We start from the raw sequence: 144179 nt of genomic DNA on the forward strand, positions 1-144179 counted from the left end.
AGGTGTAGGGGACCAGATTGGATGACGAGACGTCAAACGTTGGACAGGGTGGACTCGAAGAGCAGGACCAACAGCTTGAAAGCTGTCAGGAGCTTGTTGCTGGCTTTGAAAGTGACTGGGATCTATGTGGATTCAGTCGGCTAGGAAGGATCATCAGTTTCCCCAATGAATGGGTACTCACGGGATGCACCACGGGAAGGTCGATCCAATGCATCCCAGTGCCTGCAGTGAGGGAAAGCTTCAGGACTGGTTGAGCAGTGGTACAGGAGCTCTTCTTCCCTCTCTGTCTCTCTCTTCCTCTCTATTTGTTTCTGTCTCTCACCTTCTATCTAGAGGAAAGAAAAACCTAGTCCCTAAGGGTAGTGGAATCAAGCAGTTCCACTGATGGCTGTAGTGGTGATAGTAACAATGATAATAATGTCTGTAAGCACAATGCCTTGTTCTGTTCTAACTCCACCATGTCCATGGCCATCAAGATGAGTAATTTCTGCTGATTAGAATAGCCATTTCTTCTCTCTGTTCTTCTCCTCTTCCTTATTCTTCTTCTCCTCCTCCTTCTTCTTTTTCTCCTCCTTTTCCTGCTCTTCTTCCTCCTCCTTCTCCTCCTCCTCCTTCTTTTTTAAATCATTTATTGAGAGAGAAGGGGTTAATGGTTCACAGTACAGTGGTTGACACTTGGGTAAAATTTCTCATCTCTCCATGATCTGATATATGCAAAACACTCTCATGTAAGTTTTATTTATATGTGAAAATTGAACAGAGTTCCATCTTGGGTATGTGGTGCTCAGCATTAAAACTGGGATCTCATGTATACAAGTCTAGCACTCTACCGACTGGTTTATCTCCCCATAGAAATGTGAATTTTTGTGCAAAGCGCAAGGACCAGCATAAGGATCTGGGTTCAAGCCCCCAGCTCCCCACCTGCAGGAGAGTCGCTTCACAGGCAGTGAAGCAGGTCTGCAGATGTCTATCTTTCTCTCCTCCTCTCTGTCTTCCCCTCCTTTCTCCATTTCTCTCTGTCCTATCCAACAACTATGACATCATCAACAACAAAAATAATAACTACAACAATAAAACAACAAGGGCAACAAAAGGGAATAAATAAATAAAATATTTTAAAAATGTGAATTTTGAGAACACACTTCAGATCTTCTGAAGCTAAGAACCTGTTGAAGACTCCTCCTAAGACCAGTACTCAAGCTTTCTCTTCTTACTGACCCTCTGAACTGTGTCCAGACTGTCATTGTCCTCATTTCTGCTAAGTAATTTCCATTAGAACTAGAAGAACATGAAATAGAAAAATCGTCCTTATTTATGGCTTTCTTTTGCCCTGACATCCTGATTTAGGGGCCCCCCATTATAAAGGAAGATGGAACTGGATTAGAAGGCCCTTGTTTCTAAGTGATTATCACAGCTCTCTCTCTTTTTTCTTAGTGAGTGTAGTTAGTAGTTTATCTATTTTATTTGTCCTTTCAAAGAACCAGCTCTTGATTTCATTGATCTTCTTGATGGTCAGTCTTCTTGTTTTCTATTTCATTGATTTCTGCTCTGATGTTAATTATTTCCTTTCTCCTGCTGACCTTTGTATCTCTCTGTGGCTCTGTTTCCAGTTGGTTCAGTTTGTGCTGAAAAGGTTCTTCATATCCTTAGTATTTTATCATTTTGAATTCAATTGTAAATGGGATTGCTTCTTTGAGTTTTTTTTTCCTCTAGTCCATCTTTTGTATGAAGAAATGCCACAGATTTATGAGTATTATTTTTATAACCTGCTATTTTACTGAATTTATTGATGACTACCAGTTGTTTTTTGGCAGATTTTGGGGTGTCCTCTAGGTGTAACAACATATCATCTACAAATAATGATAATTTAATTTCAACCTTCCCAAATTGGACTCCTTTACTATCTCTTTCTTCTCTGATTGCAATGGCAAGGAATTCTAGGATTATGTTAAATAAGGGAAAAGAGTAGACATCCTTGCCTAGTTCCTGATTTTAAAGAGAAAGCTTTCAATTTTTCCCTGCTGACCATCATGAATTTGTCATATATACCCTTTATTATGTTGAAGAATTTTCCTTCCTTCCCAATTTCTTGAAGGCCTTTATCATAGATGGGTGTTGGACCTATCAAACGTTTTTTTCTGCATCAATTGATAAGACCATGTGGTTTTTATCTTTCTTTTTGGTGATATGATGAATTACATAGATTGACTTGCAGATGTTGAACCATACCTGTTTCCCAGGGGTGAATCCAACATCATTATGATGGATTATTCTCTTAATGTATTGTTGAGTTTAATTAGCCAAGATTATGTTGAGAATCTCTGCATCAATATTTGTCAAGCATATAGGTCTATAGTTTTCTTTTTTGGTGAAGTGCTTTCATGCTTTGGGAGTCAGAATTCTATTAGCTTCATAAAATGTATTTGGGAGTATTCCCTTTTCTATTTTCTGGAAGAGTGTGAGGGGAATGGGTATTAGTTCTTTGAATATTTTATAGAATTCATTGGTATAGCCATCTGGACCTGGGGTTATGTTCTCAGGGAGGCTTTTTATTACTGTTTCAATTTCTACATTAGTGATTGGTCTGTTTATTTACTTTCTCTTTGTCAAGATTGGCATGACTCTAAGAATCTGTTCAATTCTTCTAAGATGTCAGATTTATTTCCATATAAATGTTCTTTATAGCTTTTCATGATATTTTGTATCTCTTCCTCTGCTGTTGTAATATCTCTTCTTTTCTTTTTCCGCAATTGTACCATAGCTTCCTCTCTTTTTTTCTTCATAAATGTAACTAGTAGTTTATCTATTTTATTTATCCTTTCAAAGAAACAGCTCTTGATTTCATTGATCTTCTTGATGGTCTTTTTGTTTCATTGATCTCTGCTCTGATTTTAACTATTTCCTGTCTCCTGCTGACCTTTGGGTCTCTTTGTTGCTCAGATTCCAGTTGGTGCAGTTGGGTTGTTACATGATTTATTAGTGATTTCTCCTCTTTATTAATGTGGGCCCCTATTACTGTAAAATTCCCTCTTAAGACTGCTTTTGCTGTATCCCAAAGGGTCTTGTAACTAGCTTTGTTATTTTTTTTTAATTTCTTTATTGGAGAATTAATGTTTTACATTCGACAGTAAATACAATAGTTTCTACATACATACCATTTCTCAGTTTTCCATATAACAGTACAACCCCCACTAGGTCCTCTGTAATCCTTCTTGGACTTGTATTCTCTGCTCCCCAACCCCGAGTCTTTTACTTTGGTGCAATACACTGATTCCAGTTCAGAATCTACTTGTCTTTTCTCTTCTGATCTTGTTTTTCAACTTCTGACTGAGAGTGAGAACATCCCATACTCATCCTTCTGTTTCTAACTTATCTCACTTCATATGATTTCTTCAAGCTCCATCCAAGATAAGCTGAAAATGGTGAAGTCACCATTTTTAATAGCTGAGTAGTATTCCATTGTGTATATATACCACAACTTGCTCAGCCAGTCATCTGTTGTTGGACACCTGAGTTGCTTCCAGGTTTTGGATATTACAAATTGTGCTGCTAAGAACATATGTGTACACAGATCTTTTTGGATAGGTGTGTTGGGTTCCTCAGGATATATCCCCAGGAGAGGAATTGCAGGATCATAGGGTAGGTCCATTTCTAGCCTTCTGGGAGTTCTCCAAACTGCTCTCCACAGAGGTTGGACCAATTTACATTCCCACCAGCAGTGCAGGAGGGTTCCTTTGACCCCACAACCTCTCCAGAATTTGCTGCTGTTAGCTTTTCTGATGTATGACATTCTCACAGGAGTGAAGTGGTATCTCATTGTTGTCTTTATTTGCATATCTCTGACAATCAAAGACTTGGAGCATTTTTTCATGTGTTTCTCAGCCTTTTGGATCTCTTCTGTGTTGAACATTCTGACCATGTCCTCTCCCCTTTTTAGATGGGGTTATTTGTTTTCTTGTTGTTGAGTTTGGCAAGCTCTTTATATATTTTGGTTATTAAACTCTTGTCTGATATATGGCAACATAAAGATCTTCTCCCATTCTGTGAGGGGTCTCTTGGTTTAGGTAGTGGTTTCTTTTGCTGTGCAGAAGCTTTTTAATTTGATGTAGTCCCATAGGATTATACTTGCTTTAGTCTTCTTTCTAATTGGATTTGTTTCATTGAAGATGTCTTTAAAATTTATGTGGAAAAGAGTTCTGCTGATATTTTCCTTTAAGTATCTGATATTTTCTGGTCTAACATCTAGGTCTTTGACACACTCAGAAATTACTTTTGTGTTTAGTGAAATATAGTGCTTCAGTTTCATTCTTCTGCATGTTTCAACCCATTTTTTTCCCAAACCATTTGTTGAAGAGACTCTGCTTTCCCCAATTAATAGTCTTGGCAACTTGTCAAAGATTAGATGTCATAGGTGTGGGGGCTTACTTCTGGGCTCTCAATTCTATTCCACTGGTCAGTGTACTGGTCTATTCATGTTCCAGTACCAAGCAGTTTTTATGACAATGGCCCTATAATACAATTTGAGATCTGGGACTATGATGCCTCCAGTTCTGATGTTTCTTCTCAAGACTGTTTTGGCTATTCTAGGTCTTTTCTGGTTCCAGATAAACATTTGTAGCATTTGTTCTATTCTCCTAAAAAATGTGCTTGAGATATTGATAGGGATAGCATTAAATTTGTAGATGGTTCTGGGTAGTATATTCATTTTGATTGTGTTAATTCTTCCAACTCGTGAACATGGAATATCTTTACACTTCTTTGTGTCTTTTTCAATTTCCTTTAGTAGTGACTCATAATTTTCAGTATACAAGTCTTTCACTTCTTTGGTTAGGTTTATTCCTAGTTATTTTATTGTTTTTGATGCTATATTAAAGGAATTGATTTCTGGATTTTAACTTCTTCTAACTTAGTGATTGCATAGAGGAATGCCACTGACTTTTGAATGTTAATTTTGTAGCCGGACACCTTACTATATTGCCTGATGATTTCCAAAAGCTTCTTGCTGGATTCCTTGGGTTTTTCTATTTATATTATCATGTCATCTGCAAATAGAGAGAGTTTGACTTCTTCTCTTCCAACCAGTATCCCTTTAATTCCTTGCTCCTGCCTCATTGCTATGGCAAGAACTTCCAACACTATGTTGAACAGTAATGGTAAATAGTGGCCAACCCTGTCTAGTACCTGATCTGATTGAAAATGCTTCCAACGTTTCACCATTGAGTATGATTGGCTGTAGGTTTGCTATATATAGACTCCACTATCTTCAGGAACTTTCCATCTATTCCCATTTTTTGTAGTGTTTTGATCATAAATGTATGTTGTATTTTGTCAAAGGCTTTCTCTGCATCTATTGATATGACGATGTGTTTTTTGTTCTTGCTTTTGTTGATGTGGTGATTGATTTATGTGTATTAAACTAACCTTGCATGCCTGGGATAAACCCCAGTTGGTAATGATGAACAATCTTTTTAATATACTTCTGTATCCAGTTGGCTAGAATTTTGTTCAATATTTTAGCATCTATGTTCATCAGAAATATTGGTCTGTTGTTTTCTTTTTTGGTTGTGTCCCTGTCTGCTTTTGGTATCAAAGTTCTGTTGCCTTCTTAGAAGCTGGAAGGGAGTATTCCAGTGTCTTCAATCTTCTGGAAAACTTTTAAAAGTAGAGGTATTAGTTCTTCTTTGAAGGTTTTGTAGAATTAATTTGTAAAACCATCTGTTCCAGGACTTTTACTTTTGGGAAGGTTTTTGATAACTGTTTCAATTTCATTAAATGTCATGGACCTATTCATGTTATGTAGTTCCTCTTTACTTAGTTTTGGAAGTTGGTAGGTATCTAGGAAATCATACATTTCTTCCAGGTTCTCTAGCTTGATAGCATATAGTTGTTCATAGAAGCCTCACATGATACGTTGAATGTCTGTGGTGTCTGTTGTGATATCTCCTCTTTCATTTACTATCTGATTTATTTGGGTCTTCTCCCTTTGTTTTCTCAGTCTGGCTAAAGGTTTGTTGATTTTGTTCACTCTTTCGAAGAAGTAACATTTACTTTTGTTGATCTTTTGTATGATTTTCTTATTTTCAATGTCATTAATTTCTACCCTAACTTTAGTGATTTCTGTCCCTCTGGTTGTTTTAGGGTTCCTTTGTTCTTCTTCTAGGTCTTTAAGATGTGCAATCAGGCTGTTTATTTGTGCTTTTTCTTGTTTCCTAATGTGTGCTTATATAGCTATGAACTTCCCTCTCAGTACTGCTTTCGCTGTGTCCCAAATATTTTGATAGTTTGTGTCTTTATTTTCATTGAAGTCTCGAAACATTTTGATTTCTTCCTTGATTTCCTCTTTGACCCAGTAGTTGTTAAGTAGTGTACTGTTGAGCTTCCAGAGTTTGGGACTTTTACTAATATTTTGTTGATTGTTAAGTTTTAGTTTAATTCCACTGTAGTCTGAGAACATGCTTGTGATGATTTCAATGCTCTTGAATTTGCTGATGCTGTCTTTGTGGCCTAACATATGGTCTATCCTTGAGAATAACTCATGTGGACTTGAGTAAAATGTGTATTCCAGTTTTTTGGGATGAATGACTCTGAAAATGTCCAATAGTTCTTGTTTATCTATCTCCTCATTTAGATCCCTCATGTCTTTATTGATTTTCTGACTGGATGATCTGTCAAGTTGAGAGAGTGGGTGTTCAAGTCCCCTACTATGACTGTGTTGCTGTTAATATATTGCTGTAGCTCTTTCAGTAGATGTTTGATTTATTTATATGGCTTCTAATTGGGTGCACAGAAGTTAATAATTGTTAAGTCCTTTTGATTGACTGATCTTCAGAGCATTAAGTAATGTCTGCCCCCATCTTTTTAAATTTTATTTATTTTAAAATCCATCATGTCAGATATGAGAATAGCTGTTCCTGCCCTTTTTTGTGGGCCATTGGCTTGTATGATAGTTTTCCATCCTTTCACTTTGAGTCTGTGTTTGCTTTGTTGAGTTAGGTGGGTTTCCTGTAGACAGCATATTGTTAGGTTGTATTTTCTGCTCCATCCTCCTACTCTGTGCCTTTTAATAGGTGAATTCAGGCCATTGACATTTACTGATATCAAAGACTGAAGGCATTTTAATGCCATTCTTGTAGAGTTTTAGAGTATTCTGATATCTGACCTATTTATGGTGCTCTGACTCTTTATAGGAGACATTTCAGAACTTCTTTCAGGGCAGGCTTGGTGATAGTTGATTCTTCCAACTGTTGCTTGTCTGAGAAGGTTTTTATGCCTCCATCTAGTCTAAATGACATTCTAGCAGGATATAGTAGTTTTGGCTGAAAGCCTTTCTCATTGAGTACTCAATAGATATCTTGCCATTCTCTTCTGGTCTATAGTGTTTGTGTGGAGAAGTCTGCTGCTAATCTTATGTGTTTTCCTCTGTAGGTGACTCTTTGTTTTTCTCTTGCAGCCTTCAGGATCCTTTCTTTATCCTTATTCCTTTTAATTGTAAATAGGATGTGTATTAGTGTCTTTAAGTCTGGGTTAATTCTGTTTGGGACCCTCTGGGCTTCTTGAACCTTTATGTCTTCTATTTGGTCTAGACTAGAGAAGTTTTCAGCTATTATGGTCTGAAGAATGCTTTCTTCCCCTCCCTTTCTATCTTATCTGGTAAGCCAATGTTGCGTATATTTTTTTTTCTTTTTAAGTCATTGCATAGGTCTCTGTTGTTGTTTTCAGTAGCTCTTAATCTCTTTTTGATATCTCTTACTTCTTTTTTAGTTGTCTCTAACTTATCCTCGATCTTGCTTATTCTGTCTTCAACCTCATTTATTCTATTATGTCTCCCCTCTACTCTTTTCTGGAGTTCATCTATTTTGTTACCCTGTTCTGATACTGTTTTAGCGTATTCAGCTAGATGTGATCTTAGCTTAGCTATTTCAGCTTTCAGCTCTCTAATAACCTTGAGATAATTAGTGTTTTCTTCCAGAGTCTCATTGGATGTTTCTGCATTTCTGATGACAATTCTTTCAAACTCTTTACTCACTTCTGTGATTATTTCCTTAACTAGTGTTTGGATGTTGACCTCATTGTTTTATTGTTCAACCTTTGGGAGGCTTTTAGCTGGACTCTTGTCCTGGTTCATTTCCCCAATATTTCTTCTTGTTGGTTTAACCATTTTATATATTTGCTATGAGGTCCCTCTCTCAGTACTTTTCAAATTACTGATCACTCTTCTCTTGCCTGGATTGACTTATGTCTAAGTGAGGTAATTAAAGAGTTCACATTTGTGGAAATTGACAGTTTTTTCAATAGTATTTTAATCCCTGAGTTGGAGCTCAGTGGCTTAAAATCCTCTTTTGTTCTTTTTCTTCCCTGTAGGCTATGGGAGCCTGAGGGCTTTTAAACTATAAGTAGGTTTCTTAGCTTAATCCCTTACTCCTGATCAAGAGATAAAGCAGGGTGGGGCAGAGATAATCTAGTGATTATCCAGAGATAATCCTTTGGTTTTTCTAGTTGACAGAAGAGAGGAGAGGAGAGGAGAGGAGAGGAGAGGAGAGGAGAGGAGAGGAGAGGAGAGGAAAGAAATACAGCTGCTGCTGCTCTACAGCCCTGTCTTTGGAAGTCCCCAGTTTCTTTAATTTTTTTTAATATAAAGGAAATTCTTGATTTCTTTTCTTATTTCTTCAGTGACCCATGTGTTATTCAGATGCATGTTATTTAGTCTTCAGACTTTAGGAAAGTTTTTTTTCTTTTTGTGGTTGATTTCTAGTATTATACCATCATGATCTGAGAAGATGCATTTTAATATTCACATATTTGTTTAGATTGTCTTAGTGGCCCAGCATATGGTCAATTCTTGTGAAAAAGTGATGTGTATAAGAATGTTTAAGAATAATGTGTATTCATTTCTTTTGGGATGAAAAGTTCTGTATATACCTGCTGAGTCCATTTCATCTATGGTTTCATTTAAAATTACTATTTCTCTGTTGATATTTTTTTTGTCTGGATGATGTCCCTTGCTATGAGTGGTGTGTTAAGATCTCCTACTATTATTGTATTTCTGTCTATTTCTCCCTAAGTTCAGTGAGTATTTGGGTGCACTTAAATTGGAGCATATATATTTATAATGGCTATGTCTTTCTGTTGTATTTATCATTTTACCATTAGGTAATGCCCCTCTCTGTCTCTGTTTAAAATACACTTTTCTTTACCAGAAAGTGTATTTTATCTGAGAACAAAACTGCTGTTTTTGCCCTTTTTTCTGCATTACTGGTTTGGAGCATGTTGCTCTATTCTTACACTCAAAGTGTCTTTCACACACTGCAATTCTACCAGAAGCTTTTTCTTCATGCTTCAGAACTTCTTGGTGAATTCTGTTCAAAGTTGTTCTTTCATGCTTTTAGTTGCTTGGAAAACTCTATTTGGAGTTCTTCCTTTGTATTTCCTAACTCCTTAATAAAATATTCTTTCAATTCTTGAGTATACTTTTCAGTACTGTGCTTAGACTCTTAGACTCATAATGAGTTTTTTCTAGTCTTCCTCTGATAGTCCCCCTGTATCTAAAATTTACTGGAGTCCTGTTTCATTCTTTTGAGTAGTCATGTTCTGAAGTTTGTTTGTTTTTTTCTATCTCTTTATTGTTTGCACATTTATCATGCTGATTATTTCTGGGGCAACAGGTGGTGCTATTATTATAATTACTAGATTTCACTTGTTTATATATTATATGTGGGGGTTGGGTTATGTTTCTTAGTATTCCCTTGAGCTATTTTTAACTGTATGTAGTGTGTAAATATGACTTTTCTGTAGAATTTCAGTCTGAATTCAAGCTATGGGTGTTTGCTACTAATAGCAGTTCTGTTTGAATAAGTAGGGCTAAGTTTTCCACAGACTATCAGCTGCTGCTTGTTACATTTTAGCTGCCAGCTGCCACAAATTACCTTCCGAATGTTTACCTTAATTCTGGGAAGCAGACCAGACTAGTATGGCAAATCCCTTGCAACTGTGGTGTGATTCCACCACCATTCAGCAGATTCTCTGAGGTCATGGGACAAAGCTCAGAGGTTACCCCTTTTACAGTCAGCACATTGCACTTCCTTGACTGCAGTTGTTGCCAGAACTCCTAGCCTCCAGGTGCTTGGCTTCAGTCAGTCCTGTGGCCCCCTCTCAGTTTGTCCATACACAACAGCACCCACCTGAGGCCTCGGTGTCTGAAGATGTCTCAGCTGCAATCTAGTGAGGTTTGTGGATTCAATGATTATCAGTATTTTTTTTGGGGGGGTGGGGGAGAGTTTTTGCTGTTTCTTGTTAGTCCATAGTCACACCTCCAAGAATTCACAGTATTAAGCTTCCATGAGTTACCCCGGGCAAACGCTAGAAGAAGAAGATGAGTTACCCCCTCAATTATTCTTCTACTTTTTCTATAATTTTTGTAGTTGTTGGGGATTCATCACTCTTGGGCCAGAGTTGAATCTTTATCTCAAACATGACAAAGCAGACACACTATCTAGGTGAACTATTTTTCTGGCCCTCTACTTTATTGTTATGAGCTAGAGACTAAGGCACCTCTCAGCTCTGGTAAATGCAGTGCCAGAAATTGAACCTAGAACTTGATGCATAAAAGTGTTCTACTGCTATTCTATTTCCCAGCCATCTCTTTTTTCTTAAACACATAAACCTGGAAAGCTGGAATAAGGGATGCTTATTGGAAACCACTTGTAAGGTTTTACTTCACTCTCTATGATTCACAATTTGGTGACTGAAATGCAGTAATATATAAAGCAGAACAAAATGTTTAATGAACAGGAACCATAAAGTAGGGATATTGCTGATGGAAATAGGGATTTTTAGTGTGGAAGGAAGCTAGAAAGTCTATTTTAGGCATGTTCCTAGGGGCCAATGACTGTCATAAATTTTTTTTGGAGCTTGATACCTGCAGGTAAGCTAAAAATAATGTCTGAGAAGATGGTTTCAGGGTTGAGAGTAGGACTATAAAGCTGTATCAGGGCAGAGAGTAGCTCCAAAACTTGAAGAAAATATATAAATACAATTAACTATTTACCATGTCAATCTTCCAGTGGCATGGCTAGGGATTAATAGCTAAAGCACAGCAATCTGGGGGGGGGGGTAGTTAAAGCAACAATAACTGTTTAAATAAAAATTGACCAATTTACAACTGTGACTTCTTCTTTTTTTTTTTTTTTTTTTTTACAACTGTGACTTCTAAAGTATCTCACTTAGCCACAAGTGAGTACAAGCAAGCCTTATCAGAAGTGAGTTAGAAGCTCTCAAAACTTAAGAAGCCATACTCTGTGGTAGCAGATACATTTTGATACATACAAAACAGAGTACATGGTCGAAGGAAGAAATGAAGGGGACTTGGGGGGTCAAAAATCTTGCTTTTTCTTTGAAGATTAAAGATAAAAGAATTCTCCAAGGTGGTTATGCCCTCCAGCTGCCCACCCCCTAGAGGATGGAGCAACAGGAGACCTAGACTGACATCAAAGGCACTAACCAAGCTGGTTACAAATGATAAAATCTCCCCCACCAATATATATAAACAAAATATATATAAAGGAAATCCAGTACCTAACCACAGCACCTCCTGCTGGCACAACAACAAAAGCCACACTAAAGATAAAAAACAGAAATACACAGAGAGCAATGACAGAAACCTCAAATGACTAGACAGACACAGATTTAGAAAGAGATAACAGAGTTCAAAAAACTCATTATGAAATTAGTTCAAGAAACTAACAGTAAGATTCAAGAACTCAATGATCATTTTACCAAAGAATTACAGAAAGGGAAAAAAAAAAACTCCAAATAGAACTGCCTTGGGGCCAGGCAGTGGTGCACCTGATTAAATGCACATATTATAAAGTGCTAGGTCCCAGGTTTAAGTCCCTGGTCCCCACCTGCAGGAGGAAACCTTCACAAGTGGTAAAGTTGGGCTGTAGGTGTCTCTCTTTCTCTATCTTCCCCTACCTTATCAATTTACCTCTGTCTCTATCCAATAATAAATAAATAAATAAATAAATAAATAAATAAATAAATAAAGCAGGGCCTAAAGGATACTTTGAATGAAGTTCAGGTTGAGGTATGAGGCCTCAAAGAAAAAAAAAATCAGGTGGAGGAGAAAATATCAAGACTAGAAGACACAACCATCACACTCTATATGTTTAAAGCTCTTGGAGAAGAAAGGTTAAGGAAAAATGAAACAATTCTCTCTGAAATTGCAGACTGTATCAGAAAAACAAAAATCAGAGTTATTTGGATCCCCTAAGGAAGAAGAGAGGAAGAGAGGAGTAGAGACTATATTCAAAGAAATTATAGAAGAAAAATTTCCATGCCTAAGCAATGTTCAAAATATATAAATATAAGGTGAACACACCTAAATTCTTGAATCCAAAAATACACACACTAAGAGACACCACTGTGAAACTCTCCAGAAGGAAGGAAATTCATATCAAAAGTGTATATGATTGAAGGAATCATGTTAAGTGAGATAAGCCAGAAATAGAAGGATGAATACAGGATGATCTCATTCATAGAAGTTGAAAAACAAGAGCAGAAGGGAAAACACAAAGCAGAACTTGGACTGGAGTTGTTGTACTGCACCAAAGAAAAGAGTCTGGGGTGGGGGAATACTGGAACATGATGGCAGAGGAGAACCAAGTGGGGGCTGAATTATTATGTGGAAAACTGGGAAAATGTTACTCATGTAAAAACAACTGTATTTTACTATCGACTGCAAACCATTAATCCCCCATTAAGGAAATTTTTTTTTTTTAATTTTTTATTTAAGAAAGGATTAGTGAACAAAAGCATAAGGTAGGAGGGGTACAACTCCACACAATTCCCAACACCCAATCCCCATAACCCACCCCCTCCCCTGATAGCTTTCCCATTCTCTATCCCTCTGGGAGCATGGACTCAGGGTCGTTGAGGGATGCAGAAGGTAGAAGGTCTGGCTTCTGTAATTGCTTCCCCGCTGAACATGGGCGTTGACTGGTCGGTCCATACCCCCAGTCTGCCTCTCTCTTTCAAAGGAAATTTTTAAAAATGTATTTGGAGACTCAACTTTCTGGGCATGGGAAATGAAAATAAGTGTAAATAAATGGGAAACTAAAAAGCTTCTACACATCAAAAGTAAACTACACAAGGATAACAAAGCAACCCAGTAAATGGGAGAAGATATTTGCACATTACACATCTAATGACTGATGTCAAACATCTATACAGAATTGGTACAGATCTGCAAAAGAAGCAAGAATAACCAAATTAAAAAGTGGGTCAAAGAACTAAACAGCTTTTTTAAGAAAAGATATAGGTGGGCCACAGAAACATGAAGAAATGCTCCACTTCACCTATTATTAGAGAAATGCAAATTAAAACTACACTGAGATGCCATTTCACACATGATAGAATGGCATCCATCAACAAACTAAAAAATGACAGGTTTTGGAGAGGTTGTGGAGAAAAAGGAATTCTGCTACATTGCTTTTAGGAATGCAAACTGGTGCAGCCCTTTGGAAGACTATATGAAATGCCCTTAAACAAATAAAAATGGAATTATCTTATGATTCAGCACTCCCACTCTCAAGCATCCAGTGGACACTCAAGCACTACCTAGAAGGCACATATATATCCCTAAATTCATAACTTCATTATTCACAATAGTCAAAGAGGGGAAGCAGCCTAAATGCCCATCAACAGGTATCTAAAGAAGTTATGAGATACATATATTCCATGAAATACTATGCTGTGATAAATTTTTTTGTTGTTATTGTGTCCTTTAGGACAAATGGATTGAACTGGAGGTTACTGTGCTTAGAGAAATAAGTAAGAGATGAAAGACAACTACCAGATGGTTTCATGCATATGTAGAATCTACAGATCTGATTCACATAAACATATGAGAAAAAAAAAAAACAGAGAGACAGCGAGAGACAGAAAGAGAGAGAGAGGAGTAAGAAGCAAAAAAACTGTTTCTTTTACAGCCAGGGTTATCACTGGGGCTCAGTGCCTGAACTATGAATCCATTGCTCCTGGAGGCCATTTTTCCCATATTTGTTGCCCTTGTTGTTATTGCTGTTGTATAGGACAGGGAGAAATTGAGAGAGGAAGGGAAGACAGAAAGGGGGAGAGAGAGATAGACACCTGCAGACCTGCTTCACCACTCGCAAAGCAATCCCAGTACAGGTGGGGAGCCAGGGGCTGGAACTATGATCTTTATGCTGGTCCTTGGACTTTCATAAATAAAAAAATAACAAAAAGAAAAAAAAAGAAACACTTCAGCCTCAGGTGGGTGTTCATGAATGGTTTGGGAGAGAAAGGGTACAGGATTAAAACCAAACACACAGAAGTTAAGAATTCCAGCAGAGAATGACACCATTTTCCCTCTATGCAGCAGCAATCAAATCAACACATAGTACTAATGGTGAGAGAGGGAAACCTTTGAGCTTTAAATCCATGACCTCAGGGATGTTAGTCTACTGAACTAGTAGCAAGGACACACCACAATAGCAGGAGATATCTCTGACAAAAAAAAATAGTCTGCTCTTCTGCCAAACTGAGGCAGACATACTTAAAGATAATTTGTGACAGCTGGAAGCTAAACAATAAATTGAGCCCTACTTCTCTGAATATAGCTGCTGTCTAGCAGCAAGCCCCTGAGGCATGGATTCAGGCTGAAATCCTACAAAGAAGCCAATATATGCATATCACAGGGAGTATAGAACAGCTCAAGTAAACAACAAGAAACATAACCCCAACCCCACCCACAACTACCCAACATCTAAACAAAATGAAGCCTAGTGATCGCAACAATACCAGCAATAAACAACACAATAATGCATAAACAGAAAAAACTACAAAAACAAACTTCAAAATATGACAAACCAGATAGATACGAATAAAACAGAAGTACTGTGGGAAATTAGAGACATAGAGGGACAATCAGAGAAAGATTACAGAAAGCTCATTATGAGTTCTCTCCGAGAATCTAAGAATAGTATGGAGAAGCATATTTAAGTTTATTTCACTAAGGAGTTCGGAAACACACAAAAAAAGAGCTCTGAACAAAGTTCTCTAAAAAAATTAGAAAACATGAAAGAAACACTTCAATCAGAGTTCATTAAGAAGTTAGGAATGATGAAAGAAAACCTTCAAACAGAATTTCAGGATGTGAAAGACACTTTGAGTACAATACAAGCTCAGGAATGAGGCTTCAGAAGTATACTTACTCATGCAGAAGAAAGAAAATATAGGCTGGAAGATAGAATTAGCCTACTTCTTAAATTTAAAGATAATGGAGAAGAAAGAAACTCTCTGTGACTCTATCTATCAAAGGGTCAAATGTAAGAGTGGTGGGAATCTTCACGGAAAAGGACAGGGTGAAGGGAATAGAGGCCATATTCAAGCAAATTATAGCTGAGAATTTCCCTCATTTGGGCCATCCTCAGAACATATGCACCCAACAAGCAGAGCATACATCCAGGTAAATGAATGTCAAACAACCAACACCAAAGCATATCATTATAAAACTATCAAAACTCAATCACAAGGAGGAAAATATTGCAACCTGCTAGGGAAAGGAAAGAATTAACATACAAATGTAGAGTTATCAAGCTTTTTCCAGACTTCTCTTCACAAACCCATGAGGAAAGTAGAGAGTGGAATGACATATTCAAAGTATTAACAGACAGGAACTTCCAGCATGGATCCTATATTCTGAAAAATTATTCTTCATACATAAGGGAGAAATAACAGTCTTATTAGACATTCAAAAACTAAAGGAATTAGCCCCACTTTGCAAGAATTACTGAAAGGACTCCAACAAGAATAAGCAAAGGAATACATGTTATAAGCTAGGTGAACAGTGGTAGATTAGAAATATGAATACAACAAAAACAGCACAGAAAAATGAAATAGGAAGGGGGTAATTAATGGACAGAATGGTTCTATAAATGCTAGTTAACCAAGGCCAATTTTAAAAATACTTTTTCAGGTATAATATTACTTATTATATACTTACTTATGGTAACTTACTATTAATTACTATTACTTACTATTTATGGTAACTTACTACTTATTTTTCAGGTATAATATTATTTACTATTTATGGTAACCACAATACAAAACAAGGAACAAATTTGTACAATAAGTAAAAGAGAAGTCAGTGAGAAACCCATCATAGAAACCCATACACATGTAATACTACTCAGCTATTAAAAATGGTGACTTCGGAAGCAACTACAGAAGCCAGACCTTCTACCTTCTGCAACCCTCAACGACCCTGGGTCCATGCTCCCAGAGGGATAGAGAATGGGAAAGCTACCATGGGAGGGAGTGGGTTATGGGGATCGGGTGGTGGGAATTGTGTGGAGTTGTACCCCTCCTATCTTATGCTTTTGTTCACTAATCCTTTCTTAAATAAAAAATTTAAAATAAAAAAAAATGGTGACTTCACCATTTTCAGCCCATCTCAGATGGAACTTGAAGAAATCATGTTAAGTGAAATAAGTCAGAAACAGAAGGATGGACATGGGATGATCTCACTCTCAGGTAGATGTTGAAAAACAAGATCAGAAGAGAAAACACAAGTAGAACCTGAACTGAAGTTGGTGTATTGCACCAAAGTAATAGACTCTGGGGGTAGGGGGGAGTACAGGTCCAGAAAGTATGACAGAGGACCTAATGGGGGTTGTATTATTATGTGGAAAACTGAGAAATGTTATGCATGTACAAACTATTGTATTTACTGTCAAATGTAAAACATTAATTCCCCAATAAAGAAATTTTTTAAAAAGAAACCCAAACACAGAAAATAACATAGAAACAAATGGGTAAAGAATCAGCAATTTAAAACAACTTCAAAACAAAAACCAGAATGGATGTAAGTAAACCACATATATCAATAGTCACCTTAAATGTGAATTGCCTAAATTCACCTGTCAAAAGATTCATAGTAATTAAACTAAAGTGTGGCTCTTCAGCAAGAAAGAAACAGCAGTCTCATGGAGACTGGCTCTCCAGTGCCAAGGCCAAGTGCAATTATGCGTACATACTAAATGATTCATTCACTTAGATGTTGGAGGGAACCCAGAGGCTGGTATGAGGAGAAAGATGTGAAGTTACAGCTGGAGATAAGTTAATAGCAGAAACAGAGACACATAAATCATGTTGTTGCAGAAAATGTAATTCTAGAAATAACAACAACAATAATAACTACAACAATAATAAAAAAACAAAGTAAACAAAAGGGGAAATAAATAAATATTTTTTTAATGTGATTCTAGAAAGAAGTGTTTTGTTTCATTTGGATAAAATAGGCCAATGATGCCTCTGAAGTGCTGATACCATAAGGAACAAGGGAACATTTCTGCAGTTCTGGTAGGGATTCAAATTGATCCAGCCCCTGTGGAAAACAGTTGGCCAACTTTTCATAACATAAGAAATGGCCCTACTCTATGGCCTAACAATGCCTTTCTTGAGGATATATATGCAAACAAAGCAAAGACACCCATCTAAAGAGATCTATGCACACTTACGTGCATATCAGCACAATTTGTAATGGTCCAAATTTAGAAGTAACCTAGATGTCCATCAACAGATGAGCAGCTAAGAAAGTTGTGATATATATACACTATTCAGCTGTTTAAAAAATGATGAAATCATCTCCTTTTTCGTATCTTGGATGTAGCTTGAAGGAATCATATTAAGTAAGATAAACCAAAATGAGGAGGAATGTTAGATGATCTCACTCATAAGTAAAACTTAAGAAACAAGGACAGAAAGTAAAACTACAAAGTCAAACTTGGACTGGGTTTGGTGTATAACACCAAAGCAAAGGAGGATGGGGAAGGAGAGGGAGATATGGGATGGGAGTGGGGGATGAGTAGGGGCTTTGAGGTTGTAATGCATGATGATGAGAAAGGGCCAAAGTTGAGGGTGAGACACCTATCAAATTATGAGAAAGTATACCCATGTCTCAACAACTGTACTGTTAACCATTAAGACTCCAATGAAAAGAAAAAGAATATTGTAACCCATCTTATTTTAACAAACATTATCAACATTTTCACTGTAAAAGATTTAGGAAGACTCAAGAGGATACATGTTCAAATAATGTGACTCTGGTAGCTGAAGAGAAATAAAGGTTCTCCAGGAGGAAATGGAAAGAATGTGCCTTTTATGTAGTGTTATCTTTTTTCTTGACACTCTCTAGGATTCACAACATCCCTTCCTAGCCTATTATAATGCTTTATCTCCGTGAGGCACAAGAAACTTAATCAATACCAAGCTTGCCAAAATTTAAGGCCAATTACTCTTTTTTCAGTCTTAAGCACACATGAAATATAACTGTTCATTTCTGAAAGTTATTCCACACAGATATTACAGAATCCATTCAACTGTATCCTGGAACATTAAAGGATACCTCTTAATAGTATTTTGTGATGGCAGCAACAATCAATAAAATGAACAATTTCTAGATTCTATTTGCGGCAAACTCAATACAATACATTTTACAGAGAGGATTTCTCTGTTATGTCTACATGCTAGACTCACTGTAATCCTCAAAATTGAAATTTATGGGAATCAAGTTCTTTTGATTTATCAACTGAGGAAAAAAAACATTTTTTAGGAAAACATTTTGGCCTGATTCTAATTGTATAGCCAGTAGAAGTTGTTGCTTGAGATTTGAATTCATGGGTTCATTTTTAAGTATCAATTAAATTATTCTTTATGTGAGCTCAGGTGAAAGATTTTTTAACACAATAGAATGTTTTCATCTTTTCAAACACTTTGTTCATCTGCTCAAAAATTATTTGTAATATGACCAAATATTTTGGAAATAATCGACAATATAACAATAAGTGATCCAAATTATTGCTTTCTAAAAATATTAACATTTTATTTGTGCCCAGTGCTTGTGCTGGGTGCTGTGCCAAGTGACTTACATCTGGATTTTCATAACCACTTTATTCAATGGCTAGTATTTCTAATTTTCAGAGAGATCAAAACTAAAAAGAGTGATGTGAGTTGTCCAAACTATTATAACTAAGAAGTAGAAGAGGCAGTGTTCAGTCTCAGCTCAACTGTCTCTGGAGCACGGCAGTTAAGACTTTAAGCTTTCTGAATCACAGTATATGCTAAAGAATGACAAGTTTGTGTGACAGACAAAATAGAAAAAAAAAAAATCAAAGGTGCCCATCCTGGAAGGGAGACAGAGATCACCATGAATGTAACATCTTAGCTGAACAAGAGCTAACCAAGGAACATTTGAAGGATTGAGGTGGATGTGCAGGTAGCCAGAGAAAAAATTTGATGCAGACAAACTAGACAAGTGAAGAAGAATAGGGAGAAGAGAAAACTCTATGACTAAAATCCAGTGGTAGAAGGAGGTAAATGGGTAACAGTATGACACAAGTATCAATTTAATATATATTTTATTAGTGATTTACAAGAATATCAGACAATAGGGGTATAATTCTATGCCACTCATACCACCAAAGTTCTATGCCCCCCAACAGTAACTGCCATAGTTCTCCCAAGGAGAACTATGGATTATGGAAGATATGGATTAACTGTATATATACTTTTTCTTTTTTCAAGTTCATGTGTTTCAATTCTCTGTATTCCACTTAATAGTGAAATCATCCCATATTTATCCTTCACTTTTTTGCATAACTCACTAAGTATAAGCACTGCCAATTCCAAGTATTTGGTCCCAAAGGACACACTGTAGTCTTTTTTTTTTTTTTTAACAGCTGGATTCTGTCATGGCTTCTCTGTTGGATGTGGACATTGGCCAGTCGATTCATTTCTCTAGCCTGTTTCTATCTTTACCTAGTGAAATAAGGCTCTAGAGAGGTGAACTTCTGGGACATGTTGGTGAGGCCATCTGCCAAGGGAGGACAGGATGGAATCATAGTAGCATCTGGAACTTGGTGTCTGAAAGGCAGTAGAATATAAAGCAGGACAAAAGACACAAGTATCTTGATTAAATGTTGGTAAGACAGCACTTAGGCCTAATTACACAGCAGGTAGAGTGCAGGACTTACATGACTGAGGCTACCAGTTTGATGCCCTCTGTAACATGTACCATAATGGTGTTTTGGCTTTTGGCTTCTCTTTTTCATATGGAACTCAATCTCCTATGAAATAAGTGAAAGCGATCTTAAAAAAAAAAAAAAAAAAAAAAAAGGTGTGTGAGGCGGTAGCGCAGCAGGTTAAGCACATGTGTTACAAATCGTAAGGACCAGCATAAGGACCCCAGTTGGAGCCCACGGCTCCCCACCTGCAGGGGCACCGCTTTACAGGCAGTGAAGCAGGTCTGCGGGTGTCTATCATTGTCTCCCCCTCTCTGTCTTCCCCTCCTCTCTCGATTTCTCTCTGTCCTATCCAACAACTAACGACGACAACAACAATAACCATAGCAAGGCTACAACAACAAGGGCAACAAAAGGGGGAAAAAATTGCCTCCAGGAGCAGAGGGTTCATGGTGCAAGCACTGAGCTCCAGCAATAACCGTGGAGGCAAAAAAAAAAAGAAGAAGAACAATGGCACTTCATCTACACATGTAGGTCTTTAATATATTTTTGCATCCTTGCATATTTCCTTTAGTTTTAATTAAATCAATTTGCAATTGTAAAGTGTATAAAATTAGCACTCTATATATATGGGCTGTGCATTACCAGATTCAACCAAACACAGATAAAAAGTACAGACTTTTTTCTTGTAATTATTTCTTTAATACTACAGTATAACAATTACATACACTTATATTGTATCAGGAATTATAAGCAATCTAAAGATGATCTAAAGCATAAGGGACAATGAGTTATATGTCAATTCTAAACCACTTTGTATAAGGAATTGGAGTACTCACAGATGTTGATATACAGGCCATCCAGGAACCATTTTCCCTCAGATAATGAGAGATAATATATATCCGTGAGTTGGTTTTCTTACTTTTTAACATATTAAACAGAGGCATGACTTGGTTTACTAAACTGTTTTAATAAAACGTCCTTTAATGACTCTAGGTCCAAATTCTTGGCTGTTAATCACAAACAAGCAAACAAAAACTAGCAGGCATTTCACTAGCAAAATGACTCTATTTGGAAACAGCAGCAAGAAAAGTACATTGCAAGTGTAGGTCTGATGGGATGATGCAGTTACACACAGTTCCCTGAATCCAAGGATAGAAAGTACCCATGTAACCTTGGGAGGGCCTTCTTTCCGCCAGAGCAGGAAAGCATACCACTTCCTATGGGAGACGCAAGGCATGCTGGGACCTGTAGTAAGCTAACCTCCACTTGCCTGAGTACACTTTTCTACATCCCTGATTTACTTTACAGATCAGGGTTTGTGTGTACTACTTTGTATAGGGTCCTTCATCACAAACGTTAGTTTTGCCAAACTATCTGAATAAGAAAAGAATATTAATATTTCTAGCTACTTTATCATAGGTGATGCATTCTATTTTTATAAACCAAATTTTGACAACAGGCTAGGAGTCCAGGACCCTAGAGTATTCATAGTGGCACCTAAACACTGGTCCATGTACCACTGTAGCCCACTGTACTTCCATTTTCAAGAGGTCAGTGTTTTGGTAAACGGCATAACTTTGGTGATGCGTGTAGTAAAATGTAACACACACATCAATAAATGTGTGTATGTGAAACATAAACATAAAATTATGTAAAAATAAGTAAAAAGAAGATGTGGACATAAGGATTTAAAGGCACTTGCTTATAATAGACATCTATTATGAAGAAATTGAGAATATTATACAGTTACTGAAGCAATTGGCACTTACAACTGCCTCATCTTTTTGTGGAAAAAAATTATGGTTTTTGAATCCACTAAAGTAGCCAAATGCATAGAAGGGGGGGAAAAAAGCACCTTGAAACATTTCAGACTTTTGTCTACTTTTTTTATTAGTGATATAATAATATTGGTTCAAGAAATTACAAGATAACAGGGCTACAATTCCACACTATTCCCACCACCAGAGTTCTATGTCCCCATTCCCTACATTGGAAACTGCAGTGGTTCTCCCAAGGCCACAGATAAAGGTTGACTATTATTTCTTAACTGACTGACTGTCTGTCTGTCTATCTATCTATCTAATTTTGCCCACTACTTTATGGTCCTGCCTTCTCTTCCTTTTTAAGTCACACCTCTGCCTGTTACTACTTTTGAATGTACTTCCTTCCTTTTTTCCCCTCTTCTCTCTTTGGGTCCTGATGAAATTGGGCTTCAGAGCCCTCTAGTCATCTTCCTCTAACATTTCCCCCCCTTTGGGAAGTATGGACCAAAATTCCTTTTGGGGTGCAGACGGTAGGAATTCTGGCTTCTGTAATTGTTTCTCTACTGGACATATTTCCCTTACATTTTTGGTACACATCTATGAGTTTCATTTTGCTCACAGAAAAGCTTGCCCCTCATCAACATAAAATGTCAACAAACTGGAGGGTAAGACCACCTATGAACCATTACACTTTCACGTATAGTGGTAACATTCCTCTATTTGTCAGTTGCACATAACCTAACATAGTAGGTTGTTGGAAAGTCATGACACATTTTTTTCTTTATTGGAGGGATTAGTGGATTACAGTTAACAGTAAAATACAGTAGTTTATACATGTGTAATATTTCTCAGTTTTGCACATAACAACTCAACCCCTTCAGAGGCCGGGTAGTGAACTACTCGTTTCCAATGGCAGGAATAGGGACATAGAACTCTGGTGACGGAAAAGGTGTGGAATTATACCCATTATCTTAAAGTTTTGTAAATCAATATCAAATCACTAAATAAATGTTTTTTTAAAGTGGCTTAAAATACAAATGTAAAAAAAAATACAAATGTAAAAGAAAGAAATGTCAGTATGTTGGATGATGATTATCAAACAGATCCGTAACTTGGCATGACAGGGTAAAATGAAGAATATAAAATTTGCAGCTAGGGAAATAGCCCAGCTTATAAAAAGCAGGATTTGTTTGACTGAGGCTTACAATTCAATCCCTGGCATCACAGGTACTAGATTGGTGCTCTTGTTTCTCTCATGTAAAATTCTCTTGAACATCATTGTAATCAAGTCTCAAAAGCTACCACTATTAGTGACAAAAACCAACTGTATTACACCAAAGTAAAAGACTTTAGGGTGGGAGGGGGAGAGTTCAGGTCCTGGAACAGGATGGCAGAGGACCTAGGGGGGGTTATGTTGTGTGGAAAACAGAGAAATGTTATGCATGTACAAACTATTGTATTTACTGTCGACTGTAAAATATTAATCCCCCAATAAAGGGAAAAGATGTTAAAAAAGAAAACAAATGACCCCATCCAAAAATGAGAGAGAACATGGACATAATATGCACCATGGAAGAAATCCTAAAAGCCAAGAAACATATGAAAAAAATGTTCCACGTCATTGTCAGAGAAATGCAAATAAAGACAATGAGATACCACTGAAATGATTCATTGAAAAGAGCACAGCATCATCCTTTAGTTATTATATACATATATATTTTTTATTTACTTATTGGGTAGACTCCTGAAGCTTTTTCCTCTCTGCAGGTAGGAACTGGAGGCTTAACCCTGGATCCTTGTACATGGTACCATATGCACTCAACTGGGTATACCACTGCCCAGCCCCACTGTAGTCATTTCTCAAATGGATGTATAACTGCATGATGAACTCCATGAAGACAAATTCAAGGGTATCTACAAATAGATCTTATTCAAGATGAGAAAGGACTAGCCTAATGCTCTCAGTTTTATCTCTGGCACCATATATGTCAAAGCTAAGCAGTGCTCTGGTTTCTCTCCTAATTTTTTAAAAATATTTTTTATTATCTTTATTTACTTATTGGATAGAGACAGCCAGAAATTGAGAGGAAGGGGAAGACAGAGATGCAGAGAGGTAGAGAGATTCCTGCAACACTGCTTCACTGCTTGTGAAGCTTTTCCCCTGTAGGTGGGGACCAGGGGCTCAGACCCAGGTCCTTGAGCATTGTAATATGTGTGCTCAACCAGGTGCGTCACCACCCAGCCCTTCTCTCGTCTAATTTTGATCACTGCTCTTTGGGGTCTATAAATCACCTTGCAGTCAAAAGATAAAAGGGGCAGACTAGCTACATTTTACTATTAGATAATTCAGGATACAAACTTCTATAGGTGGGGGCCAGGCAGTGGCACACCGGGTTAAGCGCAAATAGTGCCAGGTGCCAGGACCCGCACAAGGATCCCAGTTCATTCCCCCAGATCCCCACCTGCAGGAGTGGGGGGGTCGTCTCACAATCAGTGATACAGGACTACAGATGTTTATTCTTTTCTACCCCTCTCTATCTTCCCCCATCTCTCTCAATTTCTCGCTGTCTTATCCAGTAAAACCGAAAAAAATGTCTGTGAAGCATAAATTGGTGAATCTGGTTTAAGGGAGGACTTTGCAACCTCTCTGTAAATTTGAAATAGTTCCGAAATTAAATACCAAAAAAAGAGGCATGCAAGCCTTTCTCATAGGAATAAGCCAAATTCATGCTTTTAGAAAGAGCCCTAGCTTTCTCCTGCTTTTGACTTGAGAACATTTCCTTCAAAAAGGATCAAGAAGAGAACCCTTTTCACTATTACTTAAAAAAAATTTTTTAAATATTTATTCCCTTTTGTCGCCCTTGTTGTTTTATTGTTGTAGTTATTATTGATGTTGTTGTTGGATAGGACAGAGAGAAATGGAGAGAGGAGGGGAAGACAGAGAGGGGGAGAGAAAGATAAGACACCTGCAGACCTGCTTCACCACCTGTGAAGCGACTCCCCTGCAGGTGGGGAGCCAGGGACTCGAGCCGGGATCCTCACGAAGGTCCTTGTGCTTTGCACCACCTCCACTTAACATGCTGCGCTACTGCCCAACCCCTAAATTTTTTTTTAAATTTTAATTATATTTTTATTTATTATTGGATAGAGACAGAAATTGAGGAGAGGAGGTAGAGAGGGAAAAAGGCAGAGACACCTGCAGCCCTGCTTCACCCCGAGCTTTCCTCCTGTTGGTGGGGACTAGAGCCTTCAAACTGGATCCTTGCACACAGTGTGTGTGCTTAACCAGGTGCACCACCACCTGCCTCCTGGTTTTCTTTTTTTCCTTTTTTAATAATTTGTTTATTGCATAGAGAACAGAGAAAAATTGAGAGGGAAGGGGAAGATAGATAGGAAGAGCCACCTGCAGCACTGCTTCCCTGCTTGCACAGCTTCCACCCCGCAGGTTGGGGTCAGGGGCTTGAATCTGGGTTCTTGTGCACTGTAACATGTGCGCTCAACCAGATGCACCACCACTCGCGCCCCCTTACTACTTTTCTGTACTTAGTGATATTCCTACTCTTCCAAATGGCGATGAAATTCGTACAGCAAAGATCAAAACTCTGTATCAAGCAAGACAGCTATCCTGTCACTCTGAATATCAATGACCAAAACAACAGTCCCCACCCAAAATAAGACTTTAAGAATTAAAATGACTGTTTTCTAAAAAAACAGCTTTGGTTACATTAGCAGTGGTCTTCTGTTTTGTTTTTTTTTTAAACCAACAGTTGCTCATAAACATTAGTCTCACTTATTTTATGATCATTTATTCATTACTGCTCAATGTTAAGAGAAAAGCAGCTATAAAGAGTTGACCCTTTGAAGTTGAGATTTTTTTTTTTTTACATTGAAAAACCAGGGTTTATTCACTGAGGCTGAGACAGATGCATATTAATGTTGATAAGAAATGTATAAACAGGAGCCAGGTGTTGTTGCACCTGGTTAAGTGCACGTTACAGTGCACAAGGACCTGGGTTCAAACTCCCGGTTCCCACCTGCAGCTTTACAAGTGGTGAAGCAGGTCTGCAGGTGTCTGTCTTTCTCCCTCTCTAGCTCCCTTCCTCCTCTCAATTTCTGGCTGTCTCTATCTAATAAATAAATGAAGATAATAAAAAAAATTTTTTAAATAACTTTTAAAAAAAATGTAAAACAGTCATGTTAATTAGCAGTAGTAGTAGTAATTGGCTGAGGAGTAGAGTGTAGGATTTGCATGTGTGAGGCTGTTTTATCTATGGCACCAAGTATGCCAGAACAGTGCTCTGGCCAGTCTTACCCAAGAAATTAATTTTTTCCTTTAGGAAATCACAATAAGACCATGTGCAATTTCACAAGTAGATCAGCTTTATTAATGATTAATTTTATACATATTATGTATATCACACACATTTATTATATAAAAATCTATACAAAAATTTCAGTCATGTCTTATCTGAAAATGGAAGAAGATACTGCATTTGCTTTGTGGAGCTAGTTTGTTTAAATACTTACTAAATTCATATTTTAAGGAGACAACAAATTCAAAGTCAGTGATTTTTTTTCATAAAGTTTTGTTCACATAAATTCATCTTTCAAGTATATATTCATTGCAACAATGAGACCATATGAATGGCTGCAAAGTGAAAGTGTGCTACTGCATCATGCCTAAGCAGTTTTCCTTAGCTCTGCTTACATCAGCTTAGAACCAGCTTCTAATAAAATGCAAAGCTGGCAGTGACTTTTAGCTTTCATTATTAAATGCCTTAATATAGGGCTAACACTGTACAGCACAATCTATAATGTTTGCTTACAGATTCTCATTAAAATACTAAAATAACAATGTAAATTTTACTTTCCCTACTCTTATTCAGTTTGAAAAACATTACTTATTTTCCACCTCACTTGGCAACTGGACATCATACCTGAAATAGTAATTTAAGTATTTATGGGGGAAAATACATACATAAACTTCTAAAGGGTCTTGGTACTATTTAATTCTGTTATAATTTCCGTCCCATACTTATCAGTCACAGCAAATATACAGAACTTCAAATAATATTCCTCGCTATACTAGTAACATGTCTTTTAAAAGTAGGTTAAGTCACAAAAACATTACATGATTTCCCAATGTCATGAAAGGAATGATGGACAAATGAAAGCATTCAGCGACTAACTTAAACATCTATACTAAACCCTGTACCATGACATCCCACAAGTTTATCGTAGCACAAGAGAGAAACTAGGTGTGTTTCTATTATGAATCATAAATTGAATAATCTATGTCTATTGTACATTATTAGGAATTTATAAGATGAAGCATGATTATTTCCTGAATTGTTAGGCATGTAATGAGCTACTGCTTACATTTGACACAACTGATCACTAAAATGAAATTGACAATGCATATTTAAATACATTCAGCAAAAGATGCTTATTGCCATGATTTCCAAAAAATATTACTATAGAACATATAAAAATTTAGAAGACAGTACTAAAGACACAAACATATTGGTATAAATATATTATCTTCTAGTTGATCTTTTGTTTTTTCTGAAAACGTTCTAGCAAAGCACTCATAATGTTTCCTGGAATCCTTTGGTGTTTATCAATCAAAGCTTGAACAGCATTCTTTGTCTAAGACAAAAGAAAAAGTCATTGTTATTATAGCACTTAATGTAACTTATTTGTAAAGATTTTTATATATTCCCACTTTCCATCCCTCCCTAATTTAGCACCCATCTCTTCTCTGAATCAATTATTTCCTTCTCAGTACACTTGTTAAAAGTTCTTATATTTAGTATGTTTGAGTTATAATCATTGTTTACAGTTATTTATATTTACTAAACTATATTGTAAACTTTTTAGGATACATCTTAGCATTTTTCCAGTACAGCTATGTCTTGTACCAATAAACATTAAAAAGAATTAAAAAGGAAGAAATGAGAAGAAAGGGCTGGGGAGGCAACCACAATGGTTATGCAAAAGACGTTCATGCCTGAGGCTCCAAAGCCCCAGATTCAATCCCTAGTCAGAGCTGCATCCCGGGATGCATTGGATCGACCTTCTCGTGGTGCATCCCGTGAGTACCCATTTATTGGGGAAACTGACGATCCTTCCTAGCTGACTGAATCCACATGGATCCCAATCACTTTCAAAGCCAGCAACAAGCAGACATCAGGCTCAACCTGATGCTGTTGACTGGCTACGGAAGAAGGGCAAACGCTAGAAGAAGAAGAAAGCTGCATAGTGCTCTGGTAGCTCTCTGAGTATATCTATCTGTATCTCTCTGCCACTAAAGATAAATAAAACAAACCTTCGTTGCTGGACAGTTTAACAAGAGTTTCAATTAAGTCACTGCAAAGAAAACCTCAATTTGGGGGACCAGGCAGTGACACAACTGATTAAGTGCACACATTACAGTGCACAAGGACCTAGGTTCAAGCCCCTGTTCAACGGGAAAGCTTCACAAGTGGTGAAGCAGAGCTACAGATGTTTCTCTGTCACTTTCCTTCTTTACCTCCCCTTTCCCCCTCAATTTCTATCTCTATCCTATAATAAATAAAGATTAAAAACCTCAATTTGTATATATCAAGAAATTTTCTCAAACCATGTTTAATATTCAGTTCAAGGCAAATTTCAGCAGTTGTATATTTAAATTAATTTGAAGCTATGTAAAAAATTTTAATTTATCTCTAAAAATAGTGCCTGCATGCATACTTCCTCTGACATGCTACCCTTTCAATGAGTCTTCTTTTTACAAATATTGGATTTTCAATTTTCTCAAACAAAAACCCTAAAGATTTTTAAAACATGCTTTTCAAAGCCACAAATTTTCAGATTTTGAACTATGAAACTATTTCATGTAGCCACTGTAAGGATTAAATGAAATTTAAATCACATCTTCAAGTACTTAGCAAAGTAACCACTGACATATAGGTTGTGGTCTGTGTGGTATATTTTCAAAGTTTTACTCATTCAGAAAATATTAGATGTTTTGGAAGCTGTAAAATCAGTATAAAGTAGGTCTGTAATTTCAAAGATCTCATAAAGAAGCATATAGTAATTAAAATGTATAAGATAACCTGTAATATTTACACTGATGATGTAAATAAATTCAATCTTTTCTGTTGTCAGTATAAGCAGAGAAGGACACATAAATTGGGTAATATTCAGTCTGAGTTTCTGAGGACCTGTAAAATTAATTTCATTAATAGTAAAGGAAGAAAGCATGGAAAAAACAAAGGATTTTGGGAGTCAGCAAATCTGGCTGGAGTTTCAAGTATGTGTTCAAAAACTGAGTGGTCTAAGACTTTAAAACTAGGTGTCAACTAAATTATGAAGAGTTATATTCCAAGGGGGAAAGTACAGGCTATACCTAGTATAAATTGAGGTGCCAAAGAAAGAGTTTGGGGTAAAGATATATTTGGACTATTGCATTATGAAGATACAACTCTTGCAGAAAACACCTATTAGTTGTTTTGTAATTAAATTCAGGGGATATTCCTTAAGCATTATTTGACTCTCAATCTCCATGGTCTTGCTTCTGGAACTTTCAACACTAATAAAGGAGGAAAAGCTAGCTTTTGAGTTTGCTCCCTTTCAGGCTCCTTTCATAGATTTATAATCCCCAAATCAGGCACCAATTTATTCTTCAAAGGTTCAGTAGTTTTATCTACTTCCACAGTGGTAATTACCATCCATACTATCATTTCCTTCTCTGTAGATGAGGAAAGAAAAGTGGGAACTGACCCAGGTCACAAAGCAAACAAATATTGCAGAGTAGAACAATCTGATTTCAGAACCCACATTAAAAAAAAAAAAATTGGGAGTCGGGCTGTAGCGCAGCGGGTTAAGCGCAGGTGGCGCAAAGCACAAAGACCGGCATAAGGATCCCGGTTCTATCCCCGGCTCCCCACCTGCAGGGGAGTCGCTTCATAGGCGGTGAAGCAGGTCTGCAGGTGTCTATCTTTCTCTCCTCCTCTCTGTCTTCCCCTCCTCTCTCCATTTCTCTCTCTGTCCTATCCAACAATGACAACAACAATAGTAACTACAACAATAAAACAACAAGGGCAACAAAAGGGAATAAATAAATAAAATAAATATTAAAAAAAAGAACAAAAAAAATTATTGACTTATCAGTGGTTTGTAATACAGAGCCCACACTCATATACACTACTCCATTTTCCTCCCAAGATGTTTCTACCAGGACAGAATGATTTTTTTCCTTCCATGAGGTAAAATCTTGCCTCTTCTGCATTACTTATTGAATCCTTTAATTACCCAAGCCATGAACAGGGTTTTTCAATCTCAGCACTATTAACACTTTAGAATGGATATTTCTTTGCTGTGGGAAGTAGAATGTTTCCCAGCGTCCTTAGCTTCTCCCCACTAGAAGCTAACAGCACTGTCTTGGCACTTGCTCACTGTGACAATAAAGAACAACTCCAGACATTGCCAAATGTGCCCTGGACTCCAGGGAACCAACACTGAGCTAGAATGTTTTTTTTGAAACCAGGTGGTGGCACACCTGTTTGACTGCATATGCCACAATGTGCAAAGAGTTGGGTTCCAGCCTCCAGTCCCCACCTGGAGGGGGTAAAGCGTCTGTACTTCAGTGCCACAGCTGTCTCTCTCCTATTCTATCCTCCATTTTCTCTCAATTTCCCTTTTTATCTATCAAGTAAACATTTCTTTAAATGAATAAAAATTTTATATAATAATTAAAACTAGAAGCTAATTCTAGACCAAGAAAGAATATTTTTACCTTTTCAGCTAATTCTTCTGCTGTTATCTTTGGATCATAGGGAATGGGATCACCTAAGTAGGTGCGTAACTTCACTGGAAAACCTCCGTACATGGGAGCAAACGGATAGCGGAACTTTTCATAAAGCCATCTAAATAATCCTGTTTTAAAGTAAAACAAAGGAACAAAAAATACTTTAAATTGCCAGTAGTCTTATTATCAATAAGTGTAAAATTTCAAATTGACAATGAAAGACCTAGAGAAAGCTGGTAAACACTATCACTTACTGGCAACTAATACAGTCTCTTCTAGATGATGAATTTAGAACAATTTCAAGAAATATATAACATTACTGCAAAGATGTTAACAAGAGAATGTGGGGGAGAGAAGAGTGAAGAATATCTTCTATATTCTGTTTCTCTCAATTTCTGCTTAATTTTTCCATAAATCTAAAAATACCCCCCAAAGTTAACTGTTTTAAAAAAAGATATTTTGAAATATGAAAAAATTAAGAAGCAAACCAATTAGTACTGTTGTAAAATAAAGGGTAAAGACTGCAGCCAAACTCTATCAAAAGAAACTAGCTCACAGGTAGAGCAGTTGCCTTGTCATGAGCATGGTCCAGGTTTAAACTCTGGAACCCTGTGGGAGTGCCACAGCATAGAGAGACACTTAGGTGCCGTGGTGCCTCTCCTCTGTCTCTCTCTATTTGAAATAAAACAAACAAAAAAGTTGGCCAGGAGTGGTGAAATCACATAGGTGTGAGCACCAGCAAAGCAAGGCAAAACAACAAAAAACTAGAAGTTGGGGCTGGGAGGAGATAGCATAATGGTTATACAAAGAGACTCTCATGCCTGAGGCTCTAAAGTCCCAGGTTCAACTCCCTATACCACCAAGTTGGGGCTGGGAGGAGATAACACAATGGTTATGCAAAAAGACTCTCATGCCTGAGGCTTTAAAGTTCCAGGTTCAACCTCCCATACCACCATAAGCCAGAGCTGAACAGTAAAGAAAAGGGAGAGGACCAGAGAGGGGAGGGGAGGGGAGGGTGGGAGGGGAGGGGAAGAAAGGGAAGGTCTCAGGTTCAACCCCAGCATTTACCATGAACCAGAGCTGAGCAGTTAGTTTGAGAACAAACTAACAAACAAAACTAGAAGCTAAATCTAGAGACTCAAAACTGTAAAGTACGGCTCTAGGTTCATTACTTGGCAACTCAAACACACACACACAAGACAACTTAAATACCACATCAATTTGCCTTTCCACTTTAAGTTTGAAAAGCACTAAAAACAAAGCAAAATAGCAACAATATGCCAACATTAGACATAAAAGAAATAAGATAAATTTAAAGTTCTTCATGAGAGGGTTTACACGTAGACAGGAATATTATATTTATTTGTTCTAAACCTCAGCACAACTATAAATTAGGCAATTCTTTTTTCTGTACTTTATAATATTTTTGTTAATAGTTTGTTACAAGATTATAAGATTACACCGTATAGTTCCACACCACACCTACCACCAGAGTTCCATATCCCCACCCTTCCCATAAGCTTCAGTATGCATATAAGACTCATCAAAAACAATGTAACAACTGTCATTACTTAGAATCAGTTAACATTCATGCTTTAAAAACAAAAACATCAAAGTAGTAGATTCATTATCTAAAGAAATACTTCAAGAATAGTTTTTTAGGGGGCTAAGGAATGGCACACCCAGTTAAGCGCACACATTACATGTGCAAGGACCTGGGTCTGAGCCCCGTCTCTCCACCTGCAAGGTAGATGCTTCATGAGCAGTGAAGCAGATCTGCAGATGTTTATCTTTCTCCCTCTCTATCTTCCCTCCTCTCTCAATTTCTCTCTGTCCTGTCAAATACAATAGAAAAAAGTAGTGCTGGCATTAGACCCCAGCAATAACTTTGGTGGCAATTAAAAAAAAAAGTTCTTTATATGTTAAAAGACCAAATGTTTTATAATATTATATTCTAAATATTACATTATAACTAGAAAAACCATATGAATGAGACCACAAGAACTTACTTGTCCCTCCAAGTGATCTAAAGCCTTCTCGAATATTTTGCGTAAACATAGGAATAATGGGCTGAAGAGAAAAATTTGAATTCAAAAGTAAATAAATTAATCCATTCAATATCTCCATTGGGTAATTAATGTGAATTTTAGAGGACATGTTTAAGATTACAAAAATAAACTATCTTTAAAGAAAGGTTATTTTTATGACTACTGTGACTATCACATTAATCTATAGACATAAATTGGAAACACTACCCCCTAGTGGCAATATATAATATTTCTTCTACTAACCCTTGAAACCGAAATATTATACAAATCATTGATTTTATTAGGTAAAATGGATATAGTAAGTTAAATTGACTACATGAATTAAAAGTTACAAGAAAATTACTCTATAAAATTTATGTTAACTTAAATTACAGGCTGCCATAAAACTGGAGAAACACCTTTTCTGTGGGCTTACTGAATGAAAAGTCAAGTCTAAGACTCACCACAAGATAAAACCTGTGAGTGTGTCTCATATCATCAGTCTTAAGAGGGTTAAACTCACACCTTCATGGCTTTTACTGTTCTTACATACCAATGATTTAAATGGACACTATAAAACAATGAAGTAGCAAAAGATCACTTACGGAGGTGATAACACCACTATGAAACTGAAGCATTTTTTTTTTAATTGAAATACTTTAAAGTGTACAGAAAATATGCTGAATGAATCTTGTTTTAGATTGGAAAAACCTTGAGGGGGTGTTGAATATCACTTTACTTACAGTCTATGATCAGTATTCTCCTCATATAGAACTACCAGCCTTGGTGAACAGGGCAAATAAGTTGACATTTTAAAAGTCATTGCTGTTTCACTTTTGGAAAACAAAGTATGGTGGTGAAAATGACTATAGGACATACCTTTCCTTATAAAAACTATTATCTCACATACAGCTGATATCATTTACTGTATTATTTTTACTGTTCATTAGAAAGCACACCCCCAATAGCAGGATTATGTTTCCTGTTCTATCCCAATACCTAAAATAGTGCCTAATATAGACTGTGTGCTAACAAAAAGTGTGACTGATGAGTTAAAAGGAAAAGATGAATAAATAGAAAACAGAGACAATACTTCTAAGGAATTAGTTTATATTCTCTGAATAACAAAGGATCAGAAAAAAGCAGCAGCAAACTCAAAATGAACTAGAAAAAAAAGGGCAGGTAATGAAAAATAGATGATTTTTAAATTTGATGGTGTTAATTCAGAGCTAGCACATAAGACAAAGTATATAATAACTGTAAAAATTCTATCATCTAGAAAACCTGCACTAATTGTGTAAAATTAAAAAGTTCCTAATGAAATAATGTCTACTTAGAAGTACATAACCTCCTCACCTACCTCCTATTATACTTCCCTCAGTCACTCCAAAGCTAACCTTATCAAAGCAAGGACTGCAAAAGCTGAATAAGGGCAAGAGACTGGCATACTTTAATGATGACTCTTTAGTCACTATCAGGCCACCCCATCAGCTGGGGCCCTAGTCACGGAGTTCTGAGATTCCCAAACAGACATGATGGGCCTAGACCTCGAATAAATCCCTCTCCTCAATATTACCAGTCATCTCTATCAGGAACAACACAATAGACCCTTCTGTGGGCCCCCATAGGACCTTGCCCTCCACATGGATCAACCACAGTAGAGAATGTTCCATCCTCCGAAGGGAGGCTGGACAATATACTCTATCTTCCACCTGAGGAAGATGGGTTCTGAAATTGGGGCAGCTTGGAACATTCCTACTCATGACCACAGAATGTGAGCTCAGATCTACAGGGATGCAGAGGTCACATAGGCTCCTAAGCTGAATATGGGCCCCAGATCATATCAAATCAATAGGATTTACAGTCAACAATATTTACACCCCTTTCCCATATTTGGGAGCTACTCTCTTCCCTGATCCAGCTTTCTGGTCCTTTTTCCAGCCATAACATCATCTCCCCAGACAATAACTTGGATCCACCTGCATATCAGACTTCAGGCTCTGAAAAACATGCACTAGTATAGTCATGGGCCCTTTGGAATATAACTAAAATAGGCCTAATAACTATCTACAGAATGAAGACCCCCCCCCCAAAATCTTCATCAGCACTAATCCAGCCTTTAGGTTCATGATTAGTCAACAATTTGTTTGGCTTTATATGTTAACTCTTTTTTCAGCCACCAGGTTCCAGATGCTACCATGATGCCAACTGGACTTTCCTGGGCAAACAACTCCACCAATGTGCCCTGAAGCCCTGCTTCCCCAGAACCTCGCCCCACTAGGGAATGAGAGAGACAGGGAGTATGGATCGATCTGTCAATGCCCATGTTCAGCAGGGAAGCAATTACAGAAGCCAGACCTCACACCTTCTGCACCCCATAATGATCCTGGGCCCATACTCCCAGAGGGATAAAGAATAGGAAAGCTATTAGGGGAATGGATGGGATACGGAGTTCTGGTGGTGGGAATTGTGTGGAGTTGTACCCCTCTTATCCTATGGTTCTTGTCAGTGTTTCCTTTTGATAAATAAAAATTATTTTTTAAAAAAAATATATATATAAGCGCTGCTGGGGGTCAGGCAGTAGCGCAGCAGGTTAAGCACATGTGTGCGAAATGCAAGGATCAGCGTAAGGATCTGGGTTCAGCCCCTGGCTTCCCACCTGTGGGGGACTGGGGGGGTGGAAGGTGTCTGTCTTTCTCCCCCTCTCTGTCTTCCCTTCCTCTCTCTATTTCTCTCTGTCCTATCCAACAACAACATCATCAATGACAACAATGATAAAACAACAACGGCAACAAAATGGGGAAAAAAATTGCCTCCAGGAGCAGTGGATTTGTGGTACAGGCACCGAGCCCCAGCAATAACCCTGGAGGCCAAAAAAAAAAAAAAAAAAAACAACCCAAAACTATAAGCACTGTTTTATTACAGTAGTTATATAAACATATAATATAATTATGTGTGCTATTTGGGTAATATTAATACTACCTTATTAATACAATAATTCATTCCTCTTTGTGAATTCTTTGTATACAAGGCAGTTGTAAAAGTAACTTGGAAGATGTGTATTTTCTTTTTTTAAAATTTATTTATTTATTTTCCATTTTGTTGCCCTTGTAGTTTTTATTGTTGTTGTAGTTATTACTGTTATCATTATTAGATAGGACAGAGAAAAATGGAGAGAGGAGGGGAAGACAGAGAGGGGAAGAGTAAGATACCTGCAGACTTGCCTTTAAAGCGACTCCCCTGCAGGTGAGGAGCTGGGGGCTCGAACCAGGATCCTTATGCTGGTCCTTGTGCTTCACACCACGTGCGCTTAACCCGCTGTGCTACCGCCCAACTCCCGTGTATTTTCTTAAAACTATTGTTGAGGAATTAGTTTAATATGGTGATGGAATCTTAACTTTGCTACTAAAAGAATGGGAACCACGGAACAATTCTATATATAAAATGAGAATAACAATAATTATTAAGCTATGTTAAAAGTTTTTTTTAGATATAGATATATATATATAGTATATAAACAATCTTATTGAAACAAAAGCTAGTTTCTTTTACATTGTTTTTTTCCAATTAGAATAAATGGACTCTTTTCCTCATTTAGATATAAATTGGTCTGAAAATTCTTACTGAAGCTGAGCTATAGTTATCAAGGAGTCAATTCTATGATCTGTAATTTTCCAATTAAGCTAAAACATTTTCTTCCAATATTTCATGAACCTGTTGCATCGACAACCTAATTTTCTTTTTTCACTTTAATTTTTTGTTTATCTTTTATTTTGGGGGGCAGCTAATAGGATTACACTTCATACATGGCTAGTAATTTCTTATCACCCTGTAATAGGTGTCTGTAAAAACACTCTCACCACCAACTTAGGTCCTTTTCTGACATCATTTTGTTATTACAACCTTAATGTACTTAGTCCTGTAACATTTTTACTGAAAGTTTATGAAAATTCTGTGACACCTGTGAAGGGGTTTTCCAGGTCTGACTTTTGTGTCACTGAAAATTATATCCATATGATTAGAATATTTCCCTCAAGTTTCTGCAAGGCCCCGCTACATCTCTAGGTCGGTGGACTCACTGTGAAATGCTGTCAGAGGTGGCAACAGCACCAGCTGCCTGCAGTCCTGAACTGTTTGCTCTGCTCTGCTTCTGCCTTGCTGTATGACCAGATCCCTTCATCCCTTCATCTCTCTGTGTCTGAGTTTCCTCATCTGCAACATTGGAATAATTAATTACATGGCATATACTTATTGTACAACCACTTATTGTGCACCATCTATTTATTGTATCTATAACAACATGGCTTTAAAAGCAACACAAAAGTTTTGGGGTAGTATAACAGCTATCAGATTTAAGCTATGCTATAAACCAGTAGCATAAAAGATTTTTATTTGCTTTTAAATTTGTAATAGGCTGGCCTATTAAAGCTGCTTAAGTGTTGTAAAGCCTTAGCTGAATTATCTAGATCACCCTAACTGATCATCTAGACAGTCTTTCAGGACTGGAAAGATTTCCTCACGCTAAGTGTCCTCTTTTCTCCATGTCTTCTTGCAGGCAATACTCCTGAAAACTATAAACTTAAGGATGAAGAACTAGAACAATTCGTGATTTCAAGTTTATTTTTGTCATTTTTTAAAATTTTAAAATCTTAACAGAAAATGATCTTTTCAAAAGATAAAACCTGAAAACAGAATTACCTCTGTTTTTAACTTTTATCATTGCTTAAATAGGTGCATTATATTGGCTATCCTTAGTCTGTGTACAACTGTGTGCATACCCTTTTGCATTCTGTATTATTTATATAATCTAAGGTTTCTTTTTTAAGAAAAGCACATCAGCACTTAAGATTTCTTTCTTTTTTTTTTTTTTTTTTTTTCGGCCCCCTAGCTCATTTTCTTTTCTTTTTTTTTTCTCTTTTTTTATTTATTTAAGAAAGGATTAATTAACAAAACCATAGGGTAGGAGGGGTACAACTCCACACAATTCCCACCGCCCAATCTCCATATCCCACCCCTCCCCCGATAGCTTTCCCATTCTCTATCCCTCTGGGAGCATGGACCCAGGGTCATTGTGGGTTGCAGAAGGTAGAAGGTCTGGCTTCTGTAATTGCTTCCCCGCTGAACATGGGCGTTGACTGGTCAGTCCATACTCCCAGTAGCACTTAAGATTTCATAGAAATAATGTAATGTGCCATAAGTGAAGTTACTATGTCACTAATAACACAAAAGTAAATTCAAAAAGTTCCTTTCTAGTATTGTTTAACAATGAACTTAAGGGGAGAAAAGAGTGAATTTAATTCAGCAAATATAAATAACCTAGAAAGTACAAGTTAATGTAGTAGGACCTTAAGGGTATAAAATGGTGTATTTATCTTCATGGAGTTCATAAACTACTACAGGACAGTAGGGTTTGCATTTTTACTGTTGCCTATTAAACACTTGGACAAATATATTAACTTTTATACTAGGATTACATTATTAAAACTCTACAGCAATGACTTACTTCTAGGAGTTGCATGTACATATGTACAGGAGAGAATAGAGTTCCATGCATCTTACTTTATTGTAACTTTGTAACTAAAAAATAAAGAGAAAATTTCCATTCTTCTTCAAATATTGGCCTTGGATTAAAACAACTAATTTTCCCCCTTTTTAGCCAGTAGTCCATATTTTCAAGATGAATAAGAAAATAAAGGGTGAAGACTGATCTCTTTATGTGTCAGTGATGGGTATACAAAATAACCTTGACATAACAGATTACCGGCAGCAGTCTAATTGGCCTGTAATAAAAATACCACTTGTCAAGGTAATATAGTTTAACTTTCTGATGAAAAAAAAATAAACTGAAAACAAAGCAGAATCATTCCACAAATAATGAGTATGTGTCTCATAGAGTAACATACAATATGGAGAACAACAACTGAGAAATACTTCTCAAAACAAAAGAGCAAAATGGAATTTGCATTCTCCATTCGACTTAGTATAGTGATTCCAGAGGAAGACAACTTTATTGATAAATTCAGTCATAAAGACTTTATAAAAGATCTATGTGACACCAATATCTATTTATCATACATATTTATTTCCTTTTTTCTTTTTTAATTGCCACCAGGCTCACCACTGAGGCTCAGTGCCAGCACTACAAAGCCGCCACTTCCAATGGTCATTTTGCTTTGTTTTTTCTCTTATTATTTTATGGGATAGGACAGAGAGAAATTGAGAGGGGTGGACAAACAGGAGAAAGACAGACTCCTGCAGGCCTGCTTCACTGCTTGTGAAGTAGCCCTACTACAAGTGGTGAACGGGTGCTCGAACCAGGGTCCTTATGCTTGGTAATGTGTGTTTAACCTAGTGTACTGCCACCCAGTCCTTTATTTCTCATTTTTATTCGTATTATTAGCTTATCACAATTGCTGATGTAAATGACAGGGGCACAACTGGGGAAGTGAGTGAGTGACTCAGTGACTAATATAGAGCTTCCAGATATGAGGCCCTGGGTTTGATCCTCAGAACTACCTATTTCAAAACAACGCTGTGATCAATCTCTCATAAAATCAGTACACAAATATTTTTTTAAAGGAAAAGAAAAAATGATAGGTGTCATATATTACTTAGATCCTATTGTTACATAAATTGGTCTCAGATAAAATAACTGAAATTAAAATGTAACATCACAAATAAGCCATACCAAAGGATTATAGTATTTAGAGTTGGGCTAACCATACTCATGGAAAAAGTGTAACAGAAGGAATACAAGAATTTCACATATTATATTAAAAGGAGTCAGATTTTAACATGTAAAATTAAAATTTCCTATTTGCCAATTTTTAAAAATGGATTATTTTCAGATAGCTCCCCATGTACAAGGAAATTTTTCTAACTTTCCAGACAGGTTAACTTTTTAAAGTAGTGTAATACAAGTTACCTAAGTTCTCATATATTTTGGCTCACTATTTATGGATTTATTTTCAATTCAACCTAGTTTACTTAGGTAACTGGGTTTATACAACTCACCACTTTTGCATCAATTGCCACCTGAGCGAAGCCTTTACGATTACCCCATATGATGTTGTAGGTTTCATCACTAATTAGGGCTTCTCGAACTCCTCCTGGTGAAATAGCTAACAAGTGACCACTTCTCAGAATTTCAACACATTTTTCTCTTGGTCCATGTAGAGCACAAAACACATCAAGTAATAAACTAAACCCTGTAGGAAACATTAACATGAAGACACATCTTAAGTATTTCTTGTCTAACACTTCAAAATCTTCACAATCTACATAAATTATTACTAATACTTATTATTATTTTTTTTTTACTTTTTGAAACTCAAAAAGAACATCTGAGGTTAGAATAAGATTAGTATTAAAGATAAATAGCTAGATCTTATTAATCACCTACTGCTAATCTCTTTCTTACTGATCACCCACTACTTCGGATAATTCACATATTCAAACGCTTGATTAAAACTTTGGAAAATGGGGGTCCTTTTTAAAATTATATTTTATTTATTTATTGGATAGACAGAGATTGAGAGGGAAAGTGGAGAGAGGGAGAAAGAGGAAGAAAGACACCTGCAGCACTACTTCACCACTTGTGAAGCTTTCCACCTGCAGGTGGGGAGAGACCACGGTATTGAACCTGGCTCCTTGTGCACTATAATGTATACACTTCATCAGGTGTGCCACCACCTGACCCCCAATGGGGATTCTAATTCCCACTTTATATATGAAGAAAGCTGACTTAGGGTTAGTAGCAAGATTCCAGTTCAAGTAAGTTTAATTCAGATTTTCTCCTACAACATCTTCGGATCATTATCTGCAGCATTTATTAGAGCAGTCAGAAATGATACACCACCAGCAATCAAATATGCAATCTCTTGTTAATTCTGAAAGAATCACTCAAGCGAATGTGACTCTAACTATACCAGTCCTATAATTGGCAAGTTATGATCAAATCAGCTGAAACTAAATATTAGTTTGTTTATACAGTTTTTCAAATTACAGTTATTTACAGATGAAAGACATAGTCTTATCAGTAAACAATCTAACCAAATTCTGAACTAAAACTTTAGAAAACAAATATTAAGATATAACCTGATACCTGGGGAGTCAGCATAATGGCTATGCAAAAGACATATTGGTTAAATTAAGAAATGTGGGCTGGATGCTCATGCCTGAGGCTCTGAGGCCCCAGGTTCAATTCCCAATTCCATTACAAACCAGAGCTAAACAGTGCTGTGGTCTTTTTCTTCGTCTCTTTGTATCTCTCACTCATTAAAATAAAATAAAATAAAATAAATTTTAAAAAAATAATAAAATATTATTACCTGGCATAAAAAACAGATAAAGAGGTGGTAGAAACTGAATACTAACCAAACTTGTAGGTTTAAGGATCTGAAGCAAGATTATAATAATGTTAAGACTGAAATAATTTTTACTTTACATTTATTAAAAAGCTTACTAATTTAAATAGATGTATTATAGCAAATGAACGAACATGGGAGATTACAAGTAAATTACAAGATCATGAAAAGGGAATTAAACTATCAAATACAAATATTCACACTATTAAAAGGAAGCTACTGGGGCTGGGCGGTGGCACACCTGGTTAAATGTGTATGTTATAATGCACAAGGACAGGGTTTGAGCCCCCTGTCCCTACCTGCATAAGGAAAGCTTCACAAGTGGTGAAGCAGGGCTGCAGGTGTCTGTCTCTCTGTCTCTTTCACTTTCCTCTTAATTTCTGGTTATCTCTATCCAATAAAGATAATAAAAAATTTTTTCTTTAAAAAAAGGAAGCTACCTAGCCTCCCATAAGAAGTCTAGCTAAGTAAATATTTTAATTAGACATCTCAAAAAAAGAAATTTTATATAGCATGGAAAAAGTAAAAACAAAACACAGTTTGCACAGTATGCAAAGATTTGTCCTCAATGATTAGTTTTGAAAACTCTTTTAGACTGAAATCATCTAGAATGATTTTTAAAAACTCCTTGGGATGAAAACCAATTGGTTGATTAATTTTTATACAAAGGTTAGAAGTCTTGATGAACAGATTAAATAGAATAAACTCCTCAATCTTAAGGATAGGGCTTATTTTATAAATATAAAATATACTGCTTTTAACTAATTTTGACTTATCCAGCTGAGAGCAATCAAACTCTAAGTGACAGTAAAATTAAACTCTAAAAACCAGTATTTCAAGGAAAAAAAACCCTTCAAATGAAAAACTTATCTTTCATAACAAAATATAAATTATGTGCCAAAAGTTACAACTTATTTTTTTCTTCACAATTATTTTTTGTAAGCAGAAGTTCAAGATTTAACTTGGGAATATAGTATATATCTATTAATAAAAAAATAATTTAGATAATATTTTAATCTAAATTTTAATATTTTATCATGTTTCTATATTAGGTGAAACAAGATAGCTAAATGGCTCCAAGTTGAGGTTTCACTGTCCTATCCCAAAAGGTAAAAAGCTCTTCCAAATAATACTACAGTGCACATACATGCAGATTATCACATAATTTGATTATGTGAACTAAATATTTCGTATCGCTATCTACAGTGAAAGTTTACCTGGAATTTTAAAGACAAAATGATCAGCTACAACTCGGCAAGTTCTGCCTTTATGAATAAAAATTTTAGCCATGAAGTAATAGAAATCTATAGGAATCGCTCCATGATAAAAAATAATAAGTGCTGGTCCTTCTTCTGGTATTTTTTCCATGCCATGAACTTCATAGCCTGTTAGACAAAATGCAGATACATAAAATATATTCATTAGTTAACCTGCACTAAAGTATAGTTAATGACTCACAATGATTTTATACAGAAGTACATTATATTGATTTACAAAATTACAAGATAACAGGGGTACAATTCTGCACCGTTACTACCACCATCAGAGTTCTGGATCCCCAGTCTCTCCATCAGAAGCTACAGCAATTCTCCCAAAGTTGCAGATATGGGTTAACTATTATTTCTACAACTATATGTCTATATGTGTATATATTTACCCCCCACTTTTAATGTCCCATTTTCTCTTTCTTTCCAAGTCACACATACACTTATTACTACGAACAAAGAACATTAATATTTGTTTCCCTTCCCTTGAATAAATCAGTCCTATACCATTTAGTGAGCCTGGGAGACACAGATGCCTGTGTAGAAGGGGAATGGAGGGTGCAGTGAGTGTCTGAGAACAGGAAGGTGAGTATGTGCTAGGAGTGAGGAGTCAAAGTCCATTGTCAAGAGAGCCACACCGTCCCCTAACCCCTAAAGAATGACTTAAAATAGAATGCTGAAGCCAAGTGTGGGGAAATTTAAATTAAATGGTGGTCAGAACCTGAATGAAATGAGAATGATATCTAAACAATCAGGGATTTGGTGTCAGGTCTCACAAAAGTGGGGTAAGATGGCATCCATGAGTGATAGGGGTGGTAGCAGTGAAAAAAGACTGATGGCAACTGGAGTAGTCAGGTGTCTGGCAGTGGTACACTTGGTTAAGCACTCACATTACAGTGTGCAAGGACCCTGGACTGTACCTGCAGGGGGAAAGCTCCTCAAGTGATGAGGCAAGGTTGCGGATATCTCTCTCTTTCCCTCTCTCTAGCTTCCCCTTCCCTCTTAATTTCTCTCTGTCTCTATCCAATAATAAATAAAATAAAAATACTAAAAATAAAAAAATAAGCAACTGGAGTAGTCAAATAGGTCTACATATTAGAGAAGGAGTAAGCCAAGTTTCTGTTGAAGAAAGAAGCGGCAAATATAGAAATGGAAAGACTAAAAGAAACTCGATGGGCCCACATTAAGAACAAGAAAAAGCAGTATATCAGAGAGCAGAGGTTTCACTCTCATCCGGTCAAACTGTGTTCCAAAGACAAATCTCTCTTAAGGAGATATATAAATAAACAATCAAATAGAATAAGGAAGGAAGCGCAGCAGACGCCACAAAGGTGAGCAAACGTCATATTACCCACAGCAAAGCTGTGCCAAGAAGGCCTGGCACTCATATGTAAGAAACAGCAGGAAAGTTCAGGCTCTGGAAATGTAAACTGTTATTCTATTTCTTCGCTTACTTATCCCTGTTTTGACTTCCTAAGAAGCAAGCATTCAGATAATAAAGGTTGTGGTCTAAATTTTAGAACAGAAAAGTTCATTTTTTAAAAAGTGGTTTATGGTATTTTCACCAAACTGATTTAAACATTAAATTAGGTGTAGTTCTTTGATTCTTGTGTTGAAGGAATAAAGTACTTGATAATGTTGCAAATAAACTCAAGAGAATTTTTTTTTAAACCAAACTTAAGAATAGCTCATTAGATCATTTCATGACATATTCTGCTAATTTTGTTAAGTATTTGTGTGCTTTTATATTTTTAACATTTATTTACAATCACCTAATGCTAATTCAAGTAATTCAACTTAATTAAGTTCTATATAACAATCACTGGGGTTGTCTGAAGTTATTAAAATAATTGTCCTACTAGATAGATTTTCTGAGAAATAAAAGTATATACCTTTTAATATTTATACACCTTTCTCATATTTGGGAGCTACTCTCTTCCCTGATTCAGCTTTCTAGACCTTTTCCCAGCCATGACATCATCTCCCCAGACAACTTGGATCCACCTACATATCAGAGGTCAGACTCAGAAAAAAACTAGTATAGTCATGGGCCCTTTGGGATATAACTAAAATAGGATTACTAGTTATCTTCAAAAAAGGGACTACAAATCTTTATCTGCAATATTCCAGCCTTTAGGTTCATGATTAGTCAATAATTTGTTTGGCTTTATATGTTAACTCCTTTTTCAGCCACTAGGTTCCAGATGCTAACAGGATGCCAACCAGACTTCCCTGGGCAGACAACCCCACCAATGTGTCCTGGAGCCCCACTTCCCCAGAGCCCTGCCCCACTAGGGAAAGAGAAATACAGGCTGGGAGTATGTATCGACCCGCCAACGCCCATGATCAGCGGGGATGCAATTACAGAAGCCAGACCTTCCACCTTCTGCACCAAATAATGACCCTGGGTCCATCCATGCTCCCAGAAAGTTAAAGAATAGAAAAACTATCAGGAATAGGGAGGGAATGGGATATGGAGTTGCAGTGGTGGGAATTGTGTGGAATTACTTCTCTTATCCTATGGTCTTGTTAAGTGTTTCCATTTGATAAATAAAAACTTAAAAAAAAAAAAAAGAATATATATACCTTTGAGGGGTTCTATACAGGATATTCCTGAGATCTCTTTTGTGTTTATAACATTAAAATAATTAAATTAAAATAGTAAATGGACCAATTAAATAAAATTAAGTTACCTGGTTCAAAGCTGAAATTTTCAATTAACCTGATTACTGACATAAGCTATACTGTAGTCCTACTAAACAAAGTCTAGATATGATTTATATGCCCCATTCATACAGCACAGGTTTAATCATATCATACCTTGCTCAGAAAGCATCAGAAGATTTTTCAGTACAAAATTTTCAGATCTTTTAAAATATCAATTGCCTCTCATATGATCCTGTCATATATCATATGAACTAATGTGACCTCCTTGAATACACCTTCACACCTTCCTGCTTCTATTCTTGGGGTCACCTCTAAATAAAACACTTGGTCCCATGTTTCCCTACTAGCAGTAGATAGCTTAGCTCACTTTAGCTCGTCCCTCTTTACTCACTCAATCACCAAGTCACCAAAAACTCTTAAACCCATACACCCTTCCCCTTCCCAGTATTAGTTTCAAAGTGCAATCCCACCTAGATAGAGTATACCAACTACAAGGTGCTCAGAGAAAAGCCCTCACAAAGGTGAATGCTTTCACTGTCCAGCCAGCCATTGTTCAGAAATATCAATATGCAAACTGAGTAGTCCCCCATAAAATGAGCTTTCCTGTTCTGTGATGAATATAGCTCCTTTATTTTGTCATCAAAAACAAGTTTATTCACCTGGTCTACTGGTTTTATGCTCAGTAACACTCTCCTGATTTTTTGTTTGTTTTTCTTCAAAGAGGATCTGAAAGTCACATGAAGCTCAAGTAGTTTCATCTCCATAGCAATTGTTTATTATGTAATGATTTAACTGCCTACTGGTTTTAGGTATCAGTATCATGAATTCAGATAAGGATAATCTCCTAAGAGACAGATCCTTTCTAAATCTGTCACAAAAAAATTCACTTTTTCAGCATATATAACAACAGGCTATGGTAAATTAACAATGCCTGCATTTTAACTCTTCCTCAGGGAATCAAAGAGGACTATAATAAAATTCCTTACCAAACTCAGCAACAAAGAAACAAATAACATCATCCAAAAATAACTGCATCCAAAAATTCTTCCCTGAACAGAATACTCACCAAAGAAGAAATTAAAAAAAAAAATGTTCCAAGTCATTAATTGTCAGAGAAATGCAAATAAAGACAACAATGAGATACCACTTTGCCCCTGAGGGAATGTCATACATCAGAAATGATAGAAACCCACCTTCTGCACCTCAGAATGATCCTGGGTCCATACACCCAGAGGGATAAAGAGTATGATAGAAACAACAAATGCTGGAGAGGTTGTGGGGACAAAGAAACCCCCCTGTACTGCTGGTAGGAAGGTATATTGGTCCAACCATTGTGAAGAGCAGTCTGGAGAAATCTCAAAAGGCTAGAAATGGACCTAACCTATGACCTTGCAATTCCTCTCCTAAGGAACCAAACACACCTATACAAAAAAAAAAAAAAATCCTGTGTATAACTATGTTCATAGCAGCACAATTTGTATAGCCAAAACCTGAAAGCACCCAGGTGTTCAACAACAGATAAGTGGCTGAGAAAGTTGTGATATATATATATATACATACATGTATGTATATATATATATGTGTGTATGTGTATGTATGCATGTATGCAAAATGATAAATTTACCTTCTTCACCTCATCTTGGATGAAGTTTGAAAGAATCATGTTAAGTGAGATAAGCCAGAAAGAGACGGATGAATATGGGATGATCTCACTCAGATGGAAGTTGAGAAGAACAGAAGGGAAAACATAAAGCAGAACTTGGTCTGGGTTTGGTGTATTGCAGTAAAGGACTCTGGCAGAGTTTCAGGTCCTGGTGCACAATGATGGAAGAGGACTGAGGTGGAAGGTTAGAGTGTTTTGCAGAAAACTGAGTTTCACACATGTAGCAACAACTATATTTTCTCTTGACCATAAATCATTACCCCTAATCAAAAAAAAAAAACCTTTAGGATGACAAAAAGTTAGTATAAAGAAGGAAGAGGAGATAATGGGGGTGGGGGAGTTCAAAATGCTGTGTCTCCCAGGAAGTGGTACTTGGAACTACTACTTAGCTCTCTGTCAGGAGTCCTCTTCAGCACTCTGTTAAGAATCGCCATGGAGAAAGAATTCTGGCCTCTTCCACCCCATCAGCTGGGCCCTAATTAGGGAGTCCTAAGATTCCCAAACAGACATGATAGGCCTAGACCTCGAATAAATCCCTCCCCCCTTTGTTACCTGTCATCTCTATCAGGAACAACAAAATAGACCCCTTTGTGGGCCCCCATAGGACCTTGCCCTCAACTTGGATCAACAATGGTAGAAAATGTTCCATCCTCCGAAGGGAGGCTGGACAATATACTCTATGCTACACCTGAAGAAGATGGCTCCTGATATTGGGGCAGCTTGGAACATTCCTACTTATGACCACAGAATGTGAGCTCAGATCTACAGGGATGCAGAGGTCACATAGGCTCCTAAACTGAATATGGGCCCCAGATCACATCAAATCAGTGGGGTTTACAATCAACAATATTTATACCCCTTTCCCATATTTGGGAGCTACTCTCTTTCCTGATCCAGCTTTCTGGTCCTTCTGCCAGCTATGACATCATCTCCCAAGACAATAATTAGGATCCACCTGCATATCAGATTTCAGGCTCAAGGAAAAAAAAAAAAAAAAAAACCACTAGTATAGTCACAGGCTCTTTGGCATATAACTAAAATATGCCTAATAGCTATCTACAAAATAGAGACGGCCCCAACTGTTCACCTGCACTATTCCAGCCTTTAAGTCCATGATTAGTCAACAATTTGTTTGGCTTTGTATATTAACTCTCTTCTCAACCACCAGGTTCCAGATGCTAGCAGGATGCCACCAGACTTCCCTGGACAGACAACCCTACCAATATGTCCCCAGAGCCTTTCCCCAATAGGGAAAGAGAGAGACAGGCTGGGAGTATGGATCGACCTGTCAATGTCCATGTTCAGAGGGAAAGCAATTACAGAAGCCAGACCTTCAATCTTCTACATCCCACAAGGACCTTGGGTCCATACTCTCAGAGGGTTAAAGAATAGGAAAGCTATCAGGGGAAGGGATGGGATAGAGAGTTCCGGTGGTGGGAACTGTGTGATGTTGTACCCCTTTTATCCTATGGTTTTGTCAATGCTTCCTTTTTATAAATAAAAAATTAAATTAAAAAAAAAAGAATTCTGGCCTCTTCATCATTAATACTCAGAAGCAGCTATCTATTTGGAGTCTTTTAAAATATATACACTTTTATAAAGAAATTTTTTAAAAAATTTAAAAAATATATATATACACTATTATTTGAACACAATGATATTCTGAGCAGAAAGATGAAAGTGAGTATGGTGGTGGGGAGGAGGGTGGAGGAGAGGACAGTAGCATTACCAGAAAGGTGTCAAGAGTTAGACCCTTCCTACATAAGAAAAAAGAGAGAGGAGTCCAGCAGTAGCACAGTGGGTTAAGCACAGGTGGCGCAAAGTGCAAGGACCAGAGTAAGGATCCTGATTCAAGCCCCTGGCTCCCCACCTGCAGGGGGTCGATTCACAATTGGTGAAGCAGGTCTGCAGGTGTCTCTCTCTCCTCCTCTGTCTTCCCCCCCTCTCCATTTCTCTCTATCCTATCCAACAACAATGATACCAATAACAACAACAATAAAACAACAAGGGCAACAAAAGGGAATAAATAATTTTTTTTTTAAATGAGAGGCTGCCTTTACTCCTCCTGTCCTCCCCTCTGCTTCCCTCTCCAGATCCAGTGCTTCCAGTCTCATCAGTGCATTGTAGCATCATCATCTGAAAAGATGGCAAAGCACAAAAATAAATAAATGTCCTAACTCCTGAGCATAACATTCCCACCAAGATCTTTTAAAATCTAGTTCTAGTCAACCTTTCCAAATTCATCATCCAATATGTCGCACCCGTGAATGAATGATACATCTTATAGGCCTGAACATACTTCCATTGACTGGTGTGTGTGTGTGTGTGTGAGATCATAAATAGTATTGACTGGTGTGTGTGTGTGTGTGTGTGTGTGTGTGTGTGTGTGTGTGTGTGTGTGATCATAAATGGTATACTACTATGACATAGTTATGAATCTTTTTCTGTTCACAAGCATATCTTGGAGATCTGCCTTTGATGAACACGTGTTATGATCTAATTCTTTTGATGACTGTAAAGCATTCTATCAAATATAAATTCCTATGACAGTTCATTTAAGCATTTCCTACTCAGGAACAATCAGATTATTGACAATTTTTTCACAAGCATGCTGCAATGTTCATATTACCATATTACTGGTATCCTTATGCACTGCACATATGAGCATATATTTTTAGAATATGGTAAAGTATAACTGTTAGTCATATGACGTGCCCATGTTTAATTAAATTATTACCCATATTGTCTTAACTGATAATTCTGAAAGTATTGCATTACTTTCACACAATTGAGTAAGTTCCCATTTCTCTACATTCTCACTCTTTGATGCTACCATATTCAAAAAAAGAAAAAAAATTTTTCCTATGACTAAAAGAAGCCAAAAAGAAGACATCACTACACTGTTTTGCTATTTATGGTATCAAAGATCCAACCCAGGGTTTCATGCATGTTAAGTCCTATGATGTCTACTAAGCCGAGACCTCCCCTGTGATGTCTGTATTTTTATTTTTATTAAATTTTTTTATAAAGGCTTATTCATTGCATTTGTTTGTAAATAAGAAAAGAAAGGTACATGCAATGCTGGGGATCAAAGTCAGGACCTCAAGCTTGAGTTTCCAATGCTTTAATCACTATACCATCTCCTGGGCAATGGCCTAAACTTCAAAGTTCCACCAACCTTTTGGGTAAAAATGACATCACAATCTGGTTTTTACTTGCATTTTCTAACTACTAGTAGCTTTATGCCTCTAACTATTGACCATTTATGCTTCCTGGTTACATCTTGGGTCATTTTTTAAGTAGAATTTTTTTTCCTTTATTAAGTGTGTTATTCTAAGATATACATACCATAAATATTTTGCCTATCCTGTCATTTGACATATCTTTGGTTATCTTTTCATAAGAACTTCCTATTTGGAAATCATCAAATATATTCCCATGTCTTCTCCTGTTGATTTGTAATACCCACTTTTATCATTTATTGAATTCACTTATTTCTGGACTCAATGAAAAGTTTGACCTGCTTGTGATCATTATTTTCCTAAGCCAACACTACAATTTAAACTAAGTTGGATTTTTTTTTTTAATGTTACTTATTTATTTCAATAAGAGAGGTAGAGAGAGACCAGGGCACTACACTGCTCTGGTTTATATGATGCTGGGAGTTGAGCCTGGAAGCTCAGAGCCTCAGATATGAAAGTTTTATTGCATAACTACTAGGCTATCTCCCAAGCCTTGAAATGTTTATGTGACAGGGACTATATTCCACATTACTTTCTTGTCTTGGTTATTCTTGTCTATTCTACATAAATTTTACAAGTTGCATAAAAGATCAGTTGAATTACATCAGTAAATCCTCTGGGAATATGTGCTATTGAGTGACTTCTCTACTGAACTACTACTGAAAAGTTTTATTTGCTTATTCAGTGATTTTGAATTCCATCTTTAAAGTATACATTTTCTCCATTAGGTTCCTACTTTTTGGGGTAAGATTTAGTATTAAATTGATTTTTTTTTTTCATTTTTAAAGTGACTTTTGGTGGCAGATGATCAGTTACCACATTAAAAAATTTTTTTTCTTGTCCTTATTGGATAGAGACAGCCAGAAATTGAGAAGGAAGGAGGTGATACAGAAAAAGAGAGACACATGCAACAGTGCTTCACCACTCGCAAAGCTTTCCCCCTGCAAGTGGGGACCAGAGGCTTGAGCCCGGGTCCTTGAACATTATAACATGTGTACTCAACCAGGTGTACCACCACCCGGGTCCAGCAGTTACTACTTTTATGTTGCTCTTCTTTCTCTTGTTAACTAATCTTATTATGGATAAATTAGCTAATTTGTTTCATTCTTTCAAATGTTTCTTCTTTTCTAATCTTATTATTTATTATTAGTAAGACCTCCAGAACCATGTTAAGTAGTAGCAGTGCATCTATCCGTGTTCCCTAATTAATGAGCTCATTTAGTCTTTTTTTTCATTTTTTTTTAAAGATTTTGTTTATTTATTAATGTGAAAAACAGGAGGAGAGAGAGAAAGAAGCAGACATCACTCTGATACATGTGCTGCTGGGGATCAAACTCAGGACCTCATGCTTACCTTATCTCCTGCATCACCTCCCAGACCACGCTTTTCTTTATATATATATTTAATCCTTTTTGTTGCCCTTGTTGTTTTTTATTGTTGTAGTTATTGATGTCATTGTTGTTGGATAGGACAGAGAGAAATGGAGAGAGGATGGGAAGACAGAGAGGGAGAGAAAGATAGACACCTGCAGACCTGCTTCACCGCCTGTGAAGCTACGCCCCTGGGGGTGGGGAGCCAGGCTCAAACCGGGATCCTTCCACATTGCACCACCTGCACTTAACTTGCTGCACTACCACCTGACTCCCCAGACCTGGCTTTTCTTTCAGAGGACTGCATTCAGCTCTGGCTTGTGGTGGTGGGGATTAAACCTGGGACTGTTAGTGCCTTAGGCACCAAGCCTTTTTGCATAACTATTGTGCTATTCTATTCAGCCCATTTTTTTATGGTCCTGCCTTCTTTTCCTTTCTAAGTCACACTTACACCTATTGAAAAAAATATCAGCCGATCTTGGATGGACCTTGAAAAATTCATGTTAAGTGAAATAAGTCAGAAACAGAAGGATGAATATGGGATGATCTCACTCTCAGGCAGAAGTTGAAAAACAAGATCAGAAGAGAAAACACAAGTAGAACCTGAACTGGAATTGGCGTATTGCACCAAAGTAAAAGACTCTGAGGTGGGTGGGTGGATGGAGAGAATACAGATCCAAGGATGACAGAGGACCTAGTGGGGGTTGCACTGTTATATGGAAAACTGGGAAATGTTATGCATGTACAAACTATTGTAATTACTGTCAAATGTAAAATATTAATTCCCCAATAAAGAAATTAAAAAAAGAAAGAAAAATATAATTTTAAGAAATATATGTGCACACTATACACACAGAGGTTAATAAATACCTTCTATATTTTTCAGTATCTGCTCGATCCATATAATGGAAGTACGACAGTAGCTTTAGAATCAAATAAGGGCAACTACACAAACATATCAACATAATGTTGCTTACCATGCCAAACCGCTGCATGTCCATCCCACAGAGTTGCTACTGTCTTCCTTGCACCATCCCACAAATTATGAGAATAGGCTTCTTTTAATACATTCTTCCTCTTATAAATGTGCAAGAAGATAATAGTAAGGTAGAGAAGAAAGATAGTAAAGTAAGGGAGTATTAAAAGTATCAGTGGTGTAAAAACCCACAGAAGATAGTTTGCAAAATTCAAATAGTCCTCCAACTGTTCCACATCAAACCATGCTTCAAGGATGTGAATCAGACAAGTCATATAGGGCACTGACTCCTGCCCCACATCACAGGTTTGATTACTGTCTGTCATTTTTCTTTAGGTGACAATGACAAATTCAGTCTCTTTCTTCATTGTCATAGTAGGTCTTCAATTCTGTCACTAGAAAGGGGGGGGAAACAATATTATTATAGTCACAACTGAATAGTTAAAATACTTCAGCATGCACAAATGCAATATAGTCATTTCCTATAAGAAAAATGAGTAGACTATTAATGGGTAGCTTTGTTGCAGATTTCAATGTGAAAAGTAAAGTGTTTCATCTGTCTATTCATAAAGCATTTCTGTTTTAGCTTCTGAAAAGACTCTCAAGCTATAATTAAGAGGAAAATAATAAAGCTGATGAATGGAACTGCACAATGATAATAATAAAAGGACTTAAATCTTAAATGGATTACATTGAACAGCCATATCTTTTTGTCTGTTTGCTTTAATATGAGAGAAAGAGAAGGAGACACGGAGAGACGGAGGGAGAGAGGGAGAAAGGAAAGGAGAAAGAGAAAGAGGTAGAGAGGGAGAGGGAGAAAGAGAGTTAGAGTCTGAAAGGAAGGTAGAAAGATTCAGAGGGAGAGAGACCAGAGCACTGCTCAGCTCTGGTTTAGGGCAGTGTTGGGGGATTGAATTTGGGACCTTGGAACCTCAGGTATGAAAGTCTTTTTGCATAACCATTATGGTATCTCCCCTCCCCAGAACAACTAAAGCTTTTAGAGATTTTATTCACTGAAGAGGAACAAGAGTGTGAGAGAACCAGAGCATTACCAGAACATCTTGCTTACAAGTCAGTGACTATCAGCTGTGCCACCTTCCGTGCCACAAACAGCAGTATCTTACACTAGGCTATGTTGTAATTCCGTTTACAAAAGAAAATACCAACATCTGATTCAATACAGTAAACCTAATTCTTGAGGAGCTGGAAAATTATGATATATAGTTTTATAAACAGGTTTACAGAAAAACTCTGCTCTACTGGTATTATGGATTTAAAATATGTGTATCAGTTGGGGCTGGGAAGCAGTGTACCTGGTTAAACACCGATACTACCATGCACAAGGACCCGGGTTTAAGACCTGTCCCCACTGCAAGAGAGGAGCTTCATGAGTGGTAAGGCAGTGTTGCAGGTGTCTCTCTTTCTCTCCCTCTCTATCTCACCACCCCTGCTCAATGTCTCTATGTCCTATCATATAAAAGAAATATATTTATAAATATCAATATTGTGTATATTTAGATTCATTTAAATATTGAATGGCTGAAAATACAGCCATAGAAATATTTTATGAACTCAATCTCCAAACTACTTACTCAACTTACCAGAATTAGATAACTAGCTTTCCTAAACTTCAATGTATATGTTCTGAGAAACACAGTAAACAAATGAAAGGAAAACATTGTTAAAATCACTAATACCTGTAGTTAAAAATTTTATAAATGAGCAAAAGGCATTCACAGATGTGATACGAATATTATTATAGTTCCACACTAATGAATCACTATTAAAAACTATATCACTGTTTTAGTGAAGATACCTCAGTGCACTATTTAACTAATGATGTAATATGATGCCTCACCTGGGACTTTTTAAAATCTAGAAATACAGGAGAAATGTTTCTGTAATCAAAATTTATGAAATTACTATGTGTAACTGGCTATGTCTATTTTTGTAACAAGTCTGCAATATAATAATCCAATGGGGAAGCGCAGTATTTGGTGATACTATTATATAGAGCACCTGTGATCACACTGTCCCACATAAGATTTCCTCCTCATTTTCTCTGTTTCTGATTCTAATCTTAGAGGCATAAAATTTCTCCATTATCTCCCATTGCATAGTATTAATAAAAGTCACCGCAAATTCTCTGTGGATGAATTAAAGCATGAAAAACGTAGGCATGGGATTGAGAGAGTTGAAGCAGATATGCAAGAGTTCTTTAGGTTGTCTCTGTGCCAAGCTTATCTTACTTATTAGCAGAGCATATGCTTTTTACCTGTTCTCCAAGAGATGGAGAATTTAATTTAGTATAATTACCTTAAAACCAACAGCATTTACTTGCAATGTGTGTCACTAAAACTGTTCCCTACTGCACTTGTTTTCCACCACAGACCTTTATTCATTAGACAATCTCTTCAGTTTCAAGAAAAAAAAAAGTCATGCATGACTGAATATAGAAATTATAGGACATACACTCAATGGAATACAACCCTGCAGTTTAAAAAGGTGATATTAAAGTAAAAGGCTCTGGGGTGGGAAGGTTCAGGTCCTGGAAGACAGAGGAGGACGTAGTGGGGTTTGAATTGTAATGTGGAAAACTGAGAAATGTTGCACATGTACAAATTATTGTATTTTATTTTACTGTTGACTGTAAACTATTAATACCCCAATAAAGAAATAAAAAATAAAAATAAAGACATTGCAATCCTCTGAACAAAATGATGGAACTGACGATGATTATCCTTAATGAAGTCAGGAGATGAGAGACCACTAAAGAATGGTTTCACTCATATGGGAATACAGAGAAATGAAACACATAAACTTGCAAAAAATGTCTCTAAGACTTTGTGAGAATTATGGTGGTCATGGGGGGGGCACACAGAATTAATGGTGAGTGTGGTGTGAAACTATTCCATTATCTTATCATCTTTAAGTCGCTATGAAATCACTAATTGGAAAAAAGTTAAAACTTATAACAACTGTCATACAAAATTCCATTTTCTAGTAAGAATCCTTCATCCTTTCAACTCCTTCTCTGGTCTTTTCTCACTCAGCTGCCTGTGACTGACTTTAGTTCCCTAATATTGAGAGGGTCATAAACAGTAAACCTGTTTCCCTTCAATTCAGTAGGATCTGTAAAGTTGGGATAATAACAGTGTACACACTACATCAGGTGACAATAGGTGCTGTGAGGTTAGACAGCAGAGGAAGGGGAATATGGAGTTCTACCACAGGGGTGAGGCTAAGAGGAGGGAGAGCATCACTATGCTGTGTGTGAACGTCTGGGCAGGCATGTTTAAAGGTACATTCCAACAGGTGCCTGAGGAAGAGGAGAATCAAATCATGTACACATCTGGAGGATTTCTAGTTGAAAGAGTAGCAATTAAAAAGGATCTGTACGTGATCCGGGAGGTGGCACAGTGGCAAAGCTTTGGACTCTCAAACATAAGGTCCTGGGTTTCATCCCTGGCAGCACATGTGCCAAAGTGATGTCTGGTTCTTTCTCTCTCCTCCTATTCTTCTCATAGATAAATAAAATCTTAAAAAAAAAAAAAAAAAAGGATCTGTACTTGGTATATTCAGAGACGGAACAAGGTGGACAGGGTAAGAACAAAGGACGCTAATGGAAATAGTCAAAATGAGAAGTAACATTGTAAAACATGCAGGTCAGCTTTTCTCTGAGTAAGATGGAGAAGACATTACTCTTTGAACAGAATGGAAAGAGTACCTGACTTGCTTTTAAGTGCTGAAAATACACTACATGGCGAGCAAATAGGAAGGTATAAAAATTGAAATGAGCAAGTGATGAAAGTGGCTTAGACATGCATGAAAGAGTAAAGGTAAGAGATGGTCAGTTTCTGGATATATTTTGAAAATAAAGTCAGCATAGATGATGAATGGATGGAGAGTCCCAATGAGAAAAAGAAGTCTGGGGTGGCTAGATGGTTCTTGGTAACATGAGTGTGTTTCCTCTGGTAGGTGTTGTCACCTCTCTCTGCCTCAGTTTCTTTCTTTTTTCTACTTTTTACCCAGAGCACTGCTCAGCTCTGGCTTATGGTGGTGCAAGTATTGAACCTGGGACTTTGGAGCCTCGGACATTAGAGTCTCCTTGCATAACCATTATGCTATCTACCTCTGCCTCAGCCTCAGTTTCTCTACCAATAAAATGAGTATAAAAATGTAGTAGCTACCTAGTATAAATATTGTGAAGACTGTATGTTAAAAAAAAGAAGAGGGAGAAGCATAAGAACAAGAAGCGGAAGAGAAGGGAAGGGAAGGGAAGGGAAGGGAAGGGAAGGGAAGGGAAGGGAGGGGAGGGGAGGGGAGGGGAGGGGAAGGGGAAGGGAAGGGAAAGACAAGACAAGACAAGACAAGACAAGACAAGACAAGACAAGACAAGACAAGACAAGACAAGACAAGACAAGACAAAGCAGGGGCTGGGTGGTGGCACACCTGGTTAAGTGCACACATTACCATGCACAAGAACCCTGGTCCCCATCTGGAGGGGAAGAGCTTCACAAGTGGTGAAGCAGGGCTGCAGGTGTCTCAATTTCTCTCTGTCCTATCAAATTAAGTAAATAAAGTTAAAAAAAAAAAACCTTAAAAGAAAAAACAACTCTTAGGAGAAATAATAGTTTAGTTACCAAAATCTCAAGTTATTTCCTATTTAAAAAAATACCTACAAAAAAAAAAAAAAAGTCCTGTGTATCACTTACAAAACATCTTAACTTTTTGTGTAGTCCAGGAGGTGGTGCAGTGGATAAAGTGTTTGAGCTCTCAGGCATGAGGTCCCAAGTTTGATACCAGACAGCTCATATGCCAGAGTGATGCTCTGATTCTCTATCTCTGCTCCTCTCTTGAATTACTAAGCAAATAACATCTTTTTTAAAACAATAAAGTACCTTATTTTTCATCTAGATTTCACAAAACTACTAAGAAAAAGCTACCAAACTAAAATCTTATCATCTCACTACTGATGGTGAAAAACATTATAGTGTTTTAGAACATTTCAGAAAATAAAAAATATATATCAGAACAGAGGTCTTTGTTTTGTTTTATCCATTGCCATTAGTTTGCTACAAACTTGAAGGAAACAAATGTATTGTAACAATCATTATCTGCACATTTACCACCACAGACAGTAGGTTTACTTCTTACTTTTAGTATATTAGCTACATTGAGTATATTCTGAAAATGCTAACCAAAGAAATAATCACTAAAATACAAATTATGTATTATGATAATAATTACTATCAAAATAGCTCATTTGGATAGTGTGCTGCTTTGCAAATTGTACAGCCCAGGTTCAAGGCTGGCCCCTACCACACTGCAGAAAGCTTCTGGGCTGTGGTCTCTTTCATCCTCTTTCTGCCTCTATCCAAAATAAACAAATAAGTTACAATTTCCTCTTTGCACATGTAATAATGACTAATAGGGACTCAGTCCTAAGTTTCAGTAAGTATTCTATATACTTCACATAATAAAGCCAAAGATTGACTACCCCTTTTCTACAAAGTCCAATTACTTCATTTTTAAAATGACATGTTTGGGGCTGGGGATATCGCATGACGCTGATGCCAAAGACTTTTATGCCTGAGGCTCTGAATTCCCAAGTTCAATCCCCAGCACCACCATAAGCCAGAGCTGAGCAGTGCTCATTCTCTCTATATCTTTCTCTCCATCTCTCTCATTAAAATAAAACAAGTAAAATTTAATTTTAAAATACCTTTCTTTGTTTCAGGCTTCAAACTTTAGTTTTGGTAAGGTTATAGTTAAAGGTTATTTTTCTTTTGTTTTATTCAAGAATGCCCTGCAGCTTCTAACTTAACCCACCCACCTTGTTCATTAACTTTTCCATCCTTGTTTTACTAGGCTGCCAGCCTCACATGTAAATTGTAGCACATCTACTGGTGCTTTACAAACTGTAGCAACTTACTTTCCTGATTCACTAAAATGAGCTTTTCAGCTGACATCAAAGCAAGGCAGCAGTAAGGATGTGGGCATAACCAATTCATTGGGGAAAAAAAATCAACCTATTTCCACTAGTAAACGCAGCCAAAATATTAACGACTATCCAAAATGTCTGCATCCTGCCTTGATTTCTATATATTCTAAAGAAATATTATACCGATATCATTAGGCCCTGAATAACACAACATAACTTGTCAGTGCTCCAACAACCTTCAAGTCTAAAGCCGTTTCTCTGAAGTCGCCTGGGCAGTCTCAATGACTACCACACGTTAATACCACAGTGTTTGCACTGTCTGTTTTGTTTTTTGTTTTCACCAAAGCACTGCTCAGCTCTAAACCTATGGCGAAGCTGGGGATTGAACCTGGGATCTCAGAGCCTCGGGCAAGAAAGTCTTTTTGCATAACCATTAGGCTATCTTCCCTACCCTGTGTTGTTTGATCTTTTTCAAATCTAGCAAGTGTCCCTTCCAGTTTGTGGCACACCCTGGTTATGCCTACATGTAATTTTCTTGTTTAAAAGAAAGAAAAAAAGAAGAAAGAAGCAGCTTGAGCGCAGAAACCTGTTTTACAAGGATGCAAACAGGGAACAGGGCGCTGCCTGATGCCAACAAAGTGTGTGATGACTCTGACTACTAATAGCACCAAGGAAAACTACCCGGTCCATTCAGGAGCCCTAGGAAGCAGGTGCCCAGAGCCTTCTCTATCTTAAAGACGATCACAACTCGTCCTAGGTGAAGTCTTTCAGGCTAAGTCTAACTGAGCTTAGGCGAGGTTAGAAAGGTTAAGTCGCTTCTTCTGAATTGCAGATAAGACAGTAAAGGGGCACCAGCTAGAAATGCAAGTCAAATCAGTGCAGCTGGACCCCGGCACCCCTCCTTATCCACCGTCCGTAGGCGGGGAGGCTCCTCTCTACAACCCGGCGACTGTCACCCCCATTTCCTTTAGCTTCTTCACACAGGAGGCTGGAGCCAGGCAGGTCCCGGAATGGGAGAGGCTGCCGCGCAAGCCCAGAGGCCTCTGGTAAATTCCAACATCTAAATCGAGAACCACTCCCAGCAGGTGTTGAGGCTCCAGACTCGGTGAAACAGCTGCGAGAGACCCAGGCAGCGTCTCTCTTTCGGCCATTCCGGAGCAGGAGATGAACTCGGCGTCCGGCCGGAAGCCGCGCACTCCAGCTCCGGGCAAAGAGTCCGGAGTCACCCCGGGGGGACTAGACCGGAGGCCTCGTCCCGTCCGCTGCCAGAACCGCGAGACTTACGTGCCCCAGGGCGAGGAGCTGCGCGCGGGAGCCAAGGCGGGGGTCGACACACCTCCCGCGGAAACAGGTGACTCGTCCTCACCCTCAAGCAGCGGCGGGAGATCTCCGATGGAAGGCGGGCGACCCAACCCAGCGGAGAATTTTGAGCGGCCGCATTCCCACGATCTACCAGTGATGCGAAAAGAAAACAAGCACCTGGCAATGGCAGCAGCCCGTGCCGCGTTCAAAGTGACACCGCGCAACGGCCCGCCCCTTCCCGTGGCTTCCAGAAGTCACTTCCGGTGGCTGCTCCTAAATTTGCTGTAGGCTCGAGCGGCCCCGGGCCCGTTCTTCTCTCCCAGTTCCCGGGGAAACCCGGCGAGGCCTCCGTTTGGTTCCTGGAAACCGAGCGGAGACCCTGGAAGCCGGATCCGGATCTTTGATCGCGTGGCTGCCTCCTCTCGGGTGATAGGATGTGCTGCGAGAAGTGGAGCCGCGTGGCTGAAATGTGTCTCTTCATTGATGACCTGGAGGAGGATTTCAAGATCCTTTGCCTCTGCTCCAGGGCGTTTGTGGAGTAAGTAAAAGTAAATAAATAAAACGCGTTGCTGTTCATTTTGTCAGATCGCATCCCAGGGATATATGTTGCATGCTAGTTTCAAGCGATCCCTGGAGCCACGGATAGAGTATTTGACCCTCCTCGGACAAGGTGATCTTTCAAAAAAAAAAAAAAAAAATGAGGGAGGAAAAGTCCTGATGACTTAACGGAGGAGACGCCTACTGCTGGTGACTGAAAGACAGTCTGTCGTATAGATGGCTGTGGGAAGGTGTGTGTCATTTTCAAATTTGAGGTGAGGGTTGCTTGTTTTGTTTGTAGAAAGGTGGCAGGGCAGTGAAATGTGAAAGGGAATCTGTTGGATCTGACATCACAACATGGTTTAAAGATGCGTGGTGTGAACCGGTTAGCATCTTTTTAAAGCCTTCAGATTTATCAAGGCACACGTGTACATCATAGAATGAGGACATAGATTACAATTCTAAGCACATCCATTTAGAGCTTAATTTTTTTCCCTCTTTGTTAAAAATTGCCCTAATGAGTTATTGCTAGTGGACAGGAAAACCTGGACTAAAGTGTTGGATCCTACAGATATTTTTTTATTGGATGTGAGCCCAATTGCTTAGATCTATGTTCACAAGTATATTTGTCCTAATTGTCTCACTGGCTTATAGTTAGACTTAACCTGTGGGTGTCAGTTCGTAGTTTTAAGACAACTGTTAAGAATTATTTGGTTAGTTATAGTTACACATGCAATGAAATCTCAAATTTCTTTAAGGAAATCGTGTTTGAGAAGAGATTTAAAAGGCCACTAGAGTAAACTAAAGTAAGTTTAAGTCGAAGGAACCCTTTCCAAAAGAGGCAGAACTCTTAAGGCTTTTGGTGGGGCGAGGGACCGGGGAGCGGGTTGCTTGGGAAAGCAAGTGGGGGAAAATAGCTCACCTGGATAGTGTGCCTGCTTTGCCGTGTATAGGACTGACCCCTGCTGCACCTGAGGAAATGGAGTAGAGCATATATGTGCATACAGTGTGCAAGGACCCGCCTTCAAACCCCCAGACCCCACCTCCACAGAAGAAGCTTCACAAGTGGTGAAGCAGGGCTGCAAAAGTGTCTCTATTTCTCTCGCGATTTCCCCCTTTCCTCTCAATTTCTTTCTGTCACTATTCTTCTTCTAGTGTTTGCCCTTCTTCCGTAGCCAGTCAACAGCATCAGGTTGAGCCTGATGTAAAGTTTCGAGACCTCCTTTGAATCTGGAGAGGTGGCAGTCATTGACTATGTGGGTCATAGTCTGTCTGTAGCCGCAGGGGCAATTCGGGTTGTCTCTGGCATTGGATGCATTGGATCGACCTTCCCGTGGTGCATCTCGTGAGTACCCATTCATTGGGGAAACTGACGATCCTTCCTAGCCGACTGAATCCACATGGATCCCAGTCACTTTCAAAGCCAGCAACAAGCAGCTCCTGCCAGCTTTCAAGCTGTTGGTCCTGCTCTTCGAGTCCTCCGACTTAATGTTGAAGGGCTATCCTTTGCCAAACGCGTTCTTATTGGTCAATTGGCGATTCAGCATCAGGCAGATGTTATCTGCCTACAAGAAACACATATAGCAGTCGATGAAGCTGCTCGATTCTGTCACTATTATATAAATTTAAAAAAAAATGCATGAAGGGAAAAGGAAAGCACCCTATACAAGAAAGCTATTTTGCCATCTTCCCGCACCCCACATTTTTGTTTGTCTTATTTTTTTGTTTGTTTGGTTTTTTTTGTTTCTAACCAGAGCATTGCTAAGTAAGCTCTATCTTAACCGTGGAGCCAGGGATTGAACCTAGGGATCACGTGACAGCGACTTGAGCCTCTAGCATGGGAACTGTTTGCATAATAATTATGCTGTCTTCCTTGCCTCTCATAATTTAGTCTTTTTAAACTTAAAAGATACATTCGTTTCATTGCAGATAACTTTCCTACTTAAAACTCAGATGTTGGACTTCACTTCTAGAAGAAGCTATGATCTAATTGTAACAACCCCACAAGATGTGTATTACTGCCATTATATTAAAGATGAAGAAAATGTATTATCATATTGCTTTCCAAGTCTTTAACCGGTTCATTAATTAATCTATGTTGTGTTAAACTGATGCCTTTTCTAGAATTAATTGATTGTTTTAACTTGCTTCACAGAGATCGAAAACTATGCAATTTGGGATTAAAAGGCTACTATGTCAAAAGCAATGACAATAATACAGGTAATAAAGCTGTCTAAGCTATGGCTTCTTTATGCTAAAATTAACTATAATGTTATATTAATTTAAGTATAACTTCTTGTAATACTGCATTTGTTAAAATATTATAAATGACAGATAACCCTGTCATCACAAATAGTCCTTGTCTTTATGATAGTGCAGCTCTAGAATTCCTATCCAAGCAAAACCTTTTTTTCCCCAGGTATCATTTACTTATTATATAGGGACAGAAACCAAAAGGAAAAAGGAGATAGACAGAGAGAAAAATACCTATAGACCCGCTTCCTCTGTACAGGTATGGACCTGGAACTTGAACCCAGGTCTTTACACATTATGAAATGTGCTCTCAACTGGGTGTGCTACCATCCAGCCCCAGAACTGTTATTTTCTTATATCTCCAATCTAAACTTTAGACTGCCTCTTTGCCTGGAGTAATATTCCTCCTTGGGCTGTCTCCATTAAAAAGAGCAGTCTGAGATTTGAAGCTTTCAAAAGTAGAGAATGTATAGCTCAAGGATTTATTTAAATACACCCCAGGAAAGGTTGTTAGTGTTCCATTGATAAAGTCTGTGGGGAAGGTTTTTATAGAGATAATTTGGAAAGAGGGTAATTATTTGACTGGACATTGCTTAAGCAGTTGCCTTTATTGGAAAAACTTAACTCTTTGTAGTTGATCATTATATCTCATGTAGTTACCCCAAAACCATTTTGTTCTCTCTCAGACATCCCTACCAGGACACCATTTGCCCTGTCCATGTAGGTATTATATGTTTCTCTAGATACAGGGAAAATTACAGCATGAATCTTAGGCTAGAATTGTGAAATCTCATGTCCTTCAAAGTCCCTTCTCACAAGGATAGAACAAATTACTATTGCTTCAAATGAACACAGGATGAAATGTTTGGTTCATGTTTCCATGTTGCATTTTGTAAATAAAGTCTTCTTAGAAATGATACTTTCACCAAGTAATAACTCTGAATCACAGACTTTGCTTTAAAGTGAGAATAATAAAATCTGCATCTAGGGACTGGGTGGCAGCGCTCCTGATTGATCTCACATGCTAATATGCTCACAGATCTGGGATCAAGCCCCAAGTCCCCATGTGCAAAAGGAAAGCTTCATGAGTGGTGAAGCAGTGCTGGAGGCATCTCTCTGTATCCCCCTTCTTCCTGACTTTTGACTGTCTTTATCAAATAAAATAAAGATGATTTAAAAAGATTAAATCTGCATCTAAATTTTCTTTTAAACCACACTGACAAATGCTATCTGTAGGAGACCAGCCTACAGAAGAGGAGGATGAAGCTACGGAATCGCATGATAGCAAAGGCATAGGCCTAGATGAAAGTGAACTTGATTCGGAGTCTGAACTCATGAGAAGTATGGGATTGCCACTTCAGTTTGGTGGAACATCTGCACATAAGAATTTTGAAGTAAGTACTAATTTACTTTGGTTTTCATATGTGTTAGTTTTTATATAAAATAATACATGGAATTTTTTTAAATTTATTTTTCCACATCACTTCTCAGCTGTAACTTAGGGATTAAACCTGCCACCTTAGAGCCTCAGGCATGAGATTCTCTTATATTTTTTATTAGTGATTTAATAATGATTGGCAATATTGTGGTATAAGAGGGGTACAATTCTGAGTTCCACATCTCCTCCCCTCCATTGTAAATTGCCCTATTCTTTATCTCTCTGCGAGTATCAACCAAAGATTTTTATGGGGTGCGGAAGGTAGGAGGTCTGGCTTCTGTAATGGCTTCTCCACTGAACATGGGTGTTGGCAGGTCGACCCGTACTCCCAGCCTGTCTCTTTCTTTTCCTAGTGGATTAGGGGCTCTAGAAAACATTGGTGGGGTCGTCTGCCCAGGGAAGGGAAGTTGGCATCATGGTAGCATCTACAACTCGGTGACTGGAAAAAGCATTAAGGTATAAAGCAGAACAATTTGTTTAATAATCAGGAACCTAAAGGTAAAAAAAAGTATAGCAGGTGAAATTTGGGGGTCTTCATGTTGGAAGAAGTTAGGAAGTCTATTTTAGGTAGATTCCAAGGGCCCATGACTTTGCTAATTTTTGATTGAGCCCCACAGCTAACATGCAGGTGGGCTAGGAGTATTGTCTGGAGGCATGAAATTCTTATTTGCATAACCACTATGCTTTCTCCCAGGCTACGTGGAATGTTTATTATCCCAAATCAGTTCATGAGTTAGAGCACACCAGCTCTTTTGAAAATGTATTTATGGGGGTGGAGGGGGTGGAGAGACAGAACACTCCTCTGGCATATGAAGTATCTCAGATTGAACCTGGTTCCTCATGAATGAAAGTCTTGTGCTTTTCCCATTTAGCCCCTGCCCTGGCCACTCAGCCTCTTTAAATATATACTGATGTAGGGCCAGGGGTGTAGCATACCAGAATTTCATGCTGAGGCTCAAAGTTTTAGCTTCAGTCTTGGGCACCACCCTAAGCCAGGCTTGGACATTTGCTGTGGTCACTCACACCCCCAGTGTCTCATCAAAACACTGTGGTCTTTTTAAAAGAATAAATATACCTACTTATAAGTTAACCAAAACTGCAAGATGTGATGTGTCCCATTTGCAATTTTTTTTCCTTCTTTTAGAAACTTAAGATGATGATATTCACTTGTTTGTGTAGCTAAAAGCCCAGGTTGGGAGCCTATTTGGTATTTTTGTTGTTGTTTGTTTGTTTTCTTTAACTCAGTTAATGTCAAAATAGATTTGAATTCTACTTTCTCTTCTTGTTTATGAAATGAATGCACTTTATTAGAAAAACCAAGAGAGGGGCCAGGCGGTGGCACACCTGGTTGAGCACACATGTTATAATGTGCAAGAACCCGGGTTCGAGTCCCCAGTCCCTGCCTGCAGAGGGAAAGCTTTGCAAGTTGTGAAGCAGGGCTGCCGGTGTGTCTCTGTCTCTTATCTCCCCCTTCTCTATTTCTGGTGTCTATCCAATAAATAAATAAAGATAATTTAAAAAAATTAAAAAACAATGCTTAAAAAAAGAAAACCAAGAGAGAGGGAGAGATACCACAGCACTCACTGTTCTGCCAGCCATGAAACATCTCACAGTGCCATGATTGGAACTTTGGTCTTGGTATGTGGTAAGATAACGCACTCTACTAACTAAACTATCTCCTGGCCCCTGACGTTTATTTTATGTTTATGTTATGTAGGTGGTTATGAACACTAGGAATAAATTTAAAATTAAGAAGAAAAAGAAAAAACATCAAAAGAAATACTTAGATGAAATTATGAGAGAATCTTGGAGACAAGAATATGAAGATGATGAAATTTTGGCTTCAGATGATGAACAGTGCAAGAACGCCAGAACGTGTAAGCATCAAACCCAAAAAGACATTAAAACAGAAAGCCTTCCTGTTGATAACACATTATCTCCAAATCTAGAAATTACAGAGAAATGGGAAAAGTATTGGAATGAATATGGTGGACAACTGTTATGGCAAAGTTGGCAAGAAAAACACTCAGATCAAACACTGTGTCCCGAACCCTGGAACGTTCCGGATACAAAGGAAGAATGGGAACAACATTATAGTCAACTTTATTGGTATTATTTGGAACAGTTTCAATATTGGGATGCTCAGGGTTGGACTTTTGATGCCTCACAAAGCTGTCATCCAGATAATTGTGAATCTAAAGCAGAAGTTGAGGACAAGAAAGATGAAACTTGCATTAAAAAAGATTCAGTTTCTTCTCCGGCATTTGATGGCAAGGGTGCAAGTCCAGGTGACAAAGATCAAAGTGAAATACTTCATAGAATTAACAACATAAGTTTTAATTCAGAGGAAGTAGAACAGAGCCAATTAAATTCCTCAGGAAGTTGTGATGGGCACCAGTCACTAAGTGAAGTTGACAGCAAAAGACAATGTCCTGTTTCTAGCCAAAGTGAACCATCCAATGGAGGAAACAAAGAAAACAACTCATCCGAGAATAAGGGTGCAAACCAACCTTCTCAGGGTAAGAATGACCAAAATTAATCTAACAAACTAACAGTCCTTTGTGGTTGAGTTAAATAGTGTCTGATTACATTTTATGGTACTGTGATGAAACGGTTTAACTCATCTTAAGTCATAAATTGTTTGATACACTTTTATATAAATGAAAAATATTTACATAGGGTTTATTCCTTCCTCTCGTACCTTAATAATCAGTGAATTAAAATTAGAAGATCCCTTGAAAAATCAAACTTAGAGGGCACTTGCAGCTTGCCATGTCTCACAAGAGAAAAAGTCAGATACTGTTTGGGCCCCGTGAAGTCGTGCTATAGAGAGTTTCAGGAGGACATAAATTATTATTATTTAAAGTATGTATTTATTCCCTTTTGTTGCACTTTTTGTTGTTGTTGTTACTGATGTCGTTGTGGATAGGACAGAAAGAAATAGAGAGAGGAGGGGAAGACAGAGAAGGGGAGAGAAAGATACCTGCAGACCTGCTTCACCACCTGTGAAGCAACCCCCCTGCAGGTGGGGGCTTGAATCGGGATTCTTACACGGGTCCTTGTGCTTTGCACCACCTGCGCTTAACCCAGACATAAATTATTTGTAACTGAATGGTTGCTTTTTGGATTCTCATAAAATATGCAGGAGCATTATTGACTCCTGCTTATTTGACTTTAAAAAAAAAATGCACTTATTGTGTAGACTAGTGCCACTGTCTATAAAGAAAGCCAGTTAAAGGTTAAAAATGGGCTGGGAACATAGTAAAGATAGTGTAATAGTTATGCAGAAATGCCTGAGGCTCTGAAGTCCCAAATTCAATCCCCAGTACCACCATAAAAAACAACTTCAAAAAAATGGCAGAGGATAGTTTTTTTAATTAATTTTTCCATTTTCCTGTGGCTACTAAATGTCTTCATACCCTTGATTTTTGATGCTAGAAAACTGTTGTTCATATTGTCTCCTTTTCAGCCAATTCCTCTAAGAAACAAAGTTTTGGCCTACACTTGCTAAACAATTAGATTTCCTCTGCCTGCCTCAATTGCTAATCATCACATAGTTGAGAGTTTCAGTGTTGCTTACTTGAATACAGTATTCCTATTCCTTTCTATTTTGGTAATTTTTTTCTTTTTGTTTTTAATTTTATTTATTATTGGATAGAAACAGAAACTGAGAGAGGAGGAAAAAGTAAAAAGGGAGAGAGACAGACATCTGCAGCCCTGCTTCACCACTTGTTGTTTTCGCCGGGCTGGCTTTACGTGTGGGTAACAGATGACCAGGGACTCATGGTTGAGCTGTAGGCAGTATCTCTTTATTCATGCAGGACGCAGCACAATCTAACACGAGCTAAGCTAAACTCAAGGTACTGTAAAACTCACAATGCTGTCTTTATATATACTTGCCAAGTAGGGTGGAAACAGGGATGTGACATAGAGAGGGTGGAGAGAAAAGTGACTGGTGAAAATCAGAGTGTGACAAGGAGAGGATCAGGGTGTGACAAGGAGGGGGCGGAGCAGGAGAGAATCCTATCACTGAACCACCAATGCCCTGGAGGGAGTGCTTTATGTAAATATAAAAGTGATTTATGTAAATAGACCAAAGCTTTGAATGGGATTAAATCTATCCCTATATAGGCATATGGTTAAGCAGAAGCCAGGGGGAGCTGGCATACTATCCAACAACCACTCATAAAGCTTTCCCCTGTAGATGTCTGTCTGCAGGGGCTCAAACCAGGGTCCTTGTGCATGACTGCCTGCCCCCCCCATTCACCCTTCTTAATATGATTATTTTAAAGTAGTCTCCTGATTGCTTTCTTTTAGACAGAGAATTTAAGGTATCTGTATTGGTTCTTATCTTAATACTTCATAATGCTCTCTTTGATTAAACTTCCTTATTTTTATTTTTTCTTTGTCAGACATAGTGAACTTCAGAATCTCTCCCTCTGTAAGCATATTCTCTTAGTTAAGCATCTAAGTGACCACTTCTGTAGTTAGTTGCATTGTGATTGCCTCAAGATCATTTTGAAAGTTCTAGATTTTGGCGTGTTTTACATCAAAGTTTATGCTGCATTTCTATGAGAGTATGTTTTCTAGTGTTTACAATTGGTTGTACTGAAATCTAGTATATAGTCCCACGTAGTTTGCTACTGCTCATACTACAGACCTAGTCCCTTCCACCTTTGTTAATTTGAAGAAATTAAATAAGCATGTTCCTAGTTAAAGTCATTCAGAATGGAATTCCATGAGAATGTGATAGCCAACCTTTATCATGGAAGTGCCTTTGGGTTCATTATTGTTGTATTTGCATAGCTGTGAGAGAAAGGTGGATTTAATTTGTTTTTCAGATCAGTAGATCATGGAATGGTTTAAATTTTATAGACATAACTGGGATTTCTTTTATGTTCACATTCTGCATGTAGAAGTACAAAATAGGTAGATGTAGGGAGTCGGGTGGTGGCGCAGCGATTAAGCGCAAAGATCTGCAGAAGGATCTCAGTTCAAGCCCCGGGCTCCGCACCGGCAGGGGAGTCGCTTTACAAGCAGTGAAGCAGATCTGCGGGTGTCTATCTTTCTCTCCTCTCTGTCTTCCCATCCTCTCTCCATTTCTCTCTGTCCTGTCCAACAACAATTACATCAATAACCACAACAATGTTAAACAACAAGGGCAACAAAAGGGAAAATAAATATTTTTAAAAAGAAGGAAAAAAATTAGGTAGATGGAGCTTACCCTGACATGTATATACATGAAGTTCATTGCAGGAAAGGTACTGATATATTTTGGTTGTTTTTGCAAATGGTAGAAGAGTTGTGAAATCAAGATGGGAAGTCTATATATCTACCTTTTCAGGTTCACAAGAAGCAAACACAATGAAAGAAAGACCACCCCCCACTGGTATTGATGGAGATGAGAGTGGAGATGACCCACCTGAAGAGAAACCATGCAAACTCAAGAGGAGGCAAGTTTATTTTTTTTTTATTATTTTCCCTTTTGTTGTCCTTGTTTTTTATTGTTGTTGATGTCGTTGTTGGATAGGACAGAGAGAAATGGAGAGAGGAGGGGAAGACAGAGAGGGGGAGAGAAAGATAGACACCTGCAGACCTGCTTCACCACCTTCGAAGCGACTCCCCTGCCGGTGGGGAGCCAGGGCTCGAACCAGGATCCTTAGGCTGGACCTTGTGCTTTGTACCATCTGCGCTTAACCGCTCGACCCCCAGCACGTGATAATTTTTAACTAATGCATAATACTAGATGGGATCTCTGTTAAATTTCTTATATTCTTTTCTTTTCCCAACAGTCTGAATATATATTACCACTACATTGTATTGCTAATGTAGACCTTAAAAGTATCCAGTGCTCTCATTTCTGTAATGTGTGAGCTTAACCAGGTGCACCACTACCTGGCCCTTAGATGGGATTACTTAGGTAGAATTACTAAATCAAAACAGGATTAGTACCTTGCCTTGAGTTATACACCAATAATGCCAGCCAGACCTAAGGCTAGAATCCAGACCAACTCTTTGGGAGAAAGTAATATTCCTGATAAGTATAATGAAGCAATTGAGGTACAATGTAAGGTAGAGTGTGGTCAAATGCTAATGTGATAAAATACAGGAAAAACTTGGACACTAGCTGGAATCTTTTCATCCAAGATATGAAATGTTCTGCGTAAGATTTTTACATTGTATACAATTCTAGGAAAACAGTATCCTTATTTTGAAGATACAGTAATTGAATACATAAAAGGATGCTTCTATCCTATATACTAGATTTTGTTTGTTTTTGCTTCTTTGTTGTTTGTTTGGTTGTTTTTTTATCTTTTTTTTTTTTTCCTAACCTCTAGGGTTGTCAATGAGAATCAGTGTCTGCTCATTTACTCCACTATTTCTGGTGGGCTTTCTTTTTGCTAACTCTCCTCTCCTCTCCTCTCCTCTCCTCTCCTCTCCTCTCCTCTCCTCTCCTCTCCTCTCCTCTCCTCACCTCACCTCACCTCTCCTCACCTCTCCTCACCTCTCCTCACCTCTCCTCACCTCTCCTCACCTCTCCTCACCTCTCCTCATCTCTCTCTCCTCCTTTCTTTCTCATAGAGATGGAGAGAGTGGGAGAGAGCGAGACATCTACAGTACTTCTCCACTGCTCTTAAAGCACACATACACACACACACGACCTGGTCCTTGTTCATAGTAACATATGCACGCTACCAGATGCACCACAGCCTAGCCCCTATACATTGCCTATTAGCAGCACCTGTATTCCTGAGAATTCTGGAGGCAGAGACCACATGTGTTCATAAATTCATGGGATATAATGCATACTATATAAATGTTCAATGAATCTAATAATCTGTAAGAATTATTTTTCACCATCTTCGTTTACTTGATAACTCTCATCTAAGCAGTAGAACTAACTAAAAAGCATCCCTTTTTAGGAATAGGTGGATACTTCAGTGTCAGTATCACTTGGAGCACAACTTTGCTCTAATTAGTAATTTTTTTTCTTTCTCTCCCTCTTTTAAAAGATACATTAACTAATGAGAGAAAACCAGAACACAACTTGGCATATGTGGTTCTGGGGATTGAATTTTGGACTTGTTTACAATTCCTGTTCTCTACTACTGCATCACCTCTCAGCCACAATATCTTTTGTGATTTTTTTTTTTTTGGTAGAGTTGATACTTCTTAAATGTTTCCTTGTTTGTTTTATTTATTCATTTCTTCTTTTTAGTGTAAACCTTTTTATTTATTATTGGGTAGAGACAGAGAACCTGAGAAGGGTCGGGGAGAGGTAGGGAGAGAGACAGAGTGACACCTGCAGCCCTCCTTCACCACTCATGACACTTCCCCCTGCAGGTGGGACCAAAGGCTTGAACCTGTGCACTGTAATGTGTGCACTGAACCAGGTATGCCATTGCCTGGCCCCTCCTTGCTGTTTTAAAAGAAAAATCACAATAGATATCACTCTAGGAGATTAGGTTACAACCACAGCATTTACTCTTTGTTAAAACTGGCTCAGAAATACTATTTAAGTACTTAATACTATGCTCACTGTTGGATACTTAATCCCATTTGGGAAGTTCTACTTAAAAGTATTTTTGTCTTGGATTTGTAAACTATATTTGATTATCATGACGGGAAAATTTGCATAGGTTGGCTATTTACATTTTGATATTTGATATATTGGGGGGGGTGATGGTAATAACTCATCACTATTTACCTTTTGTTTCTTTGTTTAGTCATGAGCTAGACATCGATGAGAACCCAGATTCAGACATTGATGACGATGGTTGCCTTCTAGGATTCCAGCATGGTTCCGGACAAAAGTAACTACTGAAATGCTAATGTTGCCTTCCAGAAATCTTGATCATTTCCATGATCTTAAAGCTAAAAATGATTATGTATTTGATAGCATTTGAAATATAACAATTAGGACACTCATCTCTTCTATTAATTAAATTGTAGAGATATCGCTGTACATTTTGATGTCTCAAAGTTGCACTTCATTGCAGTCCAGTATTGTTATTCCAGTTTCATCAGTAAAGCAGCTGCAGTTTATGGAGGTTTGAAATTGTTCTAGAATCACATCGTTTCCTAGAGAGCTTTAAGTCCAGCTCTTGGAACTTCTAATCATAGTTCTCTTTTCACTTAGCATCTCATGTGTTTACCCCTATGGATATCTGAAATGTTTAAAAGTAAACATGTTTGGGGAAGTTCAAATCTTCAGTAATCTTTTTTTTTTTTTTCTTTTTTATTGTGGAAGTGGTAAAGCTCAAATCATACCAAGAATGAAAAAAAATCTTTTCTTTGAATCATGAAATAGGCAGTGCTTGACTTAATTTAACCATGTGTGTTTTTATGATTGTGTATCTATACACTTGTGACTCCCTCTTTATGAAACACAGATGGAGTACTTATACATGTACTCCACTATTTCCTCAACAATGTACAGTCAGTACCATGTTTGTTTTTATGATTGTGTATCTATACACTTGTGACTCCCTCTTTATGAAACACAGATGGAGTACTTATACATGTACTCCACTATTTCCTCAACAATGTACAGTCAGTACCATGTATGTTTTTATGATTGTGTATCTATACACTTGTGACTCCCTCTTTATGAAACACAGATGGAGTACTTATACATGTACTCCACTATTTCCTCAACAATGTACAGTCAGTACCATGTATGTTTTTATGATTGTGTATCTATACACTTGTGACTCCCTCTTTATGAAATACAGATGGAGTACTTATACATGTACTCCACTATTTCCTCAACAATGTACAGTCAGTACCATGTATGTTTTTATGATTGTGTATCTATACACTTGTGACTCCCTCTTTATGAAACACAGATGGAGTACTTATACATGTACTCCACTATTTCCTCAACAATGTACAGTCAGTACCATGTATGTTTTTATGATTGTGTATCTATACACTTGTGACTCCCTCTTTATGAAACACAGATGGAGTACTTATACATGTACTCCACTATTTCCTCAACAATGTACAGTCAGTAGCCTGCCTGCTGGGTACATAAGCATTTACCTGATCCTTCATTGGGACCATGTATTTCATGAACCACCTTGCATATTCATCTAGGTTGTCTCTTAAGATATAAGCAAATGTTCTTGAGACAACACCTCTTCCAGATTACTGCATGTATCAATAGTTCATTCTTTCTTGTTAACTAGTTCTTTTGTATGTACGTATGTATCATTATTTGTCCAGCCATTCATCTCTACAAGGACATTTAGATTGTGTGTGATATTTTGCTATTACAAATAAAGCTGCTAGAAGTATTCATATATAGAGGATATAACTTCTGGGGTTAAATATCCAAGCATTAAATATAAGGAAACCTGAAGGCCTTATTGAAGGTGACATGAACATTTAAAGTCTTTGATATTTTTTAAAGGTTAAAACTTACTTTGTTAGTTGTAAAATTATAATGGACACCAAACTGTCAGTTATAGAAGCAAAGAAAAGGACATAGATCTCAAAGTTGACTTAAAAGTAGAATTCAAATTAGTTTATAAAGACATGGTCATAATTAAAATGCTATGAACATTTTAATTAAGGATAGCCATCATCTTTTCCTATGTTGCTTCAAGGCCATTATAATTCACATAGCCTGTTAGGGACTTAAAGATTCCTAAGACAGTTACCAGTAGAATCTAAGTTTTTCTCATGTTGCCTGTCTAAATTCATGGCAGAATTTACTTCACCTATGTAATTTTAGTGAGAAACTACCTGAGATTTAACTATTCTTTTGAAAGCACACTATGGATAAGACACACTAAAAGACATTTATAATATAGTTAGAAATAAATGACCACGATAAATATTGAAGATTCTGACATCACCTCTTCATGAGAAAAGCATTGTTTTATTTGCAATGAGGTTATTTCTGATTTTTTTTTTTTTTTTTGCTTTCTCCTTTAGAGATTATTAGCATTGCTGTGTTCCACATTTACTTGAAAACATACAACCTAGGCCTTAAACTCCTTTGCATTTTGAACTTGATTTTATAATTTAGAAAGTTTAAATTTAAACAATAGCATCAAATGGAAAAATAGTAAAAATTGTTGCTATTCTCTTTACAAAAAGAAACTGAACTAAAGGTTAGATATAACTACTTTTGGTTTGCTCACAGATATGGTGGAATCTCAAATTTTAGTCATCGACGTGTCAGATATTTACAGAAGAATGTGAAGCATAAGTCAAAGTTCCTGGATATGCGAAGACAAATAAACCTGAAGAACAAGCACATCTTCTTTACTGAGGAGCCAGAAAAACCTCTTTTCAAGAAGAGCAAAACTTTGAGTAAGGTCTGTGTGATTTGGTTTTATCAAAAGAACATTAGCTTAACTCCTTAAAATTACTGTTTTTCAAACCGGGACCCTATTTCGTCAGATATTTATGAAATTTCTGAAAATTCTTTTCCGTTTGCTTCCTGCAGGCATAGTTTGTATGAGCTATAGCTGTAAAAGAGTAAGTTGTGTGTTTTATGAAAAAAGGACTATGTTTTGAAATCTGAAATACTGGAATGTTCTAGAAGTCATGACTTTTTTTTTTTTTTTTTTTTTGCTTTTCTATGCAAAAGTATATCATGACTTTCTGACAACGCAATAGTTGTTTCTGAAAAGTTAGTGGTTTGCATTGTTAACTGGAGCATTTATAGCTCCACTTCAGGACTTGGCTATAGGTTCCATTCAGGTACCTGAAAAATAAAACTTCATCGTGTTCTCTTTCAATTGGTCTGATAAGTTATCCTTTTTCATTATGGAGGCGGGTGGTTAGGATAGGGTGGGGAAGCACACCTTTAATTGAGTAGAATCTTTATCAGTCACATTTCTAACAGCTCTTGGAGCAGTAGAACAAAATCGCAGACCTTGTGATGACTGTTTTACCCTTAAGTACATTACTCCATCCTCACTTGGCTGTACTTAAAGCATGCTGCTAATTGTAGTTGGTTTTATTTTATTGTATTTTGGACTTGTTGGTTGCTGTTGATATATATCTATACTTCATGACTTGGATTATATCTGATTCATATATTCACAAAGTGTTAGTCCAGTCAACTGCATACATCTTTTTATAACAAATGTGGTAGTCTCCACTTACCTATAGATAAAGATCAGAAATAGAACTTTTAAGGTTTGGTGAGGGGGAATAATGTGGCTTCCTTCTCCTTAGATAGCTCATTGATATATAGACACAATCTTTTCCAAGGAAGATTCTGGCTGGCTTCTATGTCCATCCTCAGATTCCCACTCCTAATTCTAACTTACTCACTTTATAGTAAGATTAAGTTCTGTTAGGAAGGATATTCCAGTTAGAGGAGATAAAGGTTTATGTCATCTGACTATGAACCTTATAAGTGTTTCAAAGAATAAAACTAGTTCTTGGGAATCATTTTACTGGTTTTAGTATTCATTTTAAGATAGCACTGCTTTTACTCTCTCAGATTTACTCTAGATTTTATTAGAGCTCATCTTTGATGTGGAGTGTTGTATAACATTGATTTTAGCCTAAATGATTGCAGAAAGCACCAAATAATTTGAAAAATTAAGATTAAATAATTACATGTGGAATGATATTACACAGTACTATAATTTTGTTAGGAGTTATTATGGTAAGCCATTGAAGCAATTCAGCTTTATCTTTTTTTTTTATTTCATTTATATATATTTATTTATTCCCTTTTGTTGCCCTTGTTTCATTGTTGTAGTTATTACTGTTATTGATGTCATTGTTGGATAGGATGTAGAGAAATGAAGAGAGGAGGGGAAAACAGAGGGGGAAGATAGATACCTGCAGACCTGCTTCACTGCCTGTGAAGCGACTCCCTACAGGTGGGGAGCTGGGGGCTCAAACTGGAATCCTCTTGCCAGTCCTTGAGCTTTGTACCACCTGCACTTAACCCATTGCACTACCACCCGACTCCCCAGCTTTGTCTTCTTAATGTTAGTTGATAACAGGAAGACTATAGTCTTATGTATATCCTGATATTTCCTCTTTAAAAAAAAAAAAGTCTTTAAAAGGGGCCAGGCAGTGGCACACCTGATGACCGCACACATTACCATGTGCAAGGACCTAGGTTTGAGCCCCCGTTCCCCACCTGCAGACAGGAAGCTTCACTGACAGTGGAACAGGTCGTACAGATGTCTTTTATCTTTCTCTCAAATTTTTTATAAAGTCATGATATACTTGGGCCACAAAGTACAAGTAGTTCAGAATTACTTGTTCATAATAGCTTGTATGATAAAATGTTCTTATCAGAGCTAATAATTATGACACAATTTGTCACTCAAGACATAAATAGTAAAGCTGGGAGGGAAATTTTATGAAGTTTAGAATTAGTTCATGCTGATTGACATCTTCCCTGTTTAGGTAGAAAAATTTTTTAAATGGGTTAATGACCCAGCATATGAGGAAGCATCACAAGAGCCAATTTCTCATGACAATGTACAAGACACTTGTACAAGCACTGACTCAGAGGAACAAGAAGTGTCTGCTAAAAAAGATGATAACACACTGGAAACAAGCACTCCAAAAGGTGAAAATTGCCCTACCGTGTCTTCAGCTGATGGACTTGAAACAAGAGAAAATGAAGGGGATAGCATAGCGGCAACAGATAAGCAAGATGGCATTACTCAGGGTATACCGGACTCTGTTCAGGTAGAAACTGAAGGTAAGACTATAATTCACCTTGCTGATGGATTTTGACAAATACGTTTTTAAATTGTGTTTTCCTCTAGTTTTCACTTATCTGTGTCTGAGAGGTTAACCAAATTTATTTTTAAGTTGAAAGAAGAGTGTTAAATGAAATATGCTAATGATTTGGTACACAGAGCAAACTTCCTTCTTAGCTGAACAGCCACAATAACTTAAAAAGTAAAGTATATAAAAAGAGAAGAAAAAAGAAAAACCTATGTTTGAGTACCTCCATCTTCTCATTAAGATTAGTACTGCTTCCCACCTGCAGGGGAGTCGCTCCACAAGCGATGAAGCAGGTTTGCAGGTGTTTATCTTCCTTTCCCCCTCTCTGTCTTCCCCTCCTCTCTCCATTTCTCTCTGTCCTACCCAACAACAATAATAACTACAGCAATAAAACAAGGGCAACAAAAGGGAATAAATAAATAAATACTTTTTAAAAATATATATATATATTGGTACTGCTGCTAGGTACTGCTCCAGGCCAGTCTCTTTTATCTCTCTTGAAGGATATTGCCTTCATTTTCTTCGCTAAATTTTTGTACAGCTGCTAATTGCCACTTTGCGATTTCTGGAAGTTTTCATCTGCTTTATCCTCATTTAATCTGTAAAGTAACACCATGAAGCAACTAGACTTTCTTCTGTCCTATACATGCAGAAAGTAAAACTGACAGGTTAAGAGATTTGATCACCTTTGGTCCATATTCCCAGAGGAATAAGGAAACTTCAGTGGAAGGAAGGGAATATGGAACTTGGGTGGTGGGAACTGTGTGGAATTTACCCCTCTTATCCCACAATCTTATTATTAAATCACTAATAAAATAAATAAATAAAAATAAAATTACATTTTAAAAAAAGAAATTTGATCACACTTACAGTACATAATATAGTTAAGAACTAGTACCAAGTCAATTCCTAAATCTCATTTTCCCTGTCTCCCTAACCACCACACAGTGCTCCCTGACCAACACACCACACTTGTCACACCTTCGAACAAGCATTTGAAAGATCTTGGTTGTTGGAGTGACCTGGAGAATGCTGACATTTACTACTCTGGATTACAGTTTATTTTTGCATAACAAAGAGAGGCGTAATTAAAAGTGTCCCCAGGACCTCTTGAAACACTCTAGTTGCACTTTGATATTGATAACATCTTTTGTTGGTTGCAGTGATCAGTTGACCACTTTAAGACAGTCCTTTCCTTGGGACCCATTTAAATGTGGTAGAGTTTTCTTTGTCAATATCAATTCTTGTCATTATACATGATTACACACTCAATTTTCTTAAGTTCCTTTTTCTAATCGTAGAACTGAAACTAAAAAAAAGAAAAAAGCTAATAATTGTTTAAGGAAAAAAAATCAATACCTAAATGAATGAGATCTTTTTCTATGGAATGGTGCTAAGTGACTATTATATCAATTACCCTAAGGCCTTCAGACTTTGCGGTCGTGTTGGGCTTTGATGTAACAGCTTAATCCATCAGAATTTTTTTTTTTTTTACCTCTCTTGATTGAGGGGTAAGGGGCAAGGCTGTACAATATAGTTGTTGACACATAAGTACAGCCTCTCATCTCCCCTTGACAGGTGTCTGCAATACACTGTCTCCCTCAACCTAGGTCCTTTTCCATCATCAGGACTTAGGACCCCCAGCACCCCTTTATCCCATCCCCTTCCCTCATTCCCAGAGTCCTTTACTTTGGTTCAATACATAAAGAATGGGAAGTAGATATTCGGATTGTTACAATGCATCAAACCTAGCCAGTGTTTTTCATCTAACTGAAGTAGTAACTTTTATGCCTTTAAAAGTACTTATACCTACTCCCTATTAAACTTGTTATAATAACTAGCTAAAATATTATTCAATCCTTTTGAGAAATTAAAATTTGGAAATAGACAGCCTGGATGTCTTTTCCACACTGCGGGAACCAATAAGTAGCAAAATGGAGGCTGTAATCCAAAGTCAGTGCTGCTTCCATTATAGCTTTCATCTTCTCCAGTTGTATGTTTGCATGGACGTTCTAGAGCACAGTCCCAAATTGTAACTACTGGACGTGTCTGTGCTTTCATATAGATCTATAATTTTACATAGTGAGAATCTGTCTCCTAACTTTATGTTCTTATATTGTAGCTGAAAGTAAAAAGAAAAAAAAGAAGAGGAAAAACAGGAACAAAAAAGCAAATGGGCTGCCTTCTGAGATCGCTGCTGTTCCTGAGTTGGTCAAGTACTGGGCCCAGAGATATAGGCTTTTCTCCCGATTTGATGATGGGATTAAATTAGATAGAGGTGAAGTGTTGATATTTATTATTATTATTATTATTATTTAGCTTGATTTTTAAAAATAGTTTCAGGTTTAGGAAAAAAAATTGCAAGAGTAGTACAAAAATAAGTTTCAGCTATTTTCAACATTTTGCAACAATGACTTTATCATTCTCTCTTTTTTTACGTGTGTGTGTGTGTGTGTGTGTGTGTGTGTGTGTGTGTGTGTGTGTGTGTGTGCTTGATCCAGTTGTCACGGTCACTTCATGCTTGATTATGTGTTCCCTAAGGACAAAGATGATTTTATGTAAACATAATATGACATTGTTACATATTGCAATCTGTAGTCCATACTCTAGTACTGTCAGTTATGTTCTGTAGCATTTATTTCACTCCATGTATGGTATTTATTTTTCACATTTGTGCTTCATTTTCAGTTTCCTATAATCTGTGATGGTTCCTTGCCTTTATTTTTCATGGCTGACATCTTCAGTGAACAAGCAGTTTTCCATTTTAGGGGACTGAAATAGATAATATACATGATTTTTAAAATCAAACTCATGATTAATCTGTATTTGTAACACCTTAGGATAAATAGCAAGAATAATTGATTATGTAACAACATCTGATAAATGTCTAGTATGGAAAGATGTAGGTATCAACAACTATTTACTGTAAACCATTAATTCCCCCAATAAGTAATAATAATAATGCCTAGACTTGGAAGATTTACACTCATTGGTCCAGCTACCTCCTGGATTCCACAGAAGAAAAAAAAATGTAGTTTAATGAATTAATGCTAGAAATTATGAATTCATTCTCTTTCCTAATATGGTTTTGAACAGCTTACTTAACTCAATCCTGCAAATTACTGCTTCTCATTATATTAGTGCTACCTAAGTACTACTGTTAACTATCAAAACCAAGAGATCTTGATCTGTGATACAGTTGGGGGGGGTTTCTCTGAGCCACTTGTCCTTTACAAAGTGTCAAAGTGTTACGTATTAAAATAACACTGGAAAAAAACATTTAATTCCATAAAAGAAAATTCTGTTTTTCCAGTAGTGAGGAACTCCTCTTCCATCTCCTCCTCTCTCGATTTCTTTGTCTTTGTACAAAAAAAAAAAAAAAAAAAAAAACATATTTATATTGGAAAATACATTGCCAAAGAATCAAAAAAGAATTGAAGTGATTGCTTCTGTGGGAACTGGGAGTGGGACTACTCCTTTTTCTAATGTATACTAAAATTTATTGTGTTTATGCTTGGTTGGCTTTTTGAAAAGTAAACTTAGCAGAAATATTCTTTCCTTGCAGAGGGCTGGTTTTCAGTTACGCCTGAGAAAATTGCTGAACATATTGCTGGCCGGGTCAGTCAAACCTTCGAGTGTGACACTGTAATAGATGCATTTTGTGGAGTTGGAGGGAATACCATACAGTTTGCCTTGACAGGAAAAAAAGGTAATTAGCTGTCAGTAGAAGAAACCTGTTTCCTTACTAATCTAGTCAGTAAGCATTTCATTTTGCTTCAGGCTTTCATTGCTGAATTTAATATATCAGTAATACTTCGCTACTAAATAATGACTAGCTTATATTAATGTGCAATTTGTATTACATATTGTTTAAAAGTGCTTAGTGTATATGAGTCTATTTTGCCAGCAGTCTTGTGAAGTATGTCTATCTTTACTATTTCCAAGATACAAATAAACTGAGAAATAAAGTGAAGTGACTTGTCCAAGATTTTATAGGCACAACTTTATGTAAAACCAAAATATATTGAAGTAGGAGATTCCTCTTTAGAAGAAAAGGACAGTAGACAATGAATTCCAGCTTTGCTATGCATTGTCTTTCTGGCTTTAGAAATCACTTAATCTTAATTTACAAGTGTTACATTGCAGTTTTAAATTCTATGACTCTAAAAATCTTTTTTTTAATTTGATCCTATAGATGAGAGAGATACAGAGAGAACGATCCAGAGAGAGAAACACACACACCAGAGTACTGCTCAACTCTGATTTATGGTGGCTCTGGGGATTGAACCTGGGACTTTAGAGTTTCAGGTGTGAAGGTCTTTTGTATAGCCATGTTGCTATCTCCCCAGCCCCTAAGACTCTAAAACTTTTATAAATAAATTGAACATTCTGCCCAAATTACATAGCTAAATCTAAATAGAATTTCTGTTCATCCAGTAAATCCAATAACCTTGTTCTCATAGATTTTGTTTATAGTATGTACTGTAGAAATATCAGTTGTCAGGTCATACTGTGAAGATGCTTTTTTAAATCTTTTTATATTGTACTTGTCATTTTTAGTTTTGACCTCAATTTAAGTTAAAAAAAAAAGGATAATATGCAGCTAAGAAATTGACATTTTAAGACCAGTGCTGATGAACTATTGCCCCTATTCTGAACAGAAGAACATTTGGTAGCTTTATTGTGGTCTGCCAAGAGCCTGGATGAAAGCTAATTTTACAAGCACTAAAATAATAATTATTTCCTTACTTACCCTTTTTAAAAAAAAATGCATTGTGCAGAAACTTGACTACTTAAAAGATAAACTGTTTTATATAACTAATAATTGTCATTTGACCCATCTCTATTATTTTCCATTTTCAGTGATTGCCATTGATATTGATCCAGTTAAAATTGATCTTGCTCGAAATAATGCACAAGTTTATGGAATAGCCGACAAAATAGAGTTCATCTGTGGAGATTTCCTGCTGCTGGCTTCTCAGTTAAAGGCAGATGTTGTGTTCCTCAGCCCTCCTTGGGGTGGGCCAGACTACGCTACTGCAGAGACCTTTGACATCAGGACCATGATGTCTCCTGATGGATATCCTTTGGAATTCTTTTTTTTTTTTTTTTACTTTTTTTTTTTATATTTATTTTATTTATTTTTTCCCTTTTGTTGCCCTTGTTGTTTTATTGTTGTAGTTATTATTGTTGTTGTTGGATAGGACGGAGAGAAATGGAGAGAGAGGGAGGGGAAGACAGAGAGGAGGAGAGAAAGATAGACACCTGCAGACCTGCTTCACCACCTGTGAAGCGACTCCCCTGCAGGTGGGGAGCCGGGGTTCCAACCGGGATCCTTATGCCGGTCTTTGTGCTTTGCGCCACCTGCGCTTAGCCCGCTGTACTACAGCCCGACTCCCATCCTTTGGAATTCTTAAGGGCTTAGGCAAATGAAGTCTGTGGAGGAGGAAGGATGTATGTGAATATTTCAGAAAGAGAGAGATGAGGGAAGGTATTGACTAGTGGTGGAAGTTAGATTGCAGTTTATCTTGCACTTACAAAGAACACATGTAAAGACTAATTAATGCCAAATATAAGACCCTATCTACTTTGGGCACTCTAGTTCACCCACTATAAAACAAGAACTAGAAAGTATTAATTGTTTGGATGATTACAGGGAAATGTGGAGTTTTCTCAAGATCTGTTAGTAAAGTCTAGGTGACTATCCTTGAATTTTTCTTCAGCTCATACTGATTTGTGCTGATTCTCTGTTCACACTTTTTCTGTTACTCTTCCACGATACTGAAGCAGATCCTTATTTCATAAACAGTAGTATTTATTATTTGTCCCTTTCTTTGCACTCTCCTCTCCAGAGGAATTATCTATTTAACTCCACTAGGAACTGTGTTTCTAAGTTACTAATGTTGTTTTAATGTGTAATGACCAATTACTTGTCTTTATTATTTACTAGAGAGAGGCAAACAGTTCTGTGTTTTCCTGTTCTTCCTGTTTCCATAATAATTAGGAAATGGCATTAAATAAATAGTTTTAATTTCTGATTTCTGACCTGTCTTTAACAGTATATATTGCATAGTAACAGAGTCTACTACTTAATCCTCCTCTAGACTCCTTTGTAGGATTTAGTTGTATGCCTACATATCAGAACACCTTTGATAATAAATCAAAATATATCTGATCAGACATGAACTTTTTCCTCAACTGCTCTTTACCTTTGAAATTTTTAGACTTTCCCAGAAGATTACTAGTAATATTGTTTATTTTCTTCCAAGAAATGCTGATATTGATCAGGTAAGCCTCTACTGGTATAACTGGAAAAATGTGGACAGAAAAGGACATATGTTGCTTCTTTAATTGAAAATGTTTATGAAAACTTCTTGAGTATTTTTAGAAGACAAGAAGTGTTTGGTAGTTGTATTCATACACACTTCATCCTTTTTATTTTCACAGTTCCTGTCATACATATAGAGAATATTTGGACTTTTTTTATGAGAGAAAGAACCAGAGCATCACTCTGGCATGTGGGATGCAGGGAATTGAATTCAGAACCTTGTGCTTCCAGCTTCAGTGCCCCATTCACTGCTCCTCCTCGCAGGCCCACACTTACACTTTTAATATTATACATTGAAGTCATTAAACATGGTGTGTTTCAAATACCATATGCCTAAACTAATCAATATTTGGTTGTTTATCAAACCTGCCTTGAAAATGGAAGTTTTAAATGTTTCTCATAAAAGAGTAGCCTAAATAGAAATATATAGAGAAATAAAACCTTAAGGATTTTTTGTCTGTGTGTTTGTGTTTGTTTTGTTTTTGTTTTCTTGCAGGGTTATTGCTGGGGCTCAGTGCGAGTACTAAGAGCAACTGCTGCTGGTGGCCTTTTTTTTTGTTTTTTGTTTTTCCTCATTTCATTTTATATAGGACAGAGAAATTGAAAGGGGAGTGGGACATAGAGGGAAAGTGAGGGGTAGAGGTAGATAGCATAATGGTTATGCAAAGAGACTCATGCCTGAGGATCTAAAGTCCCAGGATCAGTACCCCCCACATCACCATAAGCCAGAGCTGAGCAGTGGTCTAGTAAAAAGAGAGAGAGAAATATAGAACCCTGCAGATCTGTTTCAGTGCTGTTGACACATCCCCACTGCAGATGGGAAGTGGAGGCTTGACCCCAAGTCCCCAAGACATTCAGATGTCCTTAACTCTATTCTTCCATGAACATTTATTTTAATCAAGTTTTTTTTTCCTCCTGGAAGTGGGTATTATATAATAACTACTTCATAAAGACTTCATGGTGTCCTTATTCCATATTTTGTTGACTTCTATAAATACTACATAACTGCTTTGTATTAGGCAATCTGTTTAAAGCCTTTTGTTTTGTATTTCACTATAATATTTCTGAAAATAGGCCTTTTATTTTTCTTTTGTAACTTTAAAGTCAACTTTGCATTATACATCACAATTGCCATCCACCAGAAAGTAAAAGCAATCATCTCCACTTTTCTTATGAGAAAGATGCAGTATTATTTATTATCTTGTGTGCAGGAAGTTCACTTACATGTTCCATTTCTAGGGGGAAAAAAGTAGTGAAACTAGAACAGGTGGAAACTAACCTGCAGCCTATTGCTCATTCTTCCCTCTTCAAACCCTAAGAGCTGAGGTAAATCCAAACAATTTTTTATTAAACTCCCCAAGTGATGCTCCCAGAGTTGAGACGGACTGGGTTTAAAAAAAAAAAAAATGAAAATTAGCTATTGTCATCCATGTTGTGAGTCATTCTGTCCAGTAAATAGTATGTGTCATATTGGTTATAAGAAAAAGAGCATTATCCTACTTTTTTTGACTTTCATTTTCTTAAGTTCATAGCAAAACTGCTCTACCTTTACTCTGAGTTCTCAGTTTATGCAACAGGATTTCACTACTGCTGAACCAACTTTTTTCATTGAGGGTGAAAAAGATAAGGACAAAGAAATACTGCGACACCAGAATTAATAGGGTAATAGTAACAGGGTTCAAACCTGAGCCTCACACATTGCAAAGCACACACCTTGCCTGGGAACTATCCTTTAAGCCTCAACTTTTTCTTTAATATGTATTTTGTTTTTTTTTTTTCCAGAAACCTATCAAAATTATAATTGCCAGTTAATTTACATTGTCTACCTCTAGAGGGAGTAGCAACACCAGAGAATAATAAAAGTGAAAAAGGAAATAAGATTTCAAGTATATCATGTTGTTTGATACTGCATTAGGTCAAGTTACAATGGGAAATATATGTTTTTTGGGAGAGGGGGGTTAGTTTATTTTTTTTTAAATGAAGACAGTCGTGGTCCAGGAGATGGTGCAGTAGATGGAACATTGGAGTCTCAACTATGAGATCCTGAGTTCGATCCCCAGCAGCACATCTACCAGAGTGATGTCTGGTTCTCTCTCTCTCTCTCTCTGCCTGTCATTCTCATGAATAAATAGATAAATTCTTAAAAAAAAAAGAAGGCAGTCGACATGTGGGACTTTTTTCTTAATAAAAAGCAGGTATAGAAGGTTGAAAGCAGAATTACAAATAAGTCAACTTTCTTGTTCTTGTTTTGTTTTTGCCTCCAGGGTTGTTGCGGGGGCTCAGTGCCTGCACCATGAATCCACTGCTCCTGAAGGCCATTTTTTTTTCCTCCTTTTGTTCTTGTTGTTGTAGCCTTGTGGTTATTATTATTACTGTTGATGTAGGTCGTTGTTTGATAGGACTGAGAGAAATGGAAAGAGGAGGGGAAGACAGAGGGGGAGAGAAAGACCCCTGTAGACCTGCTTCACCGCCTGTGAATCAACTCCCCTGCAGGCAGGTTCTTGGGTTTCACGCCATGTGCATCTGATGCCCAACCGCCCAACCCCCTTCTTTTCTGTTTTTTTACTAAGGAACATGTATAATGTCACAACAACCCAAACTTATTACACATGGGTTGAATTCCCAAAGTTTCTGATGTTAGCATGGCTACCAACTTCTTTAGCAAAGTTTTTTTTCTCCTTCCTTTAAAAGTAGCCTGTTGTATTTCCTTATTTCTGTATTTCCTTATTTATGTATCTGTGACTTCTTACTAGGGGAAAAAAAAAACTTTAATGTTTATATACTCCTTGATATAGCATCACCTTCTTCCACTGCTGCTGAAGTATGTGTAATAGCTCTGAATTTGATTCTCTCACCCTTCAAACCAACCTAAGCAATGCTTCTCAAAAAAATATGCTATTACAGCTTTGCTGGTTACAGTTGCAGATTAACTGCAGAAAATATATCTCTAGCTGTACATACCTATCCCAACACTCTGAGTAGCCCTTTCTCTATCACTGAATGTCTTCCATTCTCTCAGACCCAGGATTATGCACTACCTTCTTCCCATTAATACTTCTTACTGCTGGGCTGCCAACATAGTGCATCTACTTTGTCATGCGAGTGACCTTGGTCACCCCACCACGACCCTGAAGGAAACTTCAGTACTCTTATCTTTATTGTTTTTCTCTGTCCCTCTGTCTCAGCCTCACTATGTAAAAAAAAAAAAAAAAATGACCTAGAGCAGTGAACAATAAAAGCAATAGTTCTTATTGCTACAGAGTAGTTTGCTATGCTCTTCTTTAGGGGCAGAGGCAAAATGCAGGTAATAGACCTCAGAAGTTAGATGAGAATATTGACCTGAGACAAAAACTTTGTTTTAACAACTTAACTTTGTGTAACAATTTAACTTTGTATCACAACTTCAGATAGTTACTAGGGCTAGTGTAAGCTTTATTGTCCTAGAGCAAAAGAATCTTTAACAACTGTCTCAGGTACTTAGTCATTTGATTAGCGTGCTTTTGTTGTTACTTCTGTGGAAGTGGGGGAGGGGATGGTCCTTCTGGCTTCCTGATTAAGGGTTGGTCTCTGTTGTGGTAGACTTCAATAAGAGCAATGTGTATTTTACTACAATAAAAAGGGAGAGGGTGGTGTACCCATTTGAACACACATTACCATACTTGGGTTCAAATCCCTAGTGCCCCCCTACAGAGGGGGAACTTCACAGTGGTTAAGCAGTGTTACAGGTTTCTCTGTCTCCCGCTTCTATGTCAATTTCTTTATCAGAATATGGGGGGGGAGGGTGTAGGTTTAAAAACACACAATAAGTGAAGCAGGGAAAGAGGTGGCTTATGTTGAGAGAACAGCAAAAAGCATCAATTGAAAATGGATATAATAGGTAACAGAGACTAGACCCCTTGAGGAAGAACCATATATCGCTTGCTAAGATAGACTAGTGTGGTACAGTAGGTACTCAGTAAATATTTTTGAGTGAATGAGTATATTCAAAAGGTGAGCTGGATAAAAAGTGTCCAGGATAGGAAGTTAATTCTCTTCATTTCTATCTTAATAAATAAACCTAATGTGTGAGAAGAATATTCTTATTCTCTCCCTTGGATTCTTAAATTGCTAGCATTGGAGAGAGAATACATCTTAGAAAACGAGTCAGCATGTAGTATGAAGTGTCTGAAGCAGCAGAGATTCCTACCACCAGTGGTACATGCCTACCTCACAACTAAATAGTGAACACTTGATATACCTCCTTAAATTTAAAATGAAGTAAAATGTTTAAATAAAAAGTTGGTCTTCCTATTCCTTGATAAAGCTTATAAAGAAAATGTTTTGACATCATGCTTATGTATATGTAACATCCTTATGTTCTTATCTTTAGGTGGCATCCCTTGCTGGGCCTGGAGGACAAGTGGAAATAGAACAAAATTTTCTTAATAATAAATTGAAGACAATCACTGCTTATTTTGGTGACCTGATCCGAAGATCAGCCCCTGAAAGCCAACTGTGAGGGGCTACCAAGAAAAAAAAAATGATAAAATACTTGGACTTTGTTTTTGTATTCACTGATAATTTCATACTAGTGGAAAAAATTATAGATTAATAAAAGTTAAAGAAGTTCTTTGAGGTCAGTATACATACTATGTATATTATGTTGTATACTAATATAGTAAGTATTTGATATGGAAAAGATAGGCTTACTACCATATTTAATGTCTCTATATGTAATGTTTTTAATTTTATGATATAATTTGTATATGTGTGTTTAAAAAATTACTGCTTTTATAAATATAAATTGGGAGTAAGTTTCAATCTGTCTGCCTATTTAGACCCAGCACTGAAATTATGTCTATGTAAGGCTAGAAACATATACATTGTAGACAATATATGATGAAAAGTAAAAAAATCTCCCACCTCTTCCCCCTACCTTTTATTCATATGTGTGAACAACCACAGTTAACAGTACCTTATAATGCCTTTATTTTGGAGAAAAATAAATGCCCTGGAATCATTTTTCCTTTATTTTTCAGTACGTTCCCTTTATTTTTATTTAATGTGCATATGTATGTATATGCACACACTATTTTTATTATCCCAAAGACCTTTCCATGTCAGCACATAAAGATCTGCCTCATTTTTTATAATGATTGTCTTGTACTTCATCTTCTGGTTGTGCCATTTGGGTTGGGTTGGGTTGGGTTTTAGTGCCAGAGGTCAAACCCTGGAGCCGCTCATGCATGTGAAGCATTTGCGCTAACATTTGGTCACCTTCCCAGCCCTGCCGTAATTATTTGAACCTAGTACCTAGGGGTAGGCATAAGTTATTTTAAGTTTTGTTTTCTCTTGTGAGAAAATGGTGTCTTGCTGTTTTTATGTGTTTTCCATAATTATGTATAGTAATTGAGCCTATTTTATATATATTTTAGTCTTTCTAAGTAATTTTGTTTGGGTTCACTGGGTAGGGTTGCCCACATTGCAATGAGCAAAACTCGGATTCAACTCCCAGCATCACAACAAATCTCAGCTATGACAACAGAGGAAGTTTCCACGTGTGTCTGTCATGTCTGTCTCTGAATGTGAATGTGCTCCAGAGCAGAAAAATCACTTAGATATGAGATCTTGGTTCCACCAGAAGAAAAGTACCTTTCTCTTTAAATTTACTGTTCCTTTCATCAATTTTTCCTTTCACGTACTGCCTTTTTCTTAATATGTATAAACAGTTACAAATTTAAAAGCCCTTAGTTTCTAATTACTATTGTAAATATGTTTAGCCAGTCTTGTTTCCCTTTGAACTTCTGGGATTTTTTTCTTGTCATACATATTTTTTTAATTTTTTATATCATCCAAATTCTCAGTATTTTTTGTTGCTTCTGAATTTGTTTATGTTCTCTTTAAAATCTTTTCTACTCCCAGAATATAAATACATGTATTATTTTATTTTATAAGGTTGGAGTTTTCTACATTTTCATCACAAAACCATGAAATATTTTGTAATGCAGTTTATAATTTTTATTAAAATAGCAGTACAAAAAGGAAGAATGTGTTGCTTAATCATTTATTTGAGAAGTATGTTCAAACAGCTTTACACTTGATAAGGACATAGGACTCTGACTATTTAGTATCTGGGACTGTTATCTTTTAATAATAGCATAGCCAGGTGGTGGCACAATGCTTGAGTGCAAAGTCACCATGTGCAAGGACCCAGGTCAAAGTGGGTCCCATCCCCTAACCACCCTCCTTCTACCCCATCCCCACTTACGGGGGATGGAGTTTTTGTGAGTGGTGAAGCAGCACTACAGGTGTCTCTCAGTCTCTGCCTCTCTTCCCACCTCCCCTCTCGATTTCTGTTCTATCATATTTATAAATATTTTAATGTGAACCTATTAAACATTAAAATAGGGTTTGGTTTGTGATATAGCCGAGGGAACTGAAATAAGTTAGGGGAATTTTCAGTAAGTACTAGGAAAAGGAACTATTAAATTAAAAACCTGTTGGTTTACAGAGAAACAAGGTTCACATCAGTCTCACTGAAAATGTACTGTGCTGTTGTTGAGGCTGAACAAAACTCATCCTGTACACCTCTGGGATCTTTAGAAGTTGCACAAATAAGCAAGCATGAGAGAGATTGATATTGGAAAAGAGATTCATTTAAAACGTGAGTGCCTTCTATGCAGATGGGAGAGAGTTTTCTGAGTAATTCACTCCATGGTCCACACATGCTTCTTACATAGCTCAGCTTGGCAGAAGACTTTAGAAGAAGAAAGGAAGAGTCAGTTCTGGAGATTAACAAAAAATAGTAAAAAACCTCTACCCTTATCTCAGAAATAATCTTGATTCATCCATACCTCCAGGGGTAGAATGGAAATAACTTTTTTAAAAATATTTATTCCCTTTTGTTGCCCTTGTTTTGTTGTTGTAGTTATTACTGTCATCGTTGTTGGATAGGACAGAGAGAAATGCAAAGAGGAGAAGACAGAACTGCTTCGCCACTTGTGAAACTACTTCTCCTGCAGGTGGGGAGCCGGGGGCTTGAACCAGCATCCTTACATCGGTCCTTGTGCTTTGCGCCACCTGCGCTTGACCCACTGCACTGCCACCTGACTCCTGAAAATAACTTTCTATCCGGCATATTTTGAGGGCTGAAGATTTTTGCTCCCCTATATCTTCAACCCAGAAACAGTCAGTCTGGCCATTAGGGATTATTATTATTATTGTTATTTTATTACTAATAATAATTTACAATATCAGAATCTGTCTTTTATATTTTCATGTAGCATTAGTAAAATAAAAATAAAATTTTTAAAAAAGATTTTAATCAGCAATATAGGAACAGTTTTTCATATATTACTTAAATGCATGCATTGGTCATGTAATTGTTTTTAACCTAATGGATATCTAATTACTACATCATTTCCTATTAAGTAAACTAACTTTGTTTTCATTTGTTTGTATGTGGATAACTCCCTTCCTGGAATCCTGTTTGTTCCCTTTATCACTCTGTCTTCCCTTCCTCTCTCAGTTTCTCTCTGTCCTATCCAACAATGACAGCAATAACAACAATGATAACCCATCAATAAACAACAAGGGCAACAAAAGCGAAAAAATGGCCTCCAGGATCAGTGAATTTGTAGTGCAGGCACCAAGTTCCAGCATTAACCCTGGAGGCAAAAAAAAAAAAAAAAGTTTTTTGAATAAAAAAGAAAGAAGCCCACAGTCACTTTAAAGACAACTCAGGGGACCAGGTAATTGGCACATGCAGTTGAACTCATAAGCTACCATGTAGAAGGACCTGGATTCAAGCCCCTGGTCTCCACATGCAGAGAAGAAGGTACGTGAGTAGTGAAGCAATGCTGCAGGTGTCTTTTTTTTTTAATATTTTTTTATATTTATTTATTTATTGGATGGAGACAGCCAGAAATTGAGAGGGGGAGGGGTGATGGAAAGAGGGAAACAGACACCTGTGGGCTCCCTACTCCACCACTTGTGAAGCTTTCCCTTTGCAGGTGGGGACCAGGGGCTTGAACCCAGGTCTTTGTGTACTGTAATGTGTGCACTCAACCAGGTGCACTACTGCCTGGCCCCTGCAAGTGTCTTTCTACCTCTGTTTCCCTCCCTCCCTTCTCAATTTCTCTCCGTCCTATCAAATGTAACAGGAAAAAATGACTACTAGTAGTGGTGGACTCCTTGTGCAGATATTTAACCCCAGTGATAACCTTGGTGGCAATATTAAAATAATAAATAAATGCCAGTCTAGCAACATCTAATAATTTGCCAGACTAGCATTTATTTTATAAGAACTACAGCACTGCTTCACCACTCATGATGTTTCCCCTTTGCATGGCATTCCCATGTGGGGGCCAGGAACTTGAATCCAGGACTTCATGCATCATAAAGTGTTTGCTCTACCTGATGAGCCATCTCTCAGTTCCTGATTTTTTTTTTTTTTTAAGATTGAAAGGGTCAGAGGAATAGGTTGCTAAGTAGCATGTATGCCTTGCCATGTATGTGGACCAGGTTTGAGCCAGGAGCTATGGTGTCTCTCCCTGTCTCATTGTCTCTCTATCTGAATGAAAACTTTAGCCTGTGAGTGGTGAAATTATGTATGCATTAGACCCATACTACACACACACAGGGCTAAAAGTATATAAAATAAAAGCATTTTCAAGTTCATCTTTTGGGACCCCAGTCCATTTGAGCTATTTGTTTTCTCTGTATCCCTGCTTGAGCTCACCGTGAATATGGATTTATGTCAATAAAATTCATACCTATGCCAGAAAGGACATTTATTCCTTGGAATGGTCACATACTCTTAGAGAAAATACAAATCACAAATTTAAGCAATCCTGGCACATAGTCTCAAAACTGAATTTCATGCAAAGAGTGATTTAAATATTTCTGAATTTTTCATCAAATTGTTGACAGCCTCACCATTTGATATCACAACTTTGTTTAGAGATATATATTCTGAGTTGCATTTTACCAGCTACTATAACAGGTGTGACACTGTGTGTGTTGAGGTTTTATGCTTTGGTATATGAAAATAGAACCAGAAAATAGTATAGCATGTGAGAGATGTAGAAAAAAAACAAACAAAAACTGCAAAGGGTATAACAGCTCTTTGCTCTATCATCAGTTAGATAGATAGATACCTAGTAGCACCAGTATTGAGCCTTTAAAAACTGATTTGCATTTTCACATTTTCTCTTTCAAAATAGTGCATAATTTGTGGCCCAGGAGGTGGCACCGTAGATAAAACATTGGACTCTCAAGTGTAAGGTCCTAAGTTCTATAACCAGCATTGCATTTGCCAGAATGATGTTCTGTTATTTCTTCTCCCCCTCCCTCCCTGCCTCCCTTTTTCTCTTTAATGAATAAAAAGGGAATACTGTATAATTTTTACAATCATGACTTTTTTAAAATTTTTAAGATAACATGCATTTGGATAGTGCATTGCTTTGCAATGTGTGGAACCCAGGTTCAAGACAAGCCCCATCTCACTCAAGAAAACTTTGACGCTGTGGTATCTATATTTGTCTACCTATCTATCTGTAAGGGGGGGGGAAGAATTTCTAATCTAAATAATTGGTGGGTTATTTTTGTACTGTCATCCTTTCTCAATCTGATTCTATTATCTTGGTTTAGGCCACCTTCATTCCTCCCTCTGTCTGTCTCTCTCTCTCACACTCTGTTTCTCTCTCTCTCTCAGACTTAATTTGTTTATGAAAGGGAGGGAGGGAGGGAGAGAGAGAGAATAAGAGCATCACTCTGGCCCATGCGATGCCAGGAATCCCACGTCTCTTTCTGTAACAGCCTCCTAGTTAATTTCTGATGTCAGGGCTCTTTCCAATCAATCTGTCTTTCAGGTCTGCAATTAGGGCATGCTTTCTTTCTAAATTCTAACTCTAAATTCCAACCACATTTCCTCAACCTAAATTTAAAAAATTAAAAAAAAAAAAAGATTTATTTCAACAGAGAGAGAAGAAAGAGGTTGGGCAGTAGTGTACCTGGTTAAGCCACATGTTGCAATGTGCAAGGGCCAGAGTTCAAGCCCCCATGCCTCACCTGTAGAGAGAATGTTTCATGAACAGTGAAGCACTATTGCAGATGTTTCTCTTTTTCTATCTCTATCTTCTCCATTTCCTCTCATTTTCAAACTGTCTATTAAATACATAAATAGATAAATAAATAGATAAGTAAAATATACCAGAATTCAAACTGGATACCACATACTTTTTTTTTGAGACCATATAGTTTGTAAATCCAGAATTCTACCTCTACACCACCTCCCAAACCACTCACCTAAAAGTTATTTCACCCTTCACCCTTCTCTTTGTCCCAATGAAAATCTGAGTGTCACCTCTGTATCCTTCCTCCTCTCGCCTTCATGATAATAGCTCATATCCCCCTCCAATGACACAATGACACAGCACAATCCAGTTCTTTATGTCTAGTCACATTTTTCACAGTCCACTCCAAATTCTGTCCCCCAGTTCTGCTCTGAGTGCTCTTAGTTCCTCCTTTGCACAGGCTGTTCTGTTGTTGTCTTAGCTGGGATCTTCCCTCTTAACATGATTGTACCTCACCCCAAATCAACTCAACCCACAGACAGCACTCTAATTTTTAAATTTTCTTTCTCTTTTTATTATTTTATTTATTCCCTTTTGTTGCCCTTTTTTTATTTATTGTTATTGGATAGGACAGAGAGAAACAGAGAGAGGAGGGTAAGAGAGAGGGGGAGAGAAAGACAGACACCTGCAGACCTGCTTCACCGCCTGTGAAGCGACTCCGCTGCAGGTGGGGAGCCGGGGTCTCAAACCGGAATCCTTACTCTTTGCACCACCTGCGCTTAACCCGCTGTGCTACCGCCCGACTCCCCTAGACAGCACTTCTTTATGAGATCTTCTTTGTCATTTCCTTGACTTGCTGTCTCCTGACCAGTCCCAAAATTTCCTGTTCTACTCACCGTCAGTCCCTTCATGCTGTCCTATTACAATTTACATTTCACTCTGAGTTGAAGCATTGAACAGAAAACCTCTGATAAAATATATAAAAAAAGAAGCCTTTATTAATTACAGCATTTCATAACTTTATCTAAAGCATTTACATTCCAATTGTCCTGTACTTTCCTGAGAAAGTGGCCAAGAAAGTGAAAAATTATTCAATCCATGACAGGTACTTATATGGCCAGAAACTGAGGTTAACCTTAATCACGGATCAGTTCATTTCAAAATCAAGAATGGCATATACAATTCCTGAATTTGGGTCTTTTACCCTAGGTTGTTAAAAAAAAAAAGGGGGGGGGGGGAGTCAGGCAGTAGTAGCATCAGGTTAAGTGCACGTGGCACGAAGTGCAAGGGCCGGCTTAAGAATTCCGGTTTGAGTGGTCCCGGAGGTGGCGCAGTGGATAAAGCATCGGACTCTCAAGTGTGAGGTCCTGAGTTCAATCCCCGGCAGCACATGTACCGGAGTAATATCTGCCTCTTTCTCTCTCCTCCTATGTTTCTCATTAATTAATAAATAAAATCTTTAAAAAAAAAAAAAGAATTCCGGTTTGAGCCCCCTGCTCCCCACCTGCAGAGGAGTCACTTCACAGGCGGTGAAGCAGGTCTGGAGGTGTCTTTTTCTCCCCCTCTGTCTTCCCGTCCTCCATTTCTCTCTGTCCTATCTAACAACTACGACATCAATAACAACAACAATAGTAAGTATAATAACAGTAAAAAAAAAAAAAGGCCAACAAAAGGAAAAATGAATAAATATTTTTTAAAAAAATTTTTAACCCATTCCTTCCCTCTAATCATGTTCATTTGTCCATTGATTTCACCTTTCTGCTTATGAGAACGTAACACCCATACAGCATGATAAACACTACTCATATCTCAAGCACTTTTTCAGAGAGAGAGAGAGAGAGAGAGGGAGCCAGAGAAAGGGAAAGACAGCAGAGATGCTTCCTCCAATCAGATGGGGTCTGAGCTTGAACCTGGGTTACACATAATAGCAAAGCAATTGCACTATTTCAAGACTGTTATTTTGCTGATCACTATTCACTACTTTTAAAATGATGTAACATTTGCATTAAGTCTAAAAAAATATGTTTTCTGGCTAGGTGGTGGTACACCTGGTTAAGTGCACACATCACAGTGCTCAAGACCCAGGTTCAAGCCTCTGCTCCCCATCTGCAAGGGAAAAGCTTCACAAGTGGTGAAGCAGGATTGCAGGTATCTTTCTATCTCCCCTTCCCTTTTACTTTCTCTCCCTCTATCCAATAATAAATAAAATTTAAATATTAAAAATAGATAAACAAGTTCTTTTTTAAAAAAAAATGTGTTTTTAAATTGTGTTTTTATTTATGACATATGAGAGAATGTGTCGCCTAAGGCAGAGAGAAGGAAAGAGACAAACCCGAAGACCATTCTAGGACTTGGGCTTAAACCAGGAACCTCAGACATAAAGGTTGAGCTTCTAACTAGTTGAGACATTTTCCCACCTGCCACACTAAACTTAAAAATTTGTAATGTCTGAGAGTCAGGCGGTAGCGCAGCAGGTTAAGCACAAAGTGTGAGGACTATAGGGCACCAAAGTAAAAGCCCTGTGGTGAGGGGTAGACATGCAGCTTCCTGGGCCAGTGGGGGGTAGGAGTGGGTGGGAGGGATGGGTCACAGTCTTTTGGTGGTGGGAATGGTGTTTATGTACACTCCTAGCAAAATGTAGACATATAAATCAGTAGTTGATTAATATGAGAGGGGGAAAATCAATTGTATGTCTCAAAGTTTTTCAAAACACAAACTGAATCTTTTTAATATATAGGCTGTGTATTTGATATGCGGACTCTCTCAAAAGCCTAGACCAAGTAGATTAGAAGTATCCAATAGCACAGCTATATACAAGATACTGGATACTGTACAGCAAACCATAACAAAAGGACTTTTCAAAGTTAACCCAATTACCAAATAATGTGATGATGATAACATTAACTATCGATTGTCTTTTTGAACCCTAAGACAGCAGGAACTTCACATCTCCACTATAGAGCCCCTACTTCCCCCAATCCTGGAACCCTTGGATAGGGCCCACTTTCCCGTATGCCTCTCCCAATCCATTCCAAATAATACTGCATCCGCCGATCACAACCTAACCAACGCAACGATTGCCACCTCAACATGCTTCACCTCAGACTGTGTCAAGAGACTTCACGTGTGGAATGACAACCCTTCAGCTTCATTACTCAGGTGAGACCTTTCCTTTTAATTATAGTACACTGTAATTTCATCTCAGGTGGTTCACTTTCTAACAAAGTCCCATAATCTAGATATACACCAGTTTCTGTGAGAGAGAGCTTATGTTCACACGTATCCATAAACTACTGCAAAATATATACCTGAAAGCAGAAGTACACTAGAGTTTGCAGTGAGTACCCCCCTAACACTTCCTCTCCACTATTCCAAGCTTTGGGTCCATAATTGCTCAACAATTTGTTTGGCTTCATATGTTAACTCTCTTTTCAATCACCAGGTTCCAGATGCCACCAGGATGCTGGTCAGGCTTCCCTGGATTGAAGACCCCACCAATGTGTCCTGGAGCTCAGCTTCCCCAGAGACACACCCTACTAGGGAAAGAGAGAGGCAGACTGGGAGTATGGACCGACCTGTCAATGCCCATGTTCAGCGCGGAAGCAATTACAGAAGCCAGACCTTCTACCTTCTGCAACCCTCAATGACTCTGGGTCCATGCTCCCAGAGGGATAGAGAATGGGAAAGCTATCAGGGGAGGGGGTGGGTTATGGAGATTGGGTGGTGGGAATTGTGTGGAGTTGTACCCCTCCTACCTTATGGTTTTGTTAATTAATCCTTTCTTAAATAATAAAAAAAAAAAGTGTGAGGACTAGCATAAGGATCCCGGTTCGAGCCCCCAGCTCCCCACCTGCAGGGGAGTCGCTTCACAAGCAGTGAAGCAAGTCTGCGGGTATCTATCTTTCTTTCCCCCTCTCTGTCTTCCCCTCCTCTCTCCATTTCCCTCTGTACTATCCAACAATAACCACAACAATAAAACAACAAGAGCAACAAAAGGGAATAAATAAATATTTTTTTAAAAATTTTTGTAATGTCTTTTAAATTATTTATTGAAGCCTTCAATGTGACCAGTTTAAAAAAAAAAAAAAAAGCTTTTTTTCTGAGGCTGGCTGGCAGTGCACTTAGCAGAGCATGCCATGAGTTAAGATGAGATGCAAACTCTAGGTTCCCACTTGTAGAGAAAAAAATTTCACAAGTGGTGGAGCATTGTTGCAGGTGTTTCTCTTCTCTCTCTATCTCTCTTTCACTCTCTCATTTTTTTGTTTTTTAAGTTTACCATAGCACTGCTCAATTCTGGTTTATGGTAGAGACTGAACCTGGGATGAGACAGTGGGCCCTTAGGCATAAAGACATTTTTGCATATCCATTATGCTATCTTCTTCACTCACTCCATCTAAAACAGAAATTGATTTATTTTTTAAAAAATATTTTACTTACTCTCATCTCCTCCCCCTCTCAATTTCTCTCTGTCCTATGCAATTAAAAAAAAGGAAAAAATACTCACCAGGAGCAGTGGTCAAGCCCCAGCGATAACCCTGGAGGCAAAATAAAATTATATATATATATATACATATATATATGTCATATATTTATAATTAATTTTACTTTAATGAGAGAGAAAACTAGGGTAAGTTACAGAGAGAGAAAGACCAGAGCAGTATGCAACAGCTCTGACTTATGGTGGTGCTGGGACTGTACCTAGGACCTTTGGTGCCTCAAGCAGTAAAGTCTTTTTTGTATAACCATTGTGTTATATAAGTAAAGTCTTTTTTTGTATAACCATTATGTCTCCCTAGCCCCAGAAAGAAATTTAAAAGACAAATCTGGGGGTAGTGTTGTTGTACAAACACCAAGCCTCAGTGATAACCCTGGTGGTAAAAGGAATTTGTTTCGTTCTCATCCACCATTAAGTGACCTGCTTCCATTGAAATAAATATGTAGCAGCCCAGGAGGTGGTGCAGTGGTTAAAGTGTCAGGCAACCATGAAGTCCTGAGTTTGATCCCTGGCATCCCATGTGTCAGAGTGATGCTAATAAATAAATAAGTCTTTTTTAAACTCCATAATCAAAACTAAATATTTGGACACTCACAAAACAAAGCCTATAAAGCAGTCTACACTGTCCCAGAGACTATTACTGTAAATCTTTTGTAGCAATTAACAGCTGTGTGTGATGTTTCCAGTGTTCAACATGTACCTTCAGAGTGCTAGGGGTCCCAGGAAGATGTCTGGCAGCTGTGATCATGCCTTTTGAGCAGACTGAATTTCAGTGAATTTATCATGAGGCCTGACCCAGTGAATTGACCCAGACCAATAGTAGCCATGGAGACCACTTCCAGTGTGCTTTTCCTTGTTTGGATTTTGTGATATTCAGTGCCCTCTAGAGCCTGGGGTCTAGAACAATAAGAATTGATTTAAGGACTAGTCACTTTTTTTTTTTTTTTTTTAGGATACAAACAGAGAGGAACTTCCCTGGTCTCCAGCTGTAGGAGGGAACCTTCACAGTGAAACTTCACAGTGAATCTGTGCTTCAGGTGTCTTTTTCCCTCTCTATCTTCCCCTCCCTTCCTAATTTCTCTGTCTCTATCAAAAGAAAACAGAAAGAGGAACAAAATGGCTACCATACATGATGAATTTGTAGCGCAGGCACCAAGCCTCAGTAATAACATAGGTTGCAAGTTTTTTAAAATGGTGTTGTTGTTTTAATTAAAAAGAAGTCACAACATTGAAACTTCCTTCAGTGTGGTGGAAACTGAGGTAAAACCTGGGATACAACATGTTAAAGCAGCACACTATACCCAGAATCTTTGCATAAACCAAGGGGTGGGGGAAGGGCCCTGGCTTTTTATTTTTCTGCCCTGCAGAAACCTATTTTATATTTTATGCCAGTTTTAGATATAAACTTTATTATAAAAGACTAAATAAAATTATTCTCCTGGTTGACAATGCCCCCAGGCCATCCCTACCATCTCAGTGATCTACACCTGAGTGTAAAGGTAATTTATCTGAAAAACAAAACAAACAAACAAACAAAAACCCTGCTTTATTACAACCAGTGTTTAAATAGCTACATTTAAACATACTACTTATGCCCTCTGTTTTCCAAAGCAACAGCAACATTAGTAAAGGGTGAAGTTACACTTTACAGTTTTTGGAAACTATACAATGTTTTACATAGTATAGAGAATCAGCTTGGGCAGAAGTGACAAAAGTGAGTATGCTAGGAACAGGGCAAAAACTCCTGAAATGTTTTGTAATTATTTTGAAGGGTTGGAGAAAGAGGAATATATTGAAGTCATAAGTAAACAAGGCTACAACAACAAGGGCAACAAAAAAGGGCCTCCAGGAGCGGTGGATTCATGGTGCAGGCACGGAGCCCAGCAATAACTCTAGAGGGAAAATAAAAAGAAGAAGAAGAAAACAAAAAGAAATAGCAACATAGATCACACTAATGAGATACTTCCTTGCTGATTCCACCCCCCCCCCCACACACACACACACACAAAACTAATGAAACATTGGTTGAAGGGTTCGGTAAGTAAAATACAAATTTATCTGAATTTCTTTGGCACATCATTTTTATAATTTTGCTAATTATTTATGTTTTGTGATATTTATGTAAGAAGTCTTTTAAAATTTCTTTATTGGGGAATTAATGTTTTACATTCAACAGCAAATACAATATTTTGTACATGCATAACATTTCCCAGTTTTCCATATAACAATACAACCCCCACTAAGTCCTCTGTCATCCTTCTTGGATCTGTATTCTCCCCACTCACCCACCCCAGAGTCTTTTACTTTGGTGCAATACGCCAATTCCATTTCAGGTTCTACTTGTGTTTTCTTTTCTGATCTTGTTTTTCAACTTCTGCCTGAGAGTGAGATCATCCCATATTCATCCTTCTGTTTCCGAAGAAGTCTTATCTATTAAAAGTTATTAAGGTGGTGTGGGAAAGCACACTACCCAAGTGAGTTATTTTGCTGGCCCTAGCATCACACTTTTGAGTTGTTTTTAGGTAATACTGTTTTTAACCCAGATCTAACATTCAGTTCCTAAAGCAGTGTCACACTACAAGCTGGGGATATAGACCGAGGCTTTCAATTCAGCGTGTGAATCAATGATGATAAAGGAAAGTTGGCCTTGGGGTGTTTTAATGTAAGCTCTGACTTGCTATTTTTTAAATTGCCCTATAAAATAAAGCACACAATGGCTTGAGTTTATAACTCATGCACCATCATGGAAGATGTTTCTAGTGGTTATTCTGAAGGACTCTGAATTTCCCTGCCATGGGATTTAGACAGATGGACCCTAATGCTCTTTCCTATTTGTCCTCCCTCTTACTCCTCCTTGTTGTTTTTCTTCTTCCTTAGAGATAGAGATAGAGATAAGGGGGGGAAGATGTTATATCACTGAAACCTTCAAGGTGGAAGATGCCAAACTTGAACTGGTCCGTTCATATAGCAAAGCAGGACATTATCCAGGTGAGCTATTTTGCAGGCCCATGAGTCTCTTCTAAGGAGGGTTTGGGAATGGGGGGGGGGGGGTTGGGAATGCGGTGGGTAGCTAAAGGCAATTAATCATAAAGCCTGGATCAGAAGTGGATGCACATTGTATGTGACTTCAGTCAGCAGGAAGGCAGGATTTTACTATATATGGCTGAGATGTAAACAAGTTAGAGTCCCTGGAGCAGGGCAGCCATCTTACTGCCATTACTCAACCACAGTCACAAAGTCCTGTATCCAATAGTGCTTGAAACCACTGTTGAAGAACTCAACACTAGTAACTGATTCCACTATCAAATTATTTCAGTATTAAAATATTATCAGTTTTTTGGTTCAGATTTTTGCTTCTTGCAATTGAACTTATCCCAACCAAAATAAGTACATTAAGCCCCCGTCTTTATGCTTGTGCATATCAGCAGCAAAGACCTAAAAAAGTAGCTATAAATATGGTTTCAACTCTCCCATAATATGGAAAGAATCCAAAAGATTATAGGTAAAATATGTAAAAAAAAAAAAAAAAAGTGTTAAGGGTTTTCTACAGCAAGAGGAATTTCTACCTTCATCTTAACATTATTTGTTTATTTCATTTACTTATTTTGAAGTCATCTCTAGAACTTCACCATTCTTTCCCCCCCCCCTTTTGGTAGAGACAGAAAGGAGGAAAGAAACCACAGCACCGAAGCTTCCTTCAATATGGTAATCTCAGGGCTTGAACCTGGTCTCACACATGACAAAACAGCACACTATGATTTTTATGTCTTAATGACTTCCTATTCTTTCTCCCTTATGAGAGTCATCTTTGTTACTCTTTCTCTGCTCCAAACTCTATATACCTGTCTTCCACATTTCCGCATTTTGGGGACCTTTTTCCCATAAGAAAAAACAAAGATGTTTGTTCATTTGTTTTTCATTATTTTTACATTTTTATTATCTTTTTTTTAAAGAAGTTAATAATATTTAATAATATTTATATTCTGTTAGTAAACAGGTGAAAGTAACAATCAATGCTGTCTTCTTTTTTTTGAAACCTTTTTTTATTAATTTTTTTCTTTAAGAAAGGAGACATTAACAAAACCATAGGATAGGAGGGGTACAACTCCACACAATTCCCACCGCCCGATCTCCATAGCCCATCCCCTCCCGATAATTTTCCCATTCTCTATCCCTCTGGGAATATGGACCCAGGGTCCTTGTGGGTTGCAGAAGGTGGAAGGTCTGACTTCTGTAATTGCTTCCCCGCTGAACATGGGCATTGACTGGTCGATCCATACTCCCAGTCTGCCTCTCTCTTTCCCTAGTAGGGTGGTTCTCTAGAGAAGTGGAACAAAAATAGGCACACAGACCAGTGGAACAGAATTGAAAGCCCAGATCTAAACCCCCACACTTATGGATGTCTAATCTTTGATAAGGGGGCCCAAAGTATTAAATGAAGAAGGAGGCTCTCTTCAATATATGGTGCTGGGAAAACTGGGTTGTAATATGCAGAAGAATGAAATTGAACCACCTTATCTCACCAGAAACAAAAATCAACTCCAAATGGATCAAGGACCTGGATGTTAGACCAGAAACTATTAAATACCTAGAGGAAAACACTGGTGGAATTTTTATTATCTTTATTTATTAGAGACAGCCGTAAATAGAGAGGGTAGGAGGAGATAGAGAGACACCTGCAGACCTGCTTCACCACTCACAAAACTTCCCCCTGCAGATGGTGACCGGGGGCTTGAACTCCTTACACATGGTAATGTGTGTGCTCAGTGAGGTGCACCACCACCTGGCCCTAATGTTGGTTTGTTTGGTGAAGAAGAAAGTGGAAAATGAAAAAGGGAAAATGAAATGGAGGATATAATTTGTAAATATATACATATATCATGGTGCTAACATTAAAAAACTACTCAGAGGAACAGAATGAGTCCAGAAATAAACCCATGCACTTATGGTCAACCAATTTATGTCAAAGAATCCAATCACATGTAATAGTAAGAGTGGTTTTCAATAAACAGTAGTAAGACAACAGCCACCTGCAGAAGAATGAAACTAATCCTCTCTCTCTTATACCATATACAACAATTGACCTGACATGCTTTAAATATTGAAGCATAAGCCCCCAAATCATAACATGCCTAAAGAAAAAAAAAACATAGGGGACACACTTTTTCAACATAGGTTTTGACAACGATTATGTTGGATTTAATACCAAAAGCAAAAGTAAACCAGGGCAACTACAGAAACATACAGATTGTTCATTTCTGTTACTTCTTTAATAACTCTTTTAAATGGGACTCAAAGTTCCCATTAAAAAAAAAAAAAAAAAAAACCAGGGTTCACCAATAAAGGTAGTTTATGGACCCACTTTAGAAAACATTCATGAGACAGCTTGGGAAGTTAGCTGGCTTCTCCAGCATATCACTTAAAAAGGAAGAGTTTCCAGGTACTCTCTGCATGTCATGCCTTCAAGAACAAATGTAAAAAAGAGATTCATCAGTATGTACTGCTGCATTTTTAGTTTCACAGCTGGAAGAAGTTTGCTTGAATGGCAAGATCTCATTTGTTATGCTTTCTGCCTTTGAGTTTAGTTGTCATGGTAAGCAGGTGTCTTTTTCATTCAAAACAATTTGTGACTTTATTAAAAGCCATGGTGCAACAGGCAACCAGTGCAGGCAAGAAGTGCCAATAGCAATAGACTTAATCTGGCCATATCCAAGCTCTAGAAATACTTAGAGAGAAAGCTTCACTCTCTGGCTTGAGCTAAACATTTTTTCAATATACTCAACAATTTCCTATAATGGTGAATGTTTGAAATTTCTCACTTCCTCTCGGCCAAGTGTCAGAAACTAAATCTGGTCCCTCACTTTTTGGCAGGGCCTGTTAGACAACAATGGTTTCCACAATTATAGTTTTATTTTTAAGAAAAATATTTTATTTTATGACAAATGAAACTAAAGTGAAATTCAAATTTTCATGTCTATAAGTCAGGCTTTGCTGGAAAACAGCTCATTCTTTTGCATATTGCCTAGGACTACTTTCACACTCAAGGGTAGTTTCATTATTAGCTTAGAAGTTCCCATTTAGTTGAGCAAAAATAAATGAATAAACAAAACAAGAAATCCTTCCATCTTAATATAACAAATTCTGGTTCTACAGTAGTACTGTAAGTCAAAGCTCAATTTCAGATTTTAATCCATAAATATTTAGGAATGGACCTAAGCAAATGAGAAAAACCATAGCAAAAAAATTTGTATTTATCCTTTTTTCTGGAAACCTATTGTCAAAGATGCTCTCCCTACCCCATGATTGCCTCTAACATATTTATTCAAAAAGGAAATAAATCATTATTCTGTAACTGGCATTTAGCTGAAATTTGTACAATAGAAAATTCGGTGACAGATTTCTGGACACTTGTAAATGACTTCTTTTAATAATCAGATTATCTTCACATACTTAGAAAATAGTGGCATGCATATAGTGAAGTATTATCTCTTTTCAGACAATGCTCAACAGTTATATTCATTACTTCTTAAAAATAACTATTTTTTGATGTAACATTGCTTTACAAGACTATAAATGCTTTAGTAATACAATTTCACACTTCTTCAAATACCACACCGAAGTCACCACCAAAATACCAACTTCCCTTCATTAAAGGCCATTTTACCTCTTTCTCCCTTGCAACCCATTTTCCTACCTTCCAACACACTTTGTTAACCACAGTTCTTCAGTCTGAATACAATATTTTGTCTTTAGCTGATTTTATTCTTCTTGTGTTCTTTCTTTCCTTTTTTCTTTTTCTTTTGCTGCCAGTTATTGCTGGCCATTATATAGGACAGAGAGGGATTGAGAGAGGACAGGGAGATAGAGAAAAGGAGGGAAAGATAGGAATCTGCAAACCTAAGCAGGTTTACTACTTGTAAAGCAAAACCTCTGTAGGTGGGGAGCAGGAGCTTGAACCCAGGTCCTTGGGCTTTGTAATATGCGCACTTAACTGTGTGTGCCACTGCCTGGCCCCCTCTTATTTTGTTTCCTTATCCATTATGGGTAAGATCATTCTATATTTTCATTTTATGTTGTTTCTTTGATATTTCTTGCAGAACCAATTTAATGGGAATAAAATTCTTTACCTGTTATCTGTATGGAAAGCTCTTCAAATCTTCATATTGGAAAGCTCTTTCAAATCTAACTGATAGCGTTTTCTTGGGTGAAGATGTTTTCCTCTCAAAACTTTGAATATTTTGTGTCAGTCCTTGGCAGTCTTTAGTGTTTCAGTTGAAAAGTTAGCTGAAGTTTTATGGGAGTGACTACTTTTGTATGGCTGCTTCCAATATTCTTTCTTCATCTTAAATATTTTGTTTTAATTCTATGTGCCTTGCTGAGCTTAGATTTGGATTTCATTCTGTCTAGAACTTTTAGGGTTCCCTGAAATTGATGGTCTGCCTTCTTATTCAGTCTGGAAATTGTTGACTAATTAGTCAAATAAAAAATCTATCAGCAAGGAGATAGCACACCTAGCAGAGTATGTGTTTGCATGGGAGGAGCATAGTTCAAGTCTTAATATGACATAACAGCATTATGGCACCTGGGGAAACACCACTGTCACGGTGCAGTACTGTTATATCTCTCCTACTCTGCTCTCTCTGAAATAAAATTAAAAGCAAAGACTTCTTTTCCTTCTGCTCTCTCTTCATCAGGCACCCCTATGATGTAAATGCTGATTCTTTTGATGTCACATAACTTTCTTATATTATTTTCATTTGTTTTAGTTCTTTTTACTTTTTGCTGATTTTTATTGATATTTTTTCCTACCCTGCCCTCCAGTTCATCAGTTCAACCCTTGATTTCTGTCTTTTTGCTGTGGACTCCTTTACTCTATTTTTAAAATATTCAGCTATCCTGTTATTTCTCTGATTTCTGCTATCACGCTTTTTCTGACTTTGTTGAAGTTTTCTTCCATTGAAAATAAAATTATAGGTCTCAACCAAATTACTCCTTTAAATGGGAGTGGTTGAAATAACTTCTTTAATTATCCATTTTATTTAAGTATTGAGGCAGGTTTTATTGTTGACTAGCTTAAATTCTACCTAGAATTTCAAAGACTTTCATTTGTAAGACTCTGGATGTTTAGTGAGAATTCCAGGCTACACAATTGCAGTAGACTTTGATTTTTTTTACTGCTTCTTCATTTTGACTTACATTTCCTTACAAAGGAGTCAGACATCAGAGTTTGTATATGTATTTTCATGTTGTATATATATTAGCCATACCAATTTAGGAACAGAGTGTAATCTTGATGACTAAGCACTAGAAGCAAGCCACAAATGTAGGTCCAGAAAGTAAAGCTGCTTATACAAGTACACTTTTTTAAATAGCCATTTCTGCCATCTCTCTTGCCCAAAGTTCAGCATTTATCATCCTCCTCCATTGTCTTGTTTAAATAAAAATCAGGAATTTATTTAGCTAGAAAACAACAATTTATTTAAATACCACAAATTTGCAGGTTACCTGCTACAAAAAGAACCGAAGAAATGTTTACACATTTGGATCTCTCTGAACTTACTAGAAGATGCCCTTTTGTAAGAGATCCAAATGTATAAGCACTTCTTTGGTTCTTTTTGTAGTGAAATAAATTCCTGGTCCACTTTTAAGCCTATACAACTTATTCAAATCAAATTTCTAAGTTCAAAAAAAAAATCTGTGAAATAAATGACTTTGCCTGTGAAAACCAGCAAGTAATTTTATCACAATATTCTATTTATCTTTCCACTCTCTTATTTATTTCTTTGGAGTTAGGATAGTCCACACACTAGAGATTTTTTATTTTAAGCAAGTCAATGGAAGAGGATGATAAATGGCAAACTGTGCTTTGATTAAGTCCTGGGGTATGATGGTGGAGAAGGACCTAAATAGGGAGTGAAAGTGTCTTCCATACACCTATCACAGAGAGATCATAAAGTGTACTTATGTGTCAATAACTGGGCTGTAATCATACATTAGCCATGAAGTTAAAACAAGATAAAGAAAAAGAAGGAAGAGGAGAGGAAGAGAAGGAGTCTAAATGGCTCAGGGAGGTGGTACAGTGAATGGAGTGTTGGGCTCACAAATATCAGATCCCAAATCCTGTTCCTGACATTGCATGTGCCAGAGTCATGTTCTGATTTCTGTCTCTCTCTCTACCTTTCAAAAATAAATGCAAACAGAGGAAAGAGCATACATATGAAGAAACAAGGAAAAGAAAGTTATCTTCAAGTCAAGAAGAGTAGCTTCAGAAGAAACTATCAACACTTAGCTGTCAGAACTGAAAGAAAATTAATTTCTGTTGTTTGAAAGTCACTCCATCCAAGACACTTTGTTATGAGAACCCTAGCAAACTAGTCAAGTAATTAATCATACTGTAAAGAGAAGGATCTCTCCCATGTACTTTTATACTTTTAAAAAAATAATTAGAAAGATTCCAAGTTACCAGCTAGATAGCTAGCTTCTTGAAACCATTCAATCTGAACGTATTTACCTCAATGTCCTTATTTACTGACTTAATTTAATAACAAAATGTACACGTTGATTCTATGAAAAAGAAGAAGTGAGAAAAAAGGGGAAAGTTACAGATGCTGCCATTTCTTAGACTTAAGAGTGAAGCAAAGATTGAGACAGTGCTTTACGGTATCTCTCCCCCCATCTCCTCCTCTCTCCTCCTCCTCATAGAAAGAGGAAGACAGAGAGCAGAGACTGGAAGAGAACACATCACTGAAACTATGGGGGCCAAGCACGAAGTTGGTTTGCCCACCTAGGGAAGCAGCACACTGTGCAAGTGAGCTATCTTGCCAGCTTAAAGTGATTGCCTTGAACCTTATTTTATCTGCTCTTCACAACAGAGTAAGAACACGTATGCAAGGGTAGGGAACCTTTTTCTACCAAGTGCCATTTGGATATTAATAACATCGTGGATCATACAAAATTATCAACTTAAAAATAAGCACTTAATGTTACTGTCAAAAACTCTGGTTGTTTCAGCAGGGTCAGATGAAATTATTTCAAAGGCCAGACACCCCTCACCTCTTCTACTAGTTACACTTGCCAGGTGAGGGGACTGCACTTAGGGCTGCCACACTGCAGGCCACATAGAGTCAGAGAAAGGCACATGCTGAGGGGGACTACTGTAGCCACTCAACTTATCATGGGGGCAGGGAGACAGCATAATGGCTATGTAAACAGATTCCTGTGCCTGAGGCTTTAAAGTCCCAGCTTCACTCCCCAGCACCACCATAAGCCAGAGCTGAGCAGTACTCTGGTAAAATAATAACAAGAATAATAAAGCCTTACCACCAACCTCCTTGAAAACCAACCCTTAGCTAGCCAAGTCTTACCCCTCTCATCTCAGTCTTTTCTAAACTTCCCAACCTTGGACCAGCCCCAAGGAAAGCAGTCTCTGTGATGAAAAAGGCAAGGCTATGGACTGGATGCTGGCCCAGCCTGTTGAGAACACACATTACAGTGCTCAAGGACTTGTGTTCAAGCCCCCACTCTCCACCAGTAGAGAGGTGAAGCAAGGTGTCCCTCTCTCTCCTTCTCTGTCTTACCCTTTCCTTCTCAATTTCACTCTGTCTCTATCCAAAATAAATAAGTAATATATATGTTTAAAAAAAAAAAAAAAAGCAAGTATGTGTTTGCTGAATCTTCTTCATGAAGAAGTCAAGCTTGGGTGCTGAGACTGTGCCTCTATTGCAAGTTCTCAAAAGGTTTTTTTTTTTTTCTTTCTTTCAGGGCAGTTGTGTCTTTTTTCCATTGGTGGTTTTCCGGCCCTGGGCAGGGTGGCTGAGCTCTGAGTGACATCGCTACAGAAACAGTCTCACTTCTCCATTACCTAGGCTTCCTCCTGGGTCACCAGCTGGCGACCAGCTGGCTGCTTCTCTGCAGCAGATCAGGCACTCACTCCAGCCTGGAGGAAAGAGCCTGAGTGGGCTCCACGTTTTTTCTGCAGAGAGGGCTCTTCTGGGCCCCTTCAACTTTTCATTGAGGAGGCTTGTCCACTTCACTATCTCAGCACATTCATGCGTCCTGAATATTAAACACACAGAGCAAGGAAAGATCGATTTGCCAATGGAAGCATTTGTGTTTTCTCTCCAGGAGATTAGTTTTGGCAATTTGGGAAAGTACATTAAAATGAGATCTCTAATGCAGGTCCTGGATTAAGGAAGGGGGCAGCGGGCCCCAGCCCCTGTCCTCAGGACAATGAAAGGACCTAAGACTACCCTCTCCCTCCCTGCTGCTGGATGCTGCAAATAAAAGTATCACGTGTAGCTCCAAGAGCACAGGGACTGGGGCTGCTCTGATTGTGATTAGGATAACTGCTTTGTTTGTTTTTGTTTTATTTTTATACCAGGGATTTTATTAGTGATTTAATATTGATTTACAAAATAAGATAACAGGGGTATAATTCCATACCATTCCCATCACCAGAGTTCTGTGTCCCCATTCCTTCCAGTGGAAACTGCAGTAATTCTCCCAAGGTCACAGGTATGGGTTGACTATTATATATATATATATATATATCTCACTTCTAAATAATATCATTTTTGGGCTAGAAACATAGCTTACTTGGGAAGGGGCTTTGTCATAGGCATGACTCATGTTCAAGAGGAGCCCTCATCACACTGGGGGAAGGCTTAGTGCAGTGGTTTCTTTTTTTCTCTCCTTCTGCCTCTTTCTTTCTTTTATTTTATTTTTTTATTTAAGAAAGGATTTATTAACAAAACCATAGGGTAGGAGGGGTACAATTCCACACAATTCCCACCACCCAATCTCCATTTCCCACCCCCTCCCCTGATAGCTTTCCCATTCTCTATCCCTCTGGGAGCATGGACCCAGGGTTATTGTGGGTTGCAGAAGGTCTGGCTTCTGTAATTGCTTCCCCGCTGAACATGGGCGTTGACTGGTTGGTCCATACTCCCAGTCTGCCTCTCTCTTTCCCTAGTAGGGTGGGTCTCTGGGGAAGCTGAGCTCCAGGACACATTGGTGGGGTCTTCAGTCTAGGGAAGCCTGGCTGGCATCCTGATGGCATCTGGAACCTGGTGACTGAAAAGAGAGTTAACATCCGAAGCCAAACAAATTGTTGAGCAATCTCTCTTTCTTTCTGAAAAATGTCTGCCTGGAGGAGTGAAACTTCAGGGACAAAAAGAAAGAAAAAAAAGAGGCTTAATCTAAGTGGGGATATGTGGAGGGTGACAATTTTTGTAGGACACCCAAAGCAAGACACCTGGCCCTAGAGGGGAGAGTGGTGAACATTAAAATTATTGCCTCTTTCCAAGTTTGTCACAGTTTGGCTCCTAATTTGTATGAGATCCTTCAGGATATCACTAATAGATTTCACACTTCAACTTCTAAGACCTGATAAATTAAGTACCTGGAAGCTTGCTTGTCTTGTTAACCTCAGTACACTTTACTGAGGGAATGTTGATGTACTGAATAGTGGATTTCCACATTTCACCATTGTCAGGTGTCAGTTCATATCACCCTCTATCAAACCTACTATTCTTTTTTTAAAAAATTTTAAATATTTATTCCCTTTTGTTGCCCTTGTTGTTTTATTGTTGTTGTTACTGATGTCGTTATTGTTGGATAGGACAGAGAAATAGAGAGAGGAGGGGAAGAGAGGGGGGAGAGAAAGATAAACACCTGGAGACCTGCTTCACCGCTTGTGAAATGACTCCCCTGCAGGTAGGAAGCCGGGGGCTCAAACTGGGATCCTTACAATGGTCCTTGCGCTTTGTGCCACCTGTGCTTAACCTGCTGCGCTACCACCCGACTCCCCAAACCTAGTATTCTTAGCTGCCATAGGACACTGTGTCTCCAACTTCCATTCTCCCTTGAGAGTCTCCAGATCTGCTGCAATAGGCCACTGTTCTAGAAAGTTACACACACACACCACCACCACCACCACCACCACCACCACCACCACCACCACCACCACAGAAGCTCCACTTCTCTGGGCCAACTTTTCCCCCCTTTATAAAGGAATTAATGCTTTACATTCAACAGTAAATACAATAGTTTGTACATGCATAAAATTTCTCAGTTTTCCACATAACAATACAAACCCCCCCCCCAGGTCCTCTGCCATCCTTTTTGGACCTGTACTCTCCCCCTTACCCACCCCAGAGTCTTTTACTTTGGTGCAATACACCAACTCCAGTCCAGGTCATCTTAGTGTTTTCTCTTCTGATCTTGTTTTTCTACTTCTGCCTGAGAGTGAGATCATTCCATATTCACCCTTCTGTTTCTGACTTATTTTACTTAACATGATTTCTTCAAGCTTCATCCCAGATGGGCTGAAAATGGTGAAATCACCATTTTTAATAGCTGAGTAGTATTCTGTTGTGTATATATACCACAACCTGCTCAGCCACTCATCTATTGTTGGACACCTGGGTTGCTTCCAGGTTTTGGCTATTATATCCAGGCTGACTTTTTCAGAAACAGAAATAGAGAATCAGAGAGAAAGATATCACAGTATTGAAGCTTACCTTAGTGTGATGGAGGCCATGCTTGAACCTGGGTCATGCATATGGCAAGGCAAGTGTGCTATCCATGTAAGCTATTTGGCTGACCCTAAAGTCTGTTTTTTTTTTTCCTTTTTTCCTGATAGAAATAGAGGAAATTAGGGTTCTAGGGCGTTTTAAAGCTAGACACCTTTTAAAGGGAGTGACACTTGAAGTATTGCTCTTTTCTCATGAAGCTTCCCTCACAACAAGTCAGGGTTGAGGACCTGAGCTCATATCTCTGCACAAGACAATGTGTGAGCTCTAACAGGTGGATCACTGGCCCATTGAAATTTTCTTTAAAATAAAAATCCAAAACTGTCCTTCAGTTTCTGGTTAAAATTATTCTATTACACAGTTCATGTTCTGCCTGTCTTTTTCAAACCTGCCCACTCAGCCAAAGATAAGCTATATATGTATTATCATACATATATAGTATCATACATAATACTATATATGTATTTCTGTAATGTGACTGCATACTGATTTTATTATTTATTATTTATTATTTATTCATTTATTTATGTATCTGTCTTTGAGAGGGAGACTGACACATAGGATGTGGGGAATTGAATTCTGGACTTCATACCTAAGAGTCCAATACTTTATTCATTGCAGCACTTTCCAGGATTCTAGTTTTGTTTGTTTATTTGTTTTAATATAACAGAAAGAAATTCATAAGGAAGAGGAAAGGAGGGAGAGAGAGAGAGAGAGACATCTGAAGCATAGCTTCACCATTCATGAAGCTTCCTCCACACCCCTGCAAGTAGAGACTCGGAGCTTGAACTTAGGTCCTTAGGCATGGTAACACATGTGCTCAGCTAGGTGTACCACTGCCCAGCTCCTACTAGGTCATTTGTTAACAGATATAAATAATAGAAACAAGAGTCCTTGAACAGAAACACCGAATTAAAAAAATCTCAACATATTATATATGATAAGAAGGATGAGGAAAAACAAGACCAAAAGATGGAAGAAAAATTAAACAGTACAAGAGATAAAATGACATCACTTAAAAAGACATAGAAGACTGTACGTGTGTCACATCAGCTTTCACATGAAGGGAACATGTATTGCTGTTTGAAAGGGATGGAGGCAAGACTACTGCTCATCTGAACTTCAGGGAAATTGACACAGGTGAAGAGGAAGGGTTATAAAACCAGTGCTTGGGTCAAGGGCAAACAGGGAGGAGGTTGTGGTCTTCATGTCTTCCAGCCTCCTGGTCACAGTGAACCTTCCTGGAACTGCTTCCTGTAGGAGAGCTTATCAAGGGCTTTCACTATTCTTTATTATCTCCAAGGGTCAGGGGAGCAGGACTGGGGAGGGGGGGTCTGTGAGTTTCTGATGAAAAGCTGTCCTGCTATTTTCCAAATTTGGTTTTTAGTATGTTAAGTGCTGACAGAGAGTGGACAGCTACCCTCTTCCCTTCTTCTTTCTGCAGGGTTTATCAGCCTCAAACCCACCTTCTTCCCAAGGCTAACCAGACTTCCCTGTCCTTTGGACATTATTTACTAAAACATTATTTCATTATTTACTAAAACATCTAGAATGCACAGAAAAGCATTTTGAGGAATGAGTGATTGCACAATTTGTACTGCTCATTTCACAGCCCCAGATTCAGTTGAGGGGAATGTGAAGTGGGCTTGGAGAGATAATAAGGGGGTGGGAGGAAGATAGCCAATGTCTCCAACTGGCACTTGAGTGCACTTGACCAGAGAAGCCTCTGATGGCTTTCAAGGAAGGAGATGGCAGGCAGCAATGATAACAGGGGATTCTGTATGCTTTTTGTGTAACATCTTCCTGCTCCCAGAGATTGTTGGCCCCTATATTCAGTCTCAGGCTCTAGGATGATTTCAAAGGGAAACCCCAATAGGGTATCAAGGTACCTGAGTCATCCCAACAGGCTCCCCATTGTGGATCACTGAACAAGGTTCTATTGTTCCCCATGAATGTGAGTTTGGGAGAAAAATCTGCGCATCAATAAATAAGAGCTTCTCTGGGTAAAGGGTAGGATATGATTGAACCAGCCAGACAAATTGTATGCTCCCCCAGGCACCAGGAGGCTCAAAATATCTACTTTCAGGTGCCTCTAAGGACTCTGCTGCACTGGAACTTCTCAGCAATTTGTCACCATTCTTAAAATACTAGCTTATCTCCCTTTCCTTCCTTCTTCCCCTGCTTTTCTTCCTTTCTGAGATTTTTGTAAGAACGATTCTGGTTGCAGGAGGGGATACAAAATTTTGGTGGTTGGTGCAGCGTGAAACTATACCCATGAAATCTTATGATTTTGTAAACTAGTATCAAATTACTTATTTTATTTATTGTTTTAAAGCTTTGATTTTATTTCTTTTATTTAATGGGACAAAGGAAAATTGAGAGAAGGTGAGAAATGGAGAGGAAGAGAGACATGGCAGTACTGCTTCATCACAAGTAAAACTCCACCCACCCCCCCACCCCCACCCAGATGGGGACCAGGGTCCTGAACGAAGGTCCTTGTTCATAGTAACCTTAGGCTCAACCAGGAAGCACCTCCCTGACTCATCAAATCACTTAAAAAAATTCAAGTCACTATTTAATTTAATTTATTTTTTATTGATTTAGTAATGATCGACAAGACCATAGGTTAAGAAGGGTACAATTCCACACAGTTCCCACCACCAGAGTTCTGTATCCCCTCCCCTCCATTGAAAGATTTCCTGTTCTTTATCCCTCCGGGAGTATGGACCCAGGATCATTATGGAATGCAGAAGGTAAGAGGTCTGGCTTCTGTAATTGCTTCTCCACTGGACATGAGTATTGGCAGGTCGATCCATACTCCCAGCCTGTTTCTCTTTTTCCCTAGTGGAGTAGGACTCTGGAGAGGGTTCCAGGGTACATTGGTGAAGTCATCTGCCCAGGGAAGTCAGGTTGGTGTCATGGCAGCATCTGCAACTTGATGGCTGAAAAAGCATCAAGATATAAAGCAGAACAAATTGTTTAGTAATCAGGAATCTAAAGATTATACTATGGAAGATGAAATTTGAGGTCTCCATTTTGGAACAGGCTAGAAGGCCTATTTTAGGCATATTCCAAGGGTGCCATGATTTTACTAGTTTTTTACCAAGCCTGACATGTAGGTGGGCTACATGTATTGTCAGGGGAAGTTGACAATAGGACTAGAAAGCTGAATCAGGGAAGAGAGTAGTTCTCAAATACAGGAAAATTATATAAATATTGTTAACTGTAAACCCCATTCATTTGATCTGGGGCCCATACTCAGCACAGAGCCTGTGTAACCTCTGCATCCTGTAGGTCTGAACTCACATTCTGTAGTCATAGCTAGGAACATTCTAGGCTACACTATTTGCAGGACCCATCTTTCTCACGTGACAGAGTATGTTGACCCAACCTCCCTTCAGAAAATGGGGCAGTCCCTACCATACACACATACCTGGCCCACTGCAGGTAGGGATTTCGGACTTGACCCTGGACCCTTGCACACTGTAACTACTGGGTGAACTGCCACCAGGCCCCTACAGGTAATTTTTATTTTTTAAACTGATTTTTCCATGGGATAAGACTCTTCTTAACTCTTAAGAGATCCAATCCTGGCAAGTGATTAGAAAGGGACATTAGGATTTGTCTACATGATGCTAAACAGCTGGATCTTGGCAACATCCAAAAGTACGATTACATCTACATTAAATAAGAAGAAAAATCTAAAGAACAACTGATCAGGAGAGTTCAGGTCCTGAAACAGGATGACAGAGGACCTAGTGGAGGTTGTGTTGTTATGTGAAAAACTGAGAAATGTTATGCATGTACAAACTATTGTATTTACTGTCGACTGTAAAGCACTAATCCCCCAGTAAAGAAATTAAAAAAGAACAGTTATCAAACCAGGCTGGGGGATCCTTGATTTCTACCAAGCCCTGTTATCTCTGGACAGCCTAGAGACAGTTCCTGATCCAGAAGCGTGAGGAAATAGGCAGTGACGCCCAAATACAGATGGCTCCTGATAATTGATGATCTCTTCTCTAAGTGGTCTGAGTGTTATTTCCGGAACACAACATAGAGCAAACTATCTGCTGAGGTTCTGGGAAAGGCTGCAGTTGGACAGACATGGAGAACACAGCAAATTAAGCAGAATGTGTGCAGGGGCCGTGGAATGTGCCAGAGGTCACCCCACACTCCTTGTAGAGGGTGAGGGCTAGGTCAGAGCCCCTGGGATCATGGAAACCTCTGAGGGACTGCTGTAGTGACAGATGTCTCCTGGGCCTCTGTCAGCCTCTCAGTGTCCTTGCATCCTAGGGATCTGAGCATGTGTGTTGCCTTACTATTTTCAATCACCAAAGGATTGTAGTTCTTCTTTTTTGCCTCCAGGGTTATTTCTGGGGCTCGGTGTCTGCACTATGAATCCACTGCTCCTGGAGGCTATCTTTTCCCTTTTGTTGTCCTTATTGTCATTGTTGTTATTATTGTTGTCATTGTTGATGGATAGGACAGAGAGAGATGGAGAGAGGAGGGGAAGACAGAGAGGGGGAGAGAAAGATGGACACCTGCAGACCTGCTTCACCGCTTGTGAAACGACCCCCCTGTAGGTGGGGATTGGGGGCTCAAACCAGGATACTTAACACCGGTCCTTGTGCTTTACACCATGTGTGCTTAACCCGATGTGCTACTGCCAGGCCCCTCTTGTAGGTCTTCTGCTCTTCCTTCTCCTTCTCCTCCTTTTTCCTCCTTCTTCCTCTTTTTCCTCTTCCTCCTCTTTCTCCTGTTCCTCCTCCTTCCTCCTCCTGCTCCTCCTATTCCTCCTCCTCCGTCTTTAGATAGTAACACCAAAGCTTTCTTCACTGCAGTGGCTACTGGGCTCAAAACTGGTTCACACACATGGCAAAGCAGTGTATTGTCCAAACGAGTTTTTTAAAAAAACAAACAAACAAACAAAAAAACTGGAGGGGGCATTAAAAATAGCTCACTTGGATAGTGAACTGCTTTACCATGAGCACATTTGAGCTGGGTCATCACTTCACTGAAGGAAGTGTTAGTGTTGTGGTATTTCCCCCCACCCCCTGCATTTTTTTTTTGATAAGCCAGAGAGAAATTGAGATAGGTAGAGAGGAAAAGAGATACCTGCAGCATAGTTTCACCACTCATGAAGTTTCCCCACTACAGGTGGGGGCCAGGGATTTGAACCCAAACCATTGTGCTATGTGCATACATCCTGGTGCAGCACCACCTGGCCCCTTGGGGTCTCTTTCTTTCTCTCTGCCTCCCTATCTCTGTTCTGTATCTCTATCTGAAAAAGCTATCCCAGAATGGTGAAGCCCTAGGGATGACAGAAAGAGAAGGAAAGAAAGAAAGAAAGAAAGAAAGAAAGAAAGAAAGAAAGAAAGAAAAAGGGAGGGAAGGAGAATGGAAAGAAGGGAGGAAACAGAGTTTACGTACCACCATAAGCCAGAGCTGAGCAGTGCTCTGGTCTCTCTATCTATTCCTTTTATTAAAATCAACAAATACATATTTTTTTTAAAAAGGTATTTTGAGGAAAAGTCTCTCATAGTAACAGTGTATGAGCAGACACACTTTGTGAGTGGTTGTTCAAGGTTAATAATACATAGCAAGTAAAGGCTTAATCTTGCAAAATTCACTGGGAAATAAAAAAGGTGGAGTTGTGCAGCTGGGGGAAATAGCTCAATTGTTAGTGCATCACACTTGCAAGTCTGAGGTCCTGAGTTCCATCCTTGGTACTGCATGAACCAGCGTGCTGCCCTGGCTACTTTCTCTCCCTTTCTCTGCTCCTATGAAACTTATACTTTATAAGTAATATATCTTTTTTTAAGTGAAACTTTTCAGATCTTTGTGCTACAACGTGAAACTTTGTTTTATGTTACTGAAAGATCAGTGCTAATTTTGAAAACAAACTGTGCCCAGATAAGAAGACCAATGAAACCTCTAATCTTCTTGTCACTGTCACACATGAAGGACTCTGGACGTCGCTTCTCATCTTCAGTGTGTATCTCTCTACCTAGTTTAATTCACACTTCACATGCCTGACAAAAAGAAGACAATGATAGATGAATAATACAAAATAACACAATAATAAAATAACACAATACAAAAAATACATAACAAGATATTTTATTCTGATTTCTCTCTCTTTCTTTCTTCTTGATAGACAAAGACAGAAAAACCATAGCACTGAACCATCCTTAAGTGTGTTAGGGGTCAGATTTGAACCTGTAGCAGAGCAGCACACTATTCAAGTGAACCATTTTACTGATATTGTTCTGATTTCTGTGTAAAATTTAGAATAATTTCTTTCTTCTTTCCTCCCTCCCTTCCTTTTTTTCTCCCCTTTCTTTTTCAGTCCTTCCCTTTCTTTTTCCCCTTCTATCCTCCCTTCCTCCCTCTTTTCTTCCCTGTCTCCCTTCCTTCCTCTCTCCCTTCCTTTCTTCTTTCCTTCCTCACTCCTTCCCTTCCTTCCTTTCCTTCTCCTTTGACCTGTTTTGCTAAAGGTCTCTGCACTCAAATGCTCTGCCTATTGAATAACCAGTTTTTGTGTTACCTTCAAATAATTATGTACTTCAAAAGTCTTTAACCTCCTGAATATTTAATGATAGTTATATCTTTGGTGAATGTACCTATGGTGGAAAACAAAACAAAACAGTGGTCCGGGAGGTGGCACTGTGGCTAAGGTACTGGACTTTCAAGCATGAGGTCCTGAGTTCAATCCCCAGCAGCACATGTACCAGAGTGATGTCTGGTTCTTTCTCTCCTCCTATCTTTCTCATTAATAAATAAATAAAATCTTTAAAAAAGAAAACAAAACAAAAACAAACAAGCAAAACTCTTCATATCCCTAGTCTCATGTAAAAGGGAATACTGTATTCATTGCTTCCTGTCATCCCTGGCATCTCTAGGGGTGACACTGTGAGATCTTTATGTGCTTGCTTTTTCAGCCACCAAATTGCAGGTACTATCATAACACCAACCTGACTTCTGTGAGCAGATGACCACTCCATTCCAAGCTGATTTTTTTCAGACTAAAAACAAACAAACAGCAGGGGCTGGGGAGGGGGCAGCTACAACAGCCTCGGATCTTCCCCCAGGGAACAGAGGTAGAGCCTCAGTTGCATGCATGACAAAACAGATGCACAGTCCAGGTGAACTAACTTGTTGACTGACCCCATGATGCTTTATTAGTGCTGGTGGCCTGTGGTTGACAGGGCATTCCATCATATTTTTGTTATTTTTATTACTTATGTATTTATATTTACCAGAGCACTGATCAGCTCTGGTGTGGGGATTGAACCTGGGACTTCAAAGCTTAAGGCATGAGTGTCTCTTTGCAAAATCTATGCCATCTACCCCCACCCCCCCATCATTTTTTTTAAAACAAGAAATGGACCAGGGAGTGGACTCTCATCACTCCTTCCCTTCCTCTCTCAGCTCCTCCTGGCTAGCCTCAAGACCAGTAGCAACATAAACAAAACAAACAATAATATAGATGTCTAAAAGAGATAATTATAAATAAAATCATGTTTATCTGGTACCCTGGAATGAACTGACCTGAGCAGGAATAATACTGTCATTTTGTTTTGTTTTAAACAGAAGGCTACTCAGCTCTGGCTTATGGTGATGCTAGGAATTGAACCTAGTCTTTCTTTCTGTTTTGAAATATGTATTTATTTATTTTAAGAAGAGAGAAGGAGTCTAGAGTACTTATCAGCCCCATTTTATGGTGGTGCTGGGGATTGAATTTGGGACCACTGGAGCCTCAGACATGAAAGACTGATGTGATACTACTATACTATCTTTCTGGCCTGCTGCGTCTTCTCAGTATTCTCTGGTAGACTGTGGTGATTAATTATCTTCTCTTTGCCCTCATGACCACTGGATGAGACTGATCTACTAGTTTGCTTTTCTTCCGTTTAATATGAGTATGTCTGTAGTGAGAAACTTTAAGCAATGCAAATATTCTGTTCCTCACTGAATTTTCAATTTACATACCAGCATAAATTCACTGTTTCTGTTTTACTCAATATATTATCATGATATGTATAGCATTATAATTTGCTATTCTCATTGTTTACTTATTTACTTTATAAATTATGTTTATTATGAGGATGAGAGAGAGGGAGGAGAGGGCGAACATATGCAGAGCACTCCTCAGGTCTGGTATAATGTGATACTGGGAATGGAACTCGGGGATTTCTGGGGCCTCAGATAGACAAATTGGTACTCTAGTAGGCTGAAGTACCTCCCAAACTTATTATTTCTTTAATAAGCAAATTAACTTAGATTTGGCAAAATGAGAGCTCAGTCTCATTCTGAGTTACTGAGTATTGAGGACCTGGGGAATGGAATTCAATCCTTCACAGCTGATTTAGAAGAAAATCAGCATACGATGCAGCAAAGGTCAAAACATTCTACATCAGGAGAAGTTAGGCTTTCCCTTTAGTGGGGAAACATAGTTTAAGCCGTGTAATAGTAGTTCTGGAAAGGGTGCAGTGGATAAAGTATTGGATTCTTAAACAGGAGGTCCCAAGTACAATCCCTGGCACCCACAGTGATGCTCTGCTTCTCTCTTTCTTCCTCATTAACAAATAGGGTTTTTTTTGGAATTTTTAATTAGTAATTTGATATTGATTTACAAAATTGTAAGATAACAGGGGTATAACTACACACCTTTCCCTCCACCAAGAGTTCTGTGTCCCCATTTCCACCATTGGAAACTCTATTAATTCTCCCAAGATCACAGATATAGGCTGACTATTATTTCTTTTTGTTTGTTTGTTTTCTTTCTTTCTTATTTATTTATTTATTTATTTATTTATTTATTCCCTCTTATTGCCCTTGCTGTTTTATTGTTGTTGTTGTTGTTGGATAGGACAGAGAAAATGGAGAGAGGAGGGGAAGACAGACAGGGAGAGAGAAAGACAGATACTTGCAGACCTCCTTCACTGCTTGAGAAGCGACTCCCCTGCAGGTGTGGAACTGGGAACTCAAACCAGGATCCTTATGCTGGTCCTTGAGATTTGTGCCACTTGCACTTAACCCGCTGCGCTACCGCCCAACTCCTATTTATTTGTTTTCTTTATTAGTGATTTAATATTGGTTTACAAAATTATGGGATAACAGGGGTATAATTCCATACTGTTCCCACCACCAGATTCCCCATTTTCTCCACTGGAAACTACAGTAGTTTGACAATTATTTCTATAACTTATCTATCTATATTTATGTTACCATTTTTCCTATGGCAAAAAAACTCTTTTCTAAAAAATAGTACAATAAGTCTGCTCCAAGTTCCTGGCCACCTTCCCTTTTAAGTCGACTTGGTTTCTGAAGGCTCCATTCTCTTCTTCTTCTTCTTCTAGCGTTTGCCCTTCTTCCGTAGCCAGTCAATGGCTTTGAAAGTGACTGGGATCCATGTGGTTTCAGTCGGCTAGGAAGGATCGTCAGTTTCCCCAATGAATGGGTACTCATTCTCTGAAACATCTGCAATGCTTCACTTAACTTGTAATTTCAAGTTTACCTTTGATTTCTTAAAAAAAAAAAAAAAGTCTTTTTGTACTACTAATTTTTTGAAAATTCACTAATTAAGGCTGACACTCAAACTGAGCAGAAACAGTATTGAGAAGTTTCTGTTTCTCAGAATTTTTATCCTTTGTTTCTCCATATTGTCAGTTCCACATTTCATAAACAGTTTCACTTTTTCTCCTAACTGGATGAAATCAGAAACAAACTTCTCTTTTATTTCCATCTCACTGTTTCGCAAATCAACAACTCTTTAGCTGCCTCAAAGTCAACTAGAATGTGATTTGTAAAAAGAAAAAAAAATCCAATAACTTCATTTTATAAGGAATTTTAAATGTGCTGTTATGATTAAACATATGTTTCACTTTTCTTCTTTCTTACTCTCTCCTTTCTTCTTGAGAAAATATATCTAAAATAATCCAGCATCTCTCTCCTGCTTAGGTTTCAGTGTTAAAACAGGGAAGGATTAGGAATAGACAGTGCTATTTTAGGGAGTAGAAGAGCATTTTTAAAGAATTTTTTTAACTGGTTACCTAAGATAGAGACTTGACATGTGGAGAGGGGGGAAGCCAGAACACACTCTCATACATGCAATGCTGGGATTTACAAGGAACTTCAGGCATGAAAGCCCTACACTCTATCAATTGAGTATTTCTCCAATATCGGGGGAAGAGGCTTATTGTATTGGGGTGGGGTGACGGTATTGAGATGTCAACAAACTCACTTGCAGTGTATGCTAGCACACACTATGTTTGATCATTCTCTGGCCAAGGAGCCTCCACTGCCTCCCCAGATGGATCTTCTGGGAAAAACACTTGTTCTTACTGAGCTGTTTCCTCTGCTAAAGAGGATAATTGCAACTGTCAGGGAATCTACCATAGAGCAAATTCTCTTCAGCAGCTTAATGTTAAAGATGTGATAATCGACAAGAGATAAAGTATGCCTGAAGGAAATAAACTTTTTGTAACAATACTGATTAACTCAGGAGAAGGATCAAAAGGCACTGAAGTGGTTGGAGAAATAACTAAACTGGCAGAACATCAGACTTGCATGCCTGAGGTTCCCAGTTAGATCCTTGGTACCTCATGTACCAGAGTGGTGATGTGCTTGTCTTTCTTCTGCCTTGTGTGAAACTCTCTCTCTCTCTCTCTCTCCCTCATGCTCCCCCCTCTCTCATTCTCCTCTTTCTCATTTAATAAACAAAAGATATCTATACAAAGCAGTAGAAAAAGGGAAATAAATTATGTGAGTTATTATTGCTACTTTTAAGTATATAAGGTAAAGGACTAAATAGTAGGTCTAGGAGCATCAGTTAAAATTAGAGGAACTGAAACCCATTTCCTTTGGACAAGCAAGCTCCTATCTTCGCATGATATCATAGATTACACGAACCAGCATACTTTCCTTTCATTTCATTTTGTACACTGGGCTGACACCCACTCTTCAAACCCAGCTCTTGGTCCTGGAGATGCATCTGCAAGTCTTCCTGAAGTTTAGTATGGCATCTCTCCCTGGTCGTCATAGTAAGAAGCAGTTTAGGAGAATAGTTATTCACCTGGGGTGACTAGTGTGAGTCTCCCATGTGAATAAAAACGCACTGTATTCCCTCTCCCTTTGCTCTCCACCCCTTCATCGACTCCTCAAACCTGTCGAAACTTTTATTCCAAGCAGTCTGCAGTCATCTGTACTCTGACTCTGAATTAGATATGATAGAAAGAGTTTGAAAGGTCAAAGAGAGACTAGTTCCTCTTTCTCTACCAGTTCCTTCTATTTCCGTCACTACTTCTTCCTTTTCTATCTCTTCTCCTTTGAAATTGTCTACCGAGAGGTTCCCATGCCCACACTGCTCTAAATCCTTTATAAGGAGAGAGACACTTAATCCTCACAGTCTTCCTGGAACTGATATCCTTTTCATTAAAAAAAAAAAAAAAACTAGAAACTAAGGCTTAATAAGTTCAGTAACTATCCTGAGTATGAGTTTTGGAATAAAACAGTGAACCCTTATCTCCCCAAATGTGACCACTCAGATGTTGACCACCAGCCTCCACCCTTCCTTCAACCTATACTACTTTCCACCAAATTCTAACACTTCAGGTTTTTTTTTTTTTTTTACTGTACTTAGCTTGCCTTTTTTTTTTTCAAATTTGATTAATGATTTAATATTGATTTACAAAATTATAAGGTAGCAAGAGTATAATTCTGTGCTGCTCCCCCACCAGAGTTCTGTACCCCCATCCTTTCCACTGGAAGCTATAGTAGTTCTCCAAATGTTGCAGATATGTGTTTAGAATTATTTTTATAATTATATGTCTATATATCTCTATATATTTACATATATCTATATATACATATATATGAGATCCTTTTTTTCTATTATCCTGCCTTCTCTTCCTTTTTTAAAATTTTATTATTTATTTATTTATTCCCTTTTGTTGCCCTTGTTGTTGTAGCCTTGTTGTGGTTATTATTGTTGTTGATGTTGTTCTTTGTTGGATAGGACAGAGAGAAATGGAGAGAGGAGGGGAAGACAGAGAGGGGGAGAGAAAGATGGACACCTGCTTCACTGCCTGTGAAGCAACTTCCCTGTAGGTGGGGAGCCCGGGACTTGAACCAGGACCCTTATGCCGGTCCTTGCACTTTGTGCCATATGTGCTTAACCTGCTGCGCTACTACCTGACTCCCCTGCTCTTCCTTTTAAAGTCACACTTACCCCTATTACTACTACCGAATGTCTTTCCTTTTCTCCTCTTCTTTCTCTGGGTCCTGACAGAGTTGGAGTTCAGAGCACTCTGGTCCTTTTCCCCCTATCGTTTCTCCCCCTCTGGAAGTGTGGATCAAAATTCTTTTTGGGGTGCAGAAAGTGGGAATAATAGCTTCTGACAGACAAGATTGGGTGTGTTCAGGGTGGTATTACCATAGGCTGACTTATAGCTTCTGTAGTTGCTTCTCTGCTAAACATGAACATTGGAATGTCAATCCATATCCTCAACCTGTTTCTGTCTTTCCTTAGTGGGGTAGGGCTCTGGAGAGGAAATTCTGGAACACATTGATGAGGTCGTCTGCCCAGGGAAATCAGGATGGAATCATGATAGCATCTGCTCTTTGGTGCCTGAAAGGTAGTAAGATATAAAGTAGGACAAAATGTTCAATAAACAGGAACAAAAAAAAGTGGAAATAGAGCAGATGGGAATAGGGGTTTTAAGGTGAAAAGAAGCTACTAAGTCTATTTTCAGGTATGTTCCTAGGAGCCTGTGATTTTTGAGCTTGATGGCTAACATAGAGGCAGTCTAAAACTATTTATTTATTTATTTATTTATTTATTTATTTATTTATTTTTGCCTCTAAGGTTATTGCTGGAGCTCGGTGCCTGTACTAGGAATCCACTGCTTGTGGAGGCCATTTTCCCCCCATTTTTGTTGCCCTAGTTGTTACTGCTGTTGTTGTTGAGTAGGACAGAGAGAAATCGAGAGAGGAGGGGAAGACAGAGAGGGGGAGAGAAAGATACCTGCAGACCTGCTTCACCACTTGTGAAGCGATTCTCCTCTAGGTGGGGAGCCAGGGCTCAAACCGGGATCCTCACACTGGTCCTTGCGCTTTGCACCATGTGCGCTTGACCCACTGAGCTACCACCTGACTCCCAGTTTCTTGCTTTTATCCAACTTTTGTTGCCTTTATTTATCTGACTAGCTTAGACTTTGTTCTACTTCAGTCTTCAAGAATAGCAAAGCTACACAAAATACCTGCAGCATCTTTACACAGTTCCATCTGGTGTCCTGCAAGTGGCCAATGACTCCCCACTCTGCATTAAACAAAGTCCCAACTCTCAGAAAAGATTGAGCATGTTCAGGGAGGTATGGCCATAGACCAGAGACTCAACTCTCTACTTTCTTTTTTAATTATTTATTTAAATATATATTTAAATGTTTATTTATTCCTTTTTGTTGCCCTTGTTTTATTGTTGTAGTTATTATTGTTGTCGTCATTGTTGGATAGGACAGAAAGAAATGGAGAGAGGAGGGGAAGACAGAGGGGAAGAGAAAGATAGACACCTGCAGATATGCTTCACTGCTTTTGAGGCTACTCCCCTGCATGTGGGGAGCCAGCAGCTCCAACCGGGATCCTTAAGCCAGTCCTAGCTCTTTGTGCCACTTGTGCTTAACTCGCTGTGCTACCACCTGACTCCCTACTCTCTACCTTCTTATTCAAAACTATCTAACACAGTCTAACCCTAACCATTCTGTCTCTTCTCTTCTTTTTTAAACGATTTTATTTATTTGTTCATGAGAAATGATAGGAGAGAGAGAAAGAACCAGACCTCACTCTGGTACACATGCTGCTGGGGATTGAACTCAAGACCTCATGCTTGAGAATCCAATGCTTTATCCAATGAACTCACACCTGACTCTTAATTTTCTTTCTTTCTTTTTTTTTAAATTTCTTTATTGGGGAATTAATGTTTTACATTCGACAGTAAGTACAATAGGTTGTACATGCATCACATTTCCTCTGACTCTTATTTTCTAAATTTCTCTCAAACAGGTAGTACACTTACTACATACCCAGAAACACACATGTACATACAGGACTGTACTCAAGCATATACACAGATACTGTTATCATCTCTGCACACCTAGACTTCTACATAAACACACATATTCTTTTGCACAACACAGTACATAAACATCCTCCATCCACACACAAGCTTGAACACAAATACACATCCTGCACAAAAGCCTTTTCACATACTCACACCCTGCACACATGCATCTTTGTATAGTCCTATCCCCATATATACACTTCCCTCCATACACCCACACACAGAGATATAGATACCACTCTTCTACACACACTTCTAAATACATACTCTACATACACACAATGGCACACATATCCACACTCTATACTCACAGGCACAAGTAGGCTAATATACTCAACAATCAAACACAGATGAAAAGCAGCTACATTTTGTCATTTAACAGTGCAATGATGAGACTTGGGGAGATTTTTTTCCTCTGCTAATTTTAAAAAATTTTTTCTTCTTTTTTAAAATATTTATTTATTCCCTTTTGTTGCCCTTGTTTTATTGTTGTAGTTATTATCATTATTGATTTCATCATTGTTGGAGAGGACAGAGAGAAATGGAGAGAAATGGGGAAGGCAGAGAGGGGGAGAGAAAGATAGACACCTGCAGAGCCGCTTCACTGTCTGTGAAGCGACTCCCCTGCAGGTGGGGAGCCGGGGACTCGAACCTGGATCCTTAGACTGGTTCTTGCGCTTCACGCCACATGCGCTTAACCTGCTGCGCTACCACCCGACTCCCTCCTCTGCTAATTAAAAAAAAATTTTTTTAATTTTTTATTTAAGAAAGGATTAATGAACAAAAACATAAGGTAGGAGGGGTACAACTCCACACAATTCCCACCACCCAATCCCCATAACTCACCCCCTCCCATGATAGCTTTCCCATTCTCTAGCATGGGAAAAGCATGGACCCATGCTCTCTGGGAGCATGGACCCAGGGTCATTGAGGGTTGCAGAAGGTAGAAGGTCTGGCTTCTGTAATTGCTTCCCCGCTGAACATGGGCGTTGACTGGTCGGTCCATACTCCCAGTCTGCCTCTCTCTTTCCCTAGTAAGGTGTGTCTCTGGGGAAGCTGAGCTCCAGGACATATTGGTGGGGTCTTCAATCCAGGGAAGCCTGGCCAGCATCCTGGTGGCATCTGGAACCTGGTGATTGAAAAGAGAGTTAACATATGAAGCCAAACAATTTGTTGAGCAATCATGGATCCCAAGCTTGGAATAGTGGAGAGGAAGTGTTAGGGGGGTACTCACTGCAAACTCTAGTGTACTTCTGCTTTCAGGTATATATTTTGCAGTAGTTTATGGATACGTGTGCACATAAGCTCTCTCTCACAGAAACTGGTGTATATCTAGGTTATGGGACTTTGTTAGAAAGTGAACTACCTGAGATGAAATTAGAGTATACTATAAAAGGAAAGGTCTCACCCAAGTAATGAAGTTGAAGGGTTGTCATTCCACACGTGAAGTCTCTGGATACAGCCTGAGGTGAAGCATGTTGAGGTGGCAATCGTTGCGTTGGTTAGGTTGTGATCGGCGGATGCAATATTATTTGGTTTGGATTGGGAGATGATACGGGAAAGTGGGCCCTATCCAAGGGTTCCAGGATTGGGGGAAGTAGGGGCTCTATAGTGAAGATATGAGGTTCCTGCTGTCTTAGGGTTCAAAAAGACAATCGATAGTTAATATTATCATCACATTATTTGTTAATTGGGTTAACTTTGAAAAGTCCCTTTGTTATGGTTTGCTGTACAGTATCCAGTATCTTGTATATAGCTGAGCTATTGGATGCTTCTAATCTACTTGGTCTAGGCTTTTGAGAGAGTCCGCATATCAAATACATAGCCTATATATTAAAAAGATTCAGTTTGTCTTTTGAGAAACTTTGAGACATACAATTGATTTCCCCCTCTCATATTAATTAACTACTGATTTATATGTCTACATTTTGCTAGAAGTGTACATAAATACCATTCCCACCACCAAAGGACTGTGACCCATCCCTCCCGCCCACTCCCACCCCCCACTGGCCCAGGAAGCTACATGTCTACCCCTCACCACTGGGTTTTTACTTTGGTGCCCTACTTACAATTTGATCAGGTCCTGCTTTTAGTTTCCCTTTCAGATCTTCCTAGTCAGCTTCTGTTGATGAGTGGGATCATCCCATACTCATCTTTATCTTTCTGACTTAGTTCACTTAACATAATTCCTTCTAGCTCTGTCCAAGATGGGTCAGAGAAGGTGGGTTCATTGTTTTTGATAGCTGCATAGTATTCCATTATGTATATATACCACAGCTTTCTCAGCCACTCATCTGTTGTTGGGCACCTGGGTTGCTTCCAGGTTTTAGCTATTATAAATTGTGCTGCTATGAACATAGGAGTACACACCTCTTTTTGGTTGGGTGTTATGGAGTCCTTGGGGTATAACCCCAGGAGAGGAATTACTGCATCATATGGAAGGTCCATGTCTAGCCTTCTGAGAGTTTTCCAGACTGCTCTCCACAGAGGCTGTACCAATTTACATTCCCACCAGCAATGTAAAAGGGTTCCTCTGTCCCCACATCCTCTCCAGCATTTGTTGCTGCTGTCCTTTTTGATGTATGCCATTCTTACAGGAGTGAGGTGGTATCTTAGTGTTGTCTTAATTTGCATTTCTCTGACAATCAGTGACCTAGAGCAGTTTTTCATATGTTTGTTAGCCTTTTGGATCTCCTCTGAGGTGAATGTTTTGTTCATTTCCTCTGCCCATTTTTGGATGGGGTCATTTGCTTTTTTGCGGCTAAGTTTGCTGAGCTCTTTATATATTTTGGTGATTAGTTTCTTGTCTGATGTCTGGCATGTGAAGATCTTCTCCCATTCTGTGAGGGGTCTCTCTGATTGTTTAATAGTTTCTTTGGATGTACAGAAGCTTTTCAATTTGATGTAGTCCCATTGGTTTGTTTCTGCTTTAGTCTTCCTTGCAATTGGGTTTGATTCATCAAAGATGTCCTTGAGGTATATGTGGGAAAGTGTTTTACCAATGTTTTCCTCTAAGTATTTGATTGTTTCTGGTCTGACATTTAATCCATTTGGAGTTGATTTTTGTTTCTGGTGAGATAAAGTGGTTCAATTTCATTCTTCTGCATGTTTCAACCCAGTTTTCCCAGCACCATTTATTGAAGAGAGCCTCCTTTTTCCATTTAATCCTTTGGGCCCCCTTATCAAAGATTAGATGCCCATAGGTGTGGGGATTTACTTCTGGGCTTTCAATTCTGTTCCACTGGTCTGTGTGCCTATTTTTGTTCCAGTACCATGCTGTTTTGATGATGATGGCTTTATAATATTGTTTAAGGTCTGGGAGTGTGATGCCTCCATTTCTGTTTCTTTTCTGCAAGATGGTTTTGGCAATTCTAGGTGTTTTCAGGTTCCAGATAAATGATTGTAGTGTTTGTTCTATTCTCTTAAAGAAGCTTGGTGGAACTTTGATGGGTATTGCATTAAATTTGTATATGGCTCTGGGGAGAATATTCATTTTGATGATATTTATTCTTCTAATCCATGAGCATGGGATATCTTTCCATTTCTTGGTATCAGTTTCTATCTCCTTGAGTAGCGACTCATAGTTTTCAGTATACAAGTCTTTCACTTCTTTGGTCAACTTTATTCCTAGGTATTTGATTGATTTTGCTGAAACAGTAAATGGGAGTGATTTCTGGATGTCTTCTTCTTCAGATTTAGTGTTTGCATAAAGAAATGCCACTGATTTTTGTACATTGATTTTGTAGCCTGATACCTTGCTATATTGCCTAATAACTTCCAGTAATTTTCTACTGGATTCTTTAGGTCTTTCTATGTATACTATCATATCATCTGCAAATAGTGAGAGCTTGACTTCTTCCCTTCCAATCTGTATCCCTTTGATTTCTTTCTCTTGCCTGATTGCTATGGCAAGAACTTCCAATACTATGTTGAAGAGTAACGGTGACAGTGGACAGCCCTGTCTAGTCCCCGATCTGAGGGGGAATGCTTTCAGCTTTTCAGACTCCCTCCTCTGCTAATTAAAAAAAAATTTTTATTAGTGATTTAATTTGGTTTACAAAATTACAAGATAACCGGGATACAATTCCACATCATTCCCACCATCAGGGCTCTGTGTCCCCACTTCCTCCTTTAGAAACTGCAGTAGTTCTCCCAGGGTCACAGATATTATTATTGATTATTATTTCTATAACTATCTATATTTATGTGTGTCTGAGCATTTTTCCCCCTATGGTCCTGCTTTCTCTTCCTTTCTGAGTCATGTCTACACCTATTACTACTTTCAAGTGTCCTTCCTTTTTTTCCCTCTTCTCTCTCTGGCTCCTGATAGAGTCTGAGTTCAGAGCCCTCTGGTTATCTTCCCCTAACATTTCTCTTTTTCTGGGAGTATGGACCAATATTATCTTGGGGTGTTTCTTTGCTGGATATGGGCACAGGCAGGTCAGTCCATATGCCTAGCCTGTTTCTATCTTAGTGGGCTAATGCTTTGGAGAGGTGAGGTTCTAGAACACATGGGTGAGGTCACCCACAGAAGGAGTTCAGGATGAAATATTAGTAGCATCTGCAGCCTGGTGTGATCAGACACCAGGCTGCAGCTGATCCTCTGCTAAATTTTAAAATGTAATTATTAAAAAAAAAAATGTAATTATTTATTTATTTACTTATTTACTTACTTGCAAGAAAAAAATAGTGCACTGCTTAGTTCTGGCATATTCAGTGCTAGAAAGTTAACCTGGGGCTTTGTGCATGCAATTCCTATGCCCCAGAGCTTAACTATTTCCCTGGTTCTACTTTATGTTGTTTTAAAGGATGTGATTTGGAAATATGGACTAATGACAGGAAGTGGAACACCTGGTAGAGCATATATGTTACCATACCCAGGAACCTGGGTTCAAGCCCCTGATCCCTACCCATGTTGGGGGAAAGCTTCACGAACTGTGAAGCAATGCTACTGATATATATACATATATATATATATATATATATATATCTGCCTTGCTATCTCCCTTTCCCTCTCAATTTCTCTCTGTAACTGTTCAAAAGAAGGTAAGAAAGAAAGAAGGGGAGAGAGAAAGAGAGAGAGATAGAGGGAAAGAAGGGACTATACTGAGAGAACAAAGATCTTTTAAAGTAATGTGATTTAGACATTTTTGTGCAAAAGATACATTGTAGATAACCTAAATAATATGGTATACATACCTGTAAGTAAGAAGAAAGAAAAAAAAGACCACACCTTTGGGTGTCTTCACTTTGGATGTATTCTTTTTGTTTTTCTTTTTAAAGGATTGTGGAACTTAATAATAAAAGTGCACTGGGTTTTAATGTGGAAAGTTTTTGCTTGATTATATTTGCTCTTCTTATATAAAACTGCTCTATTATTATTATCATCACTTATTATTTGACTACTGGCCAGTTTTTGCAAGCAAAAGTGTTTTTGTATAGCTTAAGAGCTAGATATTTTTTTAATTTTTAGGTTTTTTTTTTTTTCTGAGCAAATGCTATCCTGGTTTTGTAAAACAATGGCAAAACATAGAGATCCAGTCAGGAGACATCTTTCTCATACAGTTTGTTACCAAGAACTCACGAAGGGGGAACTATTAGAGCTTCAAGATACCAGATGCAGCTGATGCTGTTATACTTTCTGAGCTATCAACCCCCTGCTCCCACCACACACACACACACACACACACACACACACACACACACACACGTCTAAAGTCTAATCATTTGTTTCACTTCAAAAAAAGGTATAGTAGATACCTTTGTGGTAGGAAAATATAATTTGTTATCCTGAAATCTATGTGTTTAATATTTATGAGGAGAAAAGTACTATGCACAATAAAACCATTTCCGATGTGTCAAGTTTTATAGTGAGTCATGGGTCTGTCTAACCAGATAAATGTAACAGGACATCCTGTAGTCACTGTGCAGCTTTTCCAATGCTTCTAGCCTTTTTCTTTTCTTTTTTGGCTGTACATGAGATGTAAAGGCAACCACCTTTTAATCAAAGACCAAAATGTGTCCTAGTTCTAATTGCAGGGGTGCTTTAAAAAATAAAGGTAATATGTAAAACACTGCTGGAGGATTACTGTTTCTGATAATGTCCTTCAAAACACATTTTTATTTAGAGCATAAGTCCCTATCCCACTATTTTTTATTCATTCTTACTCTCTCTACATTCATCGCCTTTCTTGACATATGCCTAGTTTTGTTTATGATATTTGTTGTGCTGGCAGCTATATAAATCTGTTACTTTGTAGAATCCCCAAATCTACTTTTCTTCCTGATAGAAAAGTGAAAGAGTCATCAGGGAAACTACAAAGCAGTACACTAAGCCACCATTTAAAATGGTTGAGTACATATCTGAATAGACTCCAAGTCAGTGCCCATGTATAAGAAAGAATAGACCATTAAGAAATTGTTACTAAAATTTTACCTAAGGAATAACATTTATGATTTATTTGTATAATGATGATGAAAATGACCCTGAATAAACATTAGTAAGCTAAGATGTATTTGGTTTTCCCAAATGTCCTGACATTTTTTATCATGTATTTCAGACAAAAAATTATATTTCAGGTTGCAGTATAACAGGTTGTATTTATGTTATAACCCAAAGTACACACATATCAGTTGGTCTAGCTCATTCAATCCTCCTCCTCCTCTCTCTCTCTCTCTCTCTCTCTCTCTCTCTCCTTTTCACCAGAGCACTACTTAGTTCTGGCTTATGGTGGTGCTGGGGATTGAAGACTCAGGCATGCAAGGATATTTATTTATTTATTTATTTATTTATTTATTTATTTATTTTTGCATAGCCTTTGTGCTATCTCCTCATCCTAAGTATTTCACTTTAGACATTCCATGTTTGTATCTGACTTCATTTTTAAAAAGTATTTTAAAATTTATTTCATGAGCTACAGAGAGAGAGAGATGGAGAGAGAGACCATAGCTGCACTCTGGCATATAAAGTGCTGACATATAAGGAACTCAGGATTATGTTTGCAAGTCCAAAACTCTACCACTATGCATCACTCCAGAAGCTGTATGATTCAATAACATTTTTCCTGTCATTTGTTAACAATGTGTTGTTGGACATGTTAATTATCTTCACCAAGCTTTATTTTTCTCATCTGAGCGTAATGCATTAGCATACAATGAAAAAAAAAAAAAAAAGCAAGTGTTGGGTTGTGGAAAAAACAGAAGCTCCAGAGTCAAAAACATGTGTTCCCTCCTAGAACCACAGATTGAATAGTTTTATATCAGACAATAATGTTCTTTTCTGTTTTTCTATTTCCTTATAGTGAGGTACAATGGATCACAAACATCTGTAGCTCTGGAATGTTCATGGTGTGTGTTAGACAGCTACTACATTTCCTTTTCTGGAGCTCTGAAATTTAGCTATAACATTTAAGTAAAAGTAGCAAGGAAACTTGATACATTTTTTATTAAGAAAACAAATAGTGCTATTATTATATATAGATGACTTCAGCCTTTAAAAATGGCAACATTCACCAAGACAGACTATAGTTATAAGTGTATGTGAAACATATATTAAGCATGGGTGATGTTTGAGAGCATAAGTACAACAAATGTGAAACCATCATGTATATAAAGAGCCAATTACTTGGGTAATGCACTTGCTTTGTCATGGACACAACCAAGGTTTGAGTCCTCTTCCCTGAAGGAAGCTTTGTTGCAGTGGTGTTTCTTTCTCCGCCTTTCTATGTGGGGGGAAAAAAAATCAACATGGTATAGTGAAGCCACAGCCATGTTAAATAAATAAATAGGTAAACTTCATTTCCATATTCTCATTAGCCCAATAGTTAGCTTATTTATGCTAGCCAGACCACTGTTTCTTACTCTATGTAATGCAAGATATACAAGATTTACATGCTAAGAAAAACTGTATAGTCCAGATTTCAGAAAGCTCATCATGTCTTTTAATGTCCCTACTTCTCAGCAGGGGAGTTCTGTCAGTGGCTATCTTGGACTTAAAATCTACTGATCAACAAATCCAGCCTGAATCCTCTAGCTGCTTCCAATGGAGATTTCTTAGTGACCCTCCTTTTAACCTCTCCCCCTCCTCCCGCCTCTCCCCATCTTTCCTCTTCTCCCTCTCCCACCTTTCTTCTTCTCCTTTTCCTTCTCTTCCTCCTTCTGGTGTTTTCATTTCTTTTTATTTTTATGAGAGCATGACAGATAGAACTGCTCTTTTCTGGTTGATGTGGTGCCAGGGATAAGCCTGGGAATTCATGTATGCAAATTCTGGGCTTTATCACTGGCTCTTGGTCCTTCATTACTCATTCCTATTTTCAAATATGTCACACAGAAGTCATATTATAGACCATATATACATGTACATATACATCTTCATATGACCTTTGAAATTGTATTTAATAAACTGACCTAAAATTGGAGTTTGTTTTTCTTTTCTTAATCTGTCTTCAGTTTAAGATATCTGATTACCATAGCCTGATGAGTTTCAAATCATTTCTTGAGTCCTTTTCTTTACAACACCTTACTGTTTGGGATAAAACCCAGGTACTTTCAAAGGAAGTAAAGTGGTGTCTCATATCTGTATACACTCTGCTTGCAATGTGTACTTAAGTGCGATTCTAAACTTCCAGATTCAAATCACAAAATACTAAAGGTATTGCTAATATTCTTTTTAGAAGTAATATTAGAGGGTTTAGTATTGTTTTCTAGTCACAGTGAGGTTTTCTTTCTCTCAGTTTAGCAGAGAAGCATCTAGTTGGACTGGTTTATATGGGTTCTTAATAATTGGTAGAGGCTTATGCTCCTTAATTCTAGTGATCTTCTTACCACCTCTTTTGTATGCAAATGCACTCGAGTAATTTTCTCATTGAAAAGAAAATCTGATTCTGATTAGCCTAGGCAAAAGGACTGCTTTAACCTGCTCTATTAGTGGCTCTGGGTCACAGAAAATTCTTTTCTTTGGTAAAATATCTGGAATTGGCCATCAAAGTCCCCTCCTCCACCCGGGGTCCTATCATTAGAAGCATAGAATCTGAAACCTGGAAGTGACTATAAATGCCAGGCAGACCAACTTCTAAGTTTTAAAATGAGGAAACTGAAGTCTACTAGCTAACCAAGATCTTGTAATTCCTGCACAATGTCCTTGCTATCAAAGACAGGCTATTTTGACTGTCTGCAGGAGCCTGAAGCAAAACACCCTAAGAGCCTCTGAGCTGATTTCTGCCAGGGCGCTGATCAGGCATGTAAACTGTTTGACTAAAGAGCCCTTGCAGTCATGGAGGCTGAGGAGAAGCCCCTGCCTGGCTTGAGCCCTGTTCTTCCCCAGATTAAACTGTGATCACTTCCCCCTTTGTAGCAAAGAACAATGTCCTTAGAGGGTCTCATCCCAGAAACAGACTGTAAACAAGTCCCTTTTGAGACTCTGATCTTTACTCTCAGAGTGGAAACCACCCTTCCATTCCATGTGAAATCTTACCCCTCCTTCTTGGTACCTCACAAGGCATATAAAAAGGGATTTACACTCCATATCTCTTTCCAGAAGATGAGGCCTGCATAATCATTGGAGTTCCCTGTGCATATTATTCAGGCACAGAGAGATTGGTAGATGGATATATAATATAATATAATATAATATAATATAATATAATATAATATAATATAATATAATATAATATAATATAATATAATATATAATATATAATATATAATATATAATATATAATATATAATATATAATATATAATATATAATATATAATATATAATATATAATATATAATATATAATATATAATATATAATATATAATATATAATATATATATTCTTTTTCCCCTAGCTCTGGGTATATGGTGGTGCTGGGGGTTGAACCTCGAACCTCAGAGCCTCAGGTATGGAAAGCTTTTTTGCATAACCATTATTCTATTTCCTTGGCTCAAAATTAAATTTCTGTATATTAAAAAAAATCTATACACTTAGCAAATATTAGCTATGCAACTGCATGACCTGAACACTATGCAAGACAGAAGAATATAAAGATGAGTTAGGCGGGACAGGTGGCTCAGAGAGCAGAGGGCTTGCATGCATGAGGTTCCAGGTCCCATACACCAGATCTGATCAGTGCTCTATTCTCACTCATGATCTCCCTCACAAACAATTTTTTTCATTAATACTGGGACCAGGATATAACTCACAATGCCTTCTCTCTCCCTCTCCCTCTCCCTTTCCCTCTGCTTCTCCCTCTCATACCCCCTCCTCTTTCTCCAAAAAAAGAAAATACTAAAATGTTGAGCTAGAGAAGCTGCTCAATGGTATCATACATGCATTAGGCCCTAGATTCACCTACCAATTCTGTATTTTAAAAATAAACAATGAGTTAAGATACTTCATGAATCCTCACTATAATGAGGCACAGGGCCTTCCTGGACCTGCCACCTGCATTTTAGGCGGAGAATGGAAAGAAGAAGTGGATAGCCACTGAAAGGCGGCACGGATACTGAGGTGATGCGCCTGAGCTGTGACTCAAAGAGACCTGAGATCCAAGAAGGATGACAGAGGACCTAGTTGGGATTGTATTGTTATATGGAAAACTAGGAAATGTTATGCATGTACAAACTATTGTATTTACTGTTGAATGTAAAACATTAATTCCCCAATAAATAAATTTAAAAAAAAGACCTGAGGACAATCCCAGCCAGGACACACATGTTATCATGCTCAAGGACCTGGGTTCAAGCCTCCGGTACCCATCTGCAGGGGGAAAAGATTCATGAGTGGTGAAACTGTGCTGTGGTCTCTCTCTCTCTCTCTCTCTCTCTCCTTTCCATATAAGTTTCTCTCTATCTTTATACAATTAATGAAAAAAATATTAAACATAAATAAATTCTTTAAAAAAATAATGAGGGGTAGTTCACTCACATCAGTGTGGCTGGTAGGTCTAGTGACCTAAAATACAGGTAATGAATCTTGAGCCATGCCTAGCACTCAATATGTGGCACTCAATATATTTTTCAACCTTCTTCATTGTTGAAAAGCAGGAGTGGAAATTCTTTATCCCAAAGACCTCTTGCAGAGATGGACTGGGATAATATTTTCTAAAGTAATTTGTGCAATAGTACTATTGGAATTCTTTTTATTCCAGTGTTAATCACTATGCTACTCACTTTCTTTCCAGTCTAGTCATTCTAACCACTTAAACAAAACCCATCTACGTGACGAACACACACAAACACACACACACACATACAAACACACACCAGAATGATGAAAAATCAGACATTTAAATTAGGGAGGAAGTTGCTTCTCATTTTTAATATTTTATTTATTTATTAATGAAAGGGACAGGAGGAAAAAGAGGGGGAGGGGGAGGGGGAGAGGGGAGAGGGAGAGGGAGATAGAGAGAAAGAACCAGATATTACTCTGGCATGTGCTATGGGGGATCAAACTCAGGACCTCATGCTTGAGAGTCCAACACTTTATCCACAACACCACCTCCCAGACCATGAAGCTGTTTCTCTATACCTGGTTCAGGGTTAATTTTTTATTCATTGAGCAGCCCCAAGAGAGGTCAGGAGCTAATTCTATCTTATCTTCTGGCTTTAATTTTACGATTTTGTTTGCGTTTTATTTGCTATGGAGTTTATTGTAAGATTACCTTATGTGGCTAATATATAGTTGATATTAAGATAATAGTTGTACATATTAGATCATGCAATTTAAATTAAAATGACTGATCGATTATTTCTACCTGTAAAAATGGCAATTTCATATAGTTAAATGTAATCATATTGAAGGACAGTGGTTATGAGTGTATTAGTTAGACCTTCCCATGAAGTATATTTAGTTGTAAGGTGGTTTCATAAGAAGACCTGAGGGTAGTTCACAGCAAATCTCCTAAGTTACCCTTTCATGCTGAAATTAATCCTAGTTCTGAGAGCAAAGTTCTCAGTGGAATATTCAAAGAGTGGAATACTGGAGGTTGTACTGGGCCACTAGAAGAAGTAGCTGGTGGAGCCTGTCTTGTGTCCTAGGATCTGAGTCCCTTTATTAACTTCTCTGAACCTCAGTGGGTTAGGAAGACCACACCTTCAACCACTGCCAAGCTCCAATGCATAACTTTTGAGAGTTTGAGAATTTTAACTTCTTAGCTACTTCTGCTGTTTTATACTCCAGATTTTTTTTTTACTTTCCAGCCTGCATAACTGAGTCAATTCCTTAAAATAAATAATTTTTCTCTATTATATTATACTAGGTTATTATGCTATGCTATGCTACGCTGTATGCTATGCTATGCTGATTCCATTTCTCTGAAGAACTTTGGTTAAGTACAAAGGTTCTTTTGTTTGTTTTTTGAGGTCAAAATGACAGGTCACATTTTATTTAACTGTCACTTGATTTATACAGGCCAGGTATATTAGACATAAGCATTTGGGCCCCTATTTGTATTTTCACAAATACTGATTGGTCCCACTTTATGGAAAATAAGTGTCTTAAATATGAACACTTAAGCTAAGTGTAACTAGCTGCAATAGGATGGTCACATGTTAACATTACAGCTACTAGTGAAAGACTAAAGAAATGGCTCAGCTGTTAGAATACAGGACTTCCACGCCTGAGGGTCCCTAGAATGGTGCTTTGTATTCTCATTCTCAATATTTATTTTATATGAAACAAAAAAATACTTTCAAAGTAACTACTTTTTTTGTTTGTTTGTTTTTTTAACCAGAGCACTGTTCAGCCCTGGCTTATCATGGTACTGGGGATTGAACCTGCAACCTTGGAATATTAGGCTGCAAGTCTTTTGAAGAATCATTATGTGTGCATGTGGCGCAAAGCACAAGGACAAGCATAAGGGTCCCAGTTCGAGCCCCCGGATCCCCATCTGCAGGGGAGTCGTTTCACAGGCAGTGAAGCAGGTCTGCAGGTGTCTATCTTTCTCTCCCCCTCTCTGTCTTCCCCTCCTCTCTCCATTTCTCTCTGTCCTATCCAACAATGACGATATCAACAACAACAATAATAACTACTACAACAATAAAACAATGAGGGGAGCAAAAAGGAAAATAAATAATAATAAAATACTTTTAAAAAAGAACTATTATGCTATCTCCCCAACCCTAAATCTACTTTTAAAAAAAGCAGTCAGAAACCTATCATTAGAGCTTAGAAATAACTGGAAGTATGGTATTCATAACCCACTATATTAATTAACATATTTTTAAACATCTATTTTATTTATTACATGTGAGAGAGTATCACATAAAAAAGAAAGAGCACCACTCTGGTGCTCTTTCAGGAATTGAACCAGGAACCTCAGATATGCTCCAGAAGTTGTTCTATATCCCTAGTCTTGACCTTATATTCTTTCTTTCACATCTTCTCCTACCTTACACTATCCACTATTTGATTAGAAAATCTGGTTTGCTTTACTACCTTCATAACACTTGTACACTCTACCAATGACTCACATTATAGATGACAATAGAGAGTCAAATTAAAGTAAGGTTTACCTAGTAATCACAGAAGAACCTCTTCAGGTTTAAAATCATTAATTCCATCAACATTGTCCTGTTAGGTGGTGAGGTAAATAAATGTCATCTTAAATTCTAACCATATCAACGTGATTCTTTTTTATTCTTGTAACTTTGAATTCTACCTACAGTATGACCTGAAGAATTCCTAAGTAAGAATCAAGTATTATATCTGATAGGACAGTCATATTTTTAAGCTAGTGGTAGTCTCAAAACATAACAATAACTTAATAAAATAAACAGGACTTCCAAGGAACAGACACACATAAACCATAGACAGCAACACAAAGACACACCCAGAACTAGAAAAAAATCCTGGGATGAACCCTGCTTTGAGAGGATGGTTAAGACCTAGAGGGATAATTTGCAATTTCTACACTTTTCTAGAAGTATAGAGAAGGAATGGAAAATTACTACAGTCAAAATGTAGAGGCTCCCATCTGTGTAGGCCCAAGATATGATCAACTTGCTGGTCTGACATGCTCTATGAAGACAGTCTAGTGGGTTTCACAGTAAAACATACCAACTTGCACAAAATTAGATTATTATGATATACATCTCATCTTACAGCAATGCGGTCATATATAAGAAAAGATAATAGTGGCCTGGGAAGTGTTGCAGTGGCTAGGATTAGGATTAAACACATTAAGTGCTAAATTTGGTTCCTGGCATTGCATGTGTCAGAGTGATGATCAAGTCTGCTCCCCCTTTAATAAATACACATATTTAAAAAAATTTTAATTATCTTTATTTATTTATTGGATAGAAACAGCCAGAAGTCAAGAGGAAGGGGGAGACAGAGAGGGAAAGAGACAGAGAGACACCTGCAGCCCTGCTTCACCACTTTCAAAGCTTTCCCCCTGTAGGTGGGGACTGGGGCCTCAAGCCTGGGTCCTTAAGCAATAAATACATATTTAAAACTGTCCCAGTAGTAACTGATTCAGACTATAGTCACCTATGGATGTTAATAGTTGTGGGCAAGCAGACTGGGAGATGGCACAGTGGCTAGAGAGCTGAACTTCCAAAAATTGGGATCTCATGTTCAAGCCCTGGCATCACCTGTGTCAGAGTGATGCTTTTGTTCTCAATCTCCTATCATTAAAAAAAAAAAATTATAGGGAGTCGGGCGGTAGCGCAGCAGGTTAAGTGTACGTGGTGCAAAGAGCAAGGACCAGCATAAGGATCCCCGGCTCCCCACCTGCAGGGGAGTCGCTTCACAGGCGGTGAAGCAGGTCTGCAGGTGTCTCTCTTTCTCTCCCCCTCTCTATCTTCCCCTCCTCTCTCCATTTCTCTCTGCCCTATCCAACAACGACACCAATCATAACAACAACAATAAAGCAACAAGAACAACAAAAGGGAATAAATAATACATAAATATTTTTTAAAAATTATAAAGAAAAACCATGGGTGTTTTGATGAAGAACAAGATACTTACAGAGCCAGGCAGTGGCACACACCTGGTTGGTTAATCACACATACTACAAAGCTCAAGGACTTGCGCAAGGATCCAGGTTGGAGCTCCCAGCTCTCCACCTGCAGGTGTAGCAGATCTGCAGGGATCTATCTTTCTCTCCCTCTCTACCTCCCCCTCCTTTCAATTTCTCTCTGTCCCATTGAATAAAAACAGAAAAAATGGCCACCAGGAGCGGTGGATTCCTAGTACCAGCACAGAGCCCTAGTCATAATCCTGGAGGCAGAAAAAAAAAGAGAGAGAGAGAGAGAAGAACAAGACAGTTACAATATCAAACTATCTTCCTACAGGATACTGATTCACTTTTAAAGGTAAATAGTCACCACCTTAACTGAGTGATCAAAAGTAGCCTCACTAGTACTGGTGGGAAAAGGCCCTAACTAAGCTGCCCTGAGAAGAGTATAGCAGCTTGGGACAATGGATGGAACTGAAGGTGATTATGCTTTGTGAAATAAATAAAGAGACGAAATCCAGCTACCAAATGGTTTCATTCATATGTGGAATCTAGAGATCAGATTTACATGAACTCCCCACCCCCCAAAAAAAAAATCTAAATGAAATAGAAGCAAGCAAACTGCAAGACTTGTGAGCACTATGGTGGTTATCTTTGGGGATACAGAACTTTGGTGGTGGGTGTGGTACAGAACTATACATTGTAATCTTACAATCTTGTAACAAACTAGTAGTAAAAAATAAAATAAGTATTAAGAAGAAAAAGAAAAGAAAAGAAACCACAGCAGCATTTCATGTCAGCAGTGCTCTTGCCAGAAACACACAACTTGGGCTCTGGTATGAGATAGCACATAAGCTTGCATTGAGGGAGTTCTATAAAGTAATTGTCTGTGTTCTTCAAAAGTAATTGGTCTGTGTCAATAACAAAAACACTTAAATGACTGTGGCCTGGTAGGTGGCACAATAGATAAAACATTGGACTCTCAGGCATGGGGTCCTGAACTTGATCCCCAGCCTTTAGTGCTAGAGTGATGCTCTTGTTCTCTCTCTCTGTCTCTCTCTCTCTGTCTCTCTCTCTCTGTCTGTCTCTCTCTCTCTCTCTCCCTCTCCCAATAAGTAAACAAATCTTTTTTTTTTCTTTTTTCTTTTCTGCCTCCAGGGTTATCACTGGGGCTCGGTGCCTGCACTATGAATCCTCTGCTCCTGGAGGCCATTTTCCCCATTCTGTTGTTATTGCCATTGCTGTTGTTGGATAGGACAGAAAGAAATCGAGAAAGGAGGGGAAGACAGAGGGGGAGAGAGAGAGAACCTGCTTCACCACTTCTGAGGCGGATCTCCTGCAGTTGGGGAGGCGGGGGGGGGACAGGGGGGCTCCAATGGGGATCCTTAACCCGCTGCACTGCACTACCACCAGGCCCCCCCCCTTTCTATTACCCCTTTCCCTCTTGATTTCTGGCTTTCTCTAATCAATAAATAAAGATAATACCCAAAAACATTAAAGAAAAGAAAGGAAAAAATAAATGCAAATAATGATCTGAGTAGAAGATATTGCAGTCTAAGGATACAAACATAGACTTTGATATTTATCAAAAAGAAAAGGCAGGGTTCAAATCCAGTGCTTGCCACCCAGGCAAGGTGAATTTAGATAAATCACCTACCCCCTAGGAGGCAATTTCCTTGTCTATAAAATGTGGAAAATTAAAATCTTCACTATTGTGAAGACTAACTGGAGATATAAAAGTAGAATGATGCAGCCTATTCTGTTTCTGGCAGGTAGTTGTGAATGAAAGTCTCAGAAATCCACCTCTTTCTATCACCTTGGATGAACCAATCAGTTCCCTCTGTAAAGTGTTTAGAGAGAAGGGTGCACAGTTGATTATTACATGTAGTCAGGGTTGAGAATCACTGTTCTGTTTCAGTTGCTACTGGGCTTTCGGTCTTTGACCTGGTGTGTATCAGATGGATACACCACAGTCTATCAGTTTTTTCTTCATTTTGACCTGCCTTGCAGAGTCAGCCTCAGAGAAGGGTTGTCTGGTCACTCTCTGAGAGCCCCTGAGTTTGGTACAGGAGTCTGAACCCTTGGGGGACAGTACCAGAGGGAGTGGAAAGACACAGGAACAGTTCATACCATGGAAATGGGATGGGCTGAAGATCAGATGGTGAGGTAATGGCTAATAGGAAAGAGTGCCCAGAGAATGATCCATTTTGGCTGTAACTGCCATGATCAGACTTGTGATGATGAAGGTCTATGTTGTAGAAGAATTTCCATCAAGTCATGTCTACCATTATTCTACCAGTAGAAATGATCTGGGATGTGCTTATGGAAAACTGCTTCTTGGGTTGGTGAGATGGTTATGCACAATGTCTATACAACAGACTTTCATGCCAAAGGCTCAGCAGTCCCAGATTCAATTCCCAACATGACCATAAGCCAGAGTTGAGCATCAGTGCTCTATTTAAAAAAGTGCTCCTTCAACATGGACATAATATTCATCACAGAAGAGATCCAAAAGGCCAAGAAACACATGAAAAAATGCTCCAAGTCTTTGTCAGAGAAATGCAAATAAACACAACAATAAGATACCACTTCACTCCTGTGAGAATGCCACACATCAGAAAAGGTAACAGCAGCAAATGCTGGAGAGGTTATGGATTCAAAGGAACCCCCCTGCACTGCTGGTGGGAATGTCAACTGGTCCAACCTCTGTGGAGAACAGTCTGGAGAACTTTCACAAGGCTATACATGGACATACCCTATGATCCTGCAATTCCTCTCCTGGGGATATATCCTAAGGAACCCAACACACCCATCCAAAAAGATCTGTTTACACATATGTTCTTAGTAGCACAATTTGTAATAGCCAAAACCTGGAAGCAACCCAGGTGTCCAACAAGAGATGAGTGGCTGAGCAAATTGTGGTATATATACACAATGGAATACTACTCAGCTATAAAAAATGGTGACTTCACCGTTTTCAGCCAATCTTGGATGGACCTTGAAAAATTCATGTTAAGTGCAATAAGTCAGAAAGAGAAGGATGAATATGGATGATCTCACTCTCAGGCAGAAGCTGATAAACAAGATCAGAAGAGCAAACACAAGTAGAACCTGAACTGGAATTGGTGTATTGCACCAAAATAAAAGACTCTGGGGTGAGTGGGGGAGAGAATACAGGTCCTTCAGAGTACCTAGTGGGGGTTGTATTGTTACATGGAAAACTGAGAAATGCTATGCATGTACAAGTTGTTGCATTTACTGTCGAATGTAAAACATTAATTCCCCAATAAAGAAATTTTTTTAAAAAGTGCTCCTTCTTGAACAAATCGTGTTAAGTGAGATCAGCCAGAAATAGAGGGAAGAATATGGAATGATCTCATAGACAGAAGTTGAAAAATAAGAACAGAAGGGAAAACACTAAGCAGAACTTGGACTGGAGTTGGTATATTGTACAAAAGTAAAAGATTCTAGGGTTGGGGGAATGGTTCAGGTCCTAGAACATGATGGCAGAAGAGCATCTAGTGGGGGTTGTATTGTTATGTGGAGAACTGAGAAATGTTACACATGTACAAAGTATTGTATTTTATTATTTACTGTAAACCATTAATCCTCCAACAAAGAAATTAAAAATAAAATAAAATTTAAAAGTACTTGTTATTCATGGTTGATAGCACTTCCCCAAGCAATAAATGAGATAATATGGAGAGTTACCTGAAAGAACACAGGATTCAGTTACTGTAAGTCTGTAATCACCACCTTTTTTTTTTTAATAACTGATTCATGCAGGAATCTTGTGTTATATGTGTTTCCACTGGAACATGTAATTTAATATGCACTGTTGGTGTAACATCACTGAATTCACAGCCAAAGGCATTATAGGTCCTGACTAACTGAAGTTTATCAAACACATGTCATTTTTTTTCCCATAAGGCACTTGACAGCCATCTTATGCTTAGGAACATTGGGTAGCACTTCAGAGCTATGCTCACAGATGGTTTCAACTTCTTCTTCTTCTAGCGTTTGCCCTTCTTCCGTAGCCAGTCAACAGCGTCAGGTTGAGCCTGATGTAAAGTTTCGAGACCTCCTTTGAATCTGGAGAGGTGGCAGTCGTTGACTATGTGGGTCATAGTCTGTCTGTAGCCGCAGGGGCAGTTCGGGTCGTCTCTGGCTCCCCAGCGATAGAACATAGCGGCGCACCGGCCATGGCCTGTTCGATAGCGATTGAGGAGGGCCCAATCATAACGTGCTAGGTCAAAGCCAGGTTGACACTTGCAGGGGTCTGTGATGAGGTGTTTGTTCTTTACCTCAGCTGACTGCCAACTCTGTTTCCAAGAGTC

The 144179-nt window shown here is 38.1% G+C and overlaps 2 protein-coding genes across 12 annotated transcripts; one reads left to right on the forward strand and one right to left on the reverse strand.

Moving 5' to 3' along the window:
- Positions 1-26162: 26162 nt before the first annotated feature.
- Positions 26163-59620, reverse strand: TMEM68 (transmembrane protein 68). Of its 9 annotated transcripts, none has more exons than XM_007531522.3 (7): positions 59483-59620; positions 52174-52567; positions 42207-42374; positions 39638-39831; positions 32606-32666; positions 30585-30724; positions 26163-27454 (listed from the first exon to the last, which is right to left on the reverse strand). In XM_007531522.3, exons 2-7 carry the CDS (start codon positions 52496-52498, stop codon positions 27350-27352), a joined length of 993 nt encoding a protein of 330 aa, XP_007531584.2. In that variant the 5' UTR covers positions 52499-52567; positions 59483-59620; the 3' UTR covers positions 26163-27349. The 9 variants fall into 9 exon arrangements, 6 of the variants coding, with proteins under 6 accessions (XP_007531584.2, XP_060054874.1, XP_016047353.1 ...); XM_060198891.1 differs by having other exon boundaries at positions 59401-59537; XM_016191867.2 differs by lacking the exon at positions 59483-59620 and adding an exon at positions 57898-59240.
- Positions 59584-88724, forward strand: TGS1 (trimethylguanosine synthase 1). 3 transcript variants are annotated; one of them, XR_009551808.1, is made up of 14 exons: positions 59584-59956; positions 62111-62175; positions 63445-63602; positions 65364-66165; positions 68991-69099; positions 71374-71460; positions 73800-73974; positions 76040-76340; positions 78492-78647; positions 79935-80078; positions 81233-81449; positions 82579-82657; positions 87067-87312; positions 88148-88724. XR_009551808.1 is itself a non-coding variant. In XM_016191871.2 (13 exons), the coding sequence occupies exons 1-13, from the start codon at positions 59853-59855 to the stop codon at positions 87193-87195; spliced, it is 2526 nt and encodes an 841-aa protein (XP_016047357.1). In that variant the 5' UTR covers positions 59584-59852; the 3' UTR covers positions 87196-87569. The 3 variants fall into 3 exon arrangements, 2 of the variants coding, with proteins under 2 accessions (XP_016047357.1, XP_060054873.1); XM_016191871.2 differs by lacking the exon at positions 88148-88724 and having other exon boundaries at positions 87067-87569; XM_060198890.1 differs by lacking the exon at positions 88148-88724 and having other exon boundaries at positions 73824-73974; positions 87067-87569.
- The last annotated feature ends 55455 nt before the right edge of the window (positions 88725-144179 follow it).

This window comes from Erinaceus europaeus, chromosome 1 (assembly GCF_950295315.1).
Source record: "Erinaceus europaeus chromosome 1, mEriEur2.1, whole genome shotgun sequence".
Taxonomy (NCBI): Eukaryota; Metazoa; Chordata; class Mammalia; order Eulipotyphla; family Erinaceidae; genus Erinaceus; species Erinaceus europaeus.

What these genes read in the sequence shown, in the direction of transcription:
- TMEM68 (XM_007531522.3), bottom strand. Translation starts at nt 52,498, where the DNA reads ATGACAGACAGTAATCAAACCTGTGATGTGGGGCAGGAGTCAGTGCCC. An exon ending in ACATGCAGCGGTTTGGCATG is followed by an intron (nt 42,375 to 52,173) that starts GTAAGCAACATT and finishes TTTGTCTAACAG; the next exon opens with GCTATGAAGTTCATGGCATG. An exon ending in TTTTGTCTTTAAAATTCCAG is followed by an intron (nt 39,832 to 42,206) that starts GTAAACTTTCAC and finishes TGTTTCCTACAG; the next exon opens with GGTTTAGTTTATTACTTGAT.
- TGS1 (XM_016191871.2), top strand. Translation starts at nt 59,853, where the DNA reads ATGTGCTGCGAGAAGTGGAGCCGCGTGGCTGAAATGTGTCTCTTCATT. An exon ending in TGCTCCAGGGCGTTTGTGGA is followed by an intron (nt 59,957 to 62,110) that starts GTAAGTAAAAGT and finishes CTTGCTTCACAG; the next exon opens with AGATCGAAAACTATGCAATT. An exon ending in AGAGCAAAACTTTGAGTAAG is followed by an intron (nt 73,975 to 76,039) that starts GTCTGTGTGATT and finishes TTCCCTGTTTAG; the next exon opens with GTAGAAAAATTTTTTAAATG.